Source organism: Poecilia mexicana, unplaced genomic scaffold, assembly GCF_051168715.1.
Source record: "Poecilia mexicana isolate PSO_F unplaced genomic scaffold, ASM5116871v1 scaffold_4, whole genome shotgun sequence".
NCBI classification, from domain to species: Eukaryota; Metazoa; Chordata; class Actinopteri; order Cyprinodontiformes; family Poeciliidae; genus Poecilia; species Poecilia mexicana.
In genome coordinates, this window is record NW_028263373.1 from 11,043,369 (window position 1) to 11,167,010 (window position 123,642).

Sequence of the window (123,642 nt, forward strand, 5' to 3'; positions counted from 1 at the left end):
ACTTTCTCAATAATTTGTGTCCTAAAAAGCTTAATTCATTTATTTTTTTCTGTCAAAATTCTTTTAATGTTTCTTTTTACCATTTGCATGCGAGGCATTCACTCTCCCCTACACAGATCAAGGAGCTCTAAAGGCTTGTTGAAAACATGAGACCAAGTCTTTTTGTGTTTGGAACAGCTTGTAAAATGAACAAAGGTCATGGTCAGAAATATAAGTAGCGGTTCTCTAGAAGACAGCCACTTTTGCAGAGAAATTCAAACTAAAAGTTGAATAGCTGAGGTTTCATTTCCTGCTCCCGTGTGTCCCATCTTCATTTTCGCACTTCTGGTCATAAAGTATCTTAGTTCATTTCTTCCTTATATTTCAATTTCCTGCTGTCAAGAAGTAGTTGGACTTTATCGTTCTCACTTTTTCTGATGAGTCTTTGCCTGTGTTCAAAACCTCTAGCATTTTGTTGTTCCTTGAGTTTTACTTTACTGTGTGTGTGTTTTATTTTTTCTAGACTTATCGCATGCCATTTGGGTGCATTGTTTGATCTGTACTTAACTGTACATAATTCATCTTCTGAATGAATCAACTTCTGAACTGTTCAAAAACACACGAAGCATGCCAATGGTTTTAAAAAGCTGATTTATTATTACGTTTATTCATGTGACGCAAACAAAAACAACTCCAAACACTGTTCCACACTAACTTTCTGAGTGAGAACGTTAAGAAATCCCCGCTTTTGTCCTTAAAAGTCACCCATCACTTAAATCACAGTAACAGTGAGACATTAATTTTCAGTGTTTCAACATTCCTAGAGCTGCCAGCTGAAAGTTACCGTCTTTCCTAAAAGAGGCTACCGAGGACAAAAGTCTATATGCTTGAACTCACAGGAAATACAGAGTGGTGACAAGACAAGGCAGCAACATCAAAATCCATTATGGAGACTCAATAACAACTGGCACAAACTATGACAGGTTTTACATTCAGTTTAAGGCCAAACAATGCTCTTACATGACACTGATCTTCACTGTGACTCAAAGATCACAAAAAGTGCAGACCTGCAGGGTCAAGATCTGGCCTTTATGCAGGCAAATTTTGCACAAGTGATTTGATTGAAAAAAAAAGAAAAAAAAAACAGGCTTATTTATTGTATCATATCATTAAAATCCACTTTTACAGATTTTTTTACAACAAACACAATGCTGAATGCGAGTTAGTAGTAGAAACTGAGTTTAATACAAGTAAATAAATAAATAAATAAATAAATAAAAGAGAGTAAGAAAGCATAACTACACCTCAAAGTAAAAACCAAACACAGGTGGGAATTAGGATACAAACACAAATGAAAAATGAACAAAAAAACTTTGATCGATGGCGTTTCTGGTATGAATAGCACCCTGGGAAAACCCAAATCCAGCTGAAGAAAGCAGAAGAAGTCTTGAGGTAACTCGTGCCTCACTCTTCGTGGGCTCGGTGTGACTCACAGCAAGCAAGGAGCATAAAAGTAAAAACAACATAAAATGTTCAAACATAGGTATTTTTTTAATGCACACGCAACTCTCTCTCACCAAAATCGAAAGCTGACACTGATATGAACAGGCCAGAGTCAACACCATGTTTACGTTAAAATGTAAATTAGGAAACATTGTTTTCTTGATTAAAAATAAACCCCCTATTAACGTTTCATTTTCTAAATGACGGCTCTATAATTGTTAGGCCGATCTCTCAGCTTGATGAAATTATTATGAGTCACTAATTTAACGAGTGATGCCTCGAAGGCAGAACGCTGCTCTTTTCATGGGATTAGTGTGCAGTCAGGGAGACGTATCCAAGAACTGTTGTGTGAGACGTGAGCACTGTGTTGCAATCTTAGTTGACTTCAGATTCTCTCTGAAGAACAGAGAGAATCTGGCAGTCGGTATGACAGTCTGTCCCGCGGTTTGGACAAACGTGAAAAAGCTCGCTGAGGAATCAAAAACAATCACTGTGCGTGCACTACAGCTTATTAGACAGACACAATATGCACAGAAACAGTCCTATTTGAACATTCGGCTATCACCCCAGAGAGATATCAGAAGGGAGTGTCCATCTGGCTCCCCTTTGCCGCGGGTGACACCACGCCGTAGCTCCTCTCCTGCCACCTCAGCCACTGCATGTGGACCTCTTTCTGCACCTACAGCCCAAGGTTAAGTGCAAGGGAGAACATACACAAGGCTGAAGAAAAAGACAAGACACCTCTCTGTCATGAAAAAACAAATTATATATATGAGTACCAAGAAAACATTGTCTAACATTTTAAAATATCAAGCCCGCTTAGTTTCAGTAGATAAGTATGGTATAAGAGATTGATGGGCTGCCATTATAACTCCTTGTGAGTAAGGGATAGTAAAATGTCAAAGCAAAAACATTCACTGGCAATAGCCAATAATGGAATGGGCAGAACAAAGTTATGGATCTACTAATTGAGCATTTAAAGGGCAACTGTCCCCACATTTTGGAGAAGTGCACGTGAAATCTTGAAAATACAAAACAAATCGCAATCCATCTTTCCCTTGGCATTTGGAGCCTCGTATTTAAATAAAAAAAAATATATAAAAAAAATTGCAAAGACTGCATTGCCAATTTATGCAATTGGAAAAATGTTTTCTTGCACTAACTTAATAGAAATGTTTTCTTGCACTAACTTAATAGAAATGTTTTCTTGCACTAACTTAATAGAAATGTTTTCTTGCACTAACTTAATAGATATTAAGTTAGTGCAAGAAATGTCTATTAAGCACTAACTTAATAGACATTAAGTTAATGCACAAGGACAGATAAAGACAGACAGACAGACAGACAGGTGATGCTCAGGGACTGATAGGAGATCAGCCTTGCATTAATTATGATAATTACTGAAACCACATTGGGGCCTTCACTTATGCAACAAGGCGGAAAGAAGTGGCAAACTGTTTTGGTGCTTTAAGTGCTGGCAGTTCCCCCCTCCTCCCTCCACCTCTCACAGGTCTTCAATATTGTTAAACACATGCTTTATGCATCAGAGATCTATAAATCACCTGGGAGTTATTCTGAATGTGTTACACTTGAGTGTGTGGTTTGTACTGACCTCTTGATTGAGAAAGCAATAAAGGACGGCAACAAGAAGTCCCTGCAAAAGAGACGATTTGTATTATGAATTGTCACGTTCACTGGATTTCGGATGTCTTTTGTGCAACAGCAAGTCTTGAGCCCGTCTTCGTTCACTTTACGTTGCAGCCCGACCACAGGTATGCATACAGCTTAAAGCAGTGATGGAGGACTTGTATGCTTACGGTTCATGAGAGTGCAGGCGTGTGCAAAACGTTTTAAATCACTTTCAAGTTCTGTTTGGTTTGCTTCCAAGCAGTCAAAGTGTTTTCTCATCTGAATCTGAACATACTCAAAAGCATTTAAATGTCATTTTCTGTGTTGGCCTTGTGTCTGACCATGACATCATATTGTGCAACAAGTGACAAAGTTAACAAAGTATTTACACCTGATTTCTGACCTGGGCCTCTTCAAATCAAGACTCAAGAAATTTATATTTAACATGGCGTTTAATACTCATAATATACAAAAACATTTGAAGCTGAAAGGAGAAATAAACTGATATACAGCATGAAAGTAAAACGGGTTGTGTACACACGTACGAAGCGGAAGCAAATGGGGTTAGGTCTTTTCTCATAGCTACTAGTCGGGTTTGTGTGACAAGTTCACGTTTGCACCTGAAAAGATCCCAGGCAGAGCTCGATGTAGAAGCGCAGGTTGTTTAAGTAGTCAGGCAGAAAGCTGGAGAACATGTAATGGGTTCCAAACAGAGGGATGAGGAGGAGGGTGGACTTGGCCAGGCGCCTGTTGCACAGAGGGAAATAAAACCCAGATAAGATACCAGAGGTGAAACATCCTGTCAGAGATAGAGCCTTTCTCATCTGAATGCTGCCAATGCAAATGGGTAAAAAGGAAGATCGGACATCATTTGGGAGGATTACTCTGTAAGTGAATGTGTGCGTGTTTGCATGTATTTGTGTTACAGGTACAGATGTGCTGTAGATGATAATTAAATCAAGCATCTTCTAACTTAACCTGATTTGTCTTTTATGAGGTCCAGCATACTTGATGTGCCGGGCGCACTCAGTCTATTAGCGAGCCTATTTCAATTAGAAATTCTCATAAGGCTCTTGGTAAGAGGAAAGGTAGACGTGGCCAGACTGAGCAGATTGATGTTCGGCATGTAGGTCAAATGAATTATTCAGGACACACTACGAGTGTATCAACGGCTTTTGCACAAACTGCATCCGAGAGCTAAAAGGTATTCAAAGAAGTGTCAATCATCACTCTGAGAAAGTGCAAGAGTTTACCACAAATAAGTCACAGAGCCAAGACTTTGAAAAATCTACACTTTGTCTGGGGGGGGGGAATCTAAATTTAATAAGCGCAGTCCTCAGACTTCAAGGTTGCAAACAAGTGCTCTACTTTCTTTGAAAATATTTCCAGCAGACTTCAGTGGTCTTCGGATTAAGGATTTACATACAATCAGCATTTGAGAGCTGAGAAAGTGCGTCACTGCTCAGACTTTACTGAGTATTACCTGTATTGAGAGGAGTTATTGAACTGGATCAGCCGAGGATTTAGCTTCTGTATGAGGATTCTGATGATGTTCACGAAAAGCATAAAATTGACCTGTTGATAAAAAAAAAAAAAAAAACAATAAAAATTGATGTCTGTTCTCGCAGGCTCGAAATGGTAGAAAATGTTCATGCCGACATGATTACTAAACGTCAAGGCAAAGTGACGATCATCAGACTGTAAAATTGACTTTTTTTGATTTTTATACTCTGCTTCAACAGCACAAACTCTTTTTTTTTTTTTTTTTTACAAGTTCCTTCCTCTGAAATGTCTCTAAAATAAAGGTTAAAAAAATATTTCACAATTAGTAATGGTTTTTGCATGAATGAAGTCCTGATGTGCTCTTCCTTCTGTGCCCTAAACCCCACTTATTCACTCTCCCTATAATGCTGAAAATAATCAAAAACACACTCCACTCCACTAATGAAGCCCATTCTGAAAAAAAAAAACAAACAAAAAAAACACCATAACTTTTTATCAAACTCTGTTTCTGTTGCTTTAAAATAACCAACAGAAAACTCTCTTGGATGGTAGTGATAGTGGCCTCTCTACCTGAGCCGTATTTGCTCATATCAAAAAAACATCACTGCAAACAATCTGTATGATTCTGTAGGGTTTTTCAATGGGAGCATTTACCGCTATAGAGACAACAATTGGTCCCTGAATGATCCACCAGTAAGGAGAGTCCTTGGTGTTGTCCCAACATCTGCAGACGAAGATACTTTAAAGACGTTTGGAGTTGTTTCATGTGAACTGAACAAGAGCGCAGTTAAGCCAAGCACAAATAATAAAGTACGCGTAAGAGCGAAAAATAATTTACCACCTAAATTAAACTTACACCTCACACGTAAACTCATTTTCTAACTTAATGAAGCTATTTAGCGTACTGTGATTCATCGTTCTTAATTGCTTAGACTAAATGACATAGATGAACAACATAAGTGAATTCCAAAAGTCATGAGGTTTTATACAAACTCTGTGTCCTCAAAGTAAACCCTGGATCCAATCCACAGAAGTATAAAGACAACAGGCACACCTGTAGAGAGGCAGGAAACCAAAATTAATGTCAATGACATCTAATCAAGACACACCGAGAAGGCAAAATCATAATTACACTGTTATTAGTGTACGAAACTGAATTTTCCTTTAGATCGTCTCTGAGCTGTGCTGCAATTACTAAGAGCAGATTAGGCTTTAGGAGGCTTTATGCATTCATTTTGTCCTGTAAACACATAATGACTGTTTGGTATCGCTTATGCTGAAAAATTTCTTGCATATCTACACGTAGTCTACTCACAAAACTACAACCTGCTCAGGTCAGAGACCTCAAAGAGAAATCACATGACAGGTTGGCAAATACGACAGTGGCTTGAAAGTTACAGAAGTTTAAACACAATCTGTTGGACAGTCATCTAACTTCACTGCTGGCTCCAAGTAATTGCTAAACAAGTTGCTTCAATTGAACAGTTTTAAATTGCTAAAATAAAACTGTTTACTTGGCTCCAGAGAATACAAACATGTTTAAGGCACAAACTTGACATCTGTTGCCTGTCGCTTACAGAGACATTTTTTTTTTTTTTGCTATATTGAGCTTCTCACCCCATCCCAGAATGCTGAGGCCCCAAAGGCAGCGGCGGCTGTGGTAGAAAGACGAGAGCAGCAGGGAGTTGAGGTAGAGCGCCTCTACCAGGAGCCAAAAGAAATTAGTAATCATACAGTAGTGGCAGAAAACCACAGAAGCCTTGCAGGCAAACTGGACAGAAAAAAAAAAAAAAAAAAAAAAAAAAAAACAGAACAGAGAGTGAATAATTAGACGGCGAATTCAATCCCAAACTCTCCCGTTGGGAGTGTTTATCTCACCGTGGACAAGGTGCAGTGGTTGGTGTCATAAGTTGGAAACAAATTTGCGTCCTTTATGAACACGGCCGCAGATTTCAGGATAAAGGAGAGGAAGAGCTGGATGTGAATGAAGTTCCTGGCACATCTCAGCCTCCTGTTGAAAAGCATGCAAACAAATGTAACGTGCTGCAGGCTATACAGCACAACAATTACGAAAAATAAACATTTCTTTCAAATCTTTCCGCCAAACTTATAATAATGTTTTTATAGTTTTCCCTCTTCCAGTTACTTGTTTCAAACAGACAAAAAAAGTGTAAAAATAAATAAAATAAATAAATAAATAAAAAGACAAATAGTCACACCAACTGACATGCAATTTTTTGCAGTGCTTTCAGACCTTAAATAGCGCAAAGAAAACAAGTTCATATTCATTTAGGAACAACAATGCCAATGTTTTAATTAAGGAAGAGTTCAGAAATCAATATTTAGTAGAGTAACAATGAGGTTTTCAACAGGGTTCAGTCCAGTGGTCTCGTCATTTTTTACTTTTTTATTTTTCCCAGAGCCGTAGAGTGTTTCCAAACAGAGCTGTGAACAGTATTTCTAAAGTCCATGTGGCTCACTGATCGAGATTTACTATGTGGCGTACAACCCAGGACGGTCTTTAACTATCACGTTCATACCTGAACATCAGCAGAATGAAGACAGCCACAGCCAGCACGCCCAGAGAGATGCTGTAGCCGATGGTGTATATCAGCTTCACAGTGGCAAAGTACGACTGCTCCGTCTAAAAGCGGAGCAAGAAAGACGGATTTGTGTGAAAGGACATTATATTGAAATATCAAAGCTGTCGGACTTCAAAAATAAATAAGCAAAGAGTAATGTCCCTAAATGAGACTAAATTACTGGTAAAGTTGAGACTTAACTGTGCTGAAGAGGCGGCTGCAAAACAAATGCAGGGGAGATCCTATCAATGCGGCTTTTAGAACATTTACTGGGCTTTTTACATCAAAACAAAAGGTGCACCATCTCTCTGCCGGTGTCCTCCAAAAGAAACATTGTGATTAAGTGCCATTCTCTTCTTTTCACGGAAATTAGATAATTTCAGCTATTTCCTGCTGAGTGACTTATGACTCTGTCCGTCAAACATATTTTTGGTCTTGCAGCAAAATAGGTCTTCTTTTCTCTTCCAGGAAGCCTGTTCACCGTTACGTCAATGTGCTTTAAAATTAACATGAGAAAAACGCAGCTCCTGACATATGGAGCGTCCCTCTTTTCACTGCCTGTTTGGTGTGTTGATTCTGCCACAGATTTGCCCTTCGCTTTGTCCTTGTGCTTTTTATGTGCTTCCTCCCCCTTTTTTCAGACAGCTCTCGGTTTGCTCCCGCTCTTTTCTCCAGCTGTTTCCAATATTCTCGTCGACCTCTGCGCTCCTAATCTTCGGAGTCCCGTGTTTCTCTGTTTGACCCGTTAAGCTGTCGTGCTTCGGCGACCCTTACCTCGGGAATGTCATCATCCACAGTGCAGGCGATGTGGTACGCTGGAAAAGGTTTTGACCAGCCGCGGCTCGTGCAGTTTCGGCTCACCGACCCTACAGACGGACATTAGGTGATCAAGAACTCAACTGTATTGTGGAGAGGAAATTTCTGGAGCATGTTTGAGCCTCTCTATTTTTTTAAGAAAAAAAAAAAGAAAGAAAAAATTAAAACCTCTAAGCAGTCGTATTTCTTACATAGAATCACTTAATTGTGACGTGAAAACAAAATGATGAATGGTTTTCAGATCTTAAAATAACCTAAAATGAGTGGAGAAAAAAAAAGATAAAACATTCACAAGTTCACAAGAAATTTTGCAAGTGTTTTAGTGAGAACTGGAGAATTTAGCTCACTTAACTTTGACAGCCCTAAAGAAAATCCAGTGCAACCAATAGCCTATAAAAGTAAAGTAGTTAGTAAACTGTGCTTAGCTTAATCTCAGTATACATCCTGCTGTTCTGTGATGGCTTCAGAAGTAAACGTTTTAGCCCACTTTACTTAATAAACAGCATCATGAAGACCAAGGAAAACATCAGATAGATTGGAGATAAAGCTGTGAGAAAACAAGGTAGGCAATAAAACGATATTCCAAGATTTGAACAATAAAGAGAACAGCACAGCTGCAAATCTAACAAAATTAGGCCATGCTCCCAAACTGGCAGACTACACATAGAAAACTGATAACAATAGCAGCCAATAATTGTTGACAGAAGATCCACAAATCTGGATTTCTCCTGGGATAAACGGTTTGTTTCTTGAGAGGAAGCTATAAAATGTCCTGTTTAAAGTTTGCTGTAAGCCCTGCAGGGGACTCAGCAAATGTGTAAAAGATTGGCCTGATCGGATGAGATTCAAAGTAAACCTTTCAACATCACATTTGGAGGAAAGCTAACACTGGACTTCATCCTGAACACAGCCACAGTGTAGGATGGTGGCTGCAGTTGCATACTGTGCTTTTGGAGGACACAGCTGCATACTGTGAGGATGCTTTTCTTCAGCCGTGTGACATTAAAGCTGGACAGAGTTTGTGTCAAAATGGGTGAATCTAAGGAGAAAACCCCTTTGAAGCTGCAAGCGACAGCGTCACTGAACGTACAGTCAGAGGTAAGTGACATGATTTAGATCACATAAAATATACGTACCACTTCTCTCTGTGTTTCATTTCATACCATCTGAGATACAAAATGCTGTAGATTGTATCTCTAACAGTATTTAGGCTGGTTATTACATACCACAATTAGTTAATTGCACTGATTTTCCTATTTCCACACAGCAAATTCGGAAGTGTCAGATTTCCAGTGCAAGTGTTGTATGTTAAAAATACAGTGTTAATTCAACAACATGAGTGTTAGTGAGTGTTGGTTAACAGTGGACTGGATTGCTTTTTGTTTAACTCTTTAGTGAGTGTTAGGGAAACCAACACTCCCTAAAGAGTTAAACAAAAAGCAATCCAGTCCAGAGTTGATTTTTAAATTAAATCCAACAGTCTAAGTCAACACTCAGTCTGGTGTTGATTTAGAAATCAACACTCAGTCTGGTGTTGATTTAGAAATCAACATCAAACAGTTCCTCCCACAATTGTAACATATTTGTGACATCACATCAGGGAAGGAGCAACAGATAGTGTGGGGTGGGGGTTGCAGCAGGCCCCCAGCCTGGACCTACAGGGAGCCCAACATGCGAGGCAGAACATGTCTTCAGGGATCCAAATTTTCTTTCTAACATCTGATGTGAACCGTAAAAGAAAGCCCTCTCCTGTTAAAACCAATTTGATACCCCAGTAGGTTATATAGTAGGGTGCCCCATTGTTGACTCATGGTTGCTAAAAAAAACTTTACCAGATGGTCTGATTTTAGTGACATAGTGAGTGTAAAATATTTAATAAAATGTTGTGCTACACGACTGGCTTTATTTTTACTCTTATATTTAACTTTATGACACACAAAACTACAAATGAATCGTCCTTATTGTCTCCAGGTGCATTCTGGGTAAAGCTTGTCACCAACGTCATCATCAGTCACTTGGCAACAAATGGCAAACTAACTAGAGCTACGAAACATTAACATGTTTTGAATTTGTGTTGTTTCATCATTGGTGACCAGCAGCCTGATGTTTCTGTTCTTCTCTTGGTTTGCTGTACTTCATGTCAGATGGACTTCAAAATGACATAGTCGCTCTCTGTGGTGATTAAACTTGTTAGCTCCGTTGTTGCGGGCATGTACATGTTGTAAAGTTAAATTATCATGAGCTTTATTATTTGGGCCCGGTCATTAGCCCCACCCCCGGCCCACGTCATCTTGTTCCTCTACAGCGTCACATGTTTGTCTGAGGAGCGGAGGCAGCAGTATGGCGTCTTGTCTGGAGCTTATTATAACAAGGTAAGCTCCATGTTAAAATGATCATGTTTTTGACTATTTTTTATGGAGGCATTATTTTTCCGTTTACACAAGAGTATCGATTCCTATACATAGTTCGCTTAACGTACATTCATTTGTTTGGATATCACGGTTTATACAATTATTTATTATCTTAACCAAACATTACAATTGTCATGAAAATCTGGAGGCCATTTGAGTTAACATTATTTAGCTGCGGGGTCGTTTTCTTTAAGTTTTTGGCTGTAGACTGCAAAACGGGGGAGTGGCTGTGCTGGACCATTGGCTTGATCTATGCCACAGGTGTCAAACTCCAGTCCTGGAGGACCACTGTCCTGCAACATTTAGATGTGCCGCTGCTGCACCACACCTGAATACAATATTTAGGTGATTAGCAGGACTCTGGAGAACATATCTACGCAATGAGGAGGCAATTAAGCCATTTGACTCTGGTGTTTTGTACCTGTGGCACATCTAAAAACTGCCAAAATGGTTTTTCTTTGTTAGTGTGTCATGTTGGTGACTGAAGCTTGTTATGACTTCAACACATTTCTTCAGACAGGTTGGTACGACTTTTAATGCTGTCCAAAAATTTTCTATAAGCCGACTAATTTCTTTAGTAATTATTTCTGACTTTTTTATGCTTTATCTTGTAAACCAGGTGGGCAGAGTAATTTGAATGAATATGACGGTGACACACACAGGTGAGTCTGATTAGTTTTGTTCACACTATTTTTTTTAAATATTTATTTATTATCCTAATGTTTCTGCTATATTTCTTGTTTTTCCTTCCAGGCTGGAAGTCTTCCTCCTTCATGCTGATGAAAACAAGAGCAGCACCAAAGACACTTCACCATCAGTGATCACAAGACCATCCATGGCCGCTTCCAATGAACTTTCAAAGCACACTTCACCTTCAGTGCAAAGTACCATGTATGTATGACTTTTGTTGTATATTGCTGTCAGTGCTGTTTGATGTTTTGAAATAAAAGTAAATTATATTCTGTGAATAGTGCTGGTGTTTTTGTAGCATCTAATGTCTTAAAATGAATTTGGGGATTATTGATGGACAATAGTTTCTGGGGGAAAAAAGTTTTTAATTGCTCTAGCGGGAAGGGGAAGACTGGGTAGCAAACCCACAACAGCCGCATTGAAAACTAGAGCCTTCATATGTGGCCTGTGCTTAGCCCCTGCACCACCACAGCACACCCTGCCAGTAGTATTTCAAAACTCAGATTTCTATGTTAATATATACTTTACACCGTTCTGTTACATTAACATGTTCATAGTGTTAACTTATGACAATATACACTAGTGTTGGGTAGATTAACACTGAAGTGTATTTGATTTCAACTACTGTGAGTGTTGATTCAACTCTATCACAAATAACACTTTCAGAAGTGTAACTTCTACGCCATCCAGAGTGGACCAAAATAGACACTTTCAAGGTGTTGCATTTAACTCTGTAGGAGTTGATGGAATACTTCCAAATTTGCTGTGCAGCTGGAATGTGGTTAAATTAGGTTTGATATTTCTAGATCAACTACTGACTTCATGTCAGTAGAACGCAGTACAAGTTGGCATCTTTATTCATTTTGTGGACGGGTTCTGAAATTTCAATTAAATTAGGTTCACACCAATACAGATCTGATTTAAAGCAAAAATAAATAAAAATCCATGTGCTTGAACTGTACATTTTCTTTTGGCCGTTTGGGTTTTTTACGCCTATATTACAGTGAGATTACCAACCCAATCCGACTGAGCTTCAGCTATTTTGCAAAAAAGAATGGTGAAAAATTTCTCCACATATTTAAAGCTAGTAGATTAATTGCAGCAAAATAATGTTTCTAGCATTGGCACAGGCGCCGAACACACACATTCCACATCAATGAGATTTTTATTTGCAAATAAAAAAAATAAAAAAAATGAAAACCAAATTTAATTTTTCTTCTACATCACAATGTTGCACCAACTTACCTTGATCTCACACAGAATCCCAATTAAGCCCACTTGGGTATCAGGTTGCGAATATTTTTTCCACCAAGCGTTTTCTGTTTTGTGATTTCATAGCAAGATTTTGTTGGTAATGGATTTACTGTTGTTTTCCAGTCATTGTCCTTGTTTCATTTCCGATTTATGTTCCCTCAGTTGCTTTTTTGCTGCTCCACAGACATTGTCCGTATTTATAATTATCAAACCTGCAGTGCCCCTCTCAAGGACTTCCTGAGTTTGATCTAGAAGGCTCTTGTCTGAGCTCCACTGCTTGTTTTTTTTCTACTTCAATGTATGACTTTGACACATTCTATCATTGTTGGATGTCAGCTTTCAATTGACTTTTGAGAATAAATCTTCTGTGAACTCAGGTGTCTTCTTTTGTTCTTATGAAAGTTTAGGTTGGCTTATTTGCATTTCACACAGACCTCACAGTCATGCAGTCAACATACAGTATTAGTTACATGCTCTGTTTAAAATGTGTCTTAACTTAAATCGAGCTAAAATGCTAAAATTTTAGGCCAGCTCAGATTACTAAAATTACCTCCACTTGACGTGTTACAGAACAAACTTTTTTTGTTTGTCCTTTGAAATTAAGTCCATAACATATACCTGAAACATTAAAAAAAAAAAAAAAACTACGGTATTTGCAACACTAACTCTTCATTCACTCATTTTGCAACAACAAAGTTGTATACGCAGTCTTTGTTAGATTTACTCAGCTATTATTAGATATAAAGTTTAATTACCACCCATGACAATCTGATGAGACTACTTCACAATACACCCTTAGACAACTAAAAACTTTATAGTTTTCAAGCGTGTTACATTTTGACTTAATCACAGTGTGAGTTTACAATTCAGGGTGTTTTATTTTAACCGGCTGAGTCACCTACCTGTGATGTTTCTGAACAGAGAAAAGACTGCAGGACAACCTCTTTGCACAGTTTCACCGGTGACAGCGTGAGGCCAGCAGACAACTTCATCCCATAACGGTCTGCAACCTTTCCAAAGGAGATTTCAGGACAGAAAGTTAAAAATATGCTGCTATTTCAGTCAAGACAGGCCTTATGCGATTATGTAGTCATGATGGAAACAAAAAGAAAAAAAAATGTATGCAAATGGCATGAACAATTATTCCAAACAGCGTTGTATCAAATGATTCTAAAATTACAGTTAACAAACAGAAACCACTCAGTAGACCTTTCCTTTATCACTATCCTTCATGAAACCATGCCTAATGTTTCATTCTACACATGCACCTCGGTGACAGATCACTGAGGCTGTTTTCGTTCCACACCGTAAAACAATCTTCCCAAACGGCCCAAGGCTCTCTGTGAGGCATTTCCTGCAATTTAGTGTGAACAGTGACCACCTGCTGTATATTTCATATCACACGCAGCCCACTTTTCGATTCATGAGCCGCTTCTGCAGGCGCTGCTTGTTTTTAAAAAGTGAAAAAGCACACACCTTCCGTGCTTCTGTTTTCCTGCTCGGCGATGTACTGCAGGCAGAGCCGCTCCTCTTTCTCCAGCTGAAAGTAGAACTCACACTCCGGGTGCAGAAGCGACAAAGCCTGGAGGCAGGAAAGCAAGGGAGGATATATTCAACATACGCAGAGATGCGGAGATGTGGAGAAATAATTATGAATGCTCGTATCAATGCTGACAGACTCAACTGACACGATCAACCTTTTGTGATTGATCGCAAGTGTGTTTTTATAAAAACCTAATTCCAAAAAATGATATTTCTGTTGAGGAACGAATTAAGTCACCCTACCCCCCCACATTTATTTCCACTATATGGCAAAAAACCGCCTGTCACATCAGGTGAACGATATGAAAACATCGCTGCTCAGCAAATGAAGAGATTTGTCCTGCTTAAATCTCGGAGGTTTAGCTTGGCGAACCTCTCACTGTAGAAGTGAGAGTAAATCCTCTTGGTGAGATCCTAAAAGCTGAAGTCATCAGAAAAAAAGAGAGTAGAAGTTCATGAGGATTTCAATAGATCTCAAAAAGATTTCAAAGCAGTCAGTCTCCGTCTGCACCAGAGGACATTCAAAGATGTGTTGCAATTTAAAACACAGATATAGAGACCAGGACTTTTGGAATATCTGTCGTTGGACCGATGAGTCTGGAATTATTTATTTTCTGGCCACAAGAGCAGATGGCATGTCTGGTTTTAATCAAATACGGGATTCAGGCAACAAACCCTCATGCAAACTGTGACGCACGGAGGAAGAGGTGTGACGGTTTTGGGGATGTTTTGCTTTTGCTGCAGCAGAACAACGACCGGCTCACCATTATAGAATTTATCAGGCCTATCATAAGGTAAAAGAAAAAAAAAAAAGAAAAAAATGTGAGAGGATCTATAAAAGTAAAACAAGAGCAGAACTGGATCCTCCAACCAACCAGTAAATCCACAAAGGATGGGCTGAGAATAAAGAAAAGGAAGGATCACCAACAGAAAGCACGTAAGAAGAACTGCTCTGAAGTTATCTGAGCCAAAGGGATGAAGCTAGCTTTGTGGCGTTATGGTGTCCTAACAATGTCCTCAGATAGAAAACACCTTTTTGTTTGGTTCTAATGAGTGTTTCTTGTTGTTTAAGTGCAATTAAATCACTTTCGTTTCCATTGACGAATAAAAAATAAGCTTAGACATCAAAAAGTGAATATTTATATAAACAGGTGGCATTACTTTGCCTTCTGAAGCGATCCAAAAGCCTTCCATGTGTTTAAAAATAATTTTTTAAAAAAGAGCCTCTGAAAGGGCAGTGACTCATTTTGGTCTCCCTCTGAAACACTACCCTTTTGGTAAAACTCACCTATTTCCGTCAGTGACATTAAGCACAATAATCGTTCATCGTAGCGCCCAGAAGGGGGGAGTTAGAGTGATTCATTTAAAGAGGTTGTCCCTAAGGACACAGATGATAATCTTTGCTTCCAGCAACACAGTGCAAAATCCCTCTAATGTTGCTCAGAAGTCCTTCAGGTTGTTTACATTTTCAAACAACAAACAACAACAATAATAAGAAAAAAAAGAACTAAATTTGCATTCGACTGCTCTGTCAATTTGCAGAAGTTAATGACACTTCAGAGGAAGGATGCGTCTGTAAAGAGACACTGAACGGAATCAGAATATGCAAACATGGTTATTATGGGCACAGAAGTCCAAAGATTCAAAGTAAAAAAAAAAAAAAAAAAAAAAAAAAAAAGAAGATTTAGTGTTCTGTATAGGGAGATGTAGGATTTTGACCTTGAAAAGGACGTCCAGTGCAGAAGTTAAAAATGGATATTTTTAGTAATGGTCAATGCGCTGTCTCCCCTTGTTAGCGCAGGCTGTACATAAAACATTTATGGAAATAGTCAACGTGTTGAGATGTGAAGAGAACGGCGTGAACAACTTGGCTCCTGCTCTAATATTACTTTGGCCCCAATTTAAAAATGCATCATCTCTCTTTTGAAATACTAAGTTAATGAGATTGGCAGAAAGAGTCTGAAGTCTTCATAGAAGGTCGGTCCTGTAAACGTCCCCAGAAAGATTTATCTGGGAATAACATCATATATCACAGTGTTAAAATATTGCACCCAACCCCCTGCCCCTGAAAAACTGTTGTTTTTCATCAAATTTTAAATGTTTGGATCATAAAAAAATAGAGGCAAAAATAACCTAAAAAGGAAAGTGGTGCAAACTAAGACGCCTGCTGATGAGTGTAATGGTGCTGGAGTTGTTCTACCACAATGGGTAAAATCAGGACTCCTCCGTCTTTTCTTTTTTTTTTTTTTTTTTTTTTTACTATTCATGCTGCCAGTGAACTTAAGTGGTCTCAATCTAAAGGTCAGAGCAGAGAGCCGGGTCTTGTTTTGTTCACTACGACAGGATATTGCAACACTAGGGCGACTGATGAAAATTCTCCACAGTGGTGGGGTCTTCTTCTTACGTTTTTATTTTTTTTCCCCCCATCCGTTCAGAGACATCATAAAGCACAAAATGAAGATGTTTATATGTGCTTGTGTTTATCTGGTGTTATGGGGACCTAAATCTGTTCGGATGGTTTTATCGTCTGGGGCATCTTTTTTCTAAACAGAAATAAAAGCAGATATTTGTAGGCGTAAATTTGAACTCCGAGGTGTTAGCGTTTTGTCAATGGCAATAAAGATTAAATGTGAGGAATACATCAGACATCTAAAGGTATGAGTTTTCGTGTACAGCAGATTTCAGAGCGGTTCAAATAGCCGTGACAGCGTGTAATTAGGAAAATCATGACATGACGATCATGTGGCTGTCTGTTGCCAAAATTGCTTTATGAGTAAGGAACGTTTTGCTTTTTGTCGTTTCCACGCTGTGTAATTTTGAGGCTGCCGATTCGGGCGCCCCCCCCTCCGTCCCCTTTTAGTCTGAAAGAGATTTGCACCCAGTGGACGGTAGCGGGGCGAGGCAGGACACCAGACAGAGCACCAGTGGAACCAGCTCCGTTTCTGATACGCATGTTGATTCGAGGCGTCCTTGTTTCGGGTCATTTCCGTCTTAGTTAAAAAAGCCCTGAAGGGAAAACAAGATCCGTCTGCGTGGCGCGTTTCTGACAAACTCTTGACGAACCAATGCATCAGACGCCACGTTGCTGGGGGACGTCAGAGAGATTATTCCCCAGTCGTCATCTTTCTTAGCGCTGCTGTCCCATAGGGTGACCTTGATGGGTGCTGTAACTATTTCTGATAGAAAGATCAGTCGCTCTGTGTGAAGATTCACGGACTTTGACTGGGCCATTTATACACACTAATACACTTATTCAGACAATTGGAATATATGTCCTGATGACTTGTTTCTCAGATTGACAGCAACTTTTGAAAATAACAACCCATAAGCAGGTTTTAAGCATGCTCGTCTTTGAGGCAGAATGAAGGGGGTTGAATGCAAATGCTTTTTCTATATTTCTATTTGTAGCAAAATCTTTACATATATGCCAATTTGTTTTGGTTGAAGAAAATCTCAGCGAAACACATTGAAGTTGTGATGTGGCCAAATGCGAACATAACATCCTGGAAAATAACGTTTCGCGTCAATATCGCTCGCATAGACACGTCCACGCGTGCACCAAAAAATGTCCCGGTTAGAGACAAACCAGGGCCTGCATTTGTGCAAGATTACCAACACCTTTTCATGTCAAAAACAGCGACAGGAACTAACATCTTTTGGGAAGCCTGTTGGGACTGCACAAACCCCTGCCGGCAGAGAAATGTTTTCCTCATTCCCTCAAATTGGAAACAAACACGCAACCGTCTCATCATCAGCACCGCGCCTGCCCTCGCCACTGATGAATGAAAACGTTGGGAGACCTCGCCAACTCTCTTTCTTCCTAATGTCGCACTAACAATATAATGAGAGATGTGGTTGTGCAATTTACCCCGTTGTTTCTGCTCTTCCAGTTCAAAGGCAGGCAAAGGATAACTAAAGTTTATTCTGCCTCCTGCAGAGCCTGCGTAAACCAATTCAGAGACGTGCCGAATAATGTGCGGGATTCACATTTTCTGGTTTTGTAAATTTGGTTCTATATTTCTTTCTCTGTTTTTTTTTTTTTTAATGGAGTGTCAGAGCATTCAACATGTATGTTTTCTATCAGTGTTGGATTATGCTGACATTTACAAACTCACTTCAGCTCCGACTCTTCACCCCATGGATTGTTTGTCACTCTTCAGGCTGATTTGTCATCGGCAATGGCTCCGACAGTCATCGCTGTGAGCTGCTTGCTAAGGCAGAAAATAAATCATCTTCTCTTTAGTCACTTGGTTTAATTTATTTAAAAGAACCATCAGTTGTTTCTTTTTAAAGTCTGTGCATTTGAAAATATTTTTCAAAAGAGTTAGTTCTTTTTAAAGAACTTGTTAAATGCTGTCTCAATCAAAGTACACGCGCAGTAGCAATCTGTAGTTATCGTTTAAATCCAAATAAAGTTACAATGGGGATGAAAAAAAAAAGGCCAGCTCAACACTTCATCTGCATAAATTGTATTTACTGAAAAAATGAGAAGGACGAGGATTTTAATATTCTGTTGCTAAAGTTAGTTAGCCATGCAAATATGAAGGTCAGACCTGGCGCTTCCTGTTTTGTAACATAAAACTTTTAAACTTTTAAATTTTTCCAACACCGTCTAACAAAATGCATGGGCAACTTCACTGATGGAAATAATCGTCATATGTCGTCTGGTGTTTTTATTTTATGATCCTTGTCCAAGCAGTTGTTTAAGTGATGCCTCAATAAATACAGAAGCTGATGTGTGATGAGTTTGTAGCTACAATACAATAAATACCTACATAAATATGTCCATATCACAGCCAGAGCAACAATTAAAATGAGCAAAATGTGGAAGAACTGTTACACTAAAAGTGACCCAAATGTACCTGTGAGGAAGTCAAAATTTGTTTAACCTAAAGAGTTAAACAATTGAAAAACTCCTGTGACTAATTTGTGAATTATTTAGGTAAAACACAAAATAACATAAAATTAAATTAAAAAAACGTAATGCGCCGACATTAATTTTAATATTTTGAAAATAAGAGTTATTTAACATCTATCAAGACCCTTTAAACCACCAAATATGATTCATATTGTCCACCTGATGGTGTATAAATGCTGGTTCATATCTGCATAAGATTTTCCTTCTACAGAAACCTCTGGCGTTCAGCTCAGTGTGACTGACTGTGCTGCTGTTTTCTCCCCTTCGGTCACAAAAATAACCGCAAAACAGAAGACTCAACAAAAAAAAAAACAAACGTGTGTCGGTGCAGAACACATTAAAAAAACATAAACACAGCAAAATGTCCCATATTGAAAACATATTTAACTAAAAGAGTTTTCCATCTTTGGGTTGTTTCCTGGAATGCACTCAAGTTTCTGATTCCTTCTGGGGATCTTCAGGCCACTGTTGTGTGTTTTTATATTTATGTATATCTTTGATGTATTTCATCTGATTTCAGTTTGTTTTGCACGTTAGGGCAACTTCATTCACTCTCACCGTCGTAAATATGTGCAATCAAAACGCAATCCAGACTACTTGGGAGTAAGGAAGCAGACAGATGGATACCCCCACGGGTCAGATAAGTGTTGTTTTCAGACGAGGGAACGCTGTGACGACATCTTGTGCAACGATGGATCCGGAGATATGAGACCGATGCTCAATATTGTGGTGGTGGTGGGGGGGCGGGGGGGGGGAAGTGAGTCAAGACTGGGTCGCTGCAAAGCTCCAAGGGCACGCGTTGTTCTCCCCTGTTTCAGCAGAGTGATGTGATGAAGGGAGACACTGTGCTGCATGTGAAGGACAGAAACAGAGGTTGGAAGAAGGAGAGATTAGGGGGTCTGTGTAACGTAAATAGGGCTGAAACGATTCCTCGAATGATTCGAGTACCTCGATTACTAAAATTCCTCGAGGAAAATTTACCTGCCTCGAAGCTTCGTTAATTTATGTTTTATTAGTTAGCGCACCGTGTTCTGGCCGGGACTTCATTTGCGTTGCGCGGAGCTCTCACTTCCGCCTCTGAGTTGTTGACAAAAGCTAAGTCTCAGCGGCATAAAGTCCAATCTTCAAGATTGGCCCGTGGGGATTTTATTGATTGATGATAATGCCCGACTTTTTTTTATCGTTTTTGGGGAACCAATAAGCATCCTTAAAATGACTGGGGAATGCCTGGAGTACGGCAGCATTTCTCCTCCGGGGCTGCTGGTTGAAAGCGAACGGCGGGAAGAGCGTTGAGGTGAGCGGATAGCCTGAACAGGGCGGGCGGCTGAGTAGCTGATGCTTACCGTGTAAATGTAGCTTTACCGACGAACCGCACAATACATTTCATATCCCGGTCTGAAGAAACGGGTGGCGGAGCGCATCGTACATGGCTGGTAGATGAGTTTCTGAGTGTGACCAGTGAAGGTGTCGTAAATATCCCGTATTGCTTCCCCCCGTGTTCGTCCCCCGGTCTAACGGTTCGTCAGTCCGCTGGTCTATTTCCTCCCCTCCACCCATCTTAGTTCGTTCATTCGCCCTCTCCTCCCACTCCAGGCGGCATTTCCCGTATTTTCAAACCCAAAGCGTAACAGGTTAGGTGGCAAGGTGAGTTTAATTAATCTATTAAACTCACTGAAGATGAATACATAAACTAAAAGCTGGATTGTAGACATTTTTTATAAGCATATTTGTGAGCCTGCCTCTTTGTTATTAAATTCAATATAATTTCAGATTTTTCTATAACTTTTCTTCTGGTTAACTTAGAAAGTGAGCTATTATTGTTACAGGTTAGTTTTCTAAACTACAAAAAAGCAACTGTTAGGGATGCTCAAATATGAAAAATTGGACTGATATTGATATCTGATAGTAACACCGGTATTATGCCAGATTTACCAATATTTCATTTTATAATTTTTTTTATCCGATTACTCGATTAATCGTAAGAATAATTGATAGATTACTCGATTACTAAAATATTCGTTTACAACAGCCCTAAACGTAAATCTGTATAATGTGAGCACTGAAACTAAATGCAAGGCCAAAGACCCCCTTTATTCTGCCAGGCCAGTGATGGAAAAAACAAAAAAACCAAAAAGAACATATTCCTAGTGAGGTGAAACCCATTATCCACTATAACTACCTAAAAAGCACTGGGCCCGCTTTGCAGGCGCTACCCTCTGTTTCCAACAGCGAATCAGGTGCACTACTACACTCTGGCACACAAAAATATAAAAAAAGTATGTTCTTTCAATCAGAGAGAGTGAACAAACAAGGTCAGCCTCTGAAGTTCAGATTGTGAGCACACAGGGGGAATATGTTGACCTATGATGCAAATACATTTATTAGCTTTGTTGCCAGGAGTTAAGATGAGCTCAAAACAGCGTCTCAGAGGAGAACTCATCTAAACCATTATTTTTTTTTTGCAATCTACTGTACTTAAAAGTTATTCCACGTCGTCTGTCAAAAGTTCATCCGTTAACGGTTTTTCGTCTGAGTCACTGACAAGTTTGTCACCTATAGTCATGTATTCTCCTTGCGGAATGACTCAGACTAAGTGCAATGTTTTAATCGCATTTGAACAACTGGCGTATGAGAGAGAGAGAGCGGTTACTGATTTTGCTTTTGTTTATCTTCACCTTCTTTGGAAACAAGCGTTTCTGGTCACTGCAATCCTCTGAGCGGTAAAAGAGAACGGAGATGAGTGTGCGCCCCGCTCCCATTATCTCTGTGCCAAGCAGATCATCACACCAACCAGTTTTCCCTGCTCTTCACATTTCTATTCAGCCAGGAAATTAGCGAGGTGGCGTTGGAATAATGGCGCCCACAAAGCTGTTGTGTGTGCATGTGAATGTGACACGATAAACTGTCTGTGTGAGACACGTGGCCAAGTTTGCTTCCTGCACGCTGTGCTTTTTGCACAGCTGAACGGATAGGGCAAGCTGACAGGCAAATTGATACAGCAAGTGCAGCCATCGGTTTGTTTTCATTGCAAAAAGTAATTCTTTAGAAACTTGTAGCAAATAAGTGAGGAGGTTATAACGGGTTGTTTATTTGCACCGAGAGCAACACAGATAAAAAAAAAAGATTAAATATGTTGTTTTTTTTTCCTTATTCATTAATTTATGTAAGAGCTGTAGTCTGAAAATCTCAGTTTGTGAAAAATTACCCTGAGTCTGAACAAGATGACTTTTTCTAATGAATAAATGTTCCTGTGAGAGGAAAGCAGTTCAGTTTAATTTTGGAGACGCCCTCAAAAAAAAGGTGAAATGAATACTTCACATTTTGTTAAAATTTTAGAAAATGGCATTAAACCAATTTTTGTTTAAATGCATCAGACTCTTACAAAAGCAAATCACTTGCAGCTGAACTGAATTAAGCTTGTTTGATTCATTTAGCAAAATGCAACAATAAAAATATGGCTTTTTTTGCAAAGGAAAACTTAGGACATCCTATACCCTAAAAGCAAGTCTCGCCTCCTTTGGTTGAGATGACTTCAATTCTTGTAGTCAGCTGTCAGATATCTGAGGGGTTCCCTGCCACAGCAGCCTCTCCTTGAAACAAATTCAAGGTTTTGACTAGGACCATGTCAGATCAACAGCTGCAAGATCCTGCTGTAGGTCCCATGCATTAGGGTGCTCTCAGTTTTTTTATTCTACCTGAACATTCAGCTCAGTAGAGTTCATTCATTGAGCAATCAGTTCAAAACAATTAGCATCTTAAATCATTTTGCAACACAAACTGGTTTGATTCAAGTCTACGTAGAACCAAATTCAGTCCAAATTCCTTTCAGATCAAATCAATTAACACTAACCAGCCTGACAGTGGAGAGGAAGAACTCACTTAACTTGCTCAGTGTGAGCAGTCATCTGGTCATGCTGTGTGTGAAAGGAACGATGTAGCTCCAGCAACAGAGAGGACACCGACATTGAACCAAATTTTTTTTTTTTTAGAAGACAAACAGAAAACAGTGGATCAAAGGTTTGGACCAACATGTGTTTTAAATGTGCAGCCAGGTTCTGCAGAGAGCTTGTTACTGAGCAATTCTTTACGTCAGGCATGAACCAGTTTGTAGCATCTGCTGGGCAATGACTCTGAAGGTCACGGATTTCAAAACTCATGTTACACATCCTATCCAATCTCGCTTGACACCCAAGTACACTTCCACCCAAACACACGCATGAAAAATAGGGCATGATGGCAAAAATATACTCAAACTGGTTTCTTGGATATGGCAATCAGCTTTCCAACCAGAGTGACACTTTCAGGGTTCATTTGAAACATGAAGTGATGTTGTGCATGTCTGCATCTTATTTAATTTACCATAAAACACAAGTCACATGCTCATACAACCTGATACCCCATTAAGAGATTTCTGCTACTAAGAAGGCATTTCCTCAAGTCACCTTCAAGTTTTAACCCCAAAACAGGATTCTGCACTGACTTCACTATATGTCTGAAACTTTTCATTTATAAGTCCTATTTTATATCGTGTATGAAAAAAAGAAGTAAAGACCATGCAATGCAAATTAATTATGACAAGTGCTGATTTAATGCGCATAATTGAACTTGCTTGAGTTATCTTTTAAGTTTACAATCATCTTTGAAATGATGGCTCACTGATTTGCATGTGTCATGCGTGCAATAAATCATTCCAAGACGGACTGAATGAGACAAAGAGCTGCCTCCATAGAAAGGCTATAGCGCGTGCAGGAAGGTCCACGTGTGTCTAAACTGAGACAATAAAACGCAGAAGACCAGGACAATAGTTTATCCCGTATGGAAGAGATTTTCCGCCTCGAAGGCAACGTGAAGTTTTCATCAGTACTTTTTCTTTTTCTATTTCCTTTTGTGTTAATGCATGCAACAATATTCAAATGACTCACCACTCGAGTAAGACACAGAGAAAGAAAGATCCCTCTGGTATCGGGACGGAACATGTCGTCTGCTCCTGTAACAGTCCAAACGAAACCTCCTTTCCTGAGACTCACTCCAGCTGGATGGGATGCTGAGCCGCGCCGCGCCTCGCTCTCTCCAGGTGATAGTTCACTCATTTCCACAATAAAAGCCTTAGGCACAAAGCGCGGGACGTCGTGAAGATGAAGAACTCCCTTCACATCCCAATACCTGCAAACTGCACGCAGCCCTCCCCAAATCGTTTGTAAACGGTATTAAATTAAGTTTACAGACAACTGAATCAGCAATGAAGGCTTTTATTTTGAAGTCAGACACTCTGAGATGGCTTGAGACTGATTTGACAGTCCACGTTGTGTCGCCAAACTCACACCAAAATACATTGCAATAATTTCCCCGCTGCGACCTTAAGCTTAGTGCGATTAATGGGGTTCTAGATGATAGGCTAATAAATTTGCGCAAACTGTTAAGTGGAAGGAAAATAACTATACAAGAACAAGTTTGTATTCAGCACTTTGAACCACATTTCGCTGCAGCTGCAGGTATTTTGGTATATGTCTCTACCATTTTTGTACTTCCATAGTGTAAAATAAGCAGATTCAAGCTGGCAAAACAGCAAAAGCTAAGTCTACATGTATTGTAAGCAGGACTAAGGCAGCACTGTCCAAACTCAGTCCTCCAGCTGTCCTACATGTGTCAGTTCTCCCCCTGGATCAACAAACACGCTGGTAGTAACTGCGTTAAACCAGGGACAGATCTACCTGACTTTGGACACCACTGGACTAAGGTCTGGACTTTGACTGGGCCATTCTTGCACATGAATATCCCTTGTCATGAACTAGGGGTCTTCGAGATCAGGATTGCTTTGGTTGGACTGATTAGGTCACTTCTAAAGGCTAGCAGATTTTATTTAGAGGTAAAATCTAAATAAAATCTTAGTAAGATACAATTAAGTTCATCGAAGCAAAGAGAAAATAAAGAGATATGAATACTTTTGCAAGGCACCGCATATTTATCTAGAAAATTATGTGGCAAACGAATCTCTATGTAAAAAAATAACTTTTTGGTGTATATCAAACTATTAGACAAAAAACAACAATCAAATGATAGAATATAGCAAATTTCAATTATTTAATGAAAGACACGATGACAATAATCACACATTTTATTTTTTTTTAACAGTTGTTTGCTTCCCGCACACGGCTGTTAAGACGATTTAAGCAAAATTGTATTGCTCTGAAAATAGACTTACAAAGGAAAAATAGAAAATTCATCTCTGCAAGTTATTGATTAAGAAAATCTAAATCTTAACTGATTTAAAATTTAGAGAAAAAAAAAAAGATTTGCAGGTAGTTGAGGCTTTGCATAGGATTTTACACCATTTCACAACCCTTAAAAATAGAAACAAAAATCTAACTTCCGCGGAACATACTTGATTGAAACAGCTCTTTACAAACTTGGTTCGCTGGGTAGAGTGGGGTTGTGCAAAAAAAAAAAAAAAAAAAAAGAAGTAGTGATTGTCTTCCTTAACGGTCTGCTCGGACAAATTTAAATTATTTTGCATCACGCAAAGTCTGGAGAGGAAACAACACGCTTTAACTGACAGAAATAACACAGAAATTTTAAATAAAAAGCAGAAAGGGACAAATGGAAACAGTTTAAAAACTTGAGTCATGTTTAAACATAAAAATTAAAAACACATAGCCATGGCAGTGATGATAAAGAGGCACTTTGAAGGTGTAGGAACTTTTTAGCTGATAGTCACAGTAAAGTTACTTTAATGACCTCATAAACTTCAGAAAATCTGAAGTTTATGAGGCCCTATAAATGGGATACTGGAGAACAAATGTATAACAATCATAAAAAGAGTGCAAGCTCCGTGGTTTGTTGTGAAGCAAAAAAAAAAAAAAAAAAAAAAAAACTGTGCTTTTCCCAAACCCTCATCACCGCTCGATCCCACAGTGACAGAGTGCAAATGTAACATCCAAACAAACTGTTTCAACATGACATCATTGTATGAACTTGTGCTGGTTTGTGCAATTTGATTATAAAAGCTTCATTTATCGATAAAAAAGTCCACCTTATGGAAATCTACGTGCTAAAATCTTTCTGTGCATTTTTTTAGATCTGATATTGCGCCACTAGTGTTAAAACATGAAAAGACAAATAATAACAGTGTGCATTGAAATCAAACAGACGAAATACAGCAATACCTAAACAAACTAATGTTTGTGTTTTACTTGGTGAGTGAAATGAAGAAAAACATCCAAAAACTTGCATAGATATTTTCTTTAAAGTCATTTAGCCTTTTTTTTTTTTTGAAGACTTACTAGGCCCACCCTTAAAACAACCCCAAAAAAACAAAAAAATAATTCAAGAATAAAAATGTATGAAGATACTTGGTTTATAATATAAAAAGAAAATAAAATGAAGTCACTGCATTGGTATCTTGTCAGTTTCCCTTTAGTTGCCACAGAAGCTGCAGGTTCACCTGTGCAAGAGTCACAAAGCTTCAGGGTCCATCACTTCCATCATAGATTACGGGCTTCTCCATGGTCAGATGGTAAAAAACTTTCTTGGAGATAAACCTGATGGAAAAAAGGAGTTGTTGTTGTTTAAAAGGTAATTAGCTGCTGTGGTATGAAAAGCGAGGCATCTCATCTGGTGTGAGGTCAGAAAAAAAAACAAAAAAAAAAAAAAAAACACCATTTCTGTTGAACCATCACAGACATAATTATGGAGTTTGTTAAAATGTTAACTTCACCCAGAACGATAAATGTTTTGGTCGTATCAGATGTGACCTCGGCCTGGGACACAGTGTAGGAGCTCAGAAATCCTACAGGATTTGAATGTGTCACAATATGACAGCAACTTCTGTCACACTGCACGATGTAAGAGGTCAGCAGCAAGTACAGAAGGCTCACATCAGTCCATCAGGACACGGACAGTAAGTTAGAGTCTAAATATTAGAGTCGAATAGCGACAGGTGGATGAGGAAATATCACACGAGCTATACATCTTGATCAGGCCAAAAAAAAAAAAAGAAATAAAATGTTTCATTCCAGTTTACACGATAAGAAATATTTTTGGGTCGACACCAGCTTCATACCTGGAGAAGGAGTTGTCAAAGATGAGTGTGTAGAGGCCAGGGTGCCGAGCTTTCACTTGTCCCTGAATTGTCTCTTTATGGGAATTGCAGCGAGTCAGAGGAATCAGAACCTGAGAGCGGAACAGAAACGCCACAAATCTCAGTTGTGGTGGGCAAATATTTTTCCCAAACATGCCCCTACAAAGCATAACAATAACAACTACATCTTGAAAATTTTGTAACAAATTAGAATAATAAAGTTACACCACAGAAAATATTGCCAACAAGTGAGATGCTTGGGGCTTTGTTAAAGTGAGAAATAATATCAATAATAATTCTAAAACCATCTGAAATCTTTATGCATATCGTCCACATCAGTCTGACTCTCTCTACCTCAGCCCGCACGCCTCTGAAAGCAAAATTACTGTGGTCTTTGTAGGAGTTGCTCTCATTTTCAGTCAGGAGCTTCTGTAAATAACTTCCATTTTTCAAAAGATCCTGTGTGAGTTCGCTGCCTTTCAATCTTCCCAACAATAGAAGAGAATGTTTTATTCACTTAAAAGATGATGTAACATCTCTGCCTCTGACAATTGCTCTTTCTGTGCTGGAAGAAGATTGCTGTGTGAGAGATGTCAACGCAGCTCAGTCGTCTGTGCTGCACTTTTCAACGGCCCGTGCCAGAGTAAAACGAGCGGTTCCTCAAATCCGCCGCCCACTAAGATAAAGCGCCGCACGATAGGCACACGTCTACCTTCGCCTGCTCCACTTCACTGTCACTGGACTCCCGGTAAACCACGCCTAAAGAGATGCTCTTGGGCTCAGAGGAGAACATCCAGCCGATGGTTGTCTCACAATCTGCCACGGTTATGTTAATGGTGCTGTAGCAGCTGGACTTGATGAAGAGCTCCCTGGAGCCGTCACCAAACTGGGAAATGTCCTCGACGCTGAGAGGGACAGCGAGTCTGCAAGAGTTCACAATTTTAAGACCAGTTAACAAAACGTAACTTCACAATGACTCAAGTGTGAAACATGTCAAACGTTAATACACACGTGACGTCTCCTGATCTGAGGAGGTTAATCTCTGAGTCCTGGACGGTGGGGACGCTGTCGTCGTCGGGGGCCACCTCGCCGGGGCCACTGCCAAGAGAGGACAGAAATAGAGCAACGTTACATCCTCCAGCCACGAGTCACTGCTGCCATCAGCGGCCTGTTTTAAAGAAATAACTTAGGGATAAGCGTCATGACTATGAATTTAAATTGCACAATGAATAAATCCACAGATCGGTGCCTGTGCATCTTAATCAGCAGCTGGAACATTTTTTGCATATTTTAGGGCAATTAGGTTTTTATTTAAACATGAAGATAACAGACATAACCTTTAGGCTTAGTTACTTTCATTCTTGCAGACAGGTGTGTTCTATTTATTTTTGCTTTTCAAAAATGTACATAAACTAACCATTTATTATTATTTTTTTTTTTTTTTTTTGCCTAACCATAGGCAATACTTCTCAAAGGCCAGAAAAGCATTTTGGCCTTTGAATACTTTTGTTGAACTCTATTTTTTTTTAAATGGAGTGACAAAAAAAACTAAGCAAAGCTATGATTTTTCAAAACCTAAAACTTGGCGCAACACAGGAATTATTGTGGATTTTCTTTCATTCCAACAGGGTCAAAATTGTACATACAGTCTCAAATATATCGATATACACATTTACCGAAATAACCGTATATCTTAGCCACCATATATATACTGCTCAAAAAAATAATGGGAACATTTCACTTTAATTTTGTGTGTGGCTCCAAATCCAGGCCTCCATTGGTTAATAAATTTGATTTCCATTGATGATTTTTGTGTGATTTTGTTGTCAGCACATTCAACTTTGTACAGAACAAAGTATTCAATGAGAATATTTCATTCATTCAGATCTAGGATGTGTTATTTGAGTGTTCCCTTTATTTTTTTGAGCAGTGTATTTTTAATCTCTTGTGGATAAATGAAAATCCACAACGAGTTCAGATTTGTGTGCTTAATTTTGTGAATCACTGAAGTTGCTGGTTGTCTTAGTCATTCTACCCTGAAATAGAAAATCATAAAAAAAAAACCCCAGAACAAATCAAATGAAACATTTAAATGTGTAACAATGTATTCTGCTACTGTAATTATTCTACAAATGCAAAACCTGAGAGGCAACAAAGTCAAAATAGTGTTAAGTATGAAGAAATATAAAAATTTGTCAACCATTTCTCATTTCTGCAAATTATTCCTCACATCTCTTCAAAGTGACACATGTTACCAGGTGCTTGTTGAAACTTCCTATTATCAGAAGGAAATATGATTGTGTAGCTTCAAGCACGAAGCACATTGTGATGAAAATACTACATGGATGAAGTGGAGAACACACCACGTCTTTGTTCCATAAATGTTTAGCAATGGTTAGAGAAGCTATACTTCCACAGAAAGAAGTTCCTATACCAACGGTTTACAACGTGAGACAAGAGAACTGCGACCGAGTACTTCTCATTTCCCGAAATTCAGCCTATTTTTATTTGTAAAGTGAAAACGAGAGAGAAGATTCCCAATTACAATGTAACACAGCAGGCTGTAGAAAGAGGAAAGCATATTAAAAACCCCCTCGAGATCCCTAATGTTCTCCAGAGGCTTCTCGTAATCAAACAAGCAACAAGCTGGCTGACGTCTTGCTTACAACAGGAGAGCAAACGGCAGTGATGGAGAACAGTCTGCTTGTTTTGATTCAGCCTGATAAAACAGAGGATGCATTGTTGATAACGCTAATTAAAAGCCACCTTCTTGGAGATAATTAATGCTGCAGTGTCTCTCTGTGGGCTTCATCTGACCCAGACCAGGAAGCAGCAAACAAACAGACTGGAAAACCAACCAACTGCGCCGTGTTTTATCTGCACCGCTCAGCCCCGGTCCGGCGGCATGCTGGGTCGGCACCAGGCCCAAAAGTGGCAGATAGCCAACCGAGACCTGGCTCGATGATGTATCATTTTGCAAAGTGTAATTCTGCTGGTTAGGTCACATTAACTCGAGCCAGCTGTCTGAGATTTTACGCCGATGTTTCACACTTTTTCTCTTTGAATGACCTCATCGGATCATAAATCAAGTCAAAGCAAAACTTATCCATGCAGGAAGCAGCCTGGGATCTTAGACATGCAGAGCTCACAGGCCTGGCTGGGTTGAGATTTCCATCTGAGCGGCTGACGGCAAGTGTGACAGTTTCAATTAAACGGGACTGAGCAAATAGTTTTATGGTGGTTGTTAATAAATTCTTTCACTCAGAAAGTCAGTCGGCTTTGAAGTAACTAAATTAATAGTTCATCTAAATGAGTGCTGCTGATTGAGACAAACTTTGAATGTGAATGCAGTATTTTACTAATTGAAGTGCTTACATGCTTGAACTTATAGACCGATGCTTGGATGTGGACTCAAAATGAGTCGTAGTACAGTTATGGCTAATGTGAAATATTTAATATACATTTATGAACCTTAAAAGCAAAACAGAGTATTAGGGATATACTAAGAACAGATAAATAAAAATATGAGAATAAAGGAATAAAATTATAAGAATGAAGTACAAAAATAAAGTCAAGATAATACAAGAATAAAGTCAAAATATCTCGAGAACAACGTAATATTATGATGTTATTTTCATAATACTGGAATTTTCTTCTGGTAATTTTTTTCTTTATTTTCATCATATAAAAGCTCTGATGCACAAAGAAAAACATCCCTGTGTCAAATCTAACCTGGAAGTGAATCTGTATGCTGAGCAGGTCAGTAGGCTCCACAAGAGTTAAACGGGCAATTTTATCAAAAGTTTGACTGCGTTACAGATACTATTTGTTCCCATTATACATTTCTCTCTTTTTTTTATGTTTTTGTGAAATCCCTACATTTTTCCTCTATGAGTTATGGATGCATGCTTAGCATGACCTATTAAGTTTCTTTATTGTGCATTCCCCTTTGTTTTAGCAACCCGGTTCCATTTTGATCGATAATTGAGGCCTTCCAGACATCCAACATCAGTGCCAGAAGAAACAGTGCTGGAGCTGCACAATAATTAGCGCCGATACTTACCCACCACCCAGGCTGACAGATGGCTGCCAGAACCTCAAGCCAACAAAGACTCGTAACGCAAGAGTTGAAACGGCAACAAGTCCCACATGACTAAAGGCAGCTCTATGCCTTTTTTGGTAGCTGTGTGGTGATGAAAAAGTTGACGGATCACAAAAGTGGTGGTGATTTTGGTTGCATCTCCCTCCCTTTATTTTGTGCCATATTTAGATTAGGCCATATAATAATTTTCCTTGCAGCTTGTAAGAAAACGATTTGCCTAACTTTTTTTTATTTTTTTTGGCAAGTTTTAAATCTTGTTCAAAAAAGGACAAAGAGCAAAATCCTCAATTTCAGCTACACTTTCAGGTTTGGGGATTTTCAAACACTCATCAATTAGTGTTTATTGCCGTCACAATAAATCACAATTCTTATATTAACTTTTGTCCCATTATATACATTTGCAGAGATGCATATAGTCCACGATTAACAATACATGATTGTAAATTTCTCTGATGCCCGAGAATCGCTTTTCTTCGGCGATGTGTGAGGCAAAACTGAACCCTTAATACGAGCAACAACAAATCTTTCTACCACCACATGCCTTGTTTTAGCTTACTTCTGCATGGAGGCTTAAAGATAAAAAGCTGATCCCCGGTAAAAGAAAAAAACAACAACTTCAAACAGTAATTAAATTGCAGCTCTAAAGATCCGCAGTTAAGATATAAAGACCAAATTACAGAAGCAATCCAGTGAAAAGAGGAGAAGTTCTGCAGCTGAAATCTTAACAACTACATTTTGTGCTTGTCAGATGTTTAATAACACAATTTAGAAATTTAGGAAAGCATACTGAAAGACCGCAGGCTGTATGTGACCAAATCTGATGAGCAGCATTATAAAACCCTAAAGCAAACCAAACAGAAGTGCACGGCTTATCTGAAGAGAGAAGGTAAATATACTGAAAGAGCAGCCATTAGTACCAAGGCTAAAACAAACGACCAACCTGCATCATAAGAGCTCTCTCAACATAAAGCTACGTTCCTCCCGTTTCTCATTCGTTGCCCTCTTTTGAAACATGCTTGCTTCTGTCTGGTTAAATACTGAGGAGAAGTTACTTTGTATTTTGCCACATGCATCTACCAACCATCACTGTTTAATCAGTTTTCTTTCTTGCCTGAATGTCAAACTCTCCATTAATCCTAATTAAAGTTAATAATTATAATGCATCCAATTGAATTACATGTTTTTTGAACCGATGCTTTTCTTTTATCTTGCACGGTGCTACAGACAGCATGCTTCTAAAAGGGAGACGGCAAAAACCAATCCTGCATTTTTATTTGAAAACTCTTGATGATCCCTCAGTGGGGTCCAGGCATCTGGAAGACCCACTGGCCTTCCAGATACAGCTGCATTAGGGGCAACAATAGTTGCCAAACTATAGGGCAGCTTCACCAAGGCCTGGGCAAAATGGCTGAAAAGTGCATCGCAATACAAACATTTCATATTAGTTGATATTGATTTAAATATCTGAAATACTGCCGAACTGGTGAAGTGACATTTCCTGTTTTATCCACAATTTCCTCACAAGCTGTTGCCCTCATTTCAGTCCACACCGTTGTGTTTTTTTTTTTTTTTTTTTATATTTAAGCAGTTATGAGAAACGGTGGCAAAATCTGAAACAGATTGTTGCTAGGTAACCACAAGTTACTCAACAGGTCGTTGCTAGGTAACCAAAGAGCAAGTAGGTTAGTTGATGCCATCAGCCTTGCTCAGCTGGCTGTGAGAGGTCGAGCAGCTAAAGCCTTTCCTCTGCCTACACCCCCCAGAATGCAGTGCAGTTCTGTATTGGGTTTCAGTGAAATTACTGAATATTTTATCAAAAACTCATGTACTTGATCATGTACTTATTGCAACATATATGGTAATTTGCTACGCTCACATTTCACGCGCTCCTGGTTGCTGGCGGTCTTGCTCTCCCTCCAGCGAGCCTCCTGTGGTCTGAGAGTTGCTGTCACTGTCGTAGACGCCGTTCACCTCCTCTTCTGTGATGATGTCATAGCCCCCATCATCAGATTTGATACCGGTGCCCGAGACTGGGGAGAAGTCATGAATTCGACATGCGTAAGGCATAAACCGAGCAAAGAGATTTTTTTTTTTTTAAAAGTCGTCACCTTGTGTAAACAGAAGATTAAATCTGAATTTATGAACATATAATTTAGTTTACAGTTTGTCACCTACGTGCCAAACGTCTGGATGGAAGATCAAATTTGTACAAAGAGAAAGTTTAATTTATATACTTTGCAACAAAATTATTAAATAACATTAAAACAGAGTTACTCATTGGCTTACAATAAGTATTTATTTTCTTTTCTTGCTAAAAGGCTTTGATTACTTAAAGGTTACCTGCTTTAACAGCTTTAACAACAGAATGGCTTTTATGTTTCACTTTTGCATTTATTATTTTTGGAAATCTCAATTCTAAAATGAACTTTCTTTTGTTGACATTTATTCGGCCAAGCTCTGGTAAAAACTGGACAAATATCTAGGTGTAAATATATGCCTCTGGATAAAGGTTTTAGTCCTAAAATTTCCTATTCACGTAAAGGTAAGGACTTGTGAACCTGTAAAATGTAACCTAGAACCAACCAGAAGTCAAAAAACAAAAATATATGTACATGTCAAAAATACCTACTTTTTTCTTCCGTCAATTATGTGTTTTAAAAATAAACCAAAATAGGCAAAAACATCTGAATCTGTGCAAATTTTAATGCATATGTTGTGATATTTACATGTGAGGGTTTCAGTTGTTTTGGACTTTGTTTCCTTCACACCTGTACAAATAACTACACAGAAGATATAGAATGAACACATTTGAATTAATGTTTCCTGTTTTTGAACATTAGATACAATCACAAACGTTACTGGAATATTAAATTACAGTGTTTGGTTTTTGTAAAACGAATGGTAGAAAGTAAAAGCTTCAATCCAAATGTCACTCCCTTCCTTTTTTTTATGTACTAAGTTGAATTTCTATGACTTAGGTTTCAATCCTTGTTCCTCTATCAGTCAGTCCTTTCACTTCTGCCAAAAACTTTCCAGCTGGCAAGCCGAGTTACCAGTGACCAAAAAACAAAACCATTTAAACATTGTAGATTTGTGACATTAATAAATAAATACAGAGAAGCGTTTCTCTTTGAAACACGTCTCTCACCTGCTGCGCTCGAAGGCGACTTGGGGGGAGCGGGCTCAGGCGGAGGCTGAGGTCCGGCTCTAGCTGAAGAACTCATCTCTGGCTCTATGAACTTCTCCTCCACCGCACTGTGCTGCACGTAGCAGTCGCTGCAGCAGCGCTCCTTCTTCCCACTGTGTTTCGTCAAGACAAAGTTGTTGCTGCAGCCGTAGCAGAAGATCCGGCCGCAAACTCTAGAAATAGGAAGCAAAGACCAGAATGTGTGATGCTGTGTCCAGTGTAAAGTTGAAGTCGGCAGCAAAGTAGCTCCGACGCTCGTCTCTAACCCACCTGCAGTGATGTCTGCGCACCCACCAGGTGAACTGCTCGTTGCAGCCAAGGCAGTGTGTGGCCTCCTTGTCAACCAACCACCAGCGCTCCTCGGCTCGTAGTTTCTGCTCAAACTCCAGAGCATCCGACTTCTGCCACAGAGCATCTTTGTCCCTGACGTAATTCACAAAAAAAAAAGAAAAAAAAAAGACAAAATGCATTTTCAGAGATCAATAATATAAAAAACTAGCGACGAACAAGAGCTTTAAAAGCTGGAAAAGGTGGATTTAGTAGAACACGTTAATTAAATATAGTGCCAACAGATTACTTTCCTGTAAACGATTACTTTCCTGTTGACTTTACTGTAAACGCAAACTTATTTTCAAGAATCCAAGAGGTGCACCTAAGGAATAAACCTTTGGTTACATCTCTCGTTGTTTTTCTCCGTGCATGGGCTCTCACCGTCTGTCTCACCAAATCACAATAAGTAAAACATTACAACACTTTCTGCTGCTCAGAGCCAGCTCATCCGTGGAGATGAACAACATTCAGCTTACAAATGAACTGCAATGAATCTGATGGCTCAGGTCACAGTCAGGGGTAGTCTGGAGTTTTTCCACCCAACATGTGTCCTAATTTTTTCTAGCTGGGGAAAGTATTTGAACACCCTTTTGATAAGTAGAATGAATGATCTAATCTATTATGACTCAACCCAGCAGCAGACATACCACCTGCATGTTTTATTGGCATAAAATAATAAAGTTGGTAAAATTCTTTGGCGGTTATTGTAGTGTTATTTTGTTATTTTTAATTCTTGTTTTATGTGTTTTAACATCAACTTGCCAATGGGACTAGAGACAGAAATTAGCAACTTGGCGATAATCTCATGTATTCGCATGCCAGAGTTTATTAATACATATTGGGGGTTTTTTCTAATAAAAATTAGGCTGAATTATAATATAATAAAACAGGACTTAATTTCATCTTGTCAACTTGTATAGAGAGAGTAATAAAGATAAATCTTCACTCTATAATTGTGCCACGATGCAGGAAGAGCTGCAGGACAGCGGCTGTCGAGAGCTGGAGCTGGAGATCCGTTGCTCTAAACGGATGAACCACTTTGGACAAACGGTGTAACCAGGCAACAGAAAAAGATCAATTCAAACAGGGCAATTATTTCCAGAACGGTTAAAGAGAAAAGTCTCACTTAATAAGCTCAATGAGCCTCTCTTCCAGGTTGATCTTTGTGCTGTTGAGGTCTTCAATCTCTGCCGACATTGTCAGATACTGACTTTGTTTCTCAGCCTCTGTTGCTTCAAGTTTCTGCTTCAGTTCCTCACACAGAGTTTGCATAGACAAATGTGCCTCTTCGATGCTGCAGAAACAAGAAAGTTAGTTATAATTTTACCATGAAAGCATACATTTACACCCACTGAGGGGGCATGGCAGCCGCACCTGGCCGTAGAGCTGCCGAGTTGCTGAATTTTGCCTTCGTTCTCGCGGATGGTGGCCTCCGCCTGCGTGATGTAAGCATCTTTCTCGCCAATTAGCTGCAAGTATTTCTCATTCGCAGCCTTTCGTACACGTTATGAAAAGATAAGCAGAAAACAATGATGAGACACCTAGCTTAATCTAAGTTTGTGCTTACATGAACAAAGCAGAAAAAGCTTTCAGCGTTTTCCTAGCTGCGAGAAGGCATGAGAATGTTAACATCACTGTAAACTTAGATAAGCATCCTTTAAAAGTTCAATTCTATAACATAAGTCTATAAGCCTGGTAAACCAAGCGAACATGATGAATTATCTCACAGAGCCAATCACTTGATTAGGGCTACAGAAATCTTGCATCCATCCAACATTCTGCAATCAGAGGAAGATAAAATGCTTACATAATCAAGACGTCTCATTACCTGTGGAAAAAAAAAAAAAAAAGAAACACACCAACATTCCTCTAACTTGCCTATAATCATATACCGTTCCTGTTGAGCAGCCAGTAAATAATCAGAGTTGTTGGATATTATATGCCATATGTGTGTCTGTCAACTAAAGCAATCGTTGATGGTACGAGACATAAAAAGCATTCACAGAGTAACCACGAATAAACATATTCTAGATTTATTTTCACTTCTAAAAAGATGGAAACCTTGAGTTCAGACACTTCTGCCTCCAAGCTGGACACGTTCTTCTGTTCCTCCTCCAGCTGTGCTGAAACCTTCTCCAGATTTTCAGTCGCAGCCTGCAATAACAAAAAAGAAGGGAAAGACTTCAAATCTAAAAGTTTGATGCTACGAGAAAGCAATTCCACCAAAAGTCAAATGAAAAACATTTTACGTTTGTTTCCATTGACGCCTTCCTACCTGGCTTAACAGAACTGACATTTATTCTTAACCAAGTGAAACTTTCTGTCAATAAATTTATTTATGCATTTACTTATTTTCTAACGATCTCCCAAAGCCTCTGTGGAGCATTTTGTGCAACTTAATTCCTTGTTCAAAGAAGACGCAACACGAAGGCAAAGATGAAGAGAGGTAATTTCTCTCATCTAAGCTAAATACTGCTGTGAATTTACCAGAAAAGAGGATTAAATAATTAATCTTACTTTCTCCAAAGGCTATAAATGGGAAAGGGCTATTAACAATTCAAAACACCTCCACTAATTAAAAACAATTCATCATGCTTAGAATCCAAAGATAATTAGAACTAAACACAAAGCACAGGAGAACCCGATTAGAAACTTTGTGTATATGTGTTGTTTAATCCAGAAATTGCTCCAAATTAAAAAGAATCAACATGGCAATCCAAAGTTAACGTGGAACCTCAGACAAGTATTTAACCCTGCATGGAAAAACAGAAAAAAAGTTTGTTGCAACTCTAAATTTACTGAGACATTAATGGAAATGACAGAGCAGGCAGGGAAAAATTAGGTAGAGAAGAAACCAGTTAACTCTGTAGGAGCCACAAGCATCCATAGCTCGGGTAAGAAAAGAGGAGGAGCGGCAAGAAGAAAGCCAGCGTTGGGTAAAAACCAGAAAGCAGCCTGCTTTCAGTGGAAATGTGGAAGAAGGTGCATGGTTCAGGTGAGGTTGAGCTCTAGCTCCAACTTTCAACCAGTTACAGTAGAATGGTTTTCATCAAATCATGTTCGTGTGTTACAAAGGTCTAGCGTGGGAATCTGCAACCAGAGTGGCGTGTTGCTCTCGAGAACATAGGACAAAAATGTTAAAGATGCTACAGGTTAAACTCACCTTTATTTGAGCCTGATGACTCATGGTCTCAGAGCTCATTTGAAACTTCACAGCATCCATCTCCTCTTGGTAGCATTCCTTTACGCTGTTCACTTGGTTCTTGGCTTTTTCCAGCTCTTCCTGGAGCTCTGTAATGGCCCTAGGGAGGGATTCCTTCTGCGTCAGCTCCTCTCGCAAACTGTTGTTCTCCTGCCGCAGGGCGTTCATGCACTCCTCGATCCGCTCCACCTCCTTCTCCAACTCTTCGATCTTGGCAGCGTCCCCTGCCAAGTGTTCGCTGGCTTCTTCCCTTTCCGCATTCAGCTTGCAGATGGACATCCCCAGTTCTGCCATCTCGGTGTTTGCTCTGTGCAAACCCTCACGGATCTCTGTGTTCTCTAAAGCCAGCTTGTTGTTTTCAGCTTTGAGAGCAGCCAGCTCTTCTCGGACGGCAGAGGAAGAAACGGCAAGTTCGGCGTGGGCCGCTGCTTCTCGATCGCGCTGTTGAACCAGAGTCTCCTCTTTCTTTTTGCACTCCAGGAGTTCGGCTACGTGCTTCTGGTTGAGTGCCTCAACTTGGGATTTAAGCTGCTCAGTAAGAGACCTCAGCTCGTCTCTTTGGGCCTCTGTAACCTCGAGCTGTGCATGGGATTTCAGCTTTTCCTCCTCAGATCTCTGCACCTGCACCTTCAGGTCCAGGATCTCTCCCTGGAGTCTAGAGACCTCTTTCATGCTAACGTCCAACTGGCCCTCAACCACAGTAAGCTGGGCAGTAACTTCCTGGTTCTCCTTTGCTTGGACTGAGCTCCTTTCTAGCTGTAACGTCTCTATTGCCCGTTTCTCGGATGTTACCCTTTCAATCAGTTCAGCTTGTTTGGCACAAGTTGCTTCTGCGTTGGCTTTGGCCATCTCATTCTCCTTCTCCTTAGCCTCCAACTCCTGTAATGTTGACATCAACTTAACAACTTCTTTCTCTTTATTCTCCAGCTGTTCTTCTTTCGCACTCAGCTGCTCTTGCAGGCTGACTAATTTGGTGTTTGAAGCCTCTAGGTTTTTTTTGTGTTCTTCGATGTGAATGCGGGCGTTCTTCAACTCCGTCTCTGTGCGACTAAGAGTTTCTTTCAAATCATCCAGCTCCTCTCTCAGAGTCTGGTTCTCCTGCTCTAGCCGCTTCGAAGTCACCTCCGATTGTTTCACAGCCATTGTGGCTCGCTGCAGACTCTCATCCAGACCGCGGTTCTCCTCACGCAGCACTTTCTCCTTTTCATCCACCGTCATCTTGGCATCATCCATCTGGCCTCTGAGCTGTTTCTCTGAAGCTCTTAGAGCTGCTAGTTCAGCCTCCAGCGCTGCTCTGTGCTCCGTCATCTCATTTTGCTGCTCCTCGTTTCTACTCACTGTGGCCTGCAGCTTCTCTTTTAATTCCTGTAAACTGGCGCACTGCGTCTGGTAGTCTTCTATCTTGGCAGCCTGTTCATTGAGCTTAGCCTTGTGCTGATCGAGGCTAGTGTTCAGTTCGTCCCTTTCTGTGGTCAGTATTTGGTTCTTGGATTCAAGCTTCTGTAGTGTCTCACTGCTGGAGCTTAATTCTGCTTCTCTGTTTGTAAGCTGTACAGTAATTTCAGCAACCTTTCCCTCTAAAAACTCCTTCAAGTCGTCAATATTCTTCTGCATCACTTCCATTTCTTGCTTTGCCCCCCTCTTCACCTCCTCTAACTCTCGCTCTTTCTCCTCTAGAGATTTTTGGACATCCTGCAGCTGTCTTTGTAGACTGCTTGCCTCCTTTTCTCTCAGTGCCAGGTTCAACTGGAGCTTTTCCAGAGTACTGAACTGCTCCTCCACTTTTGCATTCAACTTGGCCTTCTCCTCAGACGAAGATGTAAGCAACGCCTCAAGTTTTGTTTCATTCTCCTTGGACTTCATCTCATTAACTCGTACTTCTTCCTCCAGTCTTTCTACCTGCCTCCTGTTTTCCACCATCTTACCTTCAGCCTCCATCTTCACTTTCTCTGCCTCTTTCAATTTGTCCAACAGCTCATGAATCTTAAGCGCTGAATCAAAATGACTGGCAGCCTGCTGGCCTTTCTCATCTAGAAACCCATCCAACTTCGCCATAAGCTCCATGTTCTTTTGCTCAGCAGCTGCCAGCTTTTCTTGAAGCGAGACAAGCTGAGTTTCCTTGGCTTTTTCCTCAGCCCTGAGTGCTTCCACCTGTCTGGTTAGGACAACGTCTCGCCCCTGCAGGACTCCGAGTTCTTCCTGCAAGCCTCGGTGTCCTTCTTGAGCAGCGAGCGACACATCAAGCTGCCTCTGAAGCTCTTCAATCACTCCTTTCAACTCGCCAGACTCCTCGCCAAGCTGCTGAACCTTATCAAGGAGATTTCTCTGCTTTAGCTCTGACTGATCCAGCTCCAGGCGAAGGTTTTCAACTGTGTTGCTATCTTCCATGCAGGCAGGCAGTGAATCATTCAGATCGTTCAGCAAACTGTGCCCATAGTCTGGGCTGGAGGCACACTCAAGCACTTGCTACATGGTAGAAATGGAGAAAAATAAGCGAGGCAGTAATTAATATATTTAAATAGATTTAATGTGAGATTATTATTAGTTGCAAATGTTAATTACCTGGGAATAGGAACTGGCCAGACTATTAATACTGGAACTACGACTTGGTGGTTTCCACATGTGACCAGGTGAATTTGCACTTCCCACTGTCCTCCTGTTTGGAAAATAAGCAAGTCTTTTACAGTAAAATATCACTACGGCAGTTTTGTGGTCGTTTCTAGTTTGTTTTCGTGAGATCAGCTTTATTTACAAGACAATAAGTATTTTAATTAAAATGTTCCAACTAAACTCTCTCTCTCAAACTTTGCTAATGGTAAATACTGGTAAACGGCACCATAAAAACAAAAGCATGTCGTGTGATTTGTATTGTGATTTCAGGGTTTGTCTGCTTTAATACCTTGCAAATGTTGGCCAAGAAGCATCGAGGTCATGACCTCTGGAAGCCACATCAAACTGGACCTCGTTGAGCTCGTACAGATGATTAATTATGTCAGAGCTGAGTTGAGGCTTCAAGAAGGGGCTCCTTGCATAGTACCAGTCACTGTGGAGAGATTTAAGGTCTGAATGATGAGGCAGAGTGGAAGATTGAGAAACAATATTTCAGAATTATATAAAAAATATTAATGATCTCCTGGATGGATGATGAACAGCTTAAAGACAGCAAACTAATTATTGTATCTGTAGTCTCAAGATCTCCACTTGAGATGATTAGCCACATTTAAGTTCATTGTGAAGACTTGGATTGAGGCAGCCTGTGCAGAAATTAACCAGAAATAAAAAAAAAAGAACTGTTGCCTTATATTTTAATCTACAAGAACCTAAGTTTGAGAGAAGTCTGAAACATCTGGATTCACTCCTATAACTAAAGCAGGAGGAAGCAAAATGGGGTTTACAGCATTTAAGCATTTACCTTAGTCTCATTATAAGTAAAAATCATAAAATACTGAATATTGATGTGTGTTTGGTTACATCACTGTAAGTAAAAACAAAAACTGAAAATTCAGTGGTTGTTCTACCTGGTGACTCTCTGGTTCATCAGGCACTGCTGCAGCGTGTCACCCAATCGCTGATGAACGAGGGAGTAGCGGATGAATGCTCGTCCCTTTCCCAGAGATGTCCTCAGCTGAAGAAGGAAACAGGAATCATTTTACACATAACCATCATTTCAATAAAAATTAACATAACATTTATTTCCAAAACATAAAAGAGCAACCAATTAAAGCTACATGAAAATAAATCCTAAACATATGGCCGTGTTATGGTCTCATATATTTAATGAACTAAAATAATGTCTGAATTATAAACAACAGATGCACCTCAGAAATGGATTTGACAAAACGGATGCCATCATTTGCTCCTTTGATCTTAGCCAGGCAGTCGTTGAAGTAATCCCAGTAGTCCTTCTTGGTGCCCAGAAAAGTTGTTTTCTCCTTTTGGTCAAACTGAAAAAAACAATGTGAAGAAGGTGCTCAAATTCTACTTTTTCACAAATAGACAAGAACATCCTGACATTTATCTTAGCACTGTGAAAAATATGTCAAACATTCCTTCAAATTCTTTTAATAGTCATCTACTTTTCAGAAATAAATTATGCACTTTCCATTGATTAACCGAAGTACCAATGCATGCAAAATCCCACCTGTAGCAGATACTCCAGTTTGTAGGAGAATTTGTGCAGATTGACGCTGTCATCTGTGATTGGCTCCCCACTTTCTTTGTACTCCTTTTCAAGCTCTGCAACAGCATCTGAAGTTCACATACAGATATATCAGAAGAGAAGAAAATGGACCGACAGTGACAGTTTACATATAAAATTGTACACTTAATAAGCCTGCCTTGTATCAACCTCAAAAACTGGAAAGAAACTCGAGGTGAGTGCATCTCTGGCACACGTTCTCCTTCTAGCTGCATGCTGTTAGAAGCTTCCAAAATAGGCTAACTATACAAATAAGGACTCGGATGGTCGCTTTCCTAAATTTCAAAGCATGTTTATGGATCTATAGCTGTAGCACATTTCTTCTTCCTTCTTGTTTTAGTCGACAACCACATGCAGCCCATAAAGGAGAACACACAGACATAACATCTTTCTATCTTCACAAGGACTTTGCACTGACTTTGCATTGACTTCCATTTATTTCTATAACTAAATGAAAGTTTCTGGGTTTCATTAGAAACCCAGAAACTAAACAACCCTTAATCATTAGATGCCCAGCACTAAGTGCAACCTAAACTCATTTCGCACCTTAGTCCTAAACCTAATCAGTAACCCCAAAACAGTCCTTATTTTTACAGGGCCTGGACCTAGGGCCCCATAAGGAGCACCGGGTCCTCACAGTGTAGTGTTTGTTGGAAATACAAGTCTTGCAAGGTGAGAAATGCTATAAAACAAACACACATGTTTGTGTGGCTATCTATGTGGGGACTTTCCATTGACTTCCATTCATTTCTATAGCCTAAACTTTACCCTAACCATTACATATCTAAACCTAACCCTACCCCTTACCAAAACTCAATTCACACCTTAGTTCTAAATCTGACCCCTGACCCAAAAACTGCGTTTCCCCTTGCGGGGACCAGACTTTGGTCCCCACAAGGAGCACAGGGTCCCCACCATGTAGTATGTCAGGAAAATAGTCCCCACAAGGTATTACAAACAAACGCACACATACACATACACATAAAAACATAACGGTGACGTACCATGCAGATCTCGGATAATCCTCTGAAGCTGGCTCTCTCCGACCGCCATGGCCCCTCCTGTCGCTCCCTGAGCGAGTCACCAAGTCATATCCAGTCTGCTGAGTCAGAGAATCACAATTAGTATGGAACAAAATATTGTCACAATTGCTTCCACCATGCTCTTGTATGGACATAAGACAGATAAACCATAATTCATGGTTAGACGATTAAAGCATAATCCAGTTCTAGGAAGAAAACTATTTCTGGACTAGTAATTATGTAAAAAGTCATAAATGTCATAATACTGAATAACAGAGGGCATGGCTGCATGACTTTATGCTAAATAGTTCAAGTAATTTAAATATTAGCTACTGCATCTTCCCCATTCGCTAAGTGATGATTTGGAAAAACATCAGAATGCATAGTGCACACTGCCAGGACATAAAATTATGACCACAAGCCTCATAGATTGTTGTGGTACCTTGCAACGTATTATTAGCAACAAATCTTTTAAGTCCTGAAAGGTGCAATATGAGGCCTCATCAGGTCAGAGATGTTTGTCCAGTACATTCCACTGCTAACGCTCAACTGGATTGACGCCCCGCGAATTTTGAAGCCAAGTCAGCAGGATAACTTCATGGCCATTTTATTCTACTGGAAGAGGGCACAACAATCAAGAAGCAGTTGACAGATGTCTCCAACTAATTCAGCTACAGCCATTTGTCTGTTGGATCTGGCCATGCAGGCCTCCTTCACTCTGAACCACTTTTAATTTCTTCATCCATTTTAGATGCATACTGACCACTGTGTAGACTAGGAACACCTCACAAGAGCTGAATAATCATAGATGCTAAGATCCAGCTCTATAACCATTTAAATTACCCATATCCTTATTTTTATTGGTATCAAAAATCTTTACTATCCCACCAACATAGAATCAGTGTTATTCACTTCACCTGTGACTTGATTGAGAATACCAATATTCAAAATGATGTCTAAAACTAAAAATACTTCAACTTTTTTACAATCTCACCTATTATCACAGATTAATTTCTCAAATCTTTGCAAGAAATAGAATATCATCATGAGGGCAACAGAAAATACAAAACGTGTCCTTGCCAGTGACATTGAAACATTGTGTTTACATTTATTTAAATTCAACAAAAGCCAAAAAACGGAATATGTAACATGATTTTAGCTATTAACCTAAGTCTTAGCTTGTCCTGCCACTACTCCCCAGAGTGTTTGAACACTCCTCTGAGAAAAATGACAAGGCTAAAGCAGAGTAAACACTCTACTGACAGAAAATTCTTAAAAAAAAACAAAAACAAAAAAAACATATTTCTGACAAATAAAACATAATAAGGACACATGTCCTTATAGCTAGCGGGATAAAACACAAATAATGTGTTGCGTATTGAAAATGTTGTTGACACAGAAAGCTAGCACAACTCAAACGTTCAACAAAATTGTTCTCCAATAGCTAACTTAAGGTAACGCGAATCAAGTTAAAATGTAACACAAGTAATAGTTTTACAGCCCTACAGGGGTTACTCTGAAATAAGAGGGAAAAAACGCACATAAACGAACTTTTACAGCTCTCCAAGAGTACTTACACAAAGGTTTTAACACACAACGTCAAATAAATCGAAAAGCCCGCACAAATAACCATGACATCAACACAAAGTTGTTGTTTGGACAAATTGACATCTTTCTAAACGGTTTATAAACAAATAAAAACAGAACAGTTGTTAAAAAATACATACTTCTTTTAGATATGAGTTAAGCCCATAACGATGAACTCCGAGCAGTCAAACGTGTTAAGAGTCATGTGATTGACAGCACTAACTGCCCAATGAAAACACTTCATGAGGCCATCTGACCAATCACCTGGGGAACATGGGCGGGACGTGGAAAGGGAAGTTTGGTTGATTTATCACAGTAAACACTGCGGTCATGTGATCAATGACGCATTATTGAATGCCCTGCTTCTTTTTTCATGAAGAAAGAGGTCAAACTTACCTATATATTTATTTGAAGGGAAATTGAAACATCTACTCATATTATTTCATGTTATTGTAAGATGATTTATTTTTTTCTTTTCAATTAATATGGTTTCATGTGAGATTGGTTATTTGCTGGGGATGTTCCAGTGGTGGCGCTGTGTTTCTTCGTTTTTTGTTTTTTTTTGAGGGCTTCTTCTTATGAGGGGCTGGGACGTTACACAGTTGAACAAAAGTCGGCACAGCTACGCTATTCCTTCTCAGTGTCTGCTCTTTCTCCACCCACGATCTCCTATTTTATGGTGGCACTGATTTAGATCACTACTCAGTGTTACATTATTATCTCCTAAATTATCAATTTGGACTGTTGATATAATTAAAACATCATCTTTTATTTCTGTTGAAATTTTAAGACCAAAAATGAACCAAAACATATAGTGAAATTAACTTTACCAAAAACTAAATCATGCATGACTACTCATTTAGTTGGGAATTTTTATATCAGTCAACTAAGCAATGTAGTTATTAAAATGCATTCCAGTGTCAGAGATTCACATGGATGTACATGTACATGTACCATGCACTGAAACAATGATACAGCCAAAAAAGCTCTGTGTCAAACGTTAAAGATTAAACTAGATCAAACAAAGCAAAACAAGAACCTAAATAAATAAATAGTGTATTCTTGTTTTAAAATGATGCATGCATTTCAAAGTTATACTAGCATTTCCTTTAATCTGAATGTGCACTCCATGGAAATGTTTCAAATCTTTGCATTGTTCTGTTTTGCTTTTTTTTTTTAAAAAAGCAAAAAAATGTTGCTTTTTAAAGCAACATTTACTACTATGCATTACAAAGAATAGATTGGTATTTGTAAATATATAAACAAACTGAAGTAATTCTTTTAAAAAGCATTTTTAAAAATGAAACCAAAATTCATTTGGAGCACATTTTAACCAAACTTTCTCTAAGTCATGAGGTCACCATTCAGCTGTGGTGGCTTAACCAAGCCAACTGGAAGGGGAAGTGCAGCTGTTTTACTATTTATTACCTACTTCTGAACATTCAGTGTTACATCCAGTATCTCATGAGGAACAAGGTAAGTTATTCTGCTCTCCAAAGTAAATACCTCGTAGGTATTAAAAGAGATTTTACTATATCAATAAATTCGATATTAATTTTGCTTTGCAGGTGCGACCAAACTAGCTATGGAATCCTTTAACTCTACTTTTGAATACGACCAGGACTATGATGATGAAGTCTGTGACAAAAGTGAAGTGGTTAAATTTGGATCCATCGCCATTCCAATTTTCTTTTCTATCGTCGTCACTCTGAGTCTCACAGGAAACATCCTTGTCCTTGTCATCTTGGCTTTGTATGAAAACATGAAATCCCTGACCAACATCTTCATTGCCAACCTTGCCATCTCTGACCTGGTCTTCACTATCGGTCTCCCCTTCTGGGCCATCTATGACGTCTGGGGATGGGTGTTTTCAGAGACTGCCTGCAAGATTGTGCATTTTGTCTTTTTCACTGGGTTTTACAGTAGCGTCCTCTTTCTGACCATCATGACCATCTACAGGTATTTGGTTGTGGTCCACCCGCTCTCTGACACGAGTTTTCTAAAACTTGGGACTGGGTTTTTTCTGTCTGTCCTCACGTGGATGATTAGCATTGGAGCAGCCATGCCATCCCTGCTACAAACTGCCCTCGTCTCAGTCCACCACAATGGTACACACTCTTTGGGCTGTGAATTTAAAGACCCGCAATGGAAAATCATTGGTATGTCCCAGCAGAATGTTTTCTTCTTGGTTGCATTTGCAGTGATTGGTTTCTGTTACATTCAGATTTTAAAGAGAATTACCAAAACAAAGTCCCGCACAAAAACCAGAACAGTAAAATTAGTTTTTTGCATCGTGGCCGTCTTTTTCGTAGGCTGGGTGCCTTACAACATGGTGATCTTTTTGAGAATTTTACATCACAGTGAACTTCAGTTACTTTATGAATGTAATCCAAGTATCCAGCTTGATTATGCCTTTTACATTTGTCGACTGATTGCTTTCTCTCATTGCTGCTTGAACCCGGTCTTCTATGCATTTGTTGGTGTGAAGTTCAGGAATCATTTAAAGTCACTGCTGCTTCGAATGTTCAGCCGCCCGAGTCCAGTTGATGATCAAGAAACAAGAATGCAGAATCTTGTATCACGTGGATCAATCTACTAGATGCAAATATCTTCATCCTTTACTTTCATCCTTTACTATATTTTATTTTTTTATGTTTCCATGTTTATTATATATAGATGGGTAGATTGTTTTTTTAAGATACATGGTCTGTAATGTTAAGAGAAAGTGTTCCATATTTGATATTTTGAAACAAACTGTTCATCTGTCTGAAGTCTTTCATGACTAATTACATTCATGTGTTGGAGTGAAGACAATATGGGGGTCTTATTCCTTTATTTGATATACTGCAGGTCTTGAATAGATTTGAAGTGTTGTCTTTAATCAATCAGATCCTTTACAGAACAGTCTATAATGTAAAAAGAGAGAAAACAGGAACTGATAACAAATATGAGTGTATTGCATTACTCAACCAAGCAATTAAATCTGCAGGCTTATCAAAATATTGCGCTTGTTCCACTGATTCTCATTCTAAAATAAAAATGTCAAATGTAAAAGCTTAAATCAAGGTGAAGGATAATTTTGTCAACTTGTTACGTTCTCTCGCTGCTGCTTGAACCTTATCTTCTATGCATTTGTTGGCGGGAAATTCAGAAACCATTCAAAGTCACTGCTGCATCAAATGGTCAGCTGTCTGAGTCCAGTTGACAATCAGGAAGTCAGAATGCAGAATCTTGTCTCGCGTGGATCAATCTACTAGATGCAGGGGCAGACTGGGGAGAAAAAATGGCTCCGGAGTTCCTGAGAGGCTGATTTTTCTGTTAAGACTAGGGCACTTGATTCTGTGCATTCTCAAGGCGAACTCAATGTGGACTTAAAGGGTTGACCTGGATGCAATCAATCTGCAGTACTGCTGAGGTGTGCAAAAAAGCAAAGGTTGCTTTGACGGAAATCTGTTTGTTTGCATGATTTGGTCTGCTTCCTGTCATCTTCCTTCTGACAATATTTTGTTAATTCCCTTTGGAGTTAAGCTTAGGTCAGTTTGCTGATTAATCACTCACAGTGATATCATTATCTTCAAAGCAGACATTGTTTTTTCTGTCACTGTGGTCAACATCCGATTTCTAATGGAAAAATCATCTCCATAAAGCTTGTGAGCAGAGGAAAGCGAGGCATGCTCTAAAATATTTTGACAGACAGCTGCTGTGATTTTGGACGGACATCAGTAGATGACGTGACTCCAAAGGACATCAGTAACTGAGTGAAAAAAAATCAGACTGGTTTAATGGTAATGATGCTCTTATTAAATTTCAATCAATATTGTACTCAGCCTTTTTAGTAAGTTTGTCCAAAGACTGGGAAAGACTGCAATTTTCTATTGTACAGCCTGTAAATTATCCTTTTTTTTCTTTTTTTTTTTACAAATAATTTGAAAAGTAAGTTCATTTCTGTATGAGCTGCTTATGCAGCAGTTTAATTGTTTTGTATTTGACTTAATTTTACATTGTAATTTATATTTGTAAAGTCACTGTTCACTTTTTCAATGGAATAAAAGTTGTTCTTTTATATGACATATTAAACAGGTTGAATTATTTTACATTGTTCATGTAAAGTAAATTTTCATATGATTTTATAACTCAGCAAAAAATTCCCTCTGTATGCTGCAAACAAAAAAACTGCACATCTCTTTTATGTTTAAACTACGCCATCTTCTGCTGGCTCAAAGCGTTGCATCAACACACTTGAATATTAATGGAAACATGTTTTCGAGTTGATCCTGCTAATAGAGCAGTAAATAGTAAGCTGAAGGTGAGATTTGAATGAATTAGTATTAGCAAGATGAAGACATTTAAAAATGTCCAAAACAGCGAGGTCACCTGCTTTTCTCTGTGTTGTTTTACAAGATGAATTGGTAGACCCAAACATGGATGCCTGGTGAAAATCAGTTCTGTCAAACTAATGAAACTTCACAAATGGAAAAGAAGGTGTTGTGCATAACTTGTTAAAACAGGAAATAGAGGTTTCCTGTTTTAGTAAAGAGCTAATTATACCCATATGATATGAGAGTTTACTGAAACGATCTAAAGATATACTACACCAGAAAAAAATGCGCTGATAAACAGAAAGCGTAAAGTCAGAGTGTCATATCAGTTTCAGTCCCATCAGAAGGAAGGTAAGTTGTTTTTGAACTTATCAAAAAGCAGTGGCTATAAAACAGGAGCTGTAATTTGGCTCTAAATGTAAATACTAGAGCTGTCTCTTTAAAAAACAAAATCACTTAAACAGCAACAAAGAACTTTTCCAGCTTTATTTACGGATGCGACTGTTACTATAACGATGAAATCTGTGAAAGGTTTGTGTCAAATTGCTCTTTCTCAGCTTGGTAAATTAGTTTGTTTTTATTGATGCCATAATGTTGCTGAAAGGGAGGGTTGTGCTAAACTAATAAATACAGAATTAAATATTCTGTTGCAGGTTCCACTTCACCAACTATGGATTCCTCGTTAAAATTCAACTACGACTGTGGTAGCAATGTCTGTGAAAAGAGTGAGGTCCAGTTTGGAGCCAATTTCTCGACAGTGCTCTATTCTATCGTCATCTCTCTGAGTCTGATTGGAAATATCCTCGTCCTTGTGATCTTGGCTTTGTACGAAAACCTGAAATCTCTGGCCAACATCCTCATCTTAAACTTGGCCATCTCTGACCTCGTCTTCACCATTGGTCTCTCCTTCTGGGTCACCGACCTCGTCCGGGGATTGGTGTTTCCAGATATTGTCTACAAGTTACTGACTTTTGTTCTTTTCATTGGGTTTTACAGCAACATCTTTTTCTTTACCACCATGTCCGGCGTCTGCAAATATCTGACTGACGTCCATCTGTTCAACAAGAGTTCTTTGGGTTTTCTGTCTCTCTCCATGTGGATGATCAGTATTGCACCAGCAAGATTCCACACCTACCCCATTGGTACACACAACAATCAATACTACAATATTCAAGTGAAAATTGCCTTGCAGAATTTTCTTTTCTTTACTGCATTTACAGTGATTGCCTTCTGCTTTATTCACATGTTGATAACGATCAAAAGAACAAAGTCCAACACAATAAACGATGCAGTTATCTCAGTTTTCTCTACTGCAGCTGTGTTTTTCATCGGATGGATACCTTATAATGTCGTAAATATTTCGAGAGCTTTTGCACACGATTTGGATCAGCTGTCAAAAGCGAACTTAGAGCTCGCATTTCATGTGAGTCAGCACCTTGCTTTCTCCTGCTGCTGTTTGAAGCCTGTGGTTTACGCAATTATAGATAAAAAGTTCAGAAGCAACTTGATGTCATTATTGCTTAAAATGTGCAGGAGACAAAATCCAGATAATGAAGAAGAGGTTGGAGTGCAAAACCCTTCTCAACCTCCGTAATGTTTTTTCTGTCCTATACTCACTCCTGCAAATTTTACAAGCGCTTCGATTTTTCTGTTTTTAATTTAGCAGTGTGACTTTTCCCTGTTACGTTTGCATGCATGTTTAAATGGATGTTGTTATATTTCTGTTTTGAATGTGTTTCCAGATTTTTTTAAAACATATGCTTTGTATATATTTTCTTAAAAATAGTTAAATGAGTCAAAAGAGAAAAAAGATTAACAGCAGAGGTTTAGCGTGCAGAATAAAATATACACTGTGTAAAATATATATGTGTGTTAAACACATCATCTTTTTATTAAGCAAATACATTTTTAATAATTTAATTGACATGAATTTGAGTCCAGATATTGGTAACAGCCCAAGTAATCCACACATATGAAGGACTCAAGTTAGATCAATACATACATTCAAATAAATCCATGTATCTGTAAGGACTTAGGATTGAAGAAATGCTAGCACTGAACACATGAAAAAAGCATGTGCAAAAAAAAATAAAAATCATTACAAAAATGTTTGGTAAAGTTCTTCCATAAAGCACTCATGGACCTTCCCTCATCCAGTAGTAATATCTGATGTTGGATATGACGGCTAAATGGGAAGTCAGCCCTCAAGGGGAAAAAAATCAAACAATGGCATGTTACGCTGCCAAATGTGTCCTATGAGGTTTTTTTTCCTGTATTTTGTCTGTCATCTCTAACATATTATGTCTCTAACATATTATGTTAGAGATGAACCCTAAAATGTTCAGATTGCATTAGGGGGTCAAGTTGTTTTGAGTTCTCTACTGATTATAGACATGGCTCTGATTTTAATATGTCTTTCTTTTTTATTAGTGGTGCAGTATTATGTGTTTTCCAGCCACATCGTGCCATTTTATAGCACAATTAAATAACCATGTCATGTTACGTTCAGTTGTAATAAAAGTGCTGTATAAGTGTATATGTACAAAATTGGACTTTTTAATTTAACGTCTTTAAATACAGCCTCTGTCTCTTTAAGAAACTCTTGCTCTTTCACTCTGCCTTCAGGAAGTCATCACAATCAATCAATCAATCAATCAAATTTTATTTGTATAGCACATTTCAGCAGCAAGGCATTTCAAGGTGCTTTACATAATTAAAGAAAAAAAAATAAGAACAGCATGTGACATTGAATAAACAGTAAGAAAGAGAAAGAGATTTTGAAAAAAAAAAGAAAAAGATTAAAAAAAAGATAAAAACATACTTTTGTTACGGAATTTAAGCACCTGTTGTCGCCAAACGACAGGCGCTGTGCTTTTATGTAAAGTATTGTGCTTTTACTTAAAGTGCTTTTACTTAAAGTAAAGACCACAACTGTGCTCTTTACTTTAACAATGTAACTGTGCTCTTTACTTTAACAATGTAACTGTGCTCTTTACTTTAACAATGTTTTCACCAGCGTTGCGCTGAGAAGTAGCTTGTATAATGAGCTCGGCAGAAGTGCAGATCCTCCAATTAGGTGTTTGCTAATTGCTGCTGGCTAGTCTGGCGGAGTTCAGTTGGGAACTCATTGGGAGGGGTGCTCTATTAGGCAGAATCGCAGAAACTTAAAATTCAGATGTAAGGAGGAGCTTCATCCTCCAAGGTGTTGCTTTGTCCCCCCTCCCCAAACATTTTACACAGCCGAATGGTTGCCATGGGAGATTCAAGGATTTCTCAAACAACAGGTATGAATAAATACAATTATTAGCCAATTAATCTTGAATTATGAGGCTTAGCTTAATGCTACAATTTAAACCATATAATTATTTCACAATGGGCATAGACCACACACTTCTGTATTATTTTCACTCACATTATTGAGTTTAAAATAACTACTTATTTTACTTTAGAATAATTTCATAAAATCTTGTTTCAAATTGCATGAACAAAATTTATGATCTGACAATCAATTCTGATCAAAAACATTTAGTGTGAACAGGACAGCTAAACTGAGAATCATATAATCTTATCAAAATGAACATTTGCCTTAATAACACACAAGAGGCAGGTGAATGTAACACACTCCCATCTCTCTGACTGTGCCACACAGGATGCAAAAACATGCCGCTAAGCACATTGGGAATTAATTCCCACTCTTGTCTTCTTTCACTTTTTTTTAAGTGCTAGCCTAAAATCTCTAGTTTATTCAACTCTTGGAGGTATGACAAAATTTAATAAAAAGTTTACACAACTACTGTAACTTACTTACTGTAACTTACTACTTACTGTAAGTTTATCTTTCTCAAACTCACACATTTACGTTAAAAATCTAAATTTATTTGACTTAAAGAGTAGAAGTAACTAAATGCACCTCAAATGTTTTACAGTGGACTTACATACACACTGATGGTGGAAAGCTACAGGATTGTAGCCACAGCTGCACACTGACAAACACCAGCACCACTGTGCCCTCTGACCATCAACAGATGGGTGAAGTGTCTTTCCAAAGGTCATGACTGGGAAAGATGGAGCAGGGATTTGAACCAGCAACCCATTGATTCACATAATAATCCCACATGTCACTAGTTTCCCTTTAGTTTGGTGCCTTTCTGAAAGAGCTAACTGCAAGTTGGGTGTGTTAATATATGTTCGTTGTAATTTAACTAAAAGTACATTATTATTATTAGTATTATAAAATTACACCGAAACAAATATAAGTGTGATAATTGCGAGTTGTTATTTTAAAAAATTGCACACTTTTATATCCGAATTACACTACATTTTAAAATGCAGGGGTTGGTGCAGATCATAGTGTTTATTTTGGTCCAATCTGATATAAATTCAGAATTTTGCTGTTTTTTGCCTGCATGTTTCAAGCTGATGTAATGCTTTTTGTAAATTACATGTTAGTTTAATTAAATTTTTAGTTATGGTTATTTGTGTTGGCCTTAGTTGTCATTCACTAATGATATTCGCAAAAATGTCACTAAAATCTTTAGAGGGCTCAATATGTTAGCATAACATCATGCAATGTGACAATATACAAAACTGCAGAATACAAGCTAAAAACAAATTTATGCTGAACATTGAGCAAATGGAAAACCAGAATGCACACATGTGGTGTCTCTTGAGAGATTAATATCCAGACATGCTCAGCAGGATGTAACAAACGTTGAGCCTAACACACCAATTCAGATTCCGCAAAAGATATCAATTTGAACATGCTAATACGGAAATGATAGAATGAGTCTGTCTGTGTAGCTAAAAAGTTACTTTACAAACCAGTATATGCAGAAGATAAAATGCTAATGAATACTAACCCCACATGTCACCACAGTTTGATAAACAGCAACCAGAACATCCAGTGAAACCACAGCAGTATTTGCAAGTAATTAACTAAGTTCAAAACTTTACAAATACACTTTCTTTTTCACATGTCTACTTACTTGACTCTGTTGGTCATGTTATGTGCTATGCAGACAAATATACTTTCAAAACATTTAAACAACGTGTTAGATTGTCTTATCTAAGACCCCAATATTCTTCAAATGCTGTCACTATTTAACACAAATACAGTTAAGACCCAAAATATTCACAGACTAAGATTAAAGAACTAATTTTTATTTTTAACATGTAAAATGAACCAAACTGCATTGTTATGTAAAAAAGTCAGCAAATTTCCATTTGATATTATTGGATTCAATTGACCAGGTATTTCTTTATGTATGTTTACTTTAGATACAAATATAAACCTTAAAAATGGCTTCAGGCAACAGTTGTTGCAAATTGCTGCTTTGTAAATAAACTGAACTGAATGGAAGTTAATAGGCTGTTTGGTGATCACATTTTAAAAAATCACTTATTCAATTTGCAGCAGCGTTTTTGTGCCCTGGGTGCCATCTTCTGGTGAATAAAAGCACTGCATCCAAGCATTTCATCAAAGCAATAAACTGACAATGCTCAGAGTTAATGTTACCTGTGAAATCATTTCAGTGGTTTATATATTTACAAGGATTTCAATGGAAGAGGAAATCTGTAGAGGAGGTTTGTTGGGAAGGTACACAAAAGATTGTGATTCATTTTTATTTGCTTTTCTTTTACGTCAAGCATCTTTAAAACATGATAATAGCGAATCATAAATTCCTAACAAAGTGACCGAACTTTCATTTGTTGGGTTTTGTCTTTTAAACTCAGACTGACATCAATGATACATTCCTAAGTTGTTTATTTGGCACACACACCAACAGGAAATGTACTTTGTATCCATAAAAGAACCATAAAAGAATTCCCCTAATAGATCAAACCAAATGAGGAACAAAACTTATTTTTTTGTCAGTTTGATATCTCAAACTGACTTAACTTATCAATATAATATAGTTAATATGTTATTTATGTTATGTTACTGTTGCTGAGGGCGGGTTCAGTGGTTTGTTTTAGACTTCCTTAACCAGTGTGTTGTTGCACAGCACACACAGGACACTTGACTGCCGTGGAAGAAGGATTTGTTTTTTTCTAAGACATCCTTTAAGTTTCTTCAACTTTTACTAAAAATGGTATGACTTTTTTTCATCTCATTGAAGTTGAAAAATGTACATGAATATTTTAGATATTAATAAGATACTTATTATCTTATTGAGATGATTACAATGTTATTTCATTGGAACGAGAGAGACGATTCTTTTTAAATCTTTGCCTCCTTTTCAATCTAAAACATTAATTTGTACTCATAAACATCAGGATCACCTTAAAAGTAATAGATTACAGTTCTCTGTGAATCAATGTTATTTGGGAAATCTGTGAATAATTAGAAGTGTGTTATATTTGAACAACTTTACATTTTCTAGATGTGGTCAATGATTTTTATTGGCCTTACCTTCATCTCCAAGCTGCATGGGTATTCAAGTGGCAACTTCCCACAGGTGTGTGGGTCAATGAGACCTCATCATGGTCGTGGTGGGGCAGAGAGTCTTCCTCAGACATCTGAACCCCCCTTCATGGTTAGTTACCAGCTCGGCAGGAACGCTGGAGACCCAATCACAGGTAAACAAAATAGCTTCATGTGTTCTGAAGCCATGTTTAAGAAACCTTTGCTTTATATACAAACATATGACAGGCTTGCTATCATATATTTTTTTTATCATGTAAAGCACTTTGAACTGATGAAATGTGCTATAGTATAGTGTTAAACTTGACTTATCTCACTCGTACTGTATGTTAAAAGTATTGAACGTTTTGCCTTCACCTTACATGAATTTCCAACCACAAACTTCAAGGCATTTAATTGGGATTTTAACTGATTTCCTTAACCAACACCAGGTGGTACAGAATTGTGAAGTTGAAGAAGAACAATACAGTGTTTTATTTATTTGCTTTTCTAAAAATAAAATGCATACAATTGTGGTGTACAATTATATTAAACACAATTATATCAAAGCACAATAATTTAAACCTTGGAAGATGTGTCTCTACCAGTTGTGCACTTCTACGTGCAGAAATCTCAAATCTCAAAACAGTTGGATGTATAATGACATTACATGGCATTTATGTGGACTCTTTGTGTCCCTCCAGAAATTGGTTGGTTGCACTGGACCGCATTTAAAGTTTTAAAGAGAGGGCAATAGATAATAGATGTAAATGCACATCGCACTTTCCAGATTTCCAATTGCATCTTGAAAACAACAGTTTTTCTTCCACAACACATTCGTGCGTGATCTACTTCAGATTGACGTCGGACCACTTTTTTCAGTAACGACTCGAGTAATCTAACGCGTCGCTATTTCAAATCCAGTCAGACTAGTTACTTATCGAAATCACTTTGCGTTGCTGTGCGTTACTATTTTCTTTGTAATTGAATTTTATTTCCTCTACGCATCTTGAGGAGCAGCCGCGGTTTCTACGCGAAAGTGTGAGCAGCGACAGAAATGTAAACAATGGAGGGAGGGAGGAGATATGCATTTTGTTGCTGGAAAAACAGGAACTATTTTTAGTTTTTGTTAACGTCAAGTTAATATATTACCTGTGAATGAGTCGAGCTTCGCGTTGCGCTCCAGAAAATTGCAAACATCGAGACTAATATGAACAACGCAAAAAAGGTGGAAAATGGCCACGAATGAACGAGTGCGTATAGTTGTGCAACTAAACGCCATTATAATTACTGATATTAAGATAAGTGTCACAAATCTGTGCAGCGGGAAATCTAAGTTGTGGAGCCGCAGGAGGAGCGCTGTGCGCTGTCCTCCGACTCCAAACGCAGGGGCCGTAACGCAGAACCTGGACGCTGAGGAGGGGCCTAAAACCCTATTTACAGTTTTCCAGACGATACTGGAACACACAAATTACTAAAGTTTTTTTTTTGTTTTTGTTTTGTACTGTTGTAAGCATTAAACAATCTCCCCAATGCGTCTCCACCATATAAGTGGAGACACATTGTTGACGTTGCCATTATAAAATAACTTGCAGTTAAGTATTGGCAAAGATCAATGTCATTTTCACAGGTAGCGGAGCTTTGTTGTTAGCAGCTGCTGAGTAACTAACAGTGATTCTTGAGAATAGGGACAAAACAGGTCCTATGGATAAAGCATGAAATTTGAATAAAATATACACAAGATATATTTTTTTCAAATATCTAACTAAACTAACCTGGGTCATGTGAGCACAACAATGTATATTTTTCTTTTTTTTGCTGAATATTTTTTTATTTTAAACATTGTAGTCGGTGGATGATGCCTGTAAAAGCCCTTGTCCAGGAGCAGAACTCAACACATTCTTATAGTTTAAAACAATTAAATAAATACTAAAATTATATATTATGACAATTAAGTATAAGTAGACATATAAATAATTATAAAAGTATCGATAAATTGAATTAAAAATAATTTTTAGATATTTTCCAACTCCGTTGAAATTTGTCCTTAGTTTTTGTCAACACCGTCAGAAATGAAAAGAATGTAAAAAAATCAGGCATTATTGGGGGGCACCAGAACTTCTGAGGACCCCATGACGTAGTCTTTTCTCTTCCTTTGCTAGGAGGGCTAGTTAGCTCCGGTTAGCTTAAGTTATTCTTTAGTTTTTTCTTCTGTTTTATTCCTAAGTTGTTTGTCACAACCATGATGTGTCAACTCCATAACTGACAATTTACAAAACTTTGATGAAATTTTGTGAAATAAAAGCTTAATTTTGGTATAATGTAAAGATTTCATGGACCTGACGAGCTACAATATGACCTCCTTCAGAATAACATCATATAAATTGAGGTAGTTTGGCATTTCGTCAACTCCGTCAGATGTCAACTCCGTCAGAGTTTTTCTGACTCTTTCAGTGAAATTGTTGTCAAATCTCACTTAATTGTGCAACTAATTCATTTTAATGTATTTTACATGAATTGCATTACTTCACATGTACCAAGTTTTTCATTTTACTCACTAGTTTGTCACCACCTTCAGTTCTGTGTCAACTCCGTCATGCACTGTCAACTCCATCAGATGGACTTTTTCTTGTTTTTTGTTTTAAATAATATTTATTTTATTTCTTGAGAAGCATTTGTCTGTAAATTGAGTAAAAATATCACTAATGGGGTATTTTAAAAATCATTTTAGATTTATTTTTGTCAGATGGTGATGACAAAGTTTTGGGTCAGGTCGATTAAAAATGTAATTTTTAAAAAAAAAATTCGCAACTGGGAGCCTGTACCTTAGCATCTTCATATTTTCTAAACATTATTTGTCATATTTGCATACATAAGGTTGAGAAATAATAAAAAAAAAATATGGGAAAATTAAAACCCATTTTGTCCCTATTCTCAAGAATCACTGCTAAAACAACTTACTTTCCAAATCAAGTAATCAGCAATCTAAGTTACTTTTTCAAGGAGTAATCAGTCATCCGATTAAAGTTACTTTTTCAAAGTGACTATGCCATCACTGTCTATGATATAAATTCTCACTCATACAAATGGGAGGTTGTCATTTTTATTTGACTAAATGTGCACAATTTTAAGGAGTATGAATACTTTTGCAAGGCATTGTGAAACCACATACATATTCAACATCTTTCTTTAGAGATACTTAATTAATAAATCTTAATTCACAGTTTCCCTCGAGAGCAAGAACAATGCCAGATTTATGGGGTTCATGCTGGAAGCTCGTAGCCTGAGTTTAAATGGTGACGGTCCCCCACTTGGGAAATTTATCATTCTTGACTCTGGCCAGTCGAGACTGCTGACATGTGGTTCACAGGTAAGCTCAGCAAGTAGTGATTGCACCTAATAACCTCTTCCATCTTTCGCATATTCTCTGTCATACTGAAGGGAATGAGTTTCAGACGATGTTTTCTCTTTAATGTTTGTTGCTCTTGTCAGAACTCAGCTGTGAGTAATACACTCAATCTGGCCAAAAGTTTAGTCAAAGTAAACTGGACCGCAGACGGAGAAGAGCAAGACATCATCTTCAGGTAACTTTTAAACAAATGTACAATTTACAGTATCAACATCAAAAGTCAGTTATTACCTCAAGTTGCATCCTACAGGGCTACTTTCAGTCAAACCTACTCAAAGTACTGGGAACGTGTGAATGTAACAGTACTCAGACCCACAAGCACTCCAGAACCAGAGACAACAACTGAAGCACCAACAACAACTGGAGCAGCAACAACAACAACTGAAGCAGCAACAACAACAACTGGAGCAACAACAACAACTGAAGCAGCAACAACAACTGAAGCAGCAACAACAACTGAAGCAGCAACAACAACAACTGAAGCAGCAACAACAACAACTGGAGCAACAACAACAACTGAAGCAGCAACAACAACTGGAGCAGCAACAACAACAACTGAAGCAGCAACAACAACAACTGAAGCAGCAACAACAACAACTGGAGCAACAACAACAACTGAAGCAGCAACAACAACAACTGGAGCAGCAACAACAACTGGAGCAGCAACAACAACTGGAGCAACAACTACAACCCAAATACCTACAACAAAAGATGTAATCACAACAGTGCAGAGCAATAAAACCCCTACACACAATACAACAAATAAGGTAAATCAGATTTTTGTAGTATTTCCAGAATGAGAGTATTCTTAACCATTTTTTTTTTCACTCTAGACAGTAAATATTCTACTGATTTGCGTGGCAAGTCCTCTAGCGGAGATGAGCATGGTGAGTGATCTTCAAGACATTATGAAACCATGATAAGCCATTTATTTATGCTGTGATGTTCGTCTGAAGACACCAAACAAACTGTACAAAAGTAAAATGCTCCTTCCCTGTGTCTCATCAGCAAATACCTATCATAATTATGGCTGTCCAGTTCACATCGTTCTGTCATAACTTTCATCTCACAGCATCGTTTTTTCATGACTTATGTAAGGTAAGACATGAATTGATGGATTTTTGGTGTAAGTTCTTACTGCTTCTGGATTTAATACATGTTAATGTTTGTAATCTTTTAAATTGATAGCTCATGTAATAGTAGTTGCTCTAAGCCGGGTGTTAAAATGAGGAAAACTGCCACCAAAATACTATTATTATAATTGTGATTTGCATAAATTTCAGATGAAAAAGTGTGTATAAGTTAAAAATATGTTTTCATCCATTACTGTTACTTTACAGGTGTTTTGTGTTTTGCTTCCAAGCATTTGGGTTTTTATGTAATCTTGATCTATATGTTTATAGATTGTTTTTATTAGTCTTGTTTGTTCATCTGCATTCCTATTTGGACATTATCTGATTATTTCACTCAGTTTTTTTTTGCATGTACCTCATTACTACTGCTACAGACAAAAGAGGTGCGTTTTCTGTCCCTGGGCTAATTGGTGATGTCCCAAATTTGGATCACTTCACAATCAAATTAGATGTGAAGGAGGGAAAAAAAAAGTTCTCAAAGAATTTCGCTGAGTGATGCTGAACATGTCAAAACTTTGGAGTTAAACAAGACTCCAAATATTTCGATATATAAAATGTGTTTATTTCTGTGTTTCTTTGTAGAAGTTCAGGATTGTGGGCAGTTCACTTTCTGTTTTGTTTTCCTTGGCAACATTAATTTTATCTTTGATATACAACTCCGAAGTAAGTACTAATCATTGATGCAGCACTGTGACATGTAAGGACATTACTTGATCATAAACAGCTTCTTTTTGCTTGTGCAAACTTTGGTGTTTTAGGATATTATTATTGGCCTTGTGAGTGTTGTGCTGGTGATTAGTTCCACACAGTGGATCATTGCAATGCTGCCTTTGGGACCAAGCCACGAGCTGTGAGTTAAAGCCTTCCTCCTGCACAAAATATTTTCACTTTGACTTTATCTTGAACATTCACCAGCTAACCATTGTTCACTTAATTTCTTTGTTTAAGAAATGATCTCGTTGACTGTGCTCTTTGTGTGTGCTTCGTCTTCCATCAAGTTTTCATAAGTAAGTAGTCTCATATCACCCAAACGTCTTTTGTGTTTATTTTACTTGTATAGAAAAAAAGCAATATTGTATTACAGTTGGACATTTGGAGTAATCTTTAACAATTGCTGGTGTAAAAATATAGCATTACTCTCATGTAGCTGGTAAATCACTGGCCATGAATGAATTACAGCAACCTTCAAATCATTTGCACGTGAAACACCTTAAAATAATTTTTTGCTATTTCAGGAGTTAATCTGGCTGTAAAACAGGATGTGAAATCATTTGGTGGGGATATAAATTATAAATTGGAATATTTGGAATAAAATCGCTAGTAGGATATAACAATAACCTTTAAATGAGTGCAACTTAATTTGTCAAGCAACGTTTAACAAGTTATTACTTCCTACTTTGCTGGATTTGACACATAAGCCAGGTTCATTTGTTGCTAGTTTCACAATGGAAAACACAAGAGAAAATCCCAATCATCTCAAGGCTTTTATACAACTTTTCACTGATGATAATTATGGAGGAGGCCATAAGTGTAATTATTTTTGATACATATCGTAGTTTTGAAAGTTGATTTATTCTTACTTCACACTATCTAAACCTGCATAACTTTTAAAGAAGTATAACTTTTTCCATACATTTATCAAATTTGTTATTATTGGAAATGGCAAACTTTGTCATTTATTTAAAATTTCTGTGTGATTTTAGTTGATCCAAAGAACATTTCCAATGTCTCAGTGGCTTTTTTAAATATGAAAGATTAAGCATCATAAAAGCTAAAATAAAATGTAAAGCACAGCCAACCTGGATTATATATGGCCTAACACTCTGTTTATATTTTCAAATTTCCACACACAGACGTTTTTCTCTATGTCAGCATCAACAGCTTGTTTGAGGAATGGGGAGAAACTACGAGAGTGTTTTGGCTTCTGACTGTTCAGACAGCCCTGACAATAATTTGGAATATTGTGCTCTGCGCCAAGAAGAAAACATTACTACAGAAAAAAAGCGGTGAGTAATTTGTCTGCCTCTCAAGCAGCATTAATAACATACTGCTAGATGTTGTGGATTCACATGAAAATGGACAACTTTCATTACAGTTTCTGTCTTCGATAAGGCCGAACATAATCAGCATCATAAAGGAAAGAAGGTAAAACAGCTCTGCTTTGAATACTTGAATACTTACACATGTTTTACTTTACAATACTAAAGTTTTTTTTTTTTCATATCTGTTTCTGGGTTTCAGGAGCATCTCTCACCAAAAGGAGTGGTTGTTATACTCTGCTCTGTTATCCTCATGGTTTTGAGCACATCTCTGTCAGTACTAATCTTTGTTGACTATTTCTGAAGCAGATGAGTTAATATACTGTAAAGTACCATTGAGACTTATCCACACCCCTGATAAAGAAGTCAAAATATAACTTTAAATAAATTAAAAGTTCTGTGACAGTGACTTTTTTTTATTATTGTTTCCTTTACTTTCTTACTTGCTTGCTTATGGTTTTGTAATGACAAAATATGCTTTGTAGATCTTTTCACTTCTGAAGATCAACATTATGTGTCTTACTGAAAGGGCATGCTTATATCTTTCCCTTTGTAAAGAGAGATTATGAGAATTGAAATACTGTTTAATATTTATATGTTCTCTGTTCAACTTGTAAAAGCAAATTATAATTGGGATTTTTTTTTCTCACAAAAAATCTGTATGTTTAGAAGACTACAAATACAATTTTTAGATATGTTAAAGTCAACTTTTACCACTTTTTCCACATGTTCACCGGGTGTGCAAATAAATGTGGGCTATGAAGAATATTGAGAAGAATATAGCATATGTTCATTCAAAAATATGAACATATGCTCCCTTTTTTTCCTCTTTTAAAGCTGTTCGTGAGTAGCTGCATGCAAGAAATATCTCACTAAATCACATATGGAAGAAAGTGGAGCGGTTATCACAGTCAGAAGTAGCAAAGGGTGAGATTAGAGTAACCTGAAGAGCATGTCGTAAAACAGCTTTATTGACTGTTCACTAAATAGGTCAGCCTGTTGTTGAAACTTTGCACTCTTCAGTGCTTTGTTCAAAGCTTCCAATAGTCAAATGTATGTTCTGTTTCTTATTTCAAAACACAATACTCCTGACTTTATACTTATTTAATAAGAAAGCAACATTTATATTGATGAATGTCCAATGATTCACTCAGTTATTAACATCAACTAACAGGAAGAGACATCTTCTAAACTGTCTTCAACTTCCTAATTTCTCACAAATCCTGCAGGTTCTTCACATATTGGGGCAGATGTTGATTGTGTAATTCTGCTGCCATGGAAACATGTCAGTCAAAAGACCCAGTGCTTCTGTCTTGTGATCTCAGTGTGTAAAAGTGTGTGTGTTTGTGTCCATTTGTAATACCTCATGGGGACCATTTTCCTAACACATACGACGTTGTGGGGACCCACTGCTCCATGGGGACCGAAGCCTGGTCCCCACAAGGGGGAATGCTGTTTTTGGGTCATGGGTTAGATTTAGGACTATAAGGTGTGAATTGAGTTTTGGGTGGGGTTAGGGCTAGGATAAGGGTAAAGTTTAGGCTGTAGAAATGAATGGAAGCCAATGGAAAGTCCCCTCAAAGCAAACATGTGCATGTGTGTGTGTTTGTCCTCGTGTCAGATATGTTGTAAATGATTAATCTGCTCCTCTGCTATTAAGCCTTTACATCCTAGTTTCAAGACTGAAGTCTTTCCCTATTTTTCATTTAACAGAAAATGAAAAAAAGTGCCTCTTATGGTTTTAAAAAAGCAACCATCAGCAGAGTAGGCCTTTATTTGACAGCAACATCTTTTATTGTAATTAGTACAGCTACAGCTGCATCTCAAATTAGACCTTCTTCATTTGCATTGACCTTTAACTTCATGGCTGATCTCTTCAGATGTTCTTTTCATCATAATGTCATCTATTTTATGAAGTTCACTAGATATTTACATTTTTAAAAGAGTAGTGACTTTTAAGAATTTATAGGTCACAACTTTTAAAATTTTTACTTTAAGCCAGTTTAAGTTTTAAACTGGCTTAAAGCTTATTGTCTTTAAGCCATAATATTCTAATAAATACTTGAAAGATGTAACTCTGTGTGGTTTGAATCTATACACCACTTTCATTTTTTAACTGAATTGCTGAAATAAATAAACTACTTGATAACTAATTTAAGCTTTAGACAACTTATTCAATATCAAAATAATCTTTATTGAAAATATTCAAACATTCATATGAGTAATAAACAGAAAAACTGATCTCAGAGATAATACAACAGAATTGAAAGACAAGAATTAAAACCTATATTAAACATCAATTAAGTACTGTTTGGACACACTTCTGAGAAAACACCACAGTTGTGATGCCATCCTGCTACGGTATCAGGCAGATTATGGGTATTGGGGTTATTAAATAGTTCCTGTGTGATTAAGGCACATTTTGTGTCCGACATGTTCAATCCAAAAATATTTTTACAAAAAAAAAAAAAAAACCTCATATAAACCTGCAGGTTTTTTTTAATCTACCTCATTTAAACAGGATTCCTGGCATTTTGATCCTTTTCATATCCAGCATACAGTATATATATATATATGTATGTACAGCTATTAAAAAATAAGCAAATCTTCAAAGCACGTCAACAAAATACATCTTAGGATGAAAAATCACACACACAAAAAAATGCTTGTTTTAGTAAAATCCAGTATTCTGGAAAAGGAGAACGCTTAAAGCAAACACACATGTTCAGTGCACATCAGTCAAACTTCCTTGAATGTCTCGTCAGCTCATCTCTGAGATTTGAAATATAAGAAAAACAGATCTACAGAAACTGTAACATTTGTTAACTTTAAAGATGAATTCTATGTGATTGTTGCTGAAGAAAAAGTGCTTCAGAAAAAGGGACAAAACAAAAGGAGAAGAAGTTGTTGTTTACAACAAAATCGAGTGGAAAAACATCCTGTATGTCAACGTCAAGTGAAATGATGTTGTTAGATCTGATCTTTAAAAGAGGGGGGGAAAAATGCAACTTCAGTAGGTTTTCATCTCTGTTAGAGCTGTCAATGCGTCCTTCAAACATTTTAAAGGAAATCTGTGTGTAAAATGTGTCTAAAAAGACACATTTCTGTGGTATATCTGGTCATAGTGCCCATATCATCGCATCCTTAAAAAAACATAAAACAAAAAAATAACTCATTGGCATTCTTCCTGGTTCACCTCAGACACCACAGGCAGAATCACATGGGAGATGCGGCTCCACAGCCCGCCGAACTTGTCAATATCCATTTCATTGAAGGAGGCTTTGCCTGCGGAGTCCACCAGCTTTGCCTCCACGTGGCTCTGCACCAGCTCCTCCACCTCATTCAGGTCCAGCTCACTGTCGATCTCATCTTGCGGCAGCAGCGCGGTGAACAACAGGAACGCCTGCTTGAAGGCGGCGGTCTCGTGATCACAGTAACGGTAAAAAATGATGGTGGAGCCCGGAGGCAGCTCCTCAAAGCGGTGGATGACCGCCGCTGGCTTGTCTCCCTCGAAAGCTGCCTGCAGCTGCTTGTCGATGTCCAGCTTTACCTTGTCGCTGTCCTGGCTGGAAATACTCGCCCCGTCGATGAGGAAGGCAGAGCCGCTGAGGGCGGATGAGTAGGCGGAGGCCAGGCCCCGAGCCAAGCACAGCAGAGTCCTCTCTGCCTTGTGACCTGCTACCAAGATCAGACTCACTGGCTCGGTGGGCTCAGCGGTTTTAAGGTGCTTCTCCAGGTGGATCTGGGTTCTCCTCCACAGCTCTTCATGCTGACTCGGGAATTGAGACTGGAGGAGCGACAAGCTGTCAGAAAACCTTTCTGGCATCGCTTCTCGGGATCGTTGCCCTCCTCCCCCTCCTGCTTTACTCTGGAGCACAGGGAGGATCCGGTAAGCCAGCAGGGTGGCAGAGCTGAGCAGCACCAACAAAAGCAAGCGCCACAAATACCAAAAAAACCCTGCAATGATAGGAGAGCATTTATTTCCACTTGGGATCAATAAAGTATTTTTATTAAAATGGCACTGCACAGAGTAATGAGTATGTCGATAATGCAAATAAATCTTTATACCACCTCTACAAGAATTTCCGGAGCTTATCTCAGTCACGGCCGTTTTCTTTTTTCCATCTTAAAAAAAAAAAAAAAGAAAAGAGAAAATCCAGTGTCAGTGTGGAAAAACCTTGCAATGTCATCAGATTTTCTTCTTTGTTTAAACTAAAACACCTTGTTTTGTCAGCTGATCTGCCTTTTTTTGATCAGGAATGTTGTTTACATGTGGTTTGGTTGGGTACATTTTCTCCGAAGTTGAGTTTACACTTTGAGAGACTTGGTTAGGTCTGGGTACAACCAGAGACGACGTGGCTTCATTTTTGACAAAAAAAAAAAAAGAAAAAGAAAAAACAGACAAAAAATCAAATAAAATTTTGCTCAGTGTAGCTTTGTGAACATAAACTTTCTCATAGAAAACACCGAGTACCTGCACTCCTGGCTTTGGCCTCCATTTTCCTCTTATACTCGTCCATGCTGGTGATCGGCACGGCAGGCCTGGTTTCTGCTGGTTTGACGTGTGAATGAGCCTTGTTGGCCAATGAAGGTGCTTTTACTTCAGCTTCAAAATGAAAACAATCAAAATCAGTTTAGGACCATACATTTATTTTTCCCTCCCCAAATGTAACACTTTACCTGCAAACACAGAAATAAAATAGTCAAACCGTTTCATCTTGCAGTCTTTAACACAAAATATTCAAACCTTTTTTAGTCTTCATTCCTTGCGAATCTTCATATGGAGAAAGGGGGGGGTTGGATTTATGAAGGACGACGCGAGGGGAAAGGTTCACAAATTCATAGCGGTCTGTTTTATACAGAGGGAAAAAAACAACACAGTAAAATCCATTAAAATTGCATATAGAAACACAAGACATAAACTGTTCAGCTTTGATTTATTATAGTTGTAAAAACTGGGAAATCAATGCATATAATAATATGCAATATAATAACAAAAATAAATTAATAATCATAATCTTAATTATCTCAGAGGGTTCATTTAACTCTTTTGTCTTCCAAGGTGCAGTTAAGAACTAGTAACACTTTATAGATTTTTATTAAATGCAGTCCTTACCTTTGTATGTTTTTGGTTGACTGGTCTCTTTTAATGGCTCCTCAACCACATCCATTTCCAGGTCCTCACCGTTCTCTGTGTCTTTGACTGATTCCTGGACCTCCATGTCATCATCACTAAGGTTGTCATCATGTCCCTCTCCGGCATCCAACCGGTACTTCTTGGGAGGAGACTCTGTTCAATAACAATTCAAGCCACAGCTGAGCACCATAATTAAAGGTGGTCTTAGATACTTTATCTAAAGGAAATAATTGCAAATTAGAGCATCCCACCTTCCTCATCCAACCCGTTCTCCACATTTTTTGCACCTTTGGCTGCTGGTGACAACTGAGGTTCTGACGTCTTTCTGGTCCTTTTCAGAGGACCCCTTGGAGTTGGCTCAACGCCGAGTACTGCAGAGGAAAAGCAAAAACAATTACACTGCCACGTGGCACCTCTTAGTGTTTAACAGGTAGAGAAAGGCCTTCAACAAAACTTATGACAACAATTTGTGCAATAATTCTTGGAGAGGTAATGCTCCCTACACTCCTTTTAACATGATGTAAGGTGTCGATCAGACTGGATCTAATGTCTTTTTCTTTTTGTGAGTCATTTGTTAGTATCTGCTGCCATAAACCAGCTGTGGGAGTCAAATACATGCACAAGGTAATTTCATGCTCCTTCTCCCACTGGGATTAATTACTTACTTTAAATATTTGGCCAAACTTCAGTGTTTCTATTGAAAATGTTAATAGCACTTAAAACTGACCAAGAACTGCTATCATATAGAATAGAAATATGACACATTTCTTTTGAGAAATTACTGCTGAAATACTTTGATTGCTTGTTATCAATAATTAGTGATTGATAACAACAACAATAATAATAACACTATTGGTTATACATACTTTTACAGTGCTTTGTACAAATTTATTACAATAATTCATAAAATGAAAATGCACTAAAAAGCATTACAGTTATCAATGGTCATTCTTACTTAAAGAATGGTTATTAATATTGTTATTGTCGGCAGTAGTATTTTACAGTCATAGAAAAATAAGAGTATAAAGAGTAAAAAAAGAAATCAAATTTCAAATAAACAACTGCATAAACTTGATTTCTAAGGGTTATTTCAATAATAATAATAATAACAATAACAGATTTATAAAGAAAAATGTATTAAAGGTGATTATAAATACGATAATAATGTGTTATTTATTTTCCCTTCCGTACATATGCCCTCCGTTTTGTCTATTGGTAGGGATATACTGCGGACGAAAGACAGTTTCTATTTCACCTTGTCGTGGTTAACAGAAAGTTGTTTATTGCGCGAAAATAAAACCGAAAATGAAATTTAAAAGTCGCTCACGACTGTTAATTTAACCTCAGATTCGGGGACTAATTTTGATTTATTTTAATTAAATAGTAAACATTAGTTAAAACAGTAATTCCAACTTTGACTTCCAATTACAGTGGAGCTATGAAGCTAGGCTAGCTAATGAGCATCACTGTCAGTTTGCTCACCTTTCCCCGTCTGCCTTAACGACCGTCTTAATTGGCCCGGAGCCTTATTTTTAGCCGCCTTTGAATCCATTCTCGGTCTCAAATCGATGGGATGTCGCCTCAAATCAGCAAAAATTTAAACAAAAAAGTGAAACATCATGACATGAAACGGATAGCAGCCAGTCTGTGCGTAAACTTCCCTGATTTGTTGCTGGGGAAACGTTTCAGGTCAGGACCCGTTGAGTTGTATGACTGTAACGGTCTTCCGTTCTAGAAACAAGGGCTTTGCTGTACGTTCCGCTCTGGGAGTAAACAGTTGAAAGTGAAACTCCAACCCGAAGGATAAGGACTCCCTCTAATCCACGGAGATGTTATCGGTGGAGGCTTTTCTATGAATTGGTAATCGTGTATCAGTTACGCTTATTCGTTTTTAATAGCTAAGAGGTTCTTTTAATATACCAAAGTTTTATGATCATTGACTAAATCAGTTAGCTTTGCTAACACTAGCAAGCTTCTTAGCCCTCGCCACCTTAGCTGAGTCGCGTCATGTTTCTGATTTTCTCGCCTTTTATTTGGCAGCTCGTACCTACAGCATGTATCTAATTTATGTCGAGAATGCCTTGTTCAAATCCGATGAACAAAGTAAATGATTCCGGTTTTATTTGCAGTGTGCTAGCAGCTATTAGCTTTGCAATGAGTTAGCTGTCATATATTATGGTGTAATGTCACCCGGGGAAGTTGAGCAAAGGTTGTTCTGTTTAGTTTGGCTTTTTGTTTAGTATTAAATGTCTTCTTAAGTGCTATAAATTGGAACACTTGAGGAGTTTTGAGTATTTCAAAGATTGGTGACAAAAAGTTCCTTATTGCATGCGATTCATTGACAGACGCGATTCTTTACAGCGTCACTTTGAACTTTAATCATGTGAATACAACCTGACAAAATCCATTACTTTTCCACGTGTCTCAGCAGTGCAAATGACGACTTATACTTGTGGTTTATCTGTTCTCAAATCCTGCAGCAGCCCTATCCAAAAACATGGAATCACCAACAGGCTGTCCACAGCCAGGAGACTCTGCAGATCCCTCTACTAAACTGTCAGGTATTACTTTTATTGGTTTAGAATATTTGTAAAATGTTGTAAGTTGTGCTTTACTGGAATGTGTTTGTTCAGATCGCTGATCTAGTTTTTAAAGGAGAAGTATTACGTGTGTTCTGGGAACATAGTGCCATTTCATAGCATAATCAAGTAACTTACCTTCAGTTATAAAAAAAAAAACAACAACTCTACTAATAAAAACGTTGTGCTTCATTTTATAGAAAATAATACAGCTACACCTACAGGTGAGGCTACAGGGCGCTCTAATGATGTAGAATCAGTTAAAGAGGGTAAGGAAAATAAGATCAAATGCTTCTCATCACATCTACATCTGGAAACATATATGTTTTGACAAATTTAAGATGTGTTCAGCACATATAATGTTCACGTTCATTTTTGTTTTGTTTTGCCGATGCATATCCAGATAAAGCTGATAGCTTACAGAATGGGGACAAGAACTCTGGCCAACAAGCCAATAATGGAAGTCAAGATAACCCATCAAATACTGAGAAATCGCCTGGTGATCATCAGAGTCCAAGTGGTCCCACAGGTTGTTATTTCTCAATATGATATTTTCGGTGTGGTTTTCTGTGTATTAACTCTGTTTCTCCATAAACTCCACTAATAAAAACATTGTCCTTAAAAGGGGTAATGAAATGAAGATCAAATGATTCTCACCACATCTAGATCTGGAAAAAAAATTATATTTTTTGACAAATTTAACATGTGCTCAGCACATATAATGTTTATGTTCATTTTTGTTTTGTTTTGTTTTGTTTTGCAGGTGCAGATTCAGATGAAGGCCAAAGCTCACCAGCTGTGGATAATATCTCTGGCCAGAAAGCCAATGATGGAAGTCAAGATAATCCATCAAATAGTGAGAAATCACCTGGTGATCGTCAGAGTCCAAGTGGTCCTACAGGTTGTTATTTCTCAGTATGATATTTTCTGTGTTGTTTTCTGTTTATTAACTCTGTTTCTCCATAAACTCTACTAATAAAAACATGGTGCTTCATTTTATAGATGTTAATACAGAAACACCTACAGATAAGAATACTGCAGTTCCCTCTATTGCTGATTTACCACCAGTTAAAGGGGGTAATGAAATGAAGATCAAATGATTCTCGCCACATCTAGATCTGGAAAAAATATAGATTTTTTTTTTACAAATTTAACATGTGCTCAACACATATAATGTTTATGTTCATTTTTGTTTTGTTTTGTTTTGCAGGTGCGGGTTCAGATGAAGGCCAAAACTTACCAGCTGTGCACAATATCTCTGGACAGAAAGCCAATGATGGAAGTCAAGATAACCCATCAAATAGTGAAAAATCACCTGCTGATCGTCGGAGTGTTACTACAGGTTGTTATTTCTCAGTTCAATATTTTCTGTGTGGTTTTCTGTGTATTAACTCTGTTTCTCCATAAACTCTACTAATAAAAACATAGTGCTTCATTTTATCAGAAATAATACAACATCTTATATCAAGTTATCTTCACTTTTGGCTATAGAAAGCCTACACTAAGTCAGAAATTTAATATGAAGGTTTGTCCTTTCATTGATTCAGTAAAGTCAGAAAAAGTCAGTCACCCTCTGGAAATGGACAAGATAATTGATTACCAAGCTGATGACAAACGACAATGTTGTTCCAAAGGAGATACACCAGAAAGTGACAAACCAGTCAACACAACACCTGGCAAATGTTCCAATCGAAATATGATTTCAAGTCCTTTTTTTTTTTTAAGTATATCCACTGTTTAGGGATCTGACTTCCTGTCTAACTAGTTTGATATGTAGAAGCCTAGGAAACAAAATAGATTCTTTGACCTACCAAGTTAAAAATATGATTGACTGTAGATGGCACTATTTTTGTTTAGCATTGCAGGTGTAGATTTACCTTTCCGGCTAAAGACAAAAAGCCCGACCAACAAGCAAAAGCTGATGAACATTTTTAGTCCAATTGCTAAAGCAGGTTCTTATTTATTTCTGTATTTTATGTTTGCTATGTGAAAGAGTTGACTAAAAGCCTCGTAGTTTTTGTTGTCTGTGCTTCTTAAAATAGTCATTTTTGCTTAAAATAAAAATGAACCCAACATATTAACTTTGCAATGACCAGTGAACAACAAAGATGATCTAAAAATTCGTCAGAAAATAAAGAACGCAGTGAAATTGGAGAACCTCCACTTCATTTATGTAAAGCCCAACTTTTTTTTTTTTTTTTTTTTATCTTCTCAGATTTGTCAAGAACCTCAGCAGTGTCTCAAAAGGAACCTCCAAATGAAGAAATAGAAAAACAGAAGATGAGCAAAAAAGAAGAGGTTGAACTCATTGGTCCGACCGCTACACAAACTGAACTTGCAGAAGAAACTGGAATCTGTGGAGGTAATTGCGCGATTATTAATCTCCAAGTGTACTTGGAGCACTTACCTTGTAGCGTAACCCATTAGTGATTTTGTTTAATGTTATTATAATCCAAACATTATAAAGATGTTGATGGGTAATCATAAAAAAACCCTTGTAAGATGCATCTAAACTTCTCTTGACAGGAGGCGTGAAACCATTGGTAATAGTGGTTCTTGTGGCACTTGTTGCCATGGTGGCACCGTATTACCTCCACTCTAAATCTCCACCTCAGAAGACTGATTGGCAACAAGTAGATGTCTTTCTCAAGCAGATGAAAAAAGTAAAAGCGAGGTTTCCCAATCAGCGTGCCGAGCTCTGGAGCAGGAGTGAAATCCACCTGAAGAGGCACCTCCAGACCAGCCAACCCGCGGAGCCCGTGAGCCTGATCCTGACGTCAGGCGTCAGAGCCGAGAGGACCATGCGCTGCCTGGCTCAGGGTGTGGCCTCCGCCTTCTCCACCGCCCGCAACGCTTCCGTCCTCCACATCGACGGAGCGGGCAAAGCCGGCCAAGACAGCGACCAGGTCAAACTGGACATCGACAGAAAGCTGCAAGGGGCTTTCGAGGGAGACAAACCCGTAGCGGTGATTCACCGCCTGGAAGAGCTGCCGCCGGGCTCCACGCTCATCTTCTACCGCTACTGCGATCACGAGAACGCCGCCTACAAGAAGACTTTTCTGATCTTCACGGTGCTGCTGGGTGACGAAGAGGAGATCCCGGCCGAGATGCGCCTGAGCGCCGTGGAGGAGATGGTGGACGACTACCTGCAGAAGAGGTTTCTGTCTCACGATCACCCGGTATCTTTCGACAGGATGGATCTCAACAAGTACGGTGGACTGTGGAGCCGCATTTCCCACCTCATCCTGCCGGTGGCGGCAGAGGACAGAATAGAACAAGAAGGATGCTAGAGGACTCAACTCTGTTCTGAGTTTTGGGTCCGAGCACTGGATTAGCACACAGCTGTAACATCTCTTTCTGGAGCTCTTTGCTGTGGTTTTAAACACAAATGTTTCTAATAGGAATTTTATTGAAATTCAGTTGCATCATTATAGTAAGTCTCAGTCGAAAGTGTAAGAATTTCATTTATTATGAAGAAGTCTGACAAAAAGGCTTATGCACTTTATTCTTTTAATCCTTTGTTGAATTCATAAGTGGGATGGGAAATGTTAGTTGGATGTTGGAGCGGCGGGATTTTTAACTGCTGCTTTTTAAACACACTCAATGTAAAATAAATCAGATTCACACAACTTTCACAACATAATAGAGCAGGCATCACAACATAAGGTTCATAATTTTAGTTTCTGCAGTGACTCTGATTGGCACCATGTGCCTTTAAAGTAGGCCCCTGATTTTCTTTTTGTCAACCATGTTCCAGATAGAAAAGAATATGAGTTAAATGTGCCTTAAAATACAAATAAACACTTATTTTAATTTAAAAGGCCTCTTTTATTGTCTCTGAGGTGAACAATTTCAGGGACCCCACACTGTCTGCAATTTCTTTAGAAAATGAATATAGGAGGAATATGTAAAAAGATTAGCAATTTCATAAAGTATTCCCTATCCCACTATCTACTACTACTACTACTTTCATCATTTCACATATGCGATGCAATGGAATTCCTTCACTGCACACAGATTTGAAAAGTACAAAATCCAGTCATCAAGTCATTAGCCTGGTTGCTGATTATTCAATTTATATTTGCAGTTGGAGTCTAGAGCTCTGCATCACTGTTACTTGGAAATAATGGATATCAGATTCTGTTCTGACTGCCATCAGAAGTACTTGTACCAAAGTCTGAGAACTGTGGCATTACTAGAGAAACTAAAGCGTCTGGAAATGCATGTAGAAGCCCTGTAGGGGGCAGCAACAACCCAGCTTGAAGCGGTTACACATATTAGTGCTGCAAAACAGTTTGAAACGAATCTGAACATTTATTTACTCTGTTTTGTAAGCGCAACCTAAGACATGTTTTGGGTATTGTAGATTTTGGTTGCAGAAAACGTTTGACTCCAGTAAAGCATAAAAAAAAAAAAAGATCACAGTCTGCTGTAACGCCGCCTCCTGTCAGCTCCCCTGCAGCTGCAGATGCCGGGGACTCTCTCTCTCTCTCTCTCTCTCTCTCTCTCTCTCTCTCTCTCTCTCTCACTCTCTCTCTCTCTCTCAGGAATACACCCTCATAACTTTCATTCATTCTGACTGTAAACGATGACCTAGCAGGGGGAATAATCTTAATCTGGATGGCTGATGGCGTTTGTTTCACACAGTTTATTTTCATCAATATAATTAGGATTTTTTTTTTTTCATTCTTAGTATAGTTTTTTTCTACTTCGATCTGAGTTTCATGCTGTGGCTTCTTTGTACACCTGCATCTGCATAGCTCTCTTTGGAGTTCTGGGACGCTCACAGCATGTATAGGTTATGCGTTTTTGTCGCGGTGTGCTGCGCTTTTTCCTCTCGGAGCTCTGCTGCGCCTAAGTGCAGAAGTACAGTTCCAAAAGACTCTGATCCGTCTCTGCTTAAGAGCAGTGCAGAGGACGAGCTGCAAGAAGAAATGGAAGGTCAAGAGGACATAATATCTAAGGTAGGTGCATTATTATTTTGTTTTGTTTTGTTTTTTTTCTCAATCATCCATACAAAATTTTAAATTGATCGCTGTGGGAAAAAAAAAATGTATCCATCCTCTTCTCTTTATAGCTGCTGGGTGATTATGACAAAGTGAAAGCCCTCTCGGAAGGCGCTGACTGTCGGTGTAAATGTGTTGTCAGACCCCTGAGCAGGAGCGCCTGTCGGCGGATCGAAGAGGGAAGCGCCACCGTTCAGGACTTCTACACCGTGGAGACAATCACATCTGGACCGGAGTGCAAGTGCGCCTGCATCGCGCCTCCGTCGGCGGTCAACCCCTGCGATGCAGAGTTCAGGCTGAAAAAACTCAGGGAAGCCGGAAAAGAAAATGTCAAGGTTCAGGATCTCACTCGAGCGCACCTTGTCCAAGCACAGCGCCCACCCCCCACCCCCTCACCCGCCCTCTCAAATGCTCTCATTTTGTCTGCTTAGGAGGGAAATCGTGATTTCCCTCCTCTTCAAAATTATTATTTTTTTGTTTTGTTTTCCTTCATCCCATAAAATCCCTACAATAATGTGAGCTCAAAGAGTGCCATTACTGTTGAGAGGCACTGCAAAACACCTTGCTGCAAACCTTTATGCTACCTATTCATTTCCTGAGAGTCCTAGACCTCAAAGAATGCATAACAAGACTTCATGTGACCCAAGAGTGGATAGATGCTGTTTTATGAATGGCTACACTGTTTTGATGGAGTTCCCTTGATCATTGCAGCTGTCCACCATCCTTGAGCTGCTGGAGGGTTCCTTCTACGGGATGGATCTACTGAAGCTGCACTCTCTGACAAACAAGCTCCTGCAACGAGTGGAACACATCGAGAAGGTGCAGGTAAAGCGGTGCCGAAATAAAATGCAAGTGGAAATGAACAAAACACCAACTCAAGGCAGCTTTTGCGAATTTTAGATACGCAATAATTCACGCTATGATAGAGGTGGCCTTCATTTTTGCCATGTAGAAATTGACCAACTAATGTGTTGCTACTTTCATCAAAGCAAAAGTAAAAACCTCTCACTCAGTTTTTTTTTCTATTTAATTCAGCTCAAAGATGAAAATGCCAATTAAAATAACACAAAATAGCATGCATTGGATGTTTCTCTTCTGACCTGGTCCAGGTTAGAAAGAATAAAGCGAAATCTATACGACAGCCTCTTTTGAGCATTCACTACAGTGATGACAAGTTCTTCCAGCTAAAATAGAGGAGGAGCAGCTGAAACTGTGCTCAAGTCATCATACTAAATATACAGTTGATCATAAATCATACCCGCCCTAACAGGTGCTGCAAAAACAAAAGCAGCTGTGCTGCTACACACTGGATCAGTTTTAAGTCTTATAAACATCAGAAATGAAACGTTATTCAGGGACTTCTCAGTGACTGTATGGAAGGGCATAGTTACAATCAACCATCACATGTCTAATTAAAAATAGTTGTGCAGTGGATGAAATGCCTGCAATAAAGAGTTAAAACATTTTCTGCTTTGTGTCGCTATTTTTCCATTTTTGATTTAGCAGGTGATTTTTTTTAAATCGTAATTTCTCTGTTTTCTTTATTTGAGAATGAATGCAATCATGAGGTCTTACAGATGTGTTTGTTTTCCTTCTTTTTTCAGACACACTTATCATTTATCAAACTAATTCTAATATCAAACTAAGATACCACAAAGATAAGCCAAGTAAATGCAAAGAACAGTTTTTATAGATTGATTTCATGTATTTAAATAAATGAAATCAAACCAACTGAGCCAATATTGGCATCCTATTTTTTTATATCATGGATTAACTTATTAATCACATTTTCTTTTTACAAGAATGAATAAATCACTTAAATCAAATTTGTCAGATAACAAGAGATAAGCTAAAATATCTCAAAAGACAACACGTTATGCCCCAGTTTGAAGAAATTCAAAAACAGGTGACAAAGAAAGCTCCAGGTCAGGTCGCCATCCATTTTGAAAAAGTTTCTAATTCATTTCTAAGGGTTTGCGTTTTCAGTGAACCACAGTGACTCAATATCCATAAACAGAGAAAACCTGGGACAATGGTCAATGATAGGTTGGTCAATCAAAATTACTCCTAAAGTAACAAGGCTTAGCTTTTATGTTAAGCCCTTAACTTAACAGCAAAGCTGTTAAGATAAAAAACACAAAAGACCCATCCTATATTTGTCAAAGAATATCTTGGTGATGTTTCAAGACTGATTGGGGTTTGGATTCATATTAGTAGTCTAAGTAGAGAACTTTTGATGCTCAGGGTGGATATAAAAAGTAATCTTACCTTCTGGACTATAGGTACAAAAATGCACAGTGAAACACCTGGCAAAGATGCAAGTCAGAAAGCAGTTTGATCCAACTTCTCTTCATGCTCTAAAACCTACATATATGTTCTGGTTCTTATCTTCCAGGCAGTGTCTCTGAACCGCACTGTTGGCAAAGTGCAGTCTCAGGAGAGTCCTCTTTTGAAGATGAACGTAACTGAAAGGCCACCTACTCCTCTTCCTCATCCTCATCAGGACAGGAGGAGAGCCGGCGATGTCGGTGAGGCAGCAGCTTATCGGTACCCACAGGTGAGAGGCAAAGTTTGGCACCATTGATCAGGATTAACATAGTAACTGTGGTGTCTTTGTAATGACCAAACTACTTGTAGTTTATTTGCATATAATTAGAGTAAAAGGACAATTTAAATTTTTACTAAGAACTAAGGAAAAGTATTCTTATGAAACTTGCTCTTATTTTTAGGCAACATTTTATTTGCTTACTTAATCAAGTCAAATGTTTCAATTATAAAATGGTGACTTAAATGTGCAAGAAATAGCTAAAACTACTCATGAAATTTACAAACAGATGTTTATCAGTGGTTTGAGAGCTTTTAACGTAGTAAAGCTGCAGCATATTGGTGGTTCAGCTGTAAAAGCTGAAATTGCACCTACAAACCAAACTGAAGCACTGCAGCATTTTAAAACCCTTTGCACTATCCATTAAAAAAACTGCATCTGTTTACTTTGTAGCTTTGGATGGCGCATAAAAAAACAAAAGAACTTCAAATGTAACAAGCTTTCAAACCCATGAGACAATTAAATTACTTGTTAAGATCAATGATTTCTTCATAAAATCCCTGTTAGGGAAAACAAACGTGTAAAACACTCACTGAGGTCAATTAAATATTTAATGAGATGTGTGAAGAAAAGCAGATCCCTGATCAGCAGCTTTCTCTGATGGAGCTGATCCCTTCCAGCTTTTAGCTTTCATGTAAAGTAAGGAGTCCAACCATCTGCACATCCTGGGCTCCACATGTTTTTAGATTATATGGATTGATGAGAAATGAAATGGAAATTAGACATCATGTTCCAAATAACTGTATTTAAAAAAAAAAAAAAACTAGAATAAAGCAAACAACTACATTCCTGTAAAATAAATTTAAAGCAGACTTTAGCTGCAGCACAGACCTCCTTATTGATTATGACTCATGTTTATATGAGTCACATTACCTCTAAAAACCATTCGTCATTGGCACAGTCCACCAGCAAATACATGTATTAGCATCATATTTTTCTATTATCAACAGGAAAAACCTGAAGGGAAGTTTACTGGGGAACATCCACCCAGCCTGCAGCCGGACGGCTCTGGTCAGACCACTGAGATGAAATCCCTCAACGCCATGGAGGACTCCCAGGCATCGAAGTCTGGATCAAATGGAATGATCATCAGGGGGATGACGTTTTATAAATCTGAGCCTGACCCTATGGAGCCAGACCCCATGGTGGCGGATGACGGAGAGCCTGGGGAGAACTGTGCGTTTTAATTTTAAATATCAGTTACCTTTGACTGGATACATTTCGATTATATCACTTTCAAAAGTTTGCACGTTGATGGGTTACTTAGGATTGAAAAGAGGGCAAAGAAGAACATGCAGTACCTTAATAAAATCTTCATACCCTATAAACTTGTCATGTCAAAGGAGGAATTTATGTGACACAGCAACAAAAAGTATTGAATAACTGTGAAGTTGGATGAGTTACTATTTTGTAAAACCTCATTTTTATTTTTACATTTTTTGTAGGTTTTGAGGCACTGGTGAATTTTACTTGTTAGTAGTTTCGTCACAAGTTCTCAATTTGATTTTGATTACGAGTCTTTTGCAGCGTATAACAGGTTTCCTTCGAGGACATTTAGTACCATGTAGACAGCAACAACAGGCAGAAAAACCTTCCCTCAGCATGATGCTGCCACCATCATGTTTCACCTTGACAACAATGTTTTTTTTGGGGGTGATGTGCAGTTTAGTTTTCACTGCACACATTAACCAATAAGGTCAGTTTGGTTTGACGTTATCACAGCATCTTCTGCCATGTTTCTCAATAGCTAATATAGCTTTGGTCAAACTGCTGATGAGACTCTATATGATTTTTCTTCAACAACAGATTTAATTTTAATGGTGTTTTTTTGGGTGGGGTGGGGTGGGGGGGATTCACAGTTAATGGTGATTCTCCCACTTGAGCTGTGGCTCTGTGCACCTCCTCCATGGTTACTATAGGCTTTTTGACTCCTTCTTTGATTTATGGTCTTCTTGTGGCTTTGCTGTTTTACCATACTTTTTCCATTCTGAGATGCTGCAGGTCTGTGAGATGCTCTTGGCTTGGGATGCTGTTTTAAATTGTAACCCTGCTTTTAAACTTGTTTCTGTGACCAACTTTATCTCAGACCTTTTTTGGTTAAATGTTCTAACCTCTGAGGCCTTCACAGAACACCTATATCTCGTATTGTATTTATGCTAGCCAATATAGCCAGATATAGCTACTTTATTAGCTCATTAGCAGAGCTTTGTAGAACTTCCCTGCATGCTAGTGAAGCAGTTTCACATTTTAATTCAGTTTCTAATAGAAGGGACACATCTAGAAGTTGAAGGACTTTTTAAGACCACTGCTTTAGAGAGTTTATGTTGCACAATTGAGACAAATAATTTAGATGAATGTGCTTTCTTTAATGGAAAATGTTCCTGTCTTTAGTATTTGAATATCATGAGTTCAGCGGAGAAGGCCCGGTCAACTTCTTCGTCGAAGAGAATCTCCTTCTTCATCGAGAGCCTCGGCCCAGGACCCGAACTTGGCTGAGGTCATTCCGGCCGAAGACAACGGATCCTGCGCACGATGCCAAGAAAATGAGCCCACCTGTAAAACTAAAGGAAACGAAGCCCATCTCAGAGACTCATAATGAGATTATCAGTGACAGAGGGAGCAAGTCCTTGGATGTGTCAGGAGAGGCATCCACAGTGGGAAGCGTTACAGCCGGAGCAACCGGTGCAACACAACCTTTACCGATCAAGACCACAGAATCTCAAACGGATCGGAACGTCACACCTTGGACAATTCCTGGTACGGTAGCCACAGGAGCTCCTTCAACTATCATTCCTGCAGAAACAACCAATCAAAATACAGTGATCACAACCCAACCCTCTGTCAGGGAAGACATTAAGGACATTGGGCAACCTTCAACCGAAGGATATTATCCCATCACGGAGATGGAAACCACCAGCTTTGAGTTCAAAGATCAAACAAAGACGACTTCCGATCTGAACGCTACAGCAGAGACTCAAACAACTGCCCCTCTACATGCCTCATCTATTCCTCCTCCATCTTCACCTCCTACTCACCCTGCATTATATCCCACCTCAACCCAGACTGATGCTTCAACCCTGCATGTGAAAACTCCTCCCCCTCAGACCTCAGAGTCCTATACACCTGGTGACAACGCTCCGCCCACCACCACAGCTGTACCCACCTTCCCCAAAGTCACCACTACTCCCGAACAGGCCGCCCCGATCAAAAGGAAATACAAATTTAACTGGGAAGAAGAAGACGTGATGGCGGATGACCTCGAGGCACAGGAACCAGTGAGAAGCCAGAAGGAGTCATCTTCAAGCAAAGCTGGTAAACGATAATGATCTTGTACTTTTACTCACCTGTAATGTGAAAACACCTGAACGGTAAAAACACCAGTGTTTACTAGGAGTTAGCCAGCAAAACAAAATGTGCTGTGAATTTCTATTTATCCACATTAAAAGCATTAACTCAGCCTAGTGTTTCTCATTTGGAGAAAAACAAATGGAAATTTCTTTCAGAAAATTCCCAAACTAGGCTAAGCTCTGTTTGCTTGTGGGAACCTTTGTCTAATTCATGCTGTTAAAACCAAAAACCCCCTAATTAATTTCAGACTCCTTGGCATGGTCTAGTTTGAGTATTAACTGGCCCTAAAATCCTCATGTTTACCCTCTCTCTGGGTGTTTTTCACAGGGGAGTGTAAAGACACTTTGGCAAGTATCGCTGAGCCAGTTACTCACAACAACTATGGCAGACCCGAGGGAGCTTGGATGAAGGACCCCAAGTCCAATGAAGACAAAATCTATGTGACAAACTTCCATTATGGGAATAATCTCCTGGAGTTCCACAATCTGGAGGTTTTCAAACAAGGTAAGAGCCACCGGTTTGGAAATAACGGTAGTCTCTTGTTTTCCTTCAATGGGTGTCACTCAGTGGCTATAAAAAGTCAGTACACTCCAGTTAAAATGCTATGTTTTTGTGGTGAAGAAAAAGAGACCACAATCAATCTATGTATTGCCTTTGCTACCTTTAATTTGTCTGATAGCCCTTTACAACTTGATTGAAAAACAAAAATAAAATAGCACAATTGCATAAGTGCGCACATCCATTTATAATTGGCAACATGGCTGTATTCAAAAATAATCCCCACTTTAAAACTCACACTAACTAATGTTCCACCTCCCAATCCGTGTCTCCGGTTAACCCAGAAAAAAAAAAATTATACACCGTGCCCTAATCTAACAATAGAACAGATGAGCAACAAAATCTTTGGAACGCCACCATACCATAGTGAGAACTATCATCCACAAAAACACTGAACAGTTGTGCACCTTTGCAGGAATGACTGGCCTTCCAGAATTACTCCAAGAACCAATTAAAGACTCATAAAGGGGCTTGCAAAAAATCCAGAACAACATCCAAAGCACTGTAGGCACAACTTAGCTTATTTAATTGTCACAATTTAGAACTAAGAAGAGCAGGGAAAAAATTATTTCAAGAGGAGAGATTAGATTATATTAAAAAAAAAACATTTTTACACCAAGAAGAAGACAAAAGCCTGTCTCGCATTTGTCAAAAATCATCTTGAGGATATATATATATATATATATATATATATATATATATATATATATATATATATATATATATATATATATATATATATATATATATATATATATACACACACACATAAGATAATCTCCTACATTTAAACATAGTGGTGGTAGTGTGATGGTCCTGTGCTGCTTTAGAACCAAGAAAAGGCTGAATCCGAATGTCCAGATTTCCCTGTGTGAACTTAAGCTCAAGTGCATTTGGATTATGCTGCTGGCCCAAGACCCTAGGCACACCAGCAAGCCCCCCAAAAATGACTAGAGCTTTGGAGTGACCCTGTCAAAGTGAAGACTTTGAATTGCAGTGTTGTGACCTTAAACTGGCCATTGGATCTCGAAAACAATCCATTGTCGCTGAAATAAAAACAATTATCTAAAGGAGTGTGACTCAAATGTTCTCCACAGAGACTTGAAAAGGTTATTTCCAGTTCTTGCAACACTTAAATGCAGTTGTCAAAGAACTGGACGTCCTTCCAAGGCAATTTGACAACAGTTCCAGAGCAACATTAAATGATCTATGCTAATTTTTAGCAAGAACTGACAGTGTAGTACAAAAAGCTCCCCTATTCTTCACATTGTGGTCACTGACATGTTGATACAGAATCCTTTTCTCTTGAAGAAAATCACATTAACCCAATTGAATTTAGCAACAGTCGGAAAATGAGCCCTAATAAGTCCAAGTTTAACTGATTTGGTTTTAATTCCCAAAGGCGGGTTTGGTGCAATATCAACACTGCGCATTACCAAAACAACACTGTTGCTACACTTTTAAGTGAGTCTAGGAGGGCACAGAGTGTAACACAGCTTGCAAGTTAAATGTGAACCCAACAACTAAAAGAAGTCCACATCTCAGTTATTTATTTTCCACTGGCCCTGGGCTTTACAAACACAAGGGAAGTGAAAACTTCAGTGCACTCCTTCCAGCTTGAAAACAAAATCACTCTGATCTGAACAAAAATAAAAACTACATTTCCTAAGCTCCCTAGCTGGCCACAAAATGGGGAAGAAATTAGTTAAAAGAAAATGGTGGAGAACTCGTACTAAACTGTCCATCTAAACAATATTTCTAGCATACAAAAGTTCAAATGCCAATAAGACCTAAGCAGAATTGCCACAACACTGAGTACTCAGTTCAGAGTCCACCACGTCACAGAAATGCCCAGGGGGAAACAACACCAAAGCTTTTATGGAGTCCACTGATGAGGAGGAAGTGCTTCCAGATGTGACAGTGGCCTGCAAACAAACAGAAGAGCAAAGGCAGTCCTCCGCTGTGAGGACCCCTAGAAGTCAGTGGACGTAACAAACACCACGCAAACACAAGGAAAGCATGGTGGTGGCAGCATCATGCTTTATGACTGGTTTTCTTCAGCTGGAACTGGTGGACATAATTATTGACACTTTCGAAGAGTAGTCAGTGCCAGACCAAAACCCTCATAATGTAAATCTGATTGAAATGATTTTCTCTCTTACAACATCGACTTGTAAAGGTTATAGGCAACATTAAAGAGGATAAAGTTCTGAAATTCTTGGTTTCATTATTTCACACCATAAAACGCTGATATTCTAACATGAGTGGGTTGACTTTTTATGTCCACTGTCTTTTTCAATAAAACCAATATCCCAGGCCGTTTCACCAACTCCTACAAGCTCCCCTATAACTGGATCGGCACAGGCCATGTGGTCTACGGCGGGGCCTTCTACTACAACCGCGCCTTCTCCCGGGACATCATCAAGTACGACCTGCGACTTCGCTACGTGGCTGCCTGGACTATGCTACACGATGCCGTGCTTGAGGAGTCTTCGTCGCCATGGGAATGGCGCAGCCACTCGTACATCGACTTTGCCGTGGACGAGAGCGGCCTGTGGATCATCTACCCGGCACTGGATGACGAGGGCTTCTTACAGGAAGTGGTCATCCTGAGTCGGCTGAACCCCACGGACCTCAGCATGCAGAGCGAGACCACCTGGAGGACCGGGCTCAGGAGGAACAATTTTGGGAATTGCTTTGTCGTGTGTGGCGTCTTGTATGCTGTGGACAGCTACAACAAAAGGGACGCCAACCTGGAGTATGCCTTCGATACGCACACAAACACTCAGATGACTCCCAGAATGCCCTTCATCAATAACTACACGTACACCACACAGATCGACTATAACCCGAAGGAAGGCGTTTTGTACGCATGGGACAATAGGCACCAGGTCACATACAACATAAAGTTTGCTTATGTAGATCCTTAACAGTCCTTTGATTTGTCATTTCTGAATGGACTGTAGATCAGTCCACACTGGCTTCACAACTGAGCCAAATGTACATATATACTTAGTGTTTACATTGTTCATATTAAAGTTTACATTTTATAAAAATAAAATAAGTTCGCCTTCAATCATTGTGTCACGATTCGTTGCATTCTGCCCTTTGTTAAAAGATGGATACCTCTTGCACGTTTTCCACGGCTCCTCCGGTGGAAACCCCTGTGAAACGCGACACAAACATGGCTGTCACTTTTTACATTTTTACTAATAGAGGTCTGAACGGTGTATTCAACCTCCATGAGTCATTGTTTTGCAGAACCACCTTTAGCTGCAGGAACAGCTGAAAATCTTTTGGCATATGGCTTTACACATTTGTGCTTAACATTAGATGGAAAGCATCTAAGACTGCTGAAGGAAAAAAATCTCTGCCCCTGCTGCCGCCAGTGTGCTTTATTGAAGGGGCAGTACATTCAGCTTATGACTTTCTTCCTATCAATCTTACATAGAGCGTAGATTGATCAAGTTCATAACTAACACAGCTTATTGGTTTCCTATGATATTATATTTTATTTAGAGGCATCAGATACGAGGGGAGTGAACACAAATAGCACACTTGTTCATTTTTTTTTATTTTCAGCCATTTTTTTGTTGTTCTGTCAAAGAAAGTACAATAAACCCTGTGTTGCTACATGGCAATAGGCTAGAAACCCAAGAAGTATAATTTCGTAAGGTAATGTTTCTTACAACAATCTAGAAAAAAGTGGCTTAACAAAAAGAGTTTTAGAAGATTTCGCTTTGAAACAGAAAAACAACATATTTTTTTCAGTTTTCTGAAACGAGCAAATTGTTTTTCTCTTTGCATCAAAAATGAATGCCAGAAGTCAGAGAAAACATCCTCTCTCTGTAATAAATCCCCCATAATTGCCAAAGAAGAATGAGCCTTTGTTCTGCTGCAGTCAGAGAATGCAAAGGCAGCTTAAATTGCAGCTTTGAAATGTTACTTACCTGGAGCACAGAATAAAGGAATAATGGCAGGAAGTAGTTAAAGAATGCAGAAATTAATGCTTAAACCGGTAATTTAGAGCAAAGTCTCTGGATGGAAACAGTCATTCTGGGAGAAGCGAACAGGAATGTACTTAAATAACATTTTAAAGTAAAGCAGTGAAGGGATTTTTGCAAACAAGCCAAGACATACACACAAGTATATTTTAAAGAAAATCCAGTGTTTATTTTATTTGAAACACATAAAAAGACAAAACCTCAGAAATTTATAATTTCACATTTTTGGAGGGTGAACCAAAAATGTTTAAGAGATTGTATCCTAGAAATAACATAAAACGCAACACAAAGAGGCATGGCAGGAAAACTTATGCTCTTTTATGAGCAATTTTTTTGAATCAAAAGCAACCATCAGTTGCTAATAGGTATATGCTTATTTTATATCACCATACAAAACCTGGTCCTGGATAATAGAAAACAAAGGGCAATTTACATTTCATCACTTCATGTCAAAGAAACAGAAGGTATCATGAGGAGAAGAATCACCTGCCCAGAAAGGTAAGGCATTTAAAGCCAAAACTAAATGTTGTTCTGAATGTCCTGTGCATCAATGCCATGTAGGTGGATACAACTATACAGGAAAAAAAAAAAAATCAGCAGGTTTAATTTTAATACAAGTTAAAAACAAAATGAAGACTGAGGAAGTCTTCAAATATTTTGTCAAAGTGTTCTTTTCCCCTTTTTCAATTAGGTTTTAAAATAAACTGACAAAAAAAATACAATTATGTGTAGTTTCTCTAGATCTCCGTTAATCTTAAATAAAATAAATCATTTAGGATAAATGAGTTTGAAAAAAAACAAACACACAGGAGAGAGAGAAAAAAAGAATGACAAAATAATTTGACACAAACACAAAACTGAGCAGGACGCATGGAACCAAGAATGTGTACTGTTACATAATATCTAGACATAAATATGTACAGTACTGGTATGACCATGAGAGTGCAAAGACAAAAAAAAAAAGAATTACAATTATTCATGGTTGAAAACATCCACCCATATTTCAATTAAAGCCAGGTAGCTTAAAATGCAAAAAAAATAAAAATAAAATAATAATCCAACTTCCTGAGTTTACTGAAAGTTTCTCTGCTGTGAATGCAATAGTTATATCTTAACATTTTACAAATAAAACATATTAAAATTTAACAGCACATTCTGTTAGAATAAAAACTGAACCTGTTGTGCCTCGAAACACCAACATCATATAGTTTTTTATTTTTATTTTTTATGTCTTTAAATATCACCGTGTCAAAAACAACAGAGAAAAAAAATGTTACAGAGCTTTTAGGAGTTGAAATACTTGTGTGACGATGATGGGGTGACTCAGAGTTCAACGCCCGGCTCCCTGCAGACTAACAATTACCCTGATCTGGATGTGTGGGGCTGAAGGGGGGAGTCGGCGTTGCCACCCAAGGAGGCAGCCTCTGCTCTCAGCTTTTGATCTATTCTAACATGGTGCAATTCAGGAAAAAAAAAAAAAAAAAAAAAAAAACGCCTTCATTTAAAAAAAATCACAAATATAAAATCTGTGGGACCACACAGAGTTTATCCTCCTCTATTGAAAATAATCGTAAAGTGAGGTGCTGTCTTGGGTTTTCCCCCAATCGTTGAGTTACGAAGACGACGTTACGATGATCCCATCAGCACGCCGACCGGAGGTGCAGGCTTGCCGTCGGTCGGGGTGTGCTGGTAAAAAGTGTCCGTCTGGTTGACCCGCAGCAGCGGCGGGATGCTGGAGGACCGGATGTGGAGGATCCTGGTGTCGGTAACTTCGCAGTCGATCTGCATCATCACCTCGAACTCGTTGTCTTTAATGATGCTCTCTGTGTCGGCGAGACAAGAACAGGATGCCAGTGAGCTCATGAGCAAGTGAACAAATAAAGGAGATCATTTACAGCTTCTTGAACACTTATTGGGACTCTGTTCAGAGACAATTTAAAAAAGTGTTAGAATAAAGAGAGGGTATGGTCGTGTGGGATTATTGCAATAGGATTATCCGATCAAGAAAAAAAATGGGGCAAATGCAAACTTTATTTGGGGTAAATTTATTGACAAAACACCTTTTTGCTATAAAACTATTGAATAAACTGAAATATGAGCTGAACAACAAAAATATGTATTCCTCTTAATCCGTTATTTAGGTTATTAAACCATCAGATTGGTGTAAAAGTGATACTATTCCCATTTGGTTGTCAAGTGTTTCAGGAACTCCTGATCATTTATGCAATTAAAAAAAAAAGAAATCATGACTGTGGATGTTAGCATTGGGGACATCTGTGCTAGCTGCAACATGTTTTGCATCAAGATGGTATTTTAGGCTTGAATAGCTTCGGTCACAGCCTAACTCTTTTAAGTACAGCAGCCTTTTCCAGCATCCCATCAGATCGTTTTTTGAAACCATTATTAACCCCCATTGGGTCATGAGAAGCAGCACACCAATGTTCTGGCCAGGTCCTTCGTATGTTTAAAAAAAAAAAATCTATTACGTAAATTATTCAAAATGTATCCTGTCCAAATCAACACAGACCCACCCATGTTCACCCCTCTCTTGTAGAAAAGCTGCAGGATGTGCTACAAAGAACAGAGCGTGAAGACGGGTCAAAGTTTTCCATCTCTTCTTGTTCCAAGCTTGCGGAATGTTATAGGAGAAGACTAATTAGAGCAGCACAAAGTGATAGCTTTAGCCTGCTTAGATGGAGACTTGGTGAAGAATCTTTCCATTCTACCTTTTTTGCATAAGACTACGATTACAGTCTAATCTGATCTGAAAGCATATTCCAAAGCTTTCCCAGAGGTGAAAGTAAGCGATGTTGTAAGGATTGCTGACTGTGACAGCGGGGGGAAGGAAGCAACAAGCTGAGCTACACATGGAGCCCAGAGGTGAGTCAGACACCGGATTTCGCCATCGCTGAGATAAACAAAACCTCACGAAACAACAGCGGGGCATGCAAATTGCAGAAGACAGAACAAGCAAAGGGAGCGCAGGAGGAGAACGCTAACGATGACTCAGGATCCCTGTAGCTGTGTTCAGCGAAGCAGAGGAAACCTGGGCAGAGACTCAAACACTGAAAGTAATTTATGTTCATGAGGGAGACTATTGTGTTTGAATAAAGCTCCCAACCACAGACTGTGTCTTGGATTGTTATCCTACATAAATACTGTACGTTCTCACAGTCGTTTCAACCTACACATAGGCAATTATTTACGTTTCCTTTGATAAATTCAGACATGGAATCAGATCCGCGACTCAACACTGGTGGTTTGTGGCGCTCCCACTTCCAAACCTTACTCGACGTCGAGCAACAGAGCCTTTCACAAGAGTGAGGACTCTTGTGAAATTCTGAGCAAGAAAAAAGAAGCATCAATGTGGCATTTACCCACTGGTAAATGCCACATTGGTTTGATGTGGCCTTTACGTCAACAGCTTGAGAACTTGAAGCTCTGATCATCGGCTGGTGGAGAAAACGCTCCTCATCTGGAGCACGCCGCTCTCAGTTTTAACTGGAATTGGTGCTGGGGTGTCTTTGAAATGCCTACGTGAAAGAAATGAAAGCTGCAGGCTGTTTTTCAGACACCTGCACAAGACATGAGCTTCTCCTTCTCCAAAAGCTGGGCTTTCTGGGATGCAATAAGGCCGGCAGATCTCATCAAACTGGACCATATGATCGTTTCTGCTGCAGCTGCCGGATTTCATGGGCGAATAAGTCTTGGGCAGGCGAGTTTTTGACTTGATCTTGTGCACCTGCAGTCAAATTCGGATGCTCCGGATGGCCTCAGTGTTTGGAGAGACATCAAAGAAAATAATTTGTTTCTGCATTTCACCCTTTTTGAAGCGCTACATTCACCAGACAAAAGCAGCTCTGTGTGAAGTGGGCTTTGGAAATCCCAACAGATGCAGGCGAGTCTCAATAGCTCAGAATACCATGCAGATATGATATCAGTTTGTTTATTTCAAAAAGTGACAATATATAAACTCATTACACAAACTGATCCAATTCAAGCAGGTATTTTTTCTTTATTTTTGTTTGTTCTGATGCTCGTGGCTTACAGCCAAATTAAATAAGAAAATATTTCTTTGATTTTTTTTTTTTTTTTAATTGTCCTGAAGTACATAAAAAGAAATATTTTACATATTAAGATGTCAAGTTCCTGAAACGTTTGCCCATGTACTTCACAGCTTGTGTGCTTAATATTTGGCCGTGGCTGCCTTTGCAACTTTTTCTAGAGCAAATTGTTATGCATTTCTTATACCTACTAACATGCCTCTCATATTATAGGTAAGCATGTTGTTGACTGAGTCTGATTGTTCTGGTCCCACCCTGGCCACTGGGTGCCTTATGCGCAGTGTGTAGTGCGTGTGGGCGGAGCTCTAGCAGTGATCATGACCACAAATGAGGGTGGGGATGTAGATCCACCCATAAATCGTCAAGGTGAACCGGTACACTGGTCTTTAATTTAATTGGTTTGGTCTCGTGTGACATGTCAACTTTTCGAGAAACTGAAATTTTAGATTTTCATTAGCTAGAAGCAATGATTATCTAAATTAAAAGAAGTAAATAGAGCACAGAAAAGTTACTTTTCAAGAACTATTCTAATATAAAATTGGAATAATGATTCCATATATTTCCCCTCATATTAAAAATGGTCAAATTTGTGGGTTTTTTTGGACACGCACGCACGCACGCACACGCACACACACACACACACGCACACACCCACCCACACACACACACACACGCACACGCACACGCACACACACACACGCTTAAGAAGTGAAAAATGCCCCTTCTAAATTTAGGAACACTAAACGGTTTTACAGCTGTTGCATTTCCTGATCATGTGTGTCCAATTGCTTGCAGGTGGATCGTCTTTATTTATTACACTGGAATTTAGTATAACATTTGGAAAACACAGCTAACGGTATCAGACTTTGTGAACTTCAAGCTTTGCGACTGTGTGATGTAATCAAATCCACCACAAACATAATGCAGTAAAATTCTAGACTCAGATTATTTTTCCATCTTATATTTTTCTATCCATCCTTCAATAGATTATCAGGGAATTTGATCTTTAACTTCTTAAGAAGCCTGAGAGGCGAAGGATGAAACACATCAGCGTACAGCCACGAGATTCACCTCAAACAGCAATGCTTTGAAGAGGCTGCCAGATTCACCGACCAACTGCTTGTGGCCTTATTACCCCCCTACTTCACTTGAGCCATCTGGAAACGTTCCAGCTGCTGTACGCCGATAAGGCTCTAATGTCCTACAACAATGCATTAATGCATGAGGAGGCCTGAGTGAGTCCCTCAGCAGGATGTCAAATGCCAAATTGGAACAAACTCAGAGGATCCATTCATGAAGGAAGCTTTTCTTCCCTCCTTTACATAAGGAAGCATGTTGTCTGCAAATTTAATCGTATCCGAGTGAAGATAATCCTCATTATCATTTTACCGGTCTGCACAAAAAATAAAAAATAAAAAAAAATAAAATTACGGTGCATGATGAATGAAAGCAGCATCGAATCAACCACTGGATAACAATTTGTTCTAATGTTTATTGTTAAAGCTACAATTAGTGTGCCACATGTAACAAAGGACCAGCCAAATGAGAAAGAGATTTTAGCATACAGCAAAATATACTGACAGATTTTAATTAACCCTTAAAATATATATTGTATGTCTGAAGAGACAAAATTACTGAGTGAATAGGTACGGAAAAGTTTTCTCTCGTTTCATGAAACTCACTGGCTCTGAATCTTGCGCTAAGTTCCGAGAGTTTTTTTTTTTTTTTTTTTTTTCCCCCATGGCTAACCGGTTAAAATAAAATCACTGACATGTGACGTTACTTTAAATCCAGATGTGCTATTTTTAAATATTGCATCATTAGTTTTGATTTTTGCCTTTGTGTGAATAGGACACCTGAATTTCCAAACTATGGGACGATAAAAAAAAAGAAAAAAATTCAATTCTACTATTTCCGTCACAATGTACAGAGAGAATCCTATAAAGCAATCCGAAGTGTAACGCCCCACCTGTACATGTCGTCATCCTAAAAACGTTTTTCTCCATCCAAACATGTCGCTTCCACTTGATTGAGCTACTTTCAGACTCCGATTGTCAAATAAAGGTGAGCCAGATCAAAGCGGTACTTTTAACAGAACTACTGAACCGAATCGGGCAGCGGAGCAGAACACACAAACCCTCAGATCAAAGCCTCTATCTGCAGCATTCAGCTTTTGTCCAAGACAGACCAGACAATCACTTCAAATTAAAACAGTCCATCCACCTCCTTCCAGATGAGAACCATTAAGTGACTATAGGAGTATGGCATTCCTAAAAGGAGCACACCATCAGGGAGCTGGAAAGCATTATCTTCCACTGAGGAGTTCTTTAACAGAGCCGTGCCTTTTTCTCTTTTCCAAGGATGTTGGCTCTATAAGTATGTGGAATTGCACTTTCTTACTTTAAAGTCGCACATAAAGTCAGCATAAAACAAAAGTGCAACAAGAAGCTGTCATCTGGGTGACACATGGGGGTTACAAACAAAAGGGAAACGTCCCGTGCGCTGCACAAAATCCCAATCAGGTTTTATTTTGTTATGCTCCGCTGGAACTTAACCGCTCATTGCACTTTTTGATGTCGGGTCAAAGACTTCAGGTCAGATCCATTTTATTTGCTCATTAGATTGGATAGCGAATCCATTGCGAGCATCGATGACAATTCATGCAAATTGAAACCCTCCTTTATGGGGAGGCAAGGACTTTGAGGTCTGATATTTCACTTTGAATGCCACCTTTGTTTGGCTGCTGGCTGAAGAAGATCCGTTGGATTTGACTCCAACTGGCCTTTCAATGGTTCATCCTACCAGCGCTTTCCACTGCAACAAGACAAACCGAGAATAAATGTTTATCTTCATCAATCTTTGCCTAAATATTCTCGATGGCGGCGTTTTTCCTACCGACTAACCAACTCGGATGGACACGACTCACAATCTCTGATCAAAACTGCTGCTGGTGTCTTGCCACAGATGGTGAAGAAAACGGAAGAACCGGATGACTTTATCGATGTGACGAAAATGACCATGAAAGTGTCGAAACCAATAGAGCCACTTTATTAACATCCAGTAGGGTCATAAAAACAGTATACTGGAGTTCACTGTGTACAGATTTTGTAACAAACATTTGATCATGATTCTCTCTTTCCATCCTTCATGACCTAACTCTGGAAAATGGTACTAATAGCAGCCCAGCAGATCTGAGGGCCTTGGTGAAAACCTTACATGAGGTCATAGAAATAAGAACCAAATGGCCACAGCGATTATTCATAAAACAACAATTCGGCAAACAAAAGCAAAGGCTTTTGCACATCAAATGTGCAGAGGTAACTCATGTATAGCAGGCAGTCAAATAAATGGATGAGAGCTTCTCAAATGGGCTGGTGAAAATACCCCAGAGCCCACCTCCCCAAATGTAACCGAGCAAACTCTCATCACCACCCACTAAGTCAAAGCTGTGTTACAACCGATTACATTCCTCAGGACAGCAGTTTTGCTAATATTCAAAATGAAGAGTCTCTTCTTTTTGTTTCCCAAAAAGCTTTCAGCTTCTAATAATAGTTCAAATAGGTCACTAAATGTCTTCAAAGAGGTGAGACTTTTCCGATCGCAGGAATGAATTCCTGAACTTTTAAAATTAGTTTTTTTTTTTTTTCTCATTTGGAATTAGCACAACTTTGCAACACAATAAGTGAACTTAACTGTATCCTAAGAGCCATAGAAAGAACTAAACAGAAAGAACCATATTCTACTTTAATAAATTAACCGTCAATGTGCGAACTCATAGCAAAGCAGAAAGTGAAACACATTTTGACAGCAGCAGGTAGCAAAAATGGTTTGTTCACTGAGATACTGTAGATTTGTAAAAACAAAGTAGTGCTTAAGGAGAGAAGGCATAACTGTAAAGACAAACTGATTTAAAAATCAACTTTCCCCCTTTTAGGTACGGAGCTTATTTAATGAAATATGTTGCAGACCACCAGCGAGACGCTCTACTCCCTGAATCTGCTTCCAGCTTCCCTTTCTATGCTTGAACATGTCTTGAGCAACAAAGCTCTGACTGTGGTGCGTGTGCTGCAGCACTTACCATTAATGTTCATGGCTGGCAACACGACAGACATCTTGGGTCGACTTCCTTTGTTGTGGTTAGTGGCAGGAAGCAAAAGATGATCCTGGAAACAATGAGGAGAACATCACCGAGTGGAAAAAGCAATTCACACGGTGGTAAATAAATATTGGCTGCATGAGTTTCTCAACGGATATAGTTGAGGTTGTAGCAATCGGAATCTGAACCCTTCCCTGGATTTGTGTTAAGTATCTCACACAGAAATTCAACCTTGTAAAGAAAATTGGTTGGGATATTGAGGAGCAAACTGTGTGCAGAGAAGCAAGTTCAGCATCAGATTGGACAGAGAAATGACTGAAATTCACCCACCTGGACAAGTAATGTGTGTAGAGGGAAAACAAAAAATACTGTACCAACTGTCAAGCATGGCAGTGGTGTGATCATGCTGAGGGTTTGTCTTGCACAAAGTGGATGGTATAACAGAAGCAGAGAACTATCAAGAGAAAAATCCTAAAAACACATCAAAACCTGAGCGAAAAAGCCCAACATTAAACCTCTAACAGCTGAAAACCCTTGGACTAGTCCACTAAACAAAAGAAGCCACAAGTTTGTCAACAGCTTAAAGGAAGCATGGGGTTCTCCTGCAACTTGCCGATATTTGAGCCTGTGTGTATTAGACCTGCACAATGTATCATCACAATATCACTGTGTCTATCTCTGCCATAGCAAAGAACTGCCTGAATAACTTTTCTAGCCACACTTGCACATTTTAGAAACGGAGAAGCAACTGATCTGTCAACAGCTTAAGTTCACCACACACTGCTTATAAAACTTGGTCTTTGTGAAACTTTTTTTTTTTTTAAATTGGAGAAGGGAAGAAAATGTGATGACAGATGACCGTCCAGAGTTTAGACAAGACGGCCTAATCAAAACACATTAATTTGAGCAAAGTCGTTTGTAACGTCGATCTGCTCCTGAAGGAAGGATTCAGCGTCTCACATGCATGCAGCAGTGCAAGACAAAGGACGAGCTCCAGCCAAGACAAGCAGATGAACTCAAAAGTGTGACAGAGCGTCTGAAGCTGGAGGGCGGGGGCAAGCCGGAAAACATCGGTCACATCGCTGCTCCTCATCAGCGCGATGGCGAAACGCCGAACCTGTTCAAATTACGTGCGAGCTGTTGCTCCTAAGACTACGGATGGAGTTTCCTTGAACCTTATTGACACAACACACAATAACAGCCAGCAGTAACTATGATCTCACCCTAGAGCACTTGCATAAAGGCGTCGATGGCAACACAATGCAAAACGTTCTGCGAAGCTGGAAAAATGACAGAGCACGAGTGTCATATTTTCCCTCCTTCTTCAGAGTTTTAGTTTCCATTGAATCAGAGATGCAGGTGCTACAACAAACTTGACCCGCACTCGACTATTTGTTTACTCAACGCTGGTACGGCGTGATGAACTGGGGGACCTCAACTGTTGCAGGGGTCCTGAATGAGCGATAATGAGCAACACGATGTTTTCACCTTGAGGAACACATGTCTGCATGGTGGTGGATGGACTAATCTAAACGAATTTTAAATTTAAACCAGAGCTTTGGCGGTTCTGTAATAGCATCACACAGAGTTCAGAAGAAAACAAGGGCCCACATAGTTATACGCACACACACACACATACACACTGGGACCCAGGAAACACAATACAGACAAATAAACCGAGTAACAAGAGTTAATGAAGCACTTTAAGAAACAAACTCTCATATTGAGGACTGAACTCTTCATCTGGACCGCTGTTTACAGTGTTTCTGGAAGGGCTCCAGAACACAGAACATTTTTTTTAAGTGTATTTTGATTTTTTTTAAATGTTATCCTTTTTCCAAATTCCACCGTTTATTTCTTAGAATAAAACCCAGGAATTTGTGCTGCACAAGGAAAAGCTTCTAGAGATATTGTTCAATATTTCAATGTCCATATCATTGAAAAAGAGACACAAACAAATTGACAAAGTAAAGAAACTTAACTTTCGTTTGGCTTTGGACTGGAAAATGTCGATATGATCATACAGTAATAGCAAATTTTCACTATTTATTAGAATATTGTAGTTTTACATGTTAAACCCAAAAACAACAACAACAAAAAAACTTTTATACTTTGTTTCATATCGTAGATCAACAACATTGACGAAATCTGATGCAAATTGGTTTTACCAACTTAAAGAGACTTTAGTGGTTTAGTGGCTGCTTTTCACTCCACTGTCAATCTGCCAAATTAGAGGCCAAATACTACACATATAAAAAAAAGATACACTTGACACAATAAAAGATGTGTTTTCCTCTCAGTTATTTTTTTTTACATTTATTTTTCAAAACAACAAAATCCTGAAATTTGCCCAATTAAGCCAGAATGGAAAAACACACCATCTCGTTTTGTAAAACCTTAATGAACTGTGTGTCTCTTCATAAAAGTACCGCTAGAAAGGTTGGCTGTACTATGAGAGAGTTCCCATAATAACAAAATGCACATTACAATTAAGAAATTATATTGACAAATGATGATGAGGATTAATCTGTGATGGACTGAAGAGAACCCTGCCTCTCACTCCAATGGCCGCTGGAGCCAGTTGAGATAAAAAAAAAAAAAAGTGGATTTAATCCTGCTTGTGAGCCAGGAGTAATTTACTTCCGTCTGAATGATGAGGATTTAACTCACCCTCCGAAAAGACACCACGTAGAAAGTGTCTGGGCGGCGATTGAGCTCATCAAAGAAGTCGCTGTAGACGTGCTGACGTGCGTAGTAAACCTGCAGCTCACTGCCTGAATTTCTGTTAACAGGTTACAGAGACAACATTAACACCAATAAATGAATAAATAGCTAAATAAAAATAGGGTAAATAAACTGATATTTGCTCAGCAGATGAACCATAGACCCTTCTCCCAAGGGGATGAGCCTGATAGTGACTATTTGCACAGTTTAGCAATAGACTTATATTTATAAGCTCTGCTTGCCTTAAAACCTCAGTGTCCTTTGCAACAAACAATAAAAGTTGATGATAATAGGTAACTCTTCTGGGCTGCCTGGATGTAAAATGTCAATCTAACATCTAAAGCTGCATCACAAAAAAGAAAAATAAGCCTAAAGCACAACGACAAACATCTCTAAAAAAAAAAACAAAAAACAAAACAAAAAAGACTCACTTTTCCTCTGTATTTTCTCCGTGCGGGACAGTGACAATTTGGACAATTTCATCTTCCTTTTTATCCGTTTTCTGCTGAGGAAATGAACAGAATTAGCTCCTACATTTATATAAACACATCAAGAAACAGCTCAAAAGAGAAGAAAGAAACTGCAGCAATGCTGTCCACCACATAAACACAGAATAGCCTTAAAATAGATAGTTTCGAACTTGGGACAGAATGACGCGCGTCCTGAACACAGCCAATCAACTGTAGTGATAACGTAAGTCTCAGAATCACTTCATTACTGCCTCTCTCAGGGAAAAATGTTGGAAAAGGGAGCAGGGGGCTCTAATCCCAAAGCTCCCCTTGAAGTGTTATGTTTACTTTCTCAGGGCTGCCGGATTAAACCCTGGCCGAAAACGAGAGGCGGAAAAAGGGGGAAGATGTGAATGGAGGTGAAAAAGTGGTGAAAGGGAGGATCTAAATTGCAGAAATACCTAAAACTGCAGATCACAACCTGGTTTACAAAGGAGGCGCCATTTCAATACAAATTCAGAACAGCTATGTAACAGGTAGCTTTCTCATAGCAGCCAGCAAAGTCTGCATTACTGTTGTGGATTACCAGGATGTCTCTGATGGGTTTATGGTGGCTGTTACTCATGCGTCTGGTTTTGGTCTGCTCTACTGCATGGCGGTGGACCCAACCCCTCAATTCATGAGCCAACCTGTCAAGTTAGATCAGTGAGAATTGATTGATTTTGTGACTTTATGAAAAAAAAAGGTCAAAACGATATTTCAGTACTTACTCAATGCACTTGGTCCTGTTGACAGAAGGCTGGCAGGGGGGAGGAGGTCTGAGAAAGTCGGGACTTTTCACGACCATCAGTGCCTTATCCTCCGATCTGCAACAACATCGAAAGAGACGCCATCAGATTAAAAAACTAAAATAAAAAACATACCAATGAATGGAAATAAAATCAGAGATTGGTAGACAGACGGTTGAAGGGATGACCACCAGAGACAAATGGAAAAAAGCGAGTGCAGCCACCCAATAGGCCGCACCCGGGATGTCGATGACGGATGAAGACGATGGTCCAAGAGACGCAGGGTTTACATATACTGCCGATTAGCAGCGCAGACTTTTTACATAATTTTCCATTTTTTTATTCTACTCTGGCTTTCATCACAACTGCGATTCCTCTCTGGGACTGAATCATTCAACCGCCTGAATGATTCACACGGTTGAAATGCTGATGGTGACACAGTCAGAAACAGTCTAAATGGAGGGTTGTTAAGGAAAACATGCAACTAACTTAATCTTTCTCCTGGGCTTTCCTAATGTGAGCTAACGGGTTTTTTTTGGTTTTTTTTGGCCTCTAAATGCTCTGGGAACAGCTTCACCAGATAATATGTCAGATCATTAAGACCTTATTACATATATTGTTTTTAATCCAGGGCCTCAAGTAAGCCTCCAGCCGCACGCACGCACGCACACGCGCGCACACACACACACACGCATACGCACACACACACACACACACACACACACACACACACACACACACACACACACACACACACACACACACACCTTTCAGTTCAGTAGGACCTTAATTAATGTTGCGGCCCCCACCGTGTCATTCGTTGCCCCGCTGCGTTTGGTGCCATCACCCCTTTAGCAAAGGCTAATGTGTTCCTTCCTGCCTGAGCTGGTTAAATGCTGCAGGGAAACCCAAAACCACTGGTGAATGGTTTGAATTAACATGTGACAAGGGAGGTAGCATGCAACGCAGGCCGGTAATGGTGATGACCACCTTGCAAAACACACGCAGGTTCTGGTAGTTTGCCAATCCTCCGCCTAGAGGTCACTTAAAGTCGAAAGACAAATACATAGACTGCTGTGAAAATAGACCGTTATCAACAATGCAGAGCTAAACGTCAAACACGGCTTGAGTCCACTTTTCCACCTTGTTACTCAAAGCACAAGCACCAGCTGTTTTTCCGTGGGTCTGCAGTAAAATAAAAAAGGCTGACACAACAAGTTGTTAATCAGTTCCCCGTATGTTTACAGGTGGAATAAATGAGCTGAATAGGGTGAGGCAGAACGCAAGCACAGGTGCATCCTGGCCTACTAACACACTGGGTAAGCACAAACACGTGAGCTACGCTGGTTTAGTTCCATCCCCACCTGTCTGGCGTCTCCGAGGGCGTGCTGGTGAGATCGGGACCCGCCGCCGCCGCCGCGTCGGATTCGGAGAAATCTAGGAGGTGTCTGCCACTGTGATGCATGGGAGCAACGTCGAGGTTGGAGACGGAGCCCCTCTGAAACAAACTGACCACGACACAGACAGTCAGGAAGATGTGGAAAAACTCGGATACGCTTTTTAAAAATATCTTAAACTGTCCCTTGCTTGTCATAGTAAAGGATAAATAAGAATCTTTGAAAAAGAGAAGAAAAAATGACACGGGGGTTCATTTTAAAATAAATTATTCTGAAGAGAACTGCAGATGTATATATATATAAAAAAAAATCTGTTTGGAAGTACAAGGTAGGGCATACAGTCACACTATTTGAACTTTCTGACACAGAGTGACATTAAAACCATAAACTTCATCGTATTACACTGCGAGCTGATGTCACATACCAACACAGTTTATATCATAATTGGAAAAGGATTCATAAATTTAAAACATTTCATTAAAATAAATGTAAAAATGTGCCGGGCAGTGTATTTCAGCTCCATCGAGTCAACACTTGGCTCGATGGGAATGTGGACAAAGTTAAATTCAGGGCAGTGTTAATAGAAAAACCTTTGGCAATGATGCTGCCAGCTCTCAGAGCTGTTTTGGTTTGTAGACTGTGATGAGGAGTATTAGTTTTCTCTGCCACAAACAGCATTTTCTATGCAAGTGAAAAGGGTTAGAAGGGTCACTTTCTTTCACATTTCTTATGTTCTTTTTACGGTTTGGGGAAAACTGCAAATGTGACTTTTTACGACTTCCTTTAAAAAAAAGTCTTTCTTCTTGGCTCTCTTGTAAAAAAAGGTACACAAATTCTCAGGTTTAATTGATCGGATTAGAAGATGATAATACAAACATCCTCTACACTTTATTTGGAAAGGAAACTTGAAAACCATGTCTCCTCCTTTCATTTTTTATGCCCCACTTAGTGTTGGTCTATTGGGTAAAATTCAAATAAAGTATATCAAAAGTAGAAAAAGTTCAGCTAAGATGAGAAAAGGCAAACTTATTCATTACTGAGAACTAGAAAACAACCAAAAGAGCATTTTCCCAGCTCAGAAAGTAGGCAGAGCAAATCATCTCTCCAAACAAGTCATGCTTACATCTTTGTGGAAAAAGCTATTCCCAAAAGAAAACATTTTTGTAAAATGAAAACAAAATCTGACATTTTCGTTGGAGATGGAGGCCGAGTTTTAGTTTGTGGAATTACACAATTTCTCCGTCTGTTGGAAGTAACAAAGCTTTAAAAAAAAACATTAAATAAAAAATCCCAGTTCAGCTTTTAGTTCAAATCATAATTTGTCAAGTGTTATTACAAACAACATAAGACATGTTTTAGATGTTTGGGCTCTGTCTTCCTTCGACTTATGGAATAACAAAGCAGTTTTGAACCGTCATTACCCATTAGATGTCTGAACAACAAAAGGAATAGGGCACAGGCATGTTACCAATAATTTCCTTCCCAATTATAGCACATGAAACAAAGAATGAGACCGGACTTGCACCTTCAACCGAACTAAACGCCACTCATTGGTACAGTGTAGAATTATCGAGATAAAGTCAACGTCAACGCTGACCTAACAAGTTTATTTTTGACGAAATCCACAAACATTTGGTTTCCTGTGCAGACAAAAAGCAATAAAATACTTCATTGTTTTATACTGGCTTGTTCTGCTGAACCTCCAACATGAGGAGGAATCTTACAGTGAGTCATGGGGCTTCCCGCCTGGCTTTCTCCGGTAATCAAAGACATTTACAGGGTTACACTTTGCGGTGGTATCTGGAGCTGTTCACCAACAGTCTCTGCCATCTTCAGCTCTCCTTTAGTTTCAAACAAAGCTACGGCCACCAAATCAAATCACCGCAGAGCGCAGATGCCGACAGAGCGACTCTCACCTTGTTGGTCCCACATTTAGCACCAGGAACACCAGAACCGCCATGAGGCACACGGCTCTCCTCTTGGGTGCTGTTGCTTTAAGAACCGAGTTCTGCAAAAACATCACTTTTATGTTACTACGCTATTTTGTCCCGACTCGTTATCTTTTCAGGGCCATTCGGAATATTTCTCACCTGACTCAGCAGGCCTTCCAGCTGCTTCTTCAAGTTGCCGTTCTCACTCTTGAGCGCCTCGTTTTCAGACAGCGCCACTTTCAGACGAGCTTCCAGCGAGAGCAGATACTCTTTCTTCTTCTTGCGAGAGAGCGATGCCGACTCCCTGTTCTTTATCATGCGCTGCTGCTTCTGGGACAGCCTGGACTGATGGGAGAGCGCAACAAAAAAAACAGGAGCACAAGTTTAAAGGGTTGTGTTTATGGTTTTGCTCATTTTAATCATTAATCATTAAATTTAATCATTTTTAAGCTAAAAATTTTCTTTTTTTTTTCTAATCTGATCAGAGCATGTTCTTCCACATGTCTTCCATGACCTGTGGGCTCAAAGCAAACCTGGCCCTGCACAATCATGCATAATATTTTGTCATTTAGTCAAAAAAAAAAAAAATCTGTTCATTTTGACATGCCAAAAAAACATTATAGTAGTATAAGTACAACATCTCAGTGTCAGTGTTTATGACTTTTTTCATATCCAATAGGAGCTACAATGTATGCTTGGATACCCTCTCATGAAATAGGTGGTAAATAAAAGATCAGAAAATAAAGAAAAATAGAATATTACAAACCACAAGGTAGGTTTTTAGCAAAGAAGGTACTGGATGAAAAGCAGATCCAAAAGAGGAAAAGGGGACTCAACAGTGTCACATCTGTTTTCACTTCCATTTATCACAGCGATACAATAATAAACACACAAGTTCAAGATGTGTTTGCGTCGCGGAGCCCTCTAAAACAAACCCCAGCCTTAACGGTCCCAGAGACAGATCTACTATGCACTCGGCATGAATATATTTATAACAGAATCTCAGAGGTCAAGAGGTCATTTGCGACGACTGTTTCAAATGTGAGGAAGGACGTGTTTATGGAGTGTGTGACTCTGTAAGGACTGGGTTTACATCCAAGACACATAAACACAGGGGGCTCTAGGCATCCTAGATGTCTGGATGGAGTAGAGACACGGCCGGACTCAACTTCTGCATTTAGACCGAGTTTGTCGGCACAAACGTAAAATACTTAACGCACGAAAACGAATGAATGAATAATTCAGCCGTAAACCATACCTCGCAAATCTTTCGCCTTCGCCTCAATGAGAAGAGAAGCGAAATTTAGTCGCTGCATCCAAACCTAAATAGTGCATGAATTACAATGAACTCGCGGGGAATGGAGTACCTGTCCATGCAGACCCTATGTGCCACCTATGTGCAGCAGTTTTTATTTTTCCAAAGCAATCATTTTCCTCGGGGTCAGCCTCTACGAGCACAGGCCTTACAGCTCCGATGGTGATTAAGTTATTTGGATTGCTGTATTTGTGTTCTGTCTCCTGAGAAACCCCTCTGTCTCTTAGCCCAGAACTGGGAGCCGTGCCACCAGACCCAGCCTGGGAACACTACAAGTAGCGGTTACCAGGGCAACCATGGATGGGGGGGAAGGGGGGAGCTTTATATTGACTCGGCAATGAGAACGAGGTGGAGAATTTGGGACAGAACGAGGCATGTTTCAATAAGGCGCCTTAGAATCGTGAAGAGGTTAACACCAACGCGGGTTCGAGTTTGGTTTTTGTGACGGTGAGAAAGGTCAACAAGAATAGGAATATGCTTGGAGACGTGGTAACATACAGTGGCCAACTTTAGAGAGTGTACTGAGGAGGTCTGTGTGTGTGTGTGTGTGTGTGTTTATGTGAGTAATGCCAGAAGCCATTTTCCTCTCTGAGGGCTGATGTCCATTCAACTTCTCAACAGATGAATGCAGGTGAAGACAGAAAAGGAAGAGTTGTCGAGGGTAAAACAACAGTTCCCAGCATGCCTGACTCCCATTGAGTTTTTAGGAGCTTCCTTTTTTTCAAGATATCAAGGGTGACTGAGGAGGGAAATGAGCTGCACCAAGATTGGTCATTATGCTTGTGACCAGAATCATGATTTTACACTTGACCAGTGCCTTGTTGGAAACTGGAAATATATATATATATATATATATATATATATATATATTTTTTTTTTTACCCAGTGCCAATAGATCTCACAAATAATAAACAATTATATGTGCAAGTTGTCAATCCAGGAAAGAGAATCAGGGTTGGCTATTTTGAAGTTCTTTTTATCAAAAAAGGTTTCAGCAGACTGCTTCAACTAGCTGAGCATTTTACAGGAAAGTTGTTGGGTTTTGACCTTTAGCGTACACAACAATGCAAACTGTGCTATGTGCTTTTACCATGCTCATCACTAATAGAGGAAAGGAAAGACAAAAATACAACATTACTAAGTTTGTTATCACAAACTGAATGTTTCCAGAGAGAAGGAAAAGTAATTTTGCTTTAAATTAAAGCAAAGACACAATTGCCTAAAGTCAAGTCTAAGCAGGTCATGGCTTCCAATGAAAAACTAAACAAAACCTCAGGGATCTGGAAACAGGAACAGAATCTCTGCTTGGTGCCTTTCCATCTTCAAACCCTATAACCAAATCAAAAGAACTTTCAATTCATAAAACAAGTGACAAAGTTTGAAGATTTTGCTGTTAATGTACACTTCTCGCCATTTGTTTTCCATCGAATATTACTTTAGTTTAACGTTTAACATGTTTCTACTCTCACTTAATCCTTAATCCCAATCATATGATTGTTTTGAACCTATGTTGTAATTTAATTAATGTGAGCAACTTGAAATATTTTATATCATATAGTTTTGTTGTTATATGGACGTTATATGTACTACAAATCTGTTTTTAAACATGTAACTGATAAAAAGTGAAAAAAATATCAACAAAGTTTAAACTATGGAGCTGGATATAAAGAATAAGCTTCCTTATAGGGGCGGTATTATGGAAAAATATTTTTTTTTTTTTACCTTTGCACCTTGCTATAACATTATTCCCTCATCTAAATCATACCTGGGATGTTGCTTTAATTATCTCATGCATGAGAAATCCTCTAATCTGTCATAGCAACCATTCAGCTGTGCACAAGGCCTGGGTGGACCCACTTCCTCCTCGGAGCTGCAGTTTCCAAGTTTCAGACTCACAGAGCATTTCTCCCCTGCAACGCCCCTGCTCAGCTCCTTCAGACTAGCCAGAAGAAATTAGCAAACACCTGATGGAACTGCTTATTTGGCGAGCTCATTATAACAAGCTGCTTCTTGGTGCAACGTAAAAACGCCGCTAAAGCGTTCATAGAGGAGCGCTGTTGTGATGACTTCCTGAAGGCAGAGTTTCAGAGAGAGCAGGAGTTTTTAAAGAGATGAAGGTGCAATTTAAGCCATTCAATTACAAAGTAAAACTTCTTTTAAGTCATATTTGATATATAGCATTTTTATAACAACTGAAGTTAACATAGTTACTTGACTGTGCTATGAAATGGCACTGCCTCTTTTAGTAGTCCCCGATTGTTCAACATGATCTCAGGTCATCTTCATTTTCCAAATGATGAGAGGATTTCTTGTATCCAACGAGTTTCAACCTGGACTTGTCTCCGTTGGTGTAGAACACCCATACGGGTCAAGCAGACACATTATAATCCTTGGTTGTATAGCAGCCTATTACATTACACTGACCCAATCCCCTGATGGCTGTTTACAGCTGTCGCAAAGGGCTCCGTCCTGCATAACACCTGCCTGAAGCGTGTAATCATTAGCAGCCGTTTGCACACCCAGGCCAAAATACAGTAATGGGAACAAAAAAGAAAAAAAAAAAAACTAAACTAAACAGGAGCAGTGACATCCATGGGCTGGCTGAAGACATAACTTGCAGCAGCACCTGGCTCACGCATGTCATCTTTAGGAGTTATTTTACAATCTCAACAGCCAGCCAAAGCTGAAGCGTGTGAGCACAGCTGCTGAGGACGCGAAAGCAGCGCATGCACTCTCACACAGCGTGAATCGCCTCCTCGGGCTCTCCGACTCTCACATCCACTGACGTCACTGCATTTGCTTAAATTGCCACCAGCTGAAATCTTTGACAGACTTTTATAAGACTTGGTTTGTTTTGTTAAACATTAAACAAACTTTTTAAATCTAACATCTTGTTTTATGAACTTCCACGACTTTCCCTTGGGGATTAACAAATGTGCCCAGCATTCCTCCCTCCCTCACAATTAAGGAATTAAGGAACTCGGACCCTCCCTTTAAAACCCCCAATTGCAAATGCTATTGACCCGACCATCACAATTTGGTATTTGCTTTGGCCACTAGAGTCTGAAATTCCTTCACATCATCCTCTAGATTTGGCAGGAAAAGTGTGTCTCCACACTTAATTATACCCACAATAACCGGACAAGTTCCAGCATTGTTGGGCTCAAGATGAATTGCCCAGACTAATAAAACAAAAATACTGAAGCCTTAGGTCATAACTGAAGGTATTCCCTTTCACACGCATCAGGCCCACAAGTCAGCTTTAGACAATGATAATAAAGAGAAATCTGGATACATATTTTTGCTTTTTTTGGGTTTCAAGCAATAAAGTGAAATACTGTTTAAATTAATAGGTCTTATTTAATTTACAGCTTTTCTTCCTGTTTTGTTAATTCCATGGTATAAACAAAACAGACCAAAGAATAATAAAAAAAAACCACAATGCTGTGGGGGAAAAAAATAAGGAAAAAAAAACTAAGCTCTAAGAACACAATAAAAGTGACCTTTGTCATTGAACTTCAGATTTGCACAACAGAAAGAAATAACCAAGATGAAAAAGTAGAAAAACCCAACCAACAAGTCTGTAGGAAGAATCTGAAAGGTTCACAAAAATGTGAAATAAACAACCGCAAAGACGCACCACAAACTGAAGACCACCGACATTTTTTTTCACATGTTGATTATCTGCGAAAGTCCCTGCTACGGTGGCCGACAGGTGCAAATGCGCAGCAAAAGAGAAAACATGCAAACAAAAGAAAAGACACACGCACAAATTAAATGCGGCAAACAAAAAGCAAATGAAATGCAGCAAACAAAAAAGAAGACACCTCCGAATCAAATGCAGCAAACAAAAAAGAAAACACCCCCGAATCAAATGCAGCAAACAAAAAAGTGTTGAAAACGGAAGTGCTCCAGACCACTAGGGGGAGTCTAACAAAAAAGTAGCTGTGTCCGAATTCAGGCTCTGCATCCTTTCAAGGGCCCTGAGGAACTGATCCTTCGAAGCATAGACATAATAAAAGAGTAGACCCCCTCCCCCCCCCCACGATTGGCTGCTCAGGTGTTATGCCCAGAAACGCATGCCTGCCCAAAATTGCATCCCCTCACGCGGGAGCGCGCATCGCTCTAAGCTCTCGCATGTTGACGACAAAACGGACTGAAATATGACCGAAGGGGAAATTTTAAAGATATAACACCAGTGAGAAAGACGCATTTAGTTCAGTGTCCATCAGATAATATTCAGAAAGGATTCTTTTACTGATTGATTTTAGTTTCCTCTGCGATGTACTCTTCGCGTAAAGTCTATCACGTCCTCGCATGAGGGTGTTAATTATAACCTGTCAAATGACCGACGGGCTTTAAATTTTCATGTAGTTAAAAAAAAAAAAAAAAACGGTCAAATACGGAAAATATTCCGCTAACGCGACCTCTGGGTCGCATGTAACGAAGCACAGCACATGGCGCTACACCCCCACCCCCACCAGGAGGCGGCACCCTGCTACAGAGCCAAGAAGGGCCGGTGGAAACGCGATCACTCCGAAATAGAGCCGAGCCGAACCGAACCAGGTTGTTTCTATTGCCGGTGGAAAAGGGGCAATTGAAAGTCATCAAGCAAATCAGAACAGCGGAGAGGACTTAACAGAATGTCGCCAGTGAAAGTCCATGAGTAGGAGGAACAAAACAAGACCACCAGAGGGCGGTGTTGTCACATAGAACAGAATGGAATGGGTCAAACACGTCACAGGGTCCGAGCTGCGTCACGTGTTCCCTCATGACGTAATTATTATAAGACTTAAAAGTATTTGTAGGCATTTATAGCGTGCTGCACAGTTGGCGCAGTTGGTAGAGCTGTTGCCTTGCAGCAAGAAGGTTGTGGGTTCGACTCTCGGCCCGGACGCTTCTGCATGGAGTTTGCATGTTCTCCCTGTGCATGCGTGGGTTTCCACCCACAGTCCAAAAACATGACTATCAGGTTAATTGGGGTCCCTCCAAATTCTCCCTAGGTGTGAATGTGTGTGCATGGTTGTCTGTCTCTATGTTCCCCCTGGGATGTGCTGGCGATCTGCCCAGGGGCGTTAACCCGCTCGCCCCCGATGTTCAACTGGCGAACGATTCGGGTAATGTTTCGTCCGAAACGTTACCCTCTGTGAGGGCACCTGTTCGGAGGGATACTCACAGGGGGCTGAGGGTTAAAATGAATGATGAATGAATGTTTTACCTCACATTCAAAAAATAACATTTTTCAGATAAAAATATTTACATGATTGTTCCATTTCTGAAACATGAGTTAGAAAAACAAAATATGACTGTGGAATCAAAAATAAAATATAAGTAAGAGTGAAGTAATAACAATATGAATTGGATAAATTAAATGAGGAATTTTTGAAGCCATTCAACTATTTATTTCATATTGATGTGCCGCATTTTTATCTGAAAAATGTTATTTTTTGAATGTGAGGGGGTCTACTCTTTTATTATGTCTAGGCTTCGAAGGATCAGTTCCTCAGGGCCCTTGAAAGGATGCAGAGCCTGAATTCGGACACAGCTACTTTTTTGTTAGACTCCCCCTAGTGGTCTGGAGCACTTCCGTTTTCAACACTTTTTGTTTGCTGCATTTGATTCGGGGGTGTTTTCTTTTTTGTTTGCTGCATTTCATTCGGGGGTGTCTTCTTTTTTGTTTGCTGCATTTCATTCGGGGGTGTCTTCTTTTTTGTTTGCTGCATTTCATTCGGGGGTGTCTTCTTTTTTGTTTGCTGCATTTTATTTGCTTTTTGTTTGCCGCATTTAATTTGTGCGCGTGTCTTTTCTTTTGTTTGCATGTTTTCTCTTTTGCTGCGCATTTGCACCTGTCGGCCACCGTACCCTGCTGCTGAAACGTAGCATCATGAAATCCCTAAAAATCCCAGCTGAGTGGAGTTAATTGAATCTGTGCGGGAGACATATTGTCTGAATCATTCACTCCACTTCAGCTACAATTATTGCAAAGTCATAAACAAAGCAGAAAAAAAATAAAATAAAAAATAATCCGTGGAATATTATTGTTCCAAAAAAGGCTAATAACCATGTCATTTTCTCCATAAATGATATACATCACCCTCCACACTTATTAACACCCCTGGTAAAAAATAATATGTAAAGACACATAAAATAAATATTTTATTGCAGTAGCAATAGTTCTCAAGAGAACTTTAGAAATTGTTTTTGTTTTTTTACTTCTCTTAGCAACCTCCTCACTGTGCATGATGGCAAAATGGACGTAGCTCTGCATCCATCATTGTCTGTCACGGTTCTTGTAGTTTTAAATAAGGAACGCACCGATCAGGCTTTTCCTGGCCAGTACATATTTTGTGCTTTCTCTGAGGCCTGACCTGCCAGTTTGGATATCAACAGAATCTGTTTTTTTTTTTGTTGTTTTTTATTTCTAAGGAATACGACACAAAACAATAAATGTGCTCCATGTTCCAGGATTTTTGTGTGTGTCTGTTTTATGTACAAATTAAATCTCTTTCAATGCAGTCCTGTTCAGTAACAGCAGCTTGTTGTTACACCAAGCTAATTTGTAAAATGTTTATCAAAATATCCATCAAATTGATTACATATTTCAGAGTCAGTCATCCAGCAGCCTGCTGCAATTTTCAGTAAAGACATATTTAAAGTTCACAGGAAATTTGAAAATATCACTAGATAATTATTATTATGTGTTTCTGCAAGACATTAACAATACCAAAACAACAACTATAAAGTCTTAAAAAAGGCAAATATATAAAAATAATGACAATAATAATGGTCTCTGGTACAAACTGGTGCAAAGAAAAGTTTTTTTCTCTGTTTTACAATCACAAGTCAGTTGGCAAACAAAATTAATTTGTAAGTTTACATTCCCTATTTTCAACATTAGTTTCGGTGCATCATCTTTTTTTTTTTAATATATATATTAGGGTCTCAAAATAATAAAACGGTCCTGGTCTGAAGTCATTAGTGTCTACTTAGACAGCCGTGGTCCATGAAATGTAATAAATTTTGTACAGCCATGTGGAAAAACACAATCACTAACATTAAAAATATATATAAGTGCCTTTCCATCAGCACTTTATTTTCACATTTTAAACACAACTTAAAAGTTAATGATTTGTGAAATTAAAGCAAATACAAGAAAAAGGGTCCCAAAGACCGAGTTTGGATTGGACTCGATCCATCCAGTCAGAGTGTGAGCTTGACAATCAAAATGTCAAACATTACATAGTAACTGAGCATTTTCGTGTGCGCTATAATTCTGTGCAGCTGCAGGAGAGTGCATATGAACATGCCTTTGCATGCCCAACAGCTGAAGGCCTTATATATTCAATGAAATAACTGACTGGCAGACTAATGGTAAGGAAACGGCTTTAAAAGACAACCTTTAAACTCGCTTGCATAGCTGCTATCTGACAGAGGGAGAAAACGAGAGACGGAGACGCACCGATCCACAAAAACAGGTTTAAAATGGAGCCATGTGTAAATACACAAACTGAGACGTAATGTCTTACCGTTTTTGTTTAGCCAATAACATCTCTGTTAAGCAGTCGGACTCTGCAGGCACCTGATGTTTCTAAATGCTCTTTTTTTTTTTTTTGTTAGCAGCACCTGTAAGTATTTTCTGACGTTTGACAGCACTAAAAGATATTAACTCAACAAAATATAAATAAACTAATAAATATCTACCTAAATTTGAGTTAGTTACAACACTATAAAAGAATAGAACAATTACAGGGCTGTCCACCAGCGGTTTTATGTTATAAAATGCTGGAAGCTTAAAAATATAATGAAGTAAATATGTGTTTTGAAAAGCATTTTTTTTATGTTCACTAAACAGTCAGAGTGCCTGATTGATACCATGCTTATTGCACTAAATCTACCACGTTTTTCATCTTGTTTGTAAAAAACAATGTATACATAATTACAAGAAAGACAAACAAATATTTTGCCTTCCTATATATTTATATTTTAAATGTCTATAACGAGAGTCCATAATGTTTTGCGTACACAATATTCTGGAATAAAGCTGATTTTATTATCACTTTTTTTCCAATGTTCGAAGGATGCTTGTTGAGCTGGGGCAGCACTAATTTTGTTGACTTCCACAAAGCAGTTCAGGATTTTGACTGATTTTAGTCAATGAAAACCACGACAGTGACAGCAAAAGTGTTAATCATTAGCCTCCGTGTGCTGACGTCTCAACGTTAATTGACTTACGTCGTCATCTGAGGAAGGGGTTCGCAGCGTGACAGAAACCAGCGGGGGCGCAGCTACCGGGACATGCTTGTCCTGGTTGAGTGTTGGCACAGCAACCACATTAGCAGCGACGGCCTGTGGTGTCTGGATGTGGAGAAGCTGGCTCGCCTGGGACAGCACTATGGGATGGCCTGAATGAAAGACACAGAGCATGCACGGTTTTTTTTTTTTTTTTAAATTACAAGCTTTACTGTAATCATATGTTTATAGTACAACCAACACACTGTGATTACATGAACAGGCGAGTACGACCTCGAGCTTCACGAACAGTAATCAGATCGCAGTTAAACAAACTGCATAACTAAGCAGAGGAGGGCGCTTTGTCTTCACGGGAAGCTTTGCTTTGGCTATCTGTAATAATAAGTAGTCTATCTTTAACATTGTTAGGATTAAAAGTATGCCACGAACTTCAGTCAGTGCTCGTAAACACCGAGGCTTTGCTCTGTCATTGCCGTACAGCATCGTCAGGAACAGATTACACAGTGTGAACTTTGTGAGTAGGGTTACGCTTGAAGCAGCAAGTAAGCAGAGCAAGACCTCATCTTTACATTGCCTTTATCCTGCCTATTGGACATTTTTCAAATAAGTGATGTAGCTCTGGTGGTTCAAGACCAATTTTAGGCAAAGTTACTACGTAGTGTATGCTATTGTGATCCGTTATGAAAACGACCCTTTCAAAGAAAGAAATAGAACTGCTGTTTTACTTTCTCTTGGTTAGGCTGCAGTGATATATTACACTACAGGGAGCTGGGTATTTTTTATTGTTGTTGCTATTTTTGAGAAATTTAAGTCATTTAATATTCAGTATTTGCAGATAGCAAGTCCAAGCCCAGTATTTCATTAAAGTTAGCACACACTCAAAAGCTAAACTCAAACTAAATAAAGACACCCTGATTTATTTTTCTATTAATATGACTGATAATAGGCAGTAGTATTACTGGTGTATTCCATTTTGGTGTATTTTAAACATGTCTAGCTGTCCAACACTTTGGGTGTTTGACATAAAAGAACCAGATAATCTGATATCAACAGTTTAGAAACTGGGGATCCAATTTGTTTGTTTTTTTTGTTGTTTTTTTTTAATACTTCCTTGAGAGTTTGAGCAAGGAGAAAACAAACAAAAAAAAACATGATCTAGTTAATATACAGATTCAGGGCCAAAAAAACTATAAGGGAATATACACTAATAGTTTTTGTTTTGTTATCACAGCTGTGAAACTTTTATTGTATAATTTAGAAATTCAAACAATCGAAAAAGTTCAAAATCGTCCTTTTTTTTTTTTTTTTTTATGACATAAGTTGAATCAAGTTGCTGCTTTAAGAGCCTTAACCTACATCTGATACAGACCAAGTCTCTCAAAATCCCATCAGCCTCTGGCGTCTTACCCCTTTGCCTTCAACTGGGCTCTGTGTGTTTAAAGTACAGGTGGTGAAGATGTTTGGCAAACTGACCCGCGCCTTTAAACGTCCACATTCCAAACTGAGAGGCTCGTGAGTTATGCATTTGAACTCACACAAACACGGGCCCAAAAAGGGGAGAAAAAAAAGGACACAAAAACACAATAATATCTGGTGCTCACTAATGTTCTGTTACTCAGTGAGCCCTACACTTATGAGTACGAGGTTATGAAAGCAACTCTTACCCAAACAGAGCCAGCAATCATAATGTTCTATTCTGTCAGTGTTAATCAGGTGAAAGCACTTACTAGATTTGTAAACAAATCTGTAATTTGCCAGCAGAACGAAAGTTCACCATCTGTGAGAAGAATTTACAAGGCTGGAATAAAAAGAAAGCAGTGAGTGCATGTGTTTGCGCAGGAATAAACAAACTTTCTGTGGATCAGACTCCAAAGAGTTCATTACTTTTTTAGAGAAATGGCACTACCCAGGTTAAAAAAAACCCAAAAAAACACAGACCAGATTTTCAAACAAACAGCCTGGATTCCCATCTTGTGACTCGATCTAGGTCAGGATGTCTCGTCCCTAAGCTCTTCAGCGTATTGGTCAACACTAGGCAAACACGTCAGAAGTTCAAATGCATTTTAGCAAAGGTCAGCCACCCCACCCACTTGGGCTTCGTGCGGTGAGATAAGTATTTATTCTGGCTTTCATGGTGCTGATGTAAGACCCCAAATCAAGGCCAGCAAAAGACATAAAAAAAGAAAATCCTTGATGACTTTAATGAAAACCACAAACATCAGCGGATATTGAGGACATTGCTCAACATGTTGGTATGTTTATGATTTTTACTTCCATGTTCATGTTGCCAATATGTCAGACTTAAACATTTTTGGTGTATTAGACCTACAAATCATATTTATTCACCGTTTTCCAATGAAGTAGGTGAGCTTCACTGATGAGGGGAAAAAAAACTGAGTTCACACTGCCATCTGCTGGCTCCATCAAAAACAGCATTTTTATTTATTTATTTTTTTCATCTGAACAAAATTAATTGGCAAAGGCGAACAATAAATATATTAATATCCCTAAAATACAAAAAAATACAAGACCTGACCTTTTGGTAAGATGTCCTATATCAATGCAGAGCACAAAAAAATAATATTTTATGCAGTGTGAGAACTGACCTGGTGGGGGCGCTGGTTGGATGCTGATTGGAGACGGCTTGACAACAGGCAGCACAGTGGTCTGCAGGGGCTGGATGATTATCGTCTTGGGCTGCAGTGGAGCTGCTGTTGCCGCCGGAGCCAAGGGCATGGCTGCAATCAGCGGTCTGGGCTGGATGGAGATCTGTGAGCCCATCTGAATTGGCCTCTTTGCAGGCTGAGCAGGTGTAGCTGTGGCATTTGTATATTTGAATTGCAAGGGGTAGGAGGGACAAGATATGGGGGGGAAAAAAAAAAACTGCATTTAGCCCAGGCCAGGAAATTTGCATTTACCGTTGAAATATCTGGGGGGGTTTTAACTGTCAAAATGCTACCATGATTTTGAAGTGACAATAACAAACAACCCTAGACGATGGTGGAATAACTGCTAAATGAAAAATGTTAGCACTAGAAGCTGCCTTACATGTTAAAACCTTCTGTTTCGGTATTACTGGAGCTCCCTGCTGCTTAGCTGATTTGGTCTTGTACTAAATGTATTATTAAGCGTTCTTTTTACCACCTGATAGTTATAAATCTTAGCAAACACCACTTGTGGAGTTGCTTGAGGTGGCACTTTTGTTCCGTATCCAAATAGCTCACATTGTTTTGATTATGTACAATTACATCTCTTAAATTATTCTAATAAAACAGCTTGATATTTATGGTGGTCAGAGTTTTCTCCGGCATAAGGTAGAAAAGGCAAGTGATCGTTTTTTTGGTTTAAAACCCCTTAACCGTCATGAGGATACCGCTTTCCTCATGGACCCATTGGCTTGCATGTAAGTGTTTTAAGGGTAACAGTTAAGGGGTTAAGAAGTGATGACAATTTTTTTTTAAATCTAGTTTTTGGCCTTGGAGGTAATGAAAGTTCATGTCATATATCATCCATTCAGACACCCGTTTACGCAAACTGTCTTGGACCAGATCTAAACAAAGACCACATTTACTTTCTATGACCTTAAATTCTGGAACAAAATCCCAGCAACCAGAGATGTGCAGAAACTAATGGCACCTTTAAATTAGGGCTTAAAACTATTGTTTACAGCAACCTACAGTTAAAAATAAAACTGTTTATGTCATTATTGTCTTGGATATGTTTTGTTTTGATGAAGTAGTTTATATGTAGCTGAGCTTTTTCTATTATTCTTTTAATGTATTTATCGTTTTAATTTGGTCTGCTTCACCGTTTTCCTGTTAAGCACTTGGAATGACCTTGTGCATACAAGCCTTAAACGATCGCTACCTCTTGTCCATTGCGTGCTCCTCCTTGCAGCCTTCTTGGGTGGCGGAGAGACTTCAGAAAAGCCACTGGACTCGGACGAAACTGAAACTGGGGAAAGCTGTGACTGAGGGGACAGTGCCTCATCCTGAATGGAGAAATAGATACGACGTAAGATCTCCGCGACATTTTGTCAACAATTATTTTTAAGTACAAGCCCTGAGCAGACGTCTTCGAACAAACTGAGTGCAGCATCGACAACAGTAATTTTCTTCTACTGCTAAACATGCTTGACTCTTTGGATGCGACACAAGCAATAAAGTCAGTTCTAACTAATGCATCTCAAACTGGCGCATTAATAAAATATGAGCGGCTTTTCAAATTCTCCCAGCTGACATGTGCGTCCTTGAATTGTCAGGATAATTAGCAGACAAGCGTGTGCCGACTGTTGGACGAAAAAAAAAAAAAAAACTGTAACCCTTGCCCTTGTTTTGACAAACTGTGATAACATCTGCCCGCTAAATTATGCTAATGTGTCTGAAGTTGTCGGCACCCTTTTTTTAATGAGTGGTTGGCCCACAGCTCATACAGACAGTTCGTTATTAATCTGACGAGGTGTTTACAGATTTTATTAATAAGTTTCTGAACTATTATTCCACCCATCAATATTCAATCCACATCTGGAGGAAAACTAAATAATTCTCTTTGTTCCAAAGCGGATTCGGCGATGGTTGGGTATGGAAATGCTCGCAACCGAAACACTTGTGAAACAATTTGCATTGGAAATCCAAATTCAAATGCAGAAAGCTGGGGAAGGGCGAAGCTTTGAGGACAGATTCTTACATGTAAGGACGACGGAGACAAAGCTTCCACCGAAGCAGGAGAGGGGACGGAGCTCAGCGTGTGGGAAGGAGACAGTGAGTCCCCACTCACCTCACCATCTGGATGCACAAAGACACGAACACAAACAATCAAGCCATTAACATGGAAAATCATGCAGCACAGTCCCAAAAACTTACCTCAAACCGTAACGTCTCTCATGGCTGCACACAGTTATGATAACATGCAAATTCACTATTATATTATCAAAACACATTGCAATGACCACCCTCATTTTCTCTTTAAATGTTGCTTAGTAACAGAGTTCCCTTCACTTTTTGCAATCTTTGGCATCCTCGCCCCTTAAAGCTATAGAATCAAAGTCATCACCGAAAACGGTCAGTCGTTGGAAACTCAAAAATTGGATCTTTGTTGAAAACTTATTGCACAATACCATCAAAAAAGTTGTAAATATAAATAATAACCAAAGACTGCAAAAACACTAGAGAAATATTTTGAATGTTGTTCCTATATCTGCTCATATCAAAGCCCTCAAAGAAAAGCTGAGATCAAAATTAAAAGGTTAGAGGATGGCAAAGGACAGAAATAGAAGAACAGCCACAATACTCTGATCTGGGCAACCATGCACATATTGAAACATACAAATTGTTTCCTATTTTCACATTGCACACCGTGCTATGCCATGAGAACAATAAAAATCAAAACAAAACTAACATCCTAAACAGAGTTAAACAACAAACCAAATCATGAGGAATTCAATATATTGTTAACAAAAACCCCTAAATATTTCTTTTTCCATCATAAAAAAAAAATCTAACTCACAAATATGATTTCTAATTATATATGTGGTAATAAATGTTGCATTAAAATGGAAGCTAAAGACAAACAAAAAAATATTTATCACTTCCGTCGCTGTACCTGTGCAGGTGCTGCTCGTGTCCACTTCATTCCAAGGAGGAATGTCGATATCAAAGTCCAGATGACCTTCATTTGCCTGAGAACCCAAAACAACATTTTTTTTTTCTTTACAAAAAAAAAAAAAAAACTTCACGGAGAAATATCTTTCAATCAAATGTAAATTGCAAACATTTCTAAATCTAAACTGTTGCTCCCATGTCATAAAACCTGCGCTTACTTGACTGAAAGTGAAACACCCTCATCGCCAGATCAACTCTGAAGATACTCACGTAGGCACCGCTTTCGAGGGCCTCGAGCAGCTGATCTGCATCCCCCAGGTCATCCAGTTCGTCGAACAGGCTGAGGTCTGTGTAACGATGAGAACACAGGCATATGGGCCAGATCAGTTCACTAATAACAGTAATACAATCTATTGATATTGGTAGTAAGAGTGATGATTTTGACATGGCTTCCATAAGCAGATTACTAGTTTTCACAATAACACAACTTTTACACAATGTCGAATCAATCTGGAAAATAGGACAGAAATTGCACTGAAAAAAAACATGGTGATGTTTTAACATGACTAGATCAGTGTAAAGATTACGACATGCAGCAAGAGGTTCTTTGAAGGCCATCATGTGTTTGACCACAGCATTGTATAGAAGATTAGTTAGTATTCACTGATACACTGCTAAGTTCTCTTAATGTGCACCGGCCTTCTCCCTTATCTATATGTTCATGTTTATGATCCAGAGATGCTGATAAAACAACGAAATAGAGACGGCAGAAACTGTCGGGCAGAGAAAGGATCTGCCTGACAGAACACAATCAGAACAGCAGCAAGCTTCATAGACGAGAAGTTAACGAGATAGTCAACACGTAAAAGCCAGCATGTTCACTGTACCACTTGACATAATTTTACGAATAAACAATAGCATCTTACACCATGACATTCTAATAGCGTTGTTGCATAATGTATTTGCATATTATGCAACAATGTTTTGCTACTAGATCCAAACAGTTCTCACTTTTCACAGCTCTCAGGGCTGCCGGTAATCTGTCACACGAATGCGTCTTCTTCAAGTCTGACGCCACAGTTGAAGTATATCTCTATAAAGATTCATTTGTCCTTGTGATTAAACTCTGATTCAGTTTCTATGACCTGTGCAAGTGGAATACTGTGTGCATAAGCAGCTCGTGAAAGTGGGAAGTACAGTACGAACATAAAAACTTTTAATTTACAAAAGTTAGGAAATATCTCAGCAGTGCCTCACAAGATTTACATAGGCACCTGACAGGTCTGCATGATAAATCTAAAGCTGCATCTTACCTAGATGTCAAACATATTAAAGTAATATATTTATATTTTAAACTACACGTGAATCTTGACTTGGCGTCCCTCTCCTGGTGACTTCATGTATCAATCTAGCTATTTATTTAACCAAAGTGAAAGCAAAGATACTATCAAATGTCAAAACTCGTGATCTGGACCTAAAATAAGCCTTGAATACTTAAAGTTTGAATAACTTGTTAAATTTTAGTGGCTAATTGTAACCATTGTATGGTGTAAATGTTTACGTATGTTTCATATGTATATGAAAACAGATATAAACATTTACAGAAAAACTTGAAGCAAACAAAATCACAGTAGCTAAGCTGATTTAAGGGTGTTTGTAACAGTCAATCGGTTTATTTCACTTTAAAAAAAGAAACCGTTTCATTTCGTGTCTTCTCCATTATTTACATAAAAACCGATAATGTTACGTCACCTCAGCATCCATAGCCCGCTAATGCTAACTGGCTAGCCGAAAGTTGAAAACCACACCAACAAACGTTACACCATCAACCTCAAACTTACGTAGGGGCCATTCTAAAACAACAAATCGCCATAGATGATATATATTTAGATGTTTTATTGAAATAAATCGCTAAACAGTGTCTACGAACAGCTTCCTTGTGTGGGTGTTTCTAGAAAGAATCAGATGTCTTACCCCACTCTCCTCCCTGATCGATAGGGAACATGCCCGTTTCGCTATCCATCACTGGGTTTTGTTGACAATTTCCGAAGTTTAACTTTAAGTCGGATGACATCTCCCTTTGAATTCATTAGTGACTTATCGCTCAAACGGAAACCAACTGAGATTAAGCGCAGACTCACATCACTGTCAAGTTAAATACACGTCTCTTTGCCGTAAGTTCTACGGATGCCGTTGAGGGACCAGTGTGTTGCATACGACTCCGTTGTGCAGGCCTGCGCTACCTATCTTAGCCACCAGGATGCGCTATGATATTAGTAAAGAGGAATTACGCGTTTTCCCCCCAGGTTGTGAAAGATGTGAGTACATGACCTTCGTGTACGAAAAGTATACAAAGTCTTTTACAGCTTAAAAATGAAATTCTGAGTAATTTAAAGAAGGTTAAAAACATTCATCAGGGATAGTAGTTTTTAGAAGGTCCAAAATTGCTATTATCCCACAAATAAATTGATCATTCCATATTATTTGCATGTATAAATTCAATTAATATTAAATTACGCATGCAAGGTCATTTAAATGCCTGTAATGTGTTATTTAATTTTGTGTGGTGAGACAGAACATTAGCCCATAGTAAATAATTTATAATTAATTAAGTGAAATTAAATCCACATTCTTAGCTGAAGTATAACCACATGACTATGTGCACAAGCTGATGTTACAGAATCGGCTAGTGCACATAGTCATGTACTTAATTGACAGCTCCTGGCATACCAGAAACATTAAAAAAAAAAAAAGCTTTTTGACATTTGGCTAGTTTTTAAGGAGCACAATATACATTCTCAACTCAATCCACAAATCTATTTTCCTTACAAATTTGGCTCTATTTAAGGGGAAAACAATCATGCTTTCCAACTGCAAAATGTTCTGCCAAGAGGGCTCTTACAACAAAGACCAATACCAACCCCAATAGCTTAATTATAGCGATCTCTGAATTCAAAACAATATGCAACTCTTCATGAAGACTGTGTTTTGTTTTGTTTTGTTTTGTTTACTGCAGTTTGTTTGATTTTAGATAGCGCAACCAGTAGCATAAACATATTGACCCAGCTCATATATATTTTAGTAATAAGAACAACTGTAAACAGCCAATCGTGGCATAAAATTGATTAAAATAATAAATATGCTGGCCAGCCTTTTAATTCAACTAAAAGTTTAGAAAAGTATTTTAAATGTACAGTTTTGTCTTTCTACATTGCAAAATTGAGTTGTTTTATTTTTTCTGCATGAATAAATCCCAGTCTACACTGTCTTCCTTCTGAAAAGGCAGTGTTTAAATCTTACTGGAGTGTTTGTGTGGTCAAGAACTTGCTCTTCTGACTGATATGAGCATTCGGGCATTGCGAAGGCCTTGGGTCGTTCGCACACTGATGACTCATAGGTGCCACACTCACATGTCAATCATGTAAGAGTGTCAGACTCGTGCAAATCAAAGAGCAAATAAATGCTAAAGTCAGGTCAAATTTCCAGCTTGACTGTGAACTGATGTTAAACCACCTAAAGGGTTGTCACCATTCTGGGGCCGTGTCAGAAGGATTGGATAGATTCTTCTACGGGGCTAAACTGCTGCTGACGTCTCAGTCCTGGTGTGAATTCTACTTTAGTGTCACGACAGCGAGTCCAAGCATCTGGGTTTTAATCGGAAACATTTCGAACAGGCCTTTCTGCGATGCCACAACATATCAAATGAGTCAGAAGTGTTTTTAATACGTAAAACATAAACATAAGAAATAAAAGCTTCTAAAGATACTAACTGGTGAAAAGCACAATGTTGAGAAACAAATCCGATTTCTGTTACGGCTAAATATGTTTTAGTAATAATAATTTTAAAAAATCGAATTTACATATCCTATATGTTCTTTCACTCATTGATTTTGAAAGCTTGGATGATCCTAGCAGAGCAGAGACATTAGAGACATGGTGTGTTAAAAACCAGCAGCAGGTGTACACTGGGCCTAATCCCTCATGGGCATTTCAGGCTATAGAGAGATTAACCTGAGGTGGTCCGGTTCAGCTCCTTTTAAAAAGAACAAGCCCCTAGTCTGTCTTAACTTATTACAGCAAGGTGACGACTAATGTGAAGGTCAACCATCTGGCAGAGGTCTGCAATCAACCTGCAGTCTTACCTAAAACCGAGTCATCTGTTTATTAATCTAGTAAACCTATATAATTAATATATGGTGGTGACCAGTTCACAGATGAACATGAACAATGTTTAAGTGTTCTGACAATATCCATGCCGTCTAATAATAAAGACCCTGTGTTTACTGTGTGATGTCTGGTAATCACAATGTATGATTGGAGCAGAGTTTTAAATGGATGCCGCCTTTGGTCTGCACCAGCCGAGGCTCATCATATTGATTGTTTAAAGCTTCTAACCCAGAGCTATAGAGAGCAGATTAACAGGTTAACCTGATAGCATGGCTCAACGGTTAATGGAACATCTGAGGAAAATGGATTAAGGCTTTTTGGTCACGTTGTTACAGAATCGGCTTTGAGTGTGCGTCCTTTTTTTTTTTTTTTTTTTCGTCTGAAACACATAAATGAAGAGGCCTTTGCATTCAGTAACAATTCAGTCTAAAGGTCTTACAATGAAATCATAATTCAAGTTGAAGAACTGTAAAAGCACTACTTTTAATTGAGGTTTTCAACACATTTTCACACAGTTTGGCAATTATTATTATTTTGCTTTATACTGAGTGAGACGATGTAGTCAAAACTGACTATTTAGAGGTTGAAACAGTCCGTATGAAATAAGCCAAACTGTGAGATTTGTGAACTTTTTCATATTTCTTCACACTGCAACCACTGATTCAACATGCTGAATAACCATATTTTGCTGTAATTACAGCTGCAAGTTTGATCTTCACCAGCTTTGCACATCTAGGAATTGAACTTTTTTATCCATTCTTCTTTGTAAATTAGCTCAACTTTGATTAGATTCTGAGCATCTGTGAACAGCAATATTCAAGTCTCATTTTCTCAACCGGATTTAGGTCCAGATTTTCACTGTGCAACTCTAACAAATAAATATGTTCTCATATGAACCTGGATGTATGATTAGGGTTATTTTGCTGCTAGAAATGTCTACATCCCCCCATGTCAAGCTTTTTGCAATCTCCACAAGGTTCTCTTGGACTGACCTGTATTTAATGCAATCCATTTTAATGATCAAGTTTGACCAGCTATTTTGTCGCTGTTGAAGAAAAGAGTCAGGATGACGCAACGTGCCGCACAGAGAACTTTGAATGAAGCCCAAAGAGTTAAATTTTTTTCCAGAGCAGTTTCATTCACATATTTGCTCTGTCGTTACACCACTTGTAACAAGCTGCAAACAGAACATTTTAAGACATTAAACAATGGTTTTCTTTTGGTCTGTAGAGGCCAGGTTTGTGGAGTGAATGATTCATGGTTGTCTTCCACCTGAGTGGAGGATGTCTGCAACTCCTCCAGAGTTACCATGGACCTCTGTATTTTTATGCTCTATGCTTTCCTTGAACAACCTCTCAGTTTAGCTGGATATGGCCCAACAGTAGGTTTGCTGTTGCAACATATTCTTTGCATGTTTCATGCGGATTGAACCACACTCTGTTTTATAGCACATCTCTGCTTCTCCGCAACTTAATCTCTAATCAGTCTGTTATTTGTCTTGGTCATCGTAATGCTGTTTTTGTTATTGTCTTCTAGCAAACCTGAGTCCTTTGCACAACAGATACTTTTATTATGAGATGAAATGACATAATTATTGACTCTGTTTAGAATTTACTTCATTATTTTTCTTCAACAACATCACAGTTATACACTATGTTGTCTTTTCTGTTTGTTTGTTTGTTTTCAAAAAATCTCAAGAGGTTTGAAGCTGGAACGTGATAAAATGTAAAATAAAAAAAAGGTTTTGCAAAGTACTCCAGAAGCCGCTACGCTGTCGGGAGGTCCGAATAAACGGTCCCAACCACGATTTCAACCGCCGTGTGTGTCAGATTCCTGTCTCGTTTCCTTCCGGCAAAAACCCTTAAGAACACACAACGCAGAGTCCAGGGAACAGCGAGGACTCATCTCGCATGGACAGGATTACATATACAATTCGGAAAATCCAAACACTAAATATGAATCCATCCTCATTTGCAAATTGATTTATTTTTTATCATGCACTTTTTTCTAAATTTAAAAATAAACGTCCTATAAAATCAAAGACTGCAGAAGCTCCTGCTTGTACAACTCTTTCTTCTCTTTGGAGTCAATCTAAACTACCTTCAGATATGTATCTGTGGCCTGTTGTCTGCTTCAAACCGTTTTGCTGCTTATACATTCATAAATTACATTAATGTCTCACAGCTTTCACAGGCTGTGAACAATGCAAAACAAAAGCACCGTGCTGGTCTCAGAACAATGTAAAGCCAATTATGAGCAGAAGAGGAGAAACAAAGACTTGATGTTTTCAATCAAGCAACAAACAGCCTTTAATTTTTGAAAAGAGGAGAAAGGCTGCATGCAACTTTCGTTTATTATTTTCAATAAATCGTTTCCTTTGCTAAAGGACAAAGACTACTTTTGTGGAATGACTCAGTATCTTTGACATTTGCGCTCGTGTTTCGAGACCAAACTGGCTGGTATTGCTTAGTTTTCCAACATGTGTTCAAAACCAAAAGGAATTTCTTGGCTTAACACAAACCTAGCTGTGAAAAGGAGAAAAAGAGATGAAAGACAAAGATACTTTTAAGCAAAGACAAACCACTTGGCTAAAAGGGAGCTTGAGTCACATTTCATCTTTTGTGTGCCAGATTGATGGCCTGCGAGATGGATGATGTTCTGTAGTGATGTGTGGCATTGTCTTATCCTCGGCACGCACAAAGAGTCCGAACACTTATCATCTCGGGCTTATGTATGAGAGAGAGGGACAAGGAGGGGTGGAGGGTGGGGGTGGCTGAAGAGAGTCCAGGAAAAGCGGGGGGTGGCAGAGCTCCCTCTGATAAAGCTTGATGGAGACGGGCTACTGACAAGAGGAGGCAGATGGAGAGAGTCATCTCCCATGACAACGCCTGCAAGTAACAGCCAAAAAGATGGGGGGAATGGTCAAACTGGGATGGAGCACCTTCATATTTTGTGTTTTGGTGAATGAATGCTAAAACTTGTGTCCTAAGATGATTTTTTTTTAATGGTGACTGAATGTGATGATTTGTTGCAAAGATTTTTTATTTTATTTTTTTTTACTTTTTTTGCTGGCCTGTTTTGTCTGCACTGTGACTTCTAAACAGGTGGCCTATAGGTTTGTTGAACTCAGTTTAAGATTAGTCTTTAGGACATTGTTTGGTGGGAATGGGCCTGTGAATACAAAGGGATTAGTGAACAGGGTTGCTTCACTCACTGTGAGTTTGTATTTGTGTAAAGGAGAGGGGGGGGGGCAATCTGAAGTTGATGGATGGATTGATAAGCAAAATAAAACATTAACTGTGGTTATTCAAAAAAAAATGCACTTCTCATTTAAATATACAAACAGAAAAAAAATAAAAGGTATACAAACAAGTTGTACTTAAGTCCTAAAAGTGGGCAAAAATTAAGAAATAAAACAATAAAGAATTCTATGTGAAATGTTAACGTTTCCAGGAGGAATGTGTGAGTCTTTACTCCTTCCCACGTCCCTCTCCTTATGCACAGCAGTTTAAAAGAAAGCAACCAAAATCATCTCAATGCCTTGAACCATGTGCCACCATTAGGGACACACAAAGGGAGATCTGACAAATGACCATTTTAATGCCCCCCTCTTTGACTTTAATGAATTTATACGTTATCTGGCCCTAATGGAGGCTGCGGTGGAGGGGCTGGCGCGATGCCATAACAAATGAAAAGCTCTGATTAGTGTAGAATGAGGCGAGAGAAAAAAACGCTATTCATCTTGGTTAGCATCCTCCTGTGCGCCTTTATGGGTCGCTGTTACAAGGA

General features: G+C 38.8%; 10 protein-coding genes across 13 annotated transcripts; 6 read left to right on the forward strand and 4 right to left on the reverse strand.

Moving 5' to 3' along the window:
* Positions 1-613: 613 nt before the first annotated feature.
* On the reverse strand, positions 614-24,752 carry ghrhrl (growth hormone releasing hormone receptor, like). The gene is made up of 13 exons (XM_014985338.2): positions 23,750-24,752; positions 13,844-13,949; positions 13,270-13,377; positions 7,971-8,062; positions 7,155-7,258; positions 6,493-6,625; positions 6,232-6,385; positions 5,608-5,668; positions 5,269-5,338; positions 4,595-4,686; positions 3,732-3,858; positions 3,095-3,136; positions 614-2,161 (listed from the first exon to the last, which is right to left on the reverse strand). Exons 1-13 carry the CDS (start codon positions 23,915-23,917, stop codon positions 2,060-2,062), a joined length of 1,359 nt encoding a protein of 452 aa, XP_014840824.2. The 5' UTR covers positions 23,918-24,752; the 3' UTR covers positions 614-2,059.
* A 129-nt stretch (positions 24,753-24,881) lies between these two features.
* Positions 24,882-44,766, reverse strand: fyco1a (FYVE and coiled-coil domain autophagy adaptor 1a). Of its 2 annotated transcripts, none has more exons than XM_014985340.2 (18): positions 44,673-44,766; positions 42,928-43,022; positions 41,867-41,973; positions 41,544-41,669; positions 41,244-41,350; positions 40,625-40,768; positions 40,288-40,381; positions 37,687-40,191; positions 36,585-36,677; positions 35,898-36,016; positions 35,650-35,817; positions 34,464-34,616; positions 34,155-34,366; positions 32,883-33,036; positions 27,916-28,002; positions 27,617-27,827; positions 26,887-26,996; positions 24,882-26,365 (listed from the first exon to the last, which is right to left on the reverse strand). In XM_014985340.2, exons 2-18 carry the CDS (start codon positions 42,974-42,976, stop codon positions 26,290-26,292), a joined length of 4,515 nt encoding a protein of 1,504 aa, XP_014840826.2. In that variant the 5' UTR covers positions 42,977-43,022; positions 44,673-44,766; the 3' UTR covers positions 24,882-26,289. The 2 variants fall into 2 exon arrangements, with proteins under 2 accessions (XP_014840826.2, XP_014840825.2); XM_014985339.2 differs by having other exon boundaries at positions 42,928-43,025; positions 44,673-44,764.
* A 1,179-nt stretch (positions 44,767-45,945) lies between these two features.
* Positions 45,946-48,609, forward strand: xcr1a.1 (chemokine (C motif) receptor 1a, duplicate 1). Its single transcript, XM_014985330.2, has 2 exons — positions 45,946-46,008; positions 46,101-48,609. The coding sequence occupies exon 2, from the start codon at positions 46,118-46,120 to the stop codon at positions 47,129-47,131; it is 1,014 nt and encodes a 337-aa protein (XP_014840816.2). The 5' UTR covers positions 45,946-46,008; positions 46,101-46,117; the 3' UTR covers positions 47,132-48,609.
* Positions 48,610-49,472: 863 nt separating this feature from the next.
* LOC106916806 (chemokine XC receptor 1-like) lies at positions 49,473-52,224 on the forward strand. The gene has a single exon (XM_014985354.2). The coding sequence runs from the start codon at positions 49,522-49,524 to the stop codon at positions 50,443-50,445; it is 924 nt and encodes a 307-aa protein (XP_014840840.2). The 5' UTR covers positions 49,473-49,521; the 3' UTR covers positions 50,446-52,224.
* A 3,010-nt stretch (positions 52,225-55,234) lies between these two features.
* On the forward strand, positions 55,235-58,909 carry LOC148159937 (ferric reductase 1-like). The gene is made up of 3 exons (XM_088004952.1): positions 55,235-55,430; positions 58,479-58,624; positions 58,747-58,909. The coding sequence occupies exons 1-3, from the start codon at positions 55,235-55,237 to the stop codon at positions 58,840-58,842; spliced, it is 438 nt and encodes a 145-aa protein (XP_087861078.1). The 3' UTR covers positions 58,843-58,909.
* Positions 58,910-59,459: 550 nt separating this feature from the next.
* Positions 59,460-62,542, forward strand: LOC106916808 (uncharacterized). The gene is made up of 9 exons (XM_014985355.2): positions 59,460-59,465; positions 59,497-59,550; positions 59,672-59,761; positions 60,379-60,459; positions 60,555-60,646; positions 60,745-60,803; positions 61,650-61,802; positions 61,892-61,941; positions 62,038-62,542. The coding sequence occupies exons 1-9, from the start codon at positions 59,460-59,462 to the stop codon at positions 62,137-62,139; spliced, it is 687 nt and encodes a 228-aa protein (XP_014840841.2). The 3' UTR covers positions 62,140-62,542.
* A 1,463-nt stretch (positions 62,543-64,005) lies between these two features.
* LOC106916804 (uncharacterized) lies at positions 64,006-68,652 on the reverse strand. Its single transcript, XM_014985345.2, has 8 exons — positions 68,455-68,652; positions 67,224-67,343; positions 66,952-67,125; positions 66,583-66,684; positions 66,310-66,441; positions 66,057-66,194; positions 65,907-65,960; positions 64,006-65,792 (listed from the first exon to the last, which is right to left on the reverse strand). Exons 1-8 carry the CDS (start codon positions 68,522-68,524, stop codon positions 65,008-65,010), a joined length of 1,575 nt encoding a protein of 524 aa, XP_014840831.2. The 5' UTR covers positions 68,525-68,652; the 3' UTR covers positions 64,006-65,007.
* A 66-nt stretch (positions 68,653-68,718) lies between these two features.
* Positions 68,719-73,371, forward strand: LOC106916805 (uncharacterized). Its single transcript, XM_088004954.1, has 9 exons — positions 68,719-68,832; positions 69,453-69,533; positions 69,752-69,820; positions 69,955-70,080; positions 70,315-70,452; positions 70,554-70,628; positions 70,762-70,893; positions 71,767-71,913; positions 72,078-73,371. The coding sequence occupies exons 2-9, from the start codon at positions 69,470-69,472 to the stop codon at positions 72,839-72,841; spliced, it is 1,515 nt and encodes a 504-aa protein (XP_087861080.1). The 5' UTR covers positions 68,719-68,832; positions 69,453-69,469; the 3' UTR covers positions 72,842-73,371.
* Positions 73,372-73,473: 102 nt separating this feature from the next.
* Positions 73,474-84,144, forward strand: olfml2ba (olfactomedin-like 2Ba). Of its 2 annotated transcripts, none has more exons than XM_014985356.2 (8): positions 73,474-74,515; positions 74,629-74,892; positions 75,269-75,382; positions 76,953-77,114; positions 78,113-78,338; positions 79,554-80,474; positions 80,838-81,014; positions 83,385-84,144. In XM_014985356.2, exons 1-8 carry the CDS (start codon positions 74,342-74,344, stop codon positions 83,996-83,998), a joined length of 2,652 nt encoding a protein of 883 aa, XP_014840842.2. In that variant the 5' UTR covers positions 73,474-74,341; the 3' UTR covers positions 83,999-84,144. The 2 variants fall into 2 exon arrangements, with proteins under 2 accessions (XP_014840842.2, XP_014840843.2); XM_014985357.2 differs by having other exon boundaries at positions 75,269-75,376.
* A 1,073-nt stretch (positions 84,145-85,217) lies between these two features.
* atf6 (activating transcription factor 6) lies at positions 85,218-117,863 on the reverse strand. Of its 2 annotated transcripts, none has more exons than XM_014985360.2 (16): positions 117,661-117,863; positions 115,957-116,033; positions 115,688-115,763; positions 114,773-114,870; positions 113,954-114,077; positions 112,693-112,902; positions 110,069-110,238; positions 100,681-100,866; positions 100,507-100,598; positions 98,558-98,701; positions 97,176-97,271; positions 96,992-97,094; positions 96,388-96,458; positions 95,903-96,014; positions 93,215-93,299; positions 85,218-86,895 (listed from the first exon to the last, which is right to left on the reverse strand). In XM_014985360.2, the coding sequence occupies exons 1-16, from the start codon at positions 117,758-117,760 to the stop codon at positions 86,699-86,701; spliced, it is 1,941 nt and encodes a 646-aa protein (XP_014840846.2). In that variant the 5' UTR covers positions 117,761-117,863; the 3' UTR covers positions 85,218-86,698. The 2 variants fall into 2 exon arrangements, with proteins under 2 accessions (XP_014840846.2, XP_014840844.2); XM_014985358.2 differs by having other exon boundaries at positions 96,388-96,461.
* Positions 117,864-123,642: the final 5,779 nt, after the last annotated feature.

What these genes read in the sequence shown, in the direction of transcription:
- olfml2ba (XM_014985356.2), top strand. Translation starts at nt 74,342, where the DNA reads ATGTATAGGTTATGCGTTTTTGTCGCGGTGTGCTGCGCTTTTTCCTCT. An exon ending in AAGAGGACATAATATCTAAG is followed by an intron (nt 74,516 to 74,628) that starts GTAGGTGCATTA and finishes TTCTCTTTATAG; the next exon opens with CTGCTGGGTGATTATGACAA. An exon ending in GTCATCTTCAAGCAAAGCTG is followed by an intron (nt 80,475 to 80,837) that starts GTAAACGATAAT and finishes TGTTTTTCACAG; the next exon opens with GGGAGTGTAAAGACACTTTG.
- atf6 (XM_014985358.2), bottom strand. Translation starts at nt 117,760, where the DNA reads ATGTCATCCGACTTAAAGTTAAACTTCGGAAATTGTCAACAAAACCCA. An exon ending in CACGAGCAGCACCTGCACAG is followed by an intron (nt 114,871 to 115,687) that starts GTACAGCGACGG and finishes TTGTGCATCCAG; the next exon opens with ATGGTGAGGTGAGTGGGGAC. An exon ending in GGAGAAAATACAGAGGAAAA is followed by an intron (nt 96,015 to 96,387) that starts GTGAGTCTTTTT and finishes ACCTGTTAACAG; the next exon opens with AAATTCAGGCAGTGAGCTGC.
- ghrhrl (XM_014985338.2), bottom strand. Translation starts at nt 23,917, where the DNA reads ATGAGTGAACTATCACCTGGAGAGAGCGAGGCGCGGCGCGGCTCAGCA. An exon ending in CCTCAGCATTCTGGGATGGG is followed by an intron (nt 5,669 to 6,231) that starts GTGAGAAGCTCA and finishes GCCTCTCTACAG; the next exon opens with GTGTGCCTGTTGTCTTTATA. An exon ending in TCTGCCTGGGATCTTTTCAG is followed by an intron (nt 3,137 to 3,731) that starts GTGCAAACGTGA and finishes TCTCTTTTGCAG; the next exon opens with GGACTTCTTGTTGCCGTCCT.
- LOC106916804 (XM_014985345.2), bottom strand. Translation starts at nt 68,524, where the DNA reads ATGGATTCAAAGGCGGCTAAAAATAAGGCTCCGGGCCAATTAAGACGG. An exon ending in GGCCAAAGCCAGGAGTGCAG is followed by an intron (nt 66,195 to 66,309) that starts GTACTCGGTGTT and finishes TCAAAAATGAAG; the next exon opens with CCACGTCGTCTCTGGTTGTA. An exon ending in AGATCAGCTGACAAAACAAG is followed by an intron (nt 65,961 to 66,056) that starts GTGTTTTAGTTT and finishes TTTTTTTTTAAG; the next exon opens with ATGGAAAAAAGAAAACGGCC.
- LOC106916806 (XM_014985354.2), top strand. Translation starts at nt 49,522, where the DNA reads ATGGATTCCTCGTTAAAATTCAACTACGACTGTGGTAGCAATGTCTGT.
- LOC106916805 (XM_088004954.1), top strand. Translation starts at nt 69,470, where the DNA reads ATGGAATCACCAACAGGCTGTCCACAGCCAGGAGACTCTGCAGATCCC. An exon ending in TCCCTCTACTAAACTGTCAG is followed by an intron (nt 69,534 to 69,751) that starts GTATTACTTTTA and finishes TTCATTTTATAG; the next exon opens with AAAATAATACAGCTACACCT. An exon ending in AGAAACTGGAATCTGTGGAG is followed by an intron (nt 71,914 to 72,077) that starts GTAATTGCGCGA and finishes TTCTCTTGACAG; the next exon opens with GAGGCGTGAAACCATTGGTA.
- LOC106916808 (XM_014985355.2), top strand. An exon ending in CTTTGATATACAACTCCGAA is followed by an intron (nt 60,460 to 60,554) that starts GTAAGTACTAAT and finishes TTGGTGTTTTAG; the next exon opens with GATATTATTATTGGCCTTGT. An exon ending in TTGGGACCAAGCCACGAGCT is followed by an intron (nt 60,647 to 60,744) that starts GTGAGTTAAAGC and finishes TCTTTGTTTAAG; the next exon opens with AAATGATCTCGTTGACTGTG.
- fyco1a (XM_014985340.2), bottom strand. Translation starts at nt 42,976, where the DNA reads ATGGCGGTCGGAGAGAGCCAGCTTCAGAGGATTATCCGAGATCTGCAT. An exon ending in GATTATCCGAGATCTGCATG is followed by an intron (nt 41,974 to 42,927) that starts GTACGTCACCGT and finishes TGTGAACTTCAG; the next exon opens with ATGCTGTTGCAGAGCTTGAA. An exon ending in ATGAACCAGAGAGTCACCAG is followed by an intron (nt 40,769 to 41,243) that starts GTAGAACAACCA and finishes ATCTCTCCACAG; the next exon opens with TGACTGGTACTATGCAAGGA.
- xcr1a.1 (XM_014985330.2), top strand. Translation starts at nt 46,118, where the DNA reads ATGGAATCCTTTAACTCTACTTTTGAATACGACCAGGACTATGATGAT.
- LOC148159937 (XM_088004952.1), top strand. Translation starts at nt 55,235, where the DNA reads ATGTGGTCAATGATTTTTATTGGCCTTACCTTCATCTCCAAGCTGCAT. An exon ending in CGCTGGAGACCCAATCACAG is followed by an intron (nt 55,431 to 58,478) that starts GTAAACAAAATA and finishes CTTAATTCACAG; the next exon opens with TTTCCCTCGAGAGCAAGAAC. An exon ending in TGCTGACATGTGGTTCACAG is followed by an intron (nt 58,625 to 58,746) that starts GTAAGCTCAGCA and finishes TGCTCTTGTCAG; the next exon opens with AACTCAGCTGTGAGTAATAC.